The sequence below is a fragment of the Rana temporaria genome, chromosome 10, assembly GCF_905171775.1.
Source record: "Rana temporaria chromosome 10, aRanTem1.1, whole genome shotgun sequence".
Lineage (NCBI taxonomy): Eukaryota > Metazoa > Chordata > Amphibia > Anura > Ranidae > Rana > Rana temporaria.
Window position 1 is genome coordinate 15,279,114 of NC_053498.1, and position 116,730 is coordinate 15,395,843.

The window sequence follows — 116,730 nt, forward strand, 5'->3', positions numbered from 1 at the left end:
CAATCACACTGAAAACTCTTCACTCAATTTTGTCTGTTTGGAAAATAGCAAAAATATTTTAGATGGCCTCTGTAAATTATCCGCTTTGTACTGTTTATGAAAAAAAAAATGAATGCTTTTTTTATTAATTTCTGATATAAACTAGATAAAATAAATAAAACTAACAAATAAAAGAAAACCATAAATATACATAATGCATAAAAAAAAATCAGACAAGACACGAAAAGGGAGGACACTAACAAACATATAAAACATACAAAAACAAACAAAACAAACATACAAAAATTGTATTTCCAAAAAACCCTAGTCTTGTATTTTAACAACACTGTTCATTCCCCTTAAAAAATAACAAAATAGAAGATAACCCTGCTTTTTAAACACTTGATGCTCCACCTTGGCTTATCCAAGAGAGTTCACTTAAAAAAAGACAGATGTATTATTTAGACTTGCTAGACCTTCATACCTACACTACCTACCCTTTAGACTTGCTAGACCTTCCTATCTACACTACCTACACTACCTACCTCTCCCTGGCCCCCTCCGTTCTCCCCTCCAACCATCTTCCATCCTCCACCTACATTTTTGTGTTGTGACAAAATGTTCCCAGTCGTGAGTTATATTGTATCCCCCCCAAAAAAAATCGTTCCTCTTGAAATAAATATACCCCATTCAGAGAAAAAATGGGAAAGGAAAAAAATCTGTATATTTCTCAACAGGAGATTCCGTATGTGAACCAGGAGATCTCCTCTGACTTCCCGACCCCCCCCCTTTACCCCACCTTAGGCTTTTACAGTCAGTACAACATTTATTTGACTGCATATTACTTTAGGTGGGTATAAATAAAAGCATAAGAGATAAGAGGAAATTGAAAGTTTATTTTACTGTGTTTTTTCTTCTCCACATGCCTCTTGATGAAGCAGAAGACTCCCAGTCCAAGCAAAAACAAAATAAAGATGTTACCAATTACAATCCCAATAATTATTTGATTGTCCATGCACCTAGAAGCTAAAAAAAAAAAGACAGAATTCAACAACAATCCCAAAAGAGTTTTAACTGTTTACATTTTTACTGCAGTTTTTGGTTGAAAGGTCATTTTTTTGCATTGAAATAATAAATATATTATACTTACTTGCTCTGTGCAATGGTGTTGCATAGAACAGCCCCAAACCTTCTCTTTTGGGGTCAACACTCTAGGCTCCGCCTCTTCTCCATTTTCCACTTTAAAATGGAATACTATTCTAGTTTGAAAAAGGGTATTTTTTTTCTTCCAATCTGATCAGTGTGGTCTCTTTACTATCAACTCTCCATAGGTGTTTCTAATTGAAATACTCACCCTTTCTCTGGTGCTGTCTCCATAGACTAAATAGTCTGCAATTTAACACCCTCTGGTGGGTTTAGCATCATTCAGCTCACTTTTTGGATACCCAAGGCATCACATACCCATGATGGGAACACCACCATGGTCTCCTGCACTGACAGTACAATCATGCAGCAAGTGTTTGATGGTGATTGGGTTCCAGTCAGGGGTCAAGTCCTGGGGAAAAAAGTGTGGGAACTCCCACCCAAAATCCACTCCCCCACCAAAAAAAAAAAAAAATTATACGCTCATATGCATAATTACTAAACCGCATGTTTTTATTTTTTCAATCCACTGTACCTTAGTAATCCTTTATGTTACTGGCCGCTTCCTGTATATGGATTCATCGGGTAGTGTGCTAGTATTCCGTCACTTCCTCGATGCCGCAATGTCTCCTGGGAGCTTTTGTCATTGTTCCCAGGAGACATTGCGGAGGTCTGCCGCGAGTTATCGCGGGATTTAGAAAGAAGCAAGTTCTTTCTAAATCCCGCGATAACTCGAGATGGGCATCGCCGCTTAGTGAAGAATTGGCTCGGCCGGCTCGGCTGCTCTCGGCTGCTCTAGTCCTGCAAAGGGAACTGAGTTCCTGCTGTGAAAAAAGTGCAGGAACTCCGTTCCCACGCGTTCCCGCAGGACTTGAGCCCTGGTTCCAGTGCTGGAAAAGAGGCTAAAATAAAGGGGACCCTGTGTGTCTTACTAAATGCTTTTATTTTATTTTGATGTTTTGTACTTTTGTTTTTTATGCTTTTCAAGATTGATGATAATGACTTTATTACTGAGGCCTCGTACACACGACCGAGGAACTCGACGGGCGAAACACATCGTTTTGCTCGTCGAGTTCCTTGTTAGGCTGTCGAGAAACTCGACAAGCCAATTTTATCCATTCCCATCAAGGAAATAGAGAACATGCTCTCTTTTTGGCTCGTCGAGTTTCTCGACAGTTTCCTCGACGAAAATGTACACACGACCGGTTTCCTTGGCGGCAAAAAATATCTCCCAGCAAGTTTCTTGCTGGTTTCTGCCGAGAAACTCGGTCGTGTGTACGAGGCCTGGACAGCATAATATATATTTTTTTAGTAATAAGATCCTTTTTCTTTTTTCTTTTATGTCAATATTTATATTTTGGATGTGGTGGTGTCGTACCAAGTCACATCTTGTAAAACTAAAAGAAAAAACTTTGGATTTTAACTTACAAAATGTAAAAATGTATTAAGATCTAGATTAGTATGTTGTTAATACAAACCTACCGGTAACATTCACTTCTACAGTTGATGATGAATAGGAATATTTATTCCGGCTTTTCTCACTTTCTTCAAACCGGAAATGATATGACCCAGCGTCTTCTTTCCTGGCATCAGTGATGGTCAGTGTACAATCTCCATTGTCTGGATTTCCCACTGCATGGAAGTTTGGTTTTGTCCCCTTTGTGGATTTATTACTATACGCAACATATTTCTGAGAGGAATCGCTCCACATGCCAATAGAGTTTGTAAATGTTGTCCTGCAATCAGCAGTAAAGGTACATGGAATGGTGACACACAGACCCTCCTGCACAGTGACACTGTTGTTCATTTGGATAGAATATCCAGATAAGTCACCAGAAGTGACACCTGTGGAAAAAAGAAAGTTCTCTGAATACAGAATACAAGTAGTCTATTTTAAAGAGAACAGATTATCCATTGTTAAAAAGATAATATCATTTAAAAACGGTTCCCTTATTCTTTCCCTTATTTATTTCCTGTAGCATACCCCCTCTTTGTCCATCTTCATTTTTTATATAACACCGCATCTCCTTTTTCGAGGGACTGTCCCTGTTTTGGAGCAATGTCCCTCTGTCCCTCATTCCGCCTCATTTGTCCCTCATTTTGGTCTGATCTATATAGTTGTATATAAAAGTTTTATCTATCAAAAATTGTTTTCCAGTGCTAAACTTTTCATTTGATTTCTAAATTGTCCCTCAAGCAGGTTTAGGTGATATTCAAGGTAGCTACAGGTAAGCCTTAATATAGGCTTACCTGTAGCATAAACAAGCACTTTAACCACTTAAAGCAGAGTTCCGGCCACAATTTCACTTTTTAAATATAAATACCCCTGTAATACACAAGCTTAATGTATTCTAGTAAAGTTAGTCTGTAAACTAAGGTCCATTTTGTTAGGTTGTTACAGCATTTAGACACTTTATAAAATAGAAATTAACTGGGGCCATCTTAAGTGTGGGCATCATGAAGCCAGACTGTATGACTTCCTGGATTTCAGCCTTGCAGATCTCGCACATGCTCAGTGCTGCACAAGCAGTGTAATAGGTTTCAGATCAGGTTTCAGCACCTGTACTGTCCAAGTCACATGATTCTTCGAGACTGGGGAGTGCACAGACTCCTGGAAAGTTACACCTACTACATTCCCAGGAGTCTGTGCGGTGTAGGTTAGGAAACGTAAGCACCTAGGTTCAGGAAGAGGGAAGATTAACTATTCTGCCTAGCAACAACACTTTGAAGGCATCTAAAAAAAAATGTTTTCTTAAAGGACTAATGACATTTTTTTAAAACTACTGATGTAATGTTATATTTATGGGTGGAACTCCACTTTAAGGACTGAGCCTCTTTCTGAGATTTGGTGTTTACAAGTTAAAAACAGTTATTTTTTTGCTCGAAAATTACTTAGAACCCCGAAGCATTATATTTTTTTAACACCCTAGAGAATAAAATGGCAGTCGTTGCAATACTTTTTGTCACACCGTATTTGCGTAGCAGTCTTACAAGCGCACTTTTTTGGGAAAAAATACACTTTTTTTAATTAACAAATAAGACAACAGTAAAGTTAGCCCAATTTTATATTCTGAAAGATAATGTTACGTTGAGTAAATTGATACCCAACATTGTGCCCGCTCGTGGAATACCTACAAACTTTTACCATTAAAAATCTCCATAGGTGACATTTAAAACATTCTACAGGTTTCATGTTTTGAGTTACAGGCGAGGTCTAGGGCTAGAATTATTTACTCTACTGATCGCGGCAATATCTTATGTGTGTGGTTTAAACACTGTTTTCATATGCGGGCGCTGCTCACGTATGTGTTAGCTTCTGCACGCAAGCTCGGCGGGACGGGGCGCGTTTAAAAGTTAGACCCCTGATATCTACCCTTTGAGACAAGGTAAGGGACAGAGGACACAGATTCAGTTGCACTGAAGATAATTGGACAGGAGACAATGGTTCCTCTTCATTCATAAACACAGTTTTCGATGTTTCAGCTATGAATGGACAGTCAATGATCACTGACTCTGTGCATTCGGAAAAGGAAGGAGACAGTAAATTACATATTTACCAGCTCCTTCCTCCGCTCTCTATCCTGAAACATCCAGGACATGGGGGGAGGAGCACATGGAGAGCCAGGGAGGATGCAGGGGGCCCAATGGATGACACAGAGGGGGACCCGGAGGACAAAGTGGATCAGGAGCAGAACACAGCGAGCACAGAGAGGGACAGCGGAGGGTTATTGGTGCGGCTGTGGGGGCAGTTACAAGCACCAATCTCCCTGACAACCGTGGAAGGGAGAGGAGGAGAAGCGTCAGAAAAGCCATATGGGAGATCGGTGCTTATAACGGCCCCCACCGTTGCACCGATCATGCATGAGGCTGCCCAAGTTTCAGGTCAAGCATCAGAGCATTTGCACAAGTACAAGTACTCATGCAAATGCTCGGTATCGGCACCGATACTGATACTAGTATCGGTATCAGTGTAACCCTACTGATTGGTTTCTCTACAGAGCTGCACCAGTGCTTTGCACTCTCCAGGTTTAGTAAATCAACCCCTACGTGTCACACAACACTCGCAAATCGAGTCAGGATTTTTTTAAATACAGTGCTCGTATTGCGAAACGCTCGTTAACCGCGTTTCTCGCAATCTGAGGTTCCACTGTAATAAAGTCTAAAGAGAAAAATAAACTTTTTTATAATTATTTTGCAAAATTTTGATTTCTGACTTAGAAATATGGGAATTGATCAACATCTGCTGTATAAAGTTCACACAAATGTTCGGGTCACATATTCACATATACAATCTTTCAATTATAGGAAAGTTTAATCAGGCCAATCAAACTTTAATCCAGAAATGGTATGGCCCACAGTCCTGTCTGCACCGGGAAAACTGAGGGGAAAACTGAGAACCTGCTCGGTAACTTTTTCTCCCTACACACGGCCGGGTTTCCCAGCAGGAAAACTGCCATGAGAGCTTTGGTCGGGAAACCCGGCCGTGTGTATGCTTCACCACAGTGTTTCCCATAGGAAAACTGACATTTTCGAATTTTTCCCGCCGGAAGTCCCGGCGGTTTTCCTGATGGTAAAACTGCAATGGAGCATACACACGGCCGGGATTACCACCTTTGTCCACCTTTAGGAAATCCCTGAAAACTAATTTATTCAGGGAAGCCTATCTCACTCCCACCTGCCAAATGCCCTCTATCTCGGACTCCCTAAATACCAAATCACTCGTCTGCAAGTCGTTCAGAATACGGCCGCTCGACTTGTGACTGGGAAAAAACCATGGGAATCAATCTCACCTTCACTGAGATCCCTTCATTGGTTGCCAGTAAAAGACAGAATTACTTTCAAGGCACTCTGCCTAACGCATAAGTGTATTCAAGGAAGTGCCCCCCAATATCTATGCGATAAAATAAAAGTTTTACAACCCCAATCGCGTTCTGCGATCCACCAACCAAAATCTACTCCAGATACCCAAAACCAGATACAAGTCCAAAGGAGAACGAAGATTTGCAGTCCAAGGACCTAGACTATAAAACGCTCTACCAACCAGCTTCCGATTGGAGGTGAACTACCTGGCCTTCAGAGGAAAAATCAAAACCCATCTCTTCTGAGGGCAAAAGTTTACTTAGGATACTAATGGATACTAAGCGCCCAGAGGCGATTCAGCTCGCATGTGTTGCGCTATATAAGTTTCTCACTCACTCACCTAACAACTGTCCCCGAGCCACCCATATAAAATCATTCTTAGCAGCTATTACCTTTTGTACCACCACCCCCTCCCTTTAGAATGTAAGCTCTACGATCCGGGCCCTCCTGTACCTTCTGTATTGTACTGTACTGTAATTGTGTTGTCCCCCTATATAAATCGTGTGTAATAATAATAATAAAAATAATAATAATACAGCTTACTAGAATCTTTGCAATATACAGAGCTGACGGGAAAAGGACTGTAATTTCTCTAAACTGAACTGTGGTATTAGCAAGACTATAAGAAAACATTTACAGCTGCTTTTTTAATGATTTTCAGAGCTTACAAAACTTTGGATTCTGAATTACAACATGTAAAAATGAATAAAAGACTATAGTATGTCATTCATACAAACATACCGGTAACAGTCACAGTTACGATTGTGTTTCTATAGTTATAATTATTCGGGCTTGTCTCATTTTCATCAAACCGGAAATAATATGACCCAGAGTCTTCTTTCCTGGCATCAGTGATGGTCAGTGTACAATCTCCATTGTCTGGATTTCCCACTGCATGGAAGTTTGGTTTTGTCCCCGTCCTGGATTTATCACTATAAGTAACGTTGTTTCCATCACAAGTTCTCCATATGCCAGTAGAGTTGGTAAATGTTCTCCTGTTATCAGCAGTAAAGTTACATGGAATGGTGACACACAGACCCTCCTGCACAGTGACATTGTTGGCCATTCGGATAGAATATCCAGGTGGGTCACCAGAAGTGACACCTACGGAAAAAAGAAAGTTCTCTGAATAGAGAATACAAGTAGTCTTGTTTACCAAACATATAATATTTATTAACTAAAAGATCATCAAAATAAATGATAAACTTTTCTTTTATATCTTCCTGTAGTATGCCCCGTTCTTGTCCCCTTTACTTTTTTATGCTATGGAACTGCCAAACAGGTGACCCTAAGTCCTGAGAAGGGGGTCCTATCCGTGCCGTTTTCCCTGACAGGTATTATCACATATAGATGGTCTCTATCCTGTAGACATGTGCAGTTCGTTTCGTTCTGAATTTAAATTCTGACAAATTTTTGTTTTTTGTTCTGATGCATCCGAATTTCAGTATTACAATGGTACTGAATATAAACGAATCCGAAATAACGAAAATCAATTTAGACGAAATTCGAATTCAAATAGTTTTCAAATCATTTTCAAATCCGAATCGTTTTCAAATTCAAATAGTTTTTAAATTCGAAAAGTTTTTTCAATTTTCAAAGAGAATAAAATAGAATAAAAAAATAAAAGAACAGAATAGAAAAAAATAGAATACAAAATAATATAATATAACAGAAAAGAAAAGAATATAATAGATTAAAACAAAACTAAATTTTATAGAGAAAAAAAAAAGAACAGAATAGACTAGAACAGGGGTCTCCAAACTTTTCAAACAAAGGGCCAGTTTATTGTTCTTCAGCCTTTAGGAGGGCCGGATTGTGGCCAACGGGGCAGAAAATCCCCCGGGCCTAGCATTGGTGAGAATAAATGTGGCCTCATAGTTTGCGATCAGTAGGATAAGGAGTAGTGCCCCTATCAATAGGAGTAATTGTATCTCATCCTTGTTATCAGTGGAAGAAAAAGTGCCCCCTTGTTGGAGTCAGTGGGAAGAATAGTGCCTCATATCAGTGAGAGGAATAAAGCCCTGAGGGCCGGATAAAGGCTAGCAAAGGGCCAAATCTGGCCCTCAGGCCGCAGTTTGGAGACTACTGGACTAGAATATAAGAGAAACAAATACAACAGAATAGAATATAACCCTCTCCGGGAATTCGAATTTCAAATAGAATACATTTGAATACATAAGGAAAGAATAGAATAAAAAAAAATAGATTACAAAAAAATATAATAGACTAGACTATAATAGAATAGAAAAGAACAGAATAAAAAAAACAATAGAATATAACTGGAAATGGTACTACCCACTTTCTTCTCTGCAATACAGCTTACTAGAATCTTTGCAATATACAGAGATGACCGGAAAGTGACTGTCACTTCTCTCAACTGAACTTTTGTATTACAGGGTGGGCCATTTATATGGATACACCTTAATAAAATGGGAATGGTTGGTGATATTAACTTCCTGTTTGTGGCACATTAGTATATGTAAGGGGGGGGGGGGAACTTTTCAAGATGGGTGGTGACCATGGCGGCCATTTTGAAGTCGGCCATTTTGAATCCAACTTTTGTTTTTGGTGTATCCATATAAATGGCCCACCCTGTACTTTAGCAAGACTATAAGAAAACATTTACAGTGTTTTTTTTAATGATTTTCAGAGCTTATAAAACTTGGGATTCTGACTTACAACATGTAAATATGTATTAAAGCCTATAGTATGTCATTCATACAAACATACCGGTAACAGTCACAGAAACTATTGTGTTTATATAGTTATAATTATTCGGGCTTGTCTCATTTTCTTCAAACCGGAAATAATATAACCCGGCGTCTTCTTTCCTGGCATCAGTGATGGTCAGTGTACAATCTCCATTGTCTGGATTTCCCACTGCATGGAAGTTTGGTTTTGTCCCCTTTGTGGATTTATCACTATAAGAAACTTTGTTGTTTCCATTTCTCCATATGCCAGTAGAGTGTGTAAATGTTGTCCTGTTATCAGCAGTAAAGTTACATGGAATGGTGACACACAGACCCTCCTGCACAGTGACATTGTTGGCCATTCGGATAGAATATCTAGATAAGTCACCAGAAGTGACACCTACGGAAAAAAGAAAGTTCTCTAAATAGAGAATACAAGTAGTCTTGTTTAACAAACATATAATATTTTCTAAACTAAATAGCTATTGGGAAAGAGTATTTAAGATAATGTCGGAATTGACACACTCACGAATCTCTCCGAACCCGGCGTTGGCACTCCTGTCCTTGGGGGTTGATTTGGTGCCGAGTGACAAGCGCCACTCGGTGCTAAATCTCTTTCTGGCTGCTAGGCTGTTGATCACCAGAAAGTGGAAGAAGGTTGATCCCCCTACCATTACGGATGTGGTCGACCTGACTAATCTACACTGCACTTACGCTAGAATGTTAGCGTCCTCACTAGGACGTCTCCAGGCTTCTCTTGAACTTTGGTCGCCATTGTTAACCTGGTTCTCAAACACTGAATGGTCTTTAGTAACATGAGTATCAGCTTTCATCAATGTGTTCCATGGTGGAGTACCGGAGCCCACTGGAGGCAGTGTGATCCCTCTATGGGGCGTCCACGGGGCTCGGGGCTTAGAATGGCTTTAACTACTATAGCTGGAGTTTGACCGCACTCCTAAATAGGTGGTGATACTACTACCGTATTTTCCAGCGTATAAGACGACTTTTGGCATGTAAAAAAATGCCTTAAAACTCGGGGGTCGTCTTATACGCCGGGTACCTGTGTGTTCAGGCTGCGGGCATTCATTATATAAAAGCTCCTCCTCCATGCTGTTCCGTGATAGGCGGAACACTCATTTTTCATTTTCATTTTCAGTGTTCCGCCTATCACGGATGCCTTCTCATCCTCGGACGAGACGACATCCGAGATAGGCGGAACACTGAACAGAGGCTCTGCTGGGAAAATTAGTGTTCCGCCTATCACGGAACAGCATGGAGGAGGAGGCGCGGCTTTTGAATAATGGATGCCCGCAGCCTGACAAACGGTACCAACAGGAGAAGGTAGGGAGATTGTGACAGTGAGTTTGGCAATGGCACAGTGGGGCAGCATGTGTAATGGCACAGTGGGGCAGCATGTGTAATGACACAGTGGGGCAGCATGTGTAATGGCACAGCGGCTCATATGTAATGGCACAGCGAGGCATGTGTAATGGCACAGCGAGGTATGTGTAATGGCACAGCGAGGCATGTGTAATGGCACAGTGAGGCATGTGTAATGGCACAGTGAGATTTGAGAAAAGCTGAAAAAAGCCTGTTTCTGTCAGTGGTTGTTCCTGTCAGACTAGTAGGAAGGGGGTCGTCCTATACGGTGAGTATATCCCAAAACCAAAATTTTAGCTGGAAAATTAGGGGGTCGTCTTATACGTCGGCAACTATGGTACTTGTATGAATTGTACTGATTGCTCCCTTATTGATATTCTCCTTTAGTGAATATCCTGGTATGTTTGCAACTGACATTAACTTGTTCTGTACCGCACCATAGGCACATGTGCCACACATGTTTTCTGCCTTTAATGTTCATTCACTGAGCCTATGTACCTTTATTGTACACTGTACTGTACCCTTTTGTTCAATTTGAAAATTCAATAAAAAAGATTGAAATTAAAAAAAAACATATAATATTTATTACCGTATTTGCCGGCTTATAAGACGACTGGGTGTATAAGACGACCCCCCCAATTTTCCAGCTAAAATTTTGGTTTTGGGATATACTCGCCATATAAGACTACCCCCGTCCTACTAGTCATGCCTCGCCTCACGGTGCCACCATTACATGCCAGACTGTGCCACTACATACCTCACTGTGCCCCATTACATGCCAGACTCACTGTGCCACCATTACATGCCAGACTGTGCCACTACATGCCTCACTGTGCCCCATTACATGCCAGACTCACTGTGCCCCATTACATGCCAGACTCACTGTGCCCCATTACTTGCCAGACTGACTGTGCCCCATTACATGCCAGACTCACTGTGCCCCATTACATGCCAGACTCACTGTGCCCCATTACATGCCAGACTCACTGTGCCCCATTACATGCCAGATTCGCTGTTCCCTTATGACATGCCTGACTGTGTCTTGACGATCCCTTACCTTATCCTAAGACATGCAGAATTGCGGCCATCCATTTTTCAAAAGCCGCGCCTCCTTCTTCTGTTCTGTGATAAGTGGAACACTCAGCTTCCCAGGAGGCACTGTGTTCAGTGTTCGCCTATCACGGAGGCCCTCTCGTCCGAGGACGAGAGGGCCTCCGTGATAGGCAGACACTAAACACAGTGGGCCAGATTCAGCAATAGATACGACGGCGGATCTCCTGATCCGCCGTCGTATCTGTGAGACCCGACGGTCGGATCTGTGAGATCCGACGGTCGGAGCTATGCGACTGATTCATAAGAATCAGTTCCGCATAGATCTCCCTTAGTTCCAAATGGTGTAAGTGACTTACACCAGTCGAATCTTAGGCTGTAAACTCCCGCCGGCCGCTAGGTGTCGTCGCTATTTTTTACCCGTCGCATATGCAAATGAGGAAAGCCGCCGATTCACGTTCGTACGCCCGCCCGTCGCTCGTTTTCTACGTCGTTTGCGTTCGGGTTTTTCCGGCGGATAGCTACTCCTGCTATATGAGGGGTAGCTAATGTTAAGTATGGCCGACGTTCCCGCGCCGAGTTTTAAATTTTTTACGTCGTTTGCGTAACGCGAACAGGAATCCCGATGGCCGCAATCGACGTACCCGCCGCAAACAATGACATCCTAGCGACGTCATTTGGAGCATGCGCACTGGACTTTTTCGCGGCGGCGCATGCGCAGTTAAATCGGCGCGGGAACGCGCCTGATTTAAATTGTACACTCCCCCTAGCCGCGGAATTTGCATTCCGCCGGGGGGAGTTACGATCCAACGGTGCAGTTTGCGAGGTAAGTGCTTGCTGAATCATGCACTAGCCTCGCTAAATTGCACCGGCGGATCGTAAACCAGGTAGATCTAGCGGATCTAAAGATCCGCTGATCTACCTGAATCTGGCCCACTGTCTCTTGGGAAGCTGAGTGTTCCGCCTATCACGAAACAGAAGAAGTAGGAGGCGCAGCTTTGAAAAATGGACAGCCGCGATTCTGCATGTCTTAGGATAAGGAAAGGGATGTTGGGTTAACGTTGTATAAGACGACCCCTGACTTTTAAGAAGATTTTGAGGGGTTAAAAAGTCGTCTTATACGCCGGAAAATACGGTAACTAAAAGATAATCAAAATAAATTATAAACTTTTCTTTTATATCTTCCTATAGGATGCCCCGTTCTTGTCCCCTTTATATTTTTATGCAGCACTGTATCTCCTTTTGCTATGGCACTGCCAAATAGGTGACCCTAAGTCCTGAGAGTGGGGTCCTATCCATGCCGTTTCCCTGACAGGTATTATCACACATGGATGGTCTCTATCCTGTAGACATGTGCAGTTTGTTTCGTTCTGAATTGAAATTCGGACTAAGTTTCTTTTTTTGGAAGTTTGGATGTATCCGAATTTCTGAATTACAATAGTACCGAATATAAACGACTCCGAAATAACGAAAAAGAAATTCGGACGGAATTTGAATTCCAACCGTCTTCGAATCGTTTTCGAAACGTTTTCGAAACGTTTTCGAATACAAATCGTTTTCAAATTCCAAAAGTTTTCAAATTCAAATAGGTTTCCAATTTCCAAAGAGAATAAAATAGAATAGAAAATAAAGGAATAGATACATATTTGATGGAAATTTATGTGACAATGGACTCTCTGCCTCCTTTTGAATAAATAAAGAATTTGAAAGAAAATAAAGGAATAGAATAGAAAAAAAAATGAATAGAAAAGAATACAACAGAAAATAAAAAAAGAATAGAATATAATAGGGTAAAACTGGTTTGGCTGTATCCAAATTTTGCAGGGGGTCTAAACCAGCCCACAGACATGAACTGTGGGGAAAGCAGACTGGCTTGCTGGGTGGCGGATAGCAGAACAGATCAGCCGAAGAGTTATTGAGAGCTTCAGGTGGCTCAGTAGGAAGAGCGGACACAGAAGGGGTCCTGGGTTCAAACCACATAACACATAATGAAAGACCAACACTTCTGCTTTGTTCTGTCACAAAACACCTTTGCTCTGTGAATCCAATGTAACACAGGAACTACTGAAAGGCCTCAAGCTATTTTAGAATGAGTGCATGTGACGGAAGTCACTCTGGGGGGGCATGGAACCCAGCTTAGCTTACAGAGAGGTTGGGAAACCCCTGTCTCAGCTCCCCATGCCACGTATATGTGTAGGTCACCCAGAGGCGGATCTGTAATTAGGCAAATTAGGCGGTCGCCTTAGACCTCGCCCCCACAGGGGCCTCGCGGCCGCCTAATTTGACTAAAGGAAATTTCTATAAACAGTGGCCCGGATTCAGAAAGGAGATACGACGGCGTATCTCCGGATACACCGTCGTATCTCTGAGTGTGCGTGGTCGTAACAATGCGACTGATTCAGAGAATCAGTTACACATAGATTTCTCTAAGATCCGACCGGCGTAAGTGTCTTACACTGGCGTATCTTAGGCTGCATATTTACGCTGGCCGCTAGGTGGCGCTTCCGTATATTTACGCGAGGAATATGCAAATGAGCTAGATACACCAATTCGAAACGTACGTCCGGCCAGCGCATTTTTTTACGTCGATTACGTTAAGCTTTTTCCGGCGTAAAGTTACCCCTGCTATATGAGGCATAGCTAATGTTAAGTATGGACGTCGTTCCCGCGTCAAGTTTTTAAAATTTTACGTCGTTTGCGTAAGTCGTTCGCGAATAGGGCTGTACGTAAGTTACGTTAAGCATTGACGATTTGCGGCGTAATTTCGAGCATGCGCACAGGGATTTTTTCACGAACGGCGAATGCGCCGTTCGTAAAAAACGTCAGATACGCGGGGTCGCAGTTAATATACATAAAACACGCCCACATCATCCACATTTGAATTAGGCGGGCTTACGCCGACACACATACGTTACGCCGCCGTAACTAAGGGGCGCAAGTTGTTTCTGAATACGGAACTTGCGCACAAATTTACGGCGGCGTACCGTATCTGCGATACGTTACGCCCGCCCATAGGTAGACAATTCTATCTGAATCCGGGCCTGTGAATTTATAGTTCATAGATTTGCCTAAGGCCTCACAAAGCAAAGAGCCACCTCTGAAGTCACCCTGTGTCTATTAGGGGCACAGGGTGACCGAGCAAATAATGGACAACTGCTTACCGACTGACTCACTCACATTTACTTTGGCAGAATGGCACGGGCAGGCAAAGCAACGTATATTTACGTTGCTTTGAACCTGCCCAGCCTAGTGGGCGCGCACGCGCCCACCGCGGTCTCCGTGATGATGCCCGCGGGACCCGCAAAATCGATGTCCGCCAGTGTCCCGTGATCAGGTCACGGAACGGCAGAACGGGGGGATGCCTTTGCAAACAAGGCATCTCCCTGTTCTACCTAGTGACACAACAATAATTGTCTTCTCCCTCTCGTCGGGAGTAGCGATCAGTGACATGTCACAGTAAGCCACGCCCCCTAAAGCTGATGAAAACAGACTGATGGACTGTTTTCATTGGACAAACCGATCGTGTGTGGGCCCCATCGGTATGTTTTTCATCAGTGAAAAAAAAATAGAACATGTTTTAATTTTTTTTTAAGGATAAAAAACTGATAGAAAAAAACGATCGTCTGTGAGAAAAATCCACGCATGCTCATAATCAAGTCGACACATGCTCGGAAGCATTGAACTTGATTTTTCTCAGCACGTCGTAGTGTTTTACGTCACCGCGTTGGACACGGTCGGATTTTTGACTGATGGTGTGTAGGCAAGACTGATGAAAGTCACCTTCATCGGATATCCAACGAAAAAATCCATCGGATTAGATTTTATCAGATATCCGATCGTGTGTACAGGGCATTACAGTTAGAATCACTCCCTAGGTCACACTTAACCCCTTCCCAGACAGTCAAATTTATACAGTAATCAGTGCATTTTTATAGCACTTATCGCTATATAAATGTGAAGTGTGCCAAAATAGCATCAAAAGTGTCCGATGTGTCCGCCATAATGTTGCAGTCATGATAAAAATAGCAGATCATAACACGTAAAAAAATAATAATCAAAATGCCATAAATCTATCCCCTATTTTGTAGACACTATGGGCCAGATCCACATAGATCGGCACTGGCGCAGCGTATCAGAGATTCGCTACGCCGCCGTAACTTACTTGGCTTTGTTTCAAATCCTCAAAGATTTTGCACCGTAAGTTACGGCGGCGTAGTGTATTTCTCGCGGCGTATTTCAAATTGAAGCGCGTCCCCGCGCCGAATGAACTGCGCATGCTCCGTTTCTAAATTTCCCGCCGTGCTTTGCGCGAAATGACGTCCCAACGACGTCATTTTTTTAACTTAGACGGGACTCACGTACATTCCGATTCACGGACGACTTACGCAAAAAATAAAAAAAAATTCAAATTTCGACGCGGGAACGACGGCCATACTTAACATGGCAAATCTACTGGGGTCTCCTGCTATTGTCTGTTTAATAAGGTTTTCTGTGTTAATACTCAGGATAATGTGTAATATACTTTGTTTTAGCCTTTTTGCCAGGCAGTCTGGTCACCCAGGCTGGTTTAAGTGCTGAGTTAATTAGCATGTTAATATAATTTTAAGCTAGTAGTTGCTAGAGGGGGATTAGCCATGAGTCAGCCCTACCTCGTTATATAAACCATTGTGTGATGTATTGGGAAAATATTTGGGTTGTTGTTCATGTAGGGGACTGATCTACTTTTCAAGTGTAAAAAAAAAACCTGTGTTCTTGTTCAATACACAGTTCCAGTTTTGCAACTGAGCTAGTCCCGTCTAGTTATTGGTTTCAATATATGACTATAATATCTGATATCTATGATCAGACTGGAGGAAGCGGTATATTGATGGAAGCACTCAGGCACAGTGTGGGACGGTTCCATCAAAGTGTATAAATCCCCAATGCTTCACTGATCTAAAATCTCCCACATTTAATGCATCATATGTACCTTTCCAGAGCAGGAACCAATGCACTGCCACCATCTGCAGCAAGATCACACCTCTCTGATGATGCATCCCGACCACGAGAACAACTCCAGCTCTGTACAGGATCTGTAAACTAACAAAACAGATTCAAAGATGGGAAAACAGGAAACATATCTTTTCTTAGTTCTATGACTTTGCTTAACCACTTAAGCCCCGGACCAATATGCTGCCTAAATACCCAAGGTGTTTTTACAGTTCGGGACTGCGTCGCTTTAACAGACAATTGCGCGGTCGTGCGACGTGGCTCCCAAACAAAATTGGCGTCCTTTTTTCCCCCACAAATAGAGCTTTCTTTTGGTGGTATTTAATCACCTCAGCGTTTTTTTGTTTTTTTTGCGCTATAAACAAAATTAGAGCGACAATTTTTGAAAAAAATGCAATATTTTTTACTTTTTGCTATAATAAATATCCCCCAAAAACATATATAAATTTTTTTTTTCCTCAGTTTAGGCCGATACGTATTCTTGTACCTATTTTTGGTAAAAAAAATCGCAATAAGTGTTTATCGATTGGTTTGCGCAACATTTACAGCGTTTACAAAATAGTGGATAGTTTTATTGCATTTTTATAAAAAAAAAAATTTCTTACTACTAATGGCGGCGATCAGCGATTTTTTTCGTGACTGCGACATTATGGCGGACACTTCGGACAATTTTGACACATTTTTGGGACCATTGTCATTTTCACAGCAAAAAATGCATTTAAATTGCATTGTTTACTGTGAAAATGACAGTTGCAGTTTGGGAGTTAACCACAGGTGGCGCTGTAGGATTTAGTGTACACCTAGTGTGTGTTTACAACTGTAGGGGGGTGTGGCTGTAGGAATGACGTCATCGATCGAGTCTCCCCTATAAAGGGGATCACTCGATCGATGCAGCGCCACAGTGAAGCACGGGAAAGCCGTGTTTACATACGGCTCTCCCCGTTCTTCAGCTCCGGGGAGCGATCGCGACGGAGCGGCTATAAACAAATAGCCGCGCCGTCGTCCCGGATCGCTCCCCGAGGGAACCCGACCGCCGCGTGTAGGCAGGGACGTACAGGTACGCCAATGTGCCTGTACGTGCCATTCTGCCGACGTATATGTACATGCGGCGGTCGGGAAGTGGTTAAGACAGTCCCATCAGTATTCAGCAGTTCCAGGAGTGTTGGATGTCTGTGTACCCCTCTGAATGCTGAGGTTCCATCCTTCAGCCTCTACATCACTATTGAGTTCTGTAGTGACATTAGGGTTGCCACCTGTCCGGGATTCACCCGGACAGTTCGGGTTTGGAATCATGTGTTCGGGTTTCAGACCACCTGAAACCCGGACACATTATTCAGATAAGACTATGGCTTCCCAGCAGGGTTTCTGGATGCAGTTGTGTACATCGGGAGTGTCTGTTACACTCTCTTTCCCACTGCTCAAAGCCAGCACCTGTCAATTCCCCCTCCCACCACACAGACGGAAGAGGAGAGAGGGCTTGATCTGCAGCTCTTCCTCCTGCCCCTACCCCTCTGTGTCTGCCCGCACTCCAATCCCCGGTGCTGTGCCTCAGAAAAGGAAAGTGGGGGCCGGAAATTTGAAAAAATCCAGCAGCCTCATCTACATCTAGATGAGAGGTGCTGACTGTCAAGGGGTGAGTGAGCTCACCATCCATCCCTTTCTGTGACTGAAGTCCCCCCCCCTTCTCTCTCCTGCTTCTGAGTAAGTAAACTAAGGTAAATCAGGGTTCTCAGAGCACCCCCTACATCAGAGTTCCCCTTTACACCAGAGGTCACAGTGTTCCCCCTTAAATCAGGGTTCACAGAGCATCCCTTATGTTAGAGTCCCCAGAGTTTTCCCTTAATGCAGAGTCTTCCCCACCCCTCCCTTTACAGTGTAAGGAAACTCTGATGTAAAAGGGGAACTCTGTGGACTCTGATGTAAAGGGGGAACTCTGTGGACTCTGATGTAAAAGGGGAACTCTGTGGATTTTGATGTAAAAGGGGAACTCTGTGGACTCTGGTGTAAAGAAGACTCCTGTGCTTAACTTCAAAATATATGCATAGCTTATATATATATACAAAATTATGTGCGCCGCTAAAGTGTCCGGGTTTGACTTGAAGAAAAGGTGGCAACCCTAAGTGACATAAAAGTTTGAGGGAGGAAGAAGCAGATGCAACAGGCAACCCCGGCATCCAACACTCCTGAAATGTTGAATACTAAATAGTCTTTAGGAGGCTGGAAGAAATGGAAGAAAGATGAAAGACACAGCAGTAATGAGTATAAAACTTCTATCCTTTCAGGGACCTGGATATACCAATAATTTGAGCCTTAATTGGCAGGGTAAGTTTAAAGGCATTGTACATTTCCTATTTTTTTGTGTTGTTTTAACTAGGTATGTTTGTTGTTTGTTTGCCTTCCTTTGTAATGATGGGCTCACATGTTGTGCCCGCAGTTTGTAGTGTGACAGTTGATCAATTCCCATATGTTCATGTATTCATTCAACTAGCTTGTCCTTAAGGATAGACAGTTACTTGTTACCAGGTCACACAGCTTGCAATGCATTCTTCACCATTTTAAATTGTATTACTATTTGGGCCAGATCTATAGATCCGCTCGATCTACGTGAATTAAGATCCGCTCCCGCAAGTTTAGGAGGCAAGTGGCTAATTCACAAACCACTTACCTCCAAACTTGCGGCGGCGGATCCTAAATCCCCCGGCAGAATTCAAATTCCGCGGCTAGGGGAGTGTACTATTTAAATCAGGCGCGTTCCCGCGCCGATTTAAATGCGCATGCGCCGTCCGGGGAATTTCCCGGCGTGCATTGCTCCCACTGACGTCACTAGGACGTCAGTGGTTTCGACGTGAGCGGGACTTGCGACGCGCGTGTTCGTGAATCGGCGTACGCAAACGACGTTGGAAAATTCAAATTCGATGCGGGAACGCCGGCTATGCTTAACATTGGCTGCGCCTGCTAAAAACAGGGGTAAGTATACGACGGAAAACCGCTACGGAAACGACGTAAGAACACTGCGACGGGTCCGCGTACGTTCGTGAATTTGCGTATCTCGCTGATTTACATATTATTTATCATAAATCAGCGGGAACGCCCCCGGCGCCATTTTTAAATTGAAAAAAAAGATCCGACAGTGTAACACAGTGTAACACTGTCAGATCTTAGCCATATCTATGCGTATCTGATTCTATGAATCAGGCGCATAGATAGGACCAGTGTAAGTCAGAGATACGATGGTGTATCTGGAGATACACCGTCGTATCTCTTTGTGAATCTGGCCCTTAAAGTCTAACCTGCAGTGTACTAGACTGAGAGACCCCGAAACTAGACATGTGCGGTTCGTTTCATTCCGATTTAATATTCGAACACATTTTTTGTTATTCTGAGATTCCGATATATCTGAACCCCCGAATTATAATATAATTTTTTTTTACCAAATGCTCTGAATAACGTAAGAAAATTCTTCCGAATTTGGGAAATTCGGACTGAAATTCGAATCAAATTTTACATTGAACTCCAGTCGAATTCTACACATATTTCTGAAATCAAAGACTGTGGGCCGGATTCAGATACATTTGTGTATCTCTCCGGCCGGCGTAACGTATCTCAGATACGTTACGCCGCCGTAATTTAAGGCGCAAGTTCCGTATTCAGAAAGAACTTGCGCCCTATGTTACGGCGGCGTAACGTATCTGGTCCGGCGTAAGCCTGCGTAATTCAAATGGGGATGTTGGGGGTGTGTTTTATTTAAATTGTACTTGACCCCGCGTTTTTGACGTATTTTTGGAACGGCGCATGCGCCGTCCATAAAATATCCCAGTGTGCATTGCGCCAAAGTACGCCGCAAGGACGTATTGGAATCAACGTGAACGTAAATGACGTCCAGCCCTATTTGCGAACGACTTACGCAAACGACGTAAAATTTTCTAAATTGAGAAGATGAAGCACTACAAGTCCCAGCAGTCTAACTACAATAACAGGCTCCGAGGTGGATGGGTGGGCCACCTCGAAAGGCTCATGGAGAAGATGGAGATTGGAGAACTACAAGTCCCAGCAGGTTATACATACAATAAGGCTCTGAGGTGGATGGGTGTGGATTGCATGCACCTGAGCCCAGGAGAAGATGTGGAACTACAAGTCCCAGCAGGTTATAATATAAGGCTCTGAGGTGGATGGATGTACAAGAAGTGGGAGGGGCCCATCGTGGAGGGGCGGGGTCTTGCGCCCCCCCATCCTAAAACTTCACCAGCTGCCACTGTTCATTAGAATTACTTAAGTAACTTAAAAAACACTCACACAAGGAACTTACGATAATCATAGCACTGGTCATCTTTATATACGATACTCTTGCAGATACAGAATTATCTTCACTTTCTTTTATTCATTTCGTAATTTTTTCTATGAGTAATCTAATTGTTGTTCATAAAATCACCAATAAAGATAGCTATGCTTCCCCCTACACTCTGTACTCTATACAATATATACAGTGCCACAATTCATAAACTCCAACATATAAAAAAAAAAAAATGTGGGATATTTATTATAGCAAAAAGTAAAAAATAGTGGGGTAGATTCACAAAGGAGATACGCCTTCTTATCTCTGAGTCTGGGCGGTCGTATCTATGCGCCTGATTCATAGAATCAGTTACGCATAGATTTCTATTAGATCCGACCGGCGTAAGTCTCTTACGCCGTCGGATCTTAACTGCATATTTACACTGGCCGCTAGGGGCGTGTACGCTGATTTACGCCTAGAATATGTAAATCAGCTAGATACGCAAATTCACGAACGTACGCCCGGCCGACGCAGTACAGTTACGCCGTTTATGTTAGGCTTTTCCCGGCGTAAAGTTACCCCTGCTATATGAGGCGTATATGCGGCGTACCAATGTTAAGTATGGACGTCGTTCCCACGTCGAATTTTGAAAAATTTACGTTGTTCGCGTAAGTCGTCCGTGAATGGGGCTGGACGTCATTTACGTTCACGTCGAAACCAATACGTCCTTTGCGGCGTACTTTGGAGCAATGCACACTGGGAAATTCCACAGACGGCGCATGCCGTGGAAAAACGTCAATCACGTCGGGTCATAGTTAATTTACATAACACACGCCCACCTCTTCACAATTTGAATTAGGCGGGCTTAAGCCGGCCTATTTACGCTACGCCGCCGCAACTTTCATTTGAGAATACGGCACTTGCCTGTAAATAGGATACGTTACGCCCGCACAAAGATACGCCATTCTACGTGAATCTACCCCATTGTGTTTTTTTCAAAATTGGTGATCAAATACCACCAAAAGAGGTGATCAAATACCACCAAAAGAAAGCTCTATTTGTGGGGAAAAAAGGATGTAAATTTTGTTTGGGTACAACGTCGCATGGATCAGTTAAAGCGACGCTGTAACTCCACTTTAAGGTCAGCAAAGGCTGCCTATAGTCTCCACCTCAATATTCCCTCAGGTACTGGGTGGCTTTGATGGGTACCTAGATGTAAAGAGGACTCTGAGGGCGACCCAGATGTATGCCCTCAAATATATGTAAAATATACTATGCCCCCTTATACTGAAAAGCTTGGAAAACCCCGACATATTAGATAAAAAGGGCCAGATTCTCAAAGGCGTTACGACGGCGCAACACCATTAGCGCCGTCGTAACTCCTCATCTGGCCCCGGGTATCTATGCGACTGATTCTTAGAATCAGTTGCGCATAGATACCCATTAGATCTGACATGCGTAAGGCTGTTACGCTGTCAGATCTTAAAAGTAATTTTTTTTCCCGCCACTAGGTGTCGCATCGTCCTTTTCCCCGTCGTCTATGCAAATGAGGTAAGTACGCGAGATTCCCGAACCTACGCGTGTCCGACGCTGAGAATTTACGTTGTTTCCGTAGCGTACGCGACGCGTAAGGTTGGGCGGGCTTGCGCCGAGCGAATTAACGATACACCGCCGCAAGTTTACAGGTAAGTGTTCTGAGAATCAGGATGTAAACCTGTAAACCTGCGGCGGTGTAGCGTACAGCACATACATTACGCTGCCCAGGAGCAACGTTAATGTATGAGAATCTGGCCCAAAGAATATAATTCCTTTTACTGAAAAAAAACATACAATAGTCATGACAAAGGAACTGAGACTCCACTAGTGAAAGCAAAAAACAGCCTTTGAGGCCCCGTACACACGACAGAGTTTCTCGGCAGAATTCACCGAGAAACTCGGTCAAAACCCGGATTCTGCCGAGAAACTCTGTCGTCTGTACAGTTTTGGATCGATGGAGCCGCCGAGGAGCTCGACGAGAAAATAGAGAACATGTTCTCTATTTTCTCGTTGTTCTATGGGAGAAGGCGGCCCGCCGAGCTCCTCGGCGGCTTCATCCCAAAACTCGACGAGGAACTCGACGTGCCAAGCACGTCGAGTTCCTCTGTCGTGTGTACGGGGCTTCAGAGTTACAATTTTTAAAAGAAATTAAAGATTCATTAACAAATCATGGAGGTTTATTTGATGAATCTTTAATTTAAAAGAAATTGTAATTCTGAAAAATATATATTTTTTTGCTTTCACCAGTGGAGTCTCATTCTGATTCATCTAAACATCTCCACTACCACCCTACTCCTCCGTAGCCAACCAGCCAATAAAGACAATAAAGGGATTTTCAATTTTGCATCGAACAAACTTATATATACAAATGGTTTAATAAATAGACATACCTGGAGTCTGAGGGCTTAATCTGTACTGTGTGATTACCTCTGTCAATATCGTCGTAGTCTTGGTGCTGGTATAAGAAAATATGTCCTGTGTATACCCCAGACTGGCAAGCTGGTTCTTTGCACCCTTTTATATCAATTATTGTTTTAGACACTTTTTTACCATTTCTCTTTTATGTTTCTAAGTCTGTATCAGTTAATCACACTGCAACTTCCTTCATACTTTCACACCGAAAATACAACACAGATGAATTTTCCTGGAACATATGTTAGAAATGACAGTGACTGATTCACCAATGTTGAAAGTCATATTTACAGCTTTATTGTGTCCCATAATAATATAATTATTTGATTGTATCAATGACCTCTCTGCAATTTCCTGCATACTTTTCTATACACATTGGGCTAGATTCAGTAACACTTACGACGGGCGTATCAGTAGATACGCCGTCGTAAGTCCGAATCTGCGCCGTCGTATCTTTAAGCGTATGCTCAAATTGAGATACGCTTAAATGTTGCTAAGATACGACCGGCGTAAGTCTCCTACGCCGTCGTATCTTAGGGTGCATATTTACGCTGGCCGCTAGGTGGCGCTTCCGTTGATTTCCGCATAGAATATGCAAATGAGCTAGATACGCCGATTCAGAAACGTACGTGCGCCTGGCGGATTTTTTTACGTTGTTTACCTAAGGCTTTTTCCGGCGTAAAGTTCCCCCTGCTATATGAGGCGTACGCAATGTTAAGTATGGACGTCGGGACAGCGTCGAATTTTCCGTCGTTTACGTTGTTTGCGTAAATCGTTCGCGAATAGGGCTTTGCGTGAATTACGTTCACGTCGAAAGCATTGACTATTTGCGACGTGATTAGGAGCATGCGCACTGGGATACGTTCACGGACGGCGCATGCGCCGTTCGTTAAAAAAGGCATTTACGTGGGGTCATGTTTTATTTACATAAAACACACCCACCTATTCACAATTTGAATTAGGCGCGCTTACGCCGACAGATTTACGCTACGCCGCCGTAACTTAGGGAGCAGGTTCTTTCTGAATACAGAACCTGACTCACTAAGTTACAGCGGCGCTACGCCCGCACAAAGTTAAGGTGGGCTTTCTGAATCTAGCCCTGTATATTTAAAGTATGTATGTTTTTTGGGGTTTTTAACCAGTTGCCGACCGCCGCCAGTAGATATACGTCGGCAGAATGGCTGGTGTGTGCAAAGCAACGTATGGGTACGATGCTTTGAAATTCCCGATGTGTGGGCGCGCACCCCGTCGCAAGCTTCATGACCGTGCCCGCGGGACATGTGGACTCGATGTCCTTCAGTGTCCCGCAATTGTGTCACGTGGCTGCAGAACGGGGGGATGCTTGTGTAAACAATGCGTTTCCCTGTTCTGCCTAGTGACAGGACAGTGATCGTCTGCTCCCTGACATCGGGAGCAGTGATCAATGTCGTGTCACTCGTAGCCCAGCCCCCACACAGTTAGAATCACTCCCTAGGACACACTTAACCCCTTCCCCGCCCCAAACTGGTTAACCACTTCCCTGCCAGTGTCATTTACACAGTAATCAGTGCATTTTTATAGCACTGATCGCTGTATAAATGACCATGGTTCCAAAATAGCATCAAAAGTGTCTGATGTGTCCGCCAATACCGTCGCAGTCACAATAAAAATAGTAAAAAAATAATTATTAATAAAAATGCCTATAAATGTATCCCCTATTTTGTAGACGCTATAAGTTTTGCGCAAACCAATCAATATATGCTTATTGCGTTTTTTTTTTTTACAAAAAATATGTAGAAGAATACATATCGGCCTAGACTGAGGAAAACAATTTGCCCACCCGGGCTTCATTTGATTATAGGCTGGGCAGGAACTGGTTAAACAGTTGACACCAGAACAAGTGTCCCCATTGAAAGATTCCCCCTCTATACCTATTCCAGTGACAATCAAAAATATGGATTTCCCAGTCAGTTTCGGTGACAGTGATAAAAGGATGAATCTCCTCAGAGGGACGAGAGTAAGGCCTTGTACACACGACCGAGAAACTCGTCGTAAAAGAAACATCGTTTTCCTCAACGAGTTCCGTGTCAGACTTGTCGAGGATCTTGTCAAGCTTTCTTTGCATACACACTGTCAAGACAAAATCTCGTCGTTCTCAAACGCGGTGACGTACAACACGTACGACGGCACTATAAAGGGGAAGTTTGATTCCACTGGCGCCACCCTTGGGGCTGCTTTTGCTAATCTCATGTTACTGCGTGTTAAGTAAAAGCTTGGTGAGAGACGATTCGCGCTTTTCAGTCTGTTACAGCGCGAGGAATGTGCTATCTCAATTACGAACGCTACTTTTACCAAAAGTGCGCTCCCGTCTCATACTTTATTCTGAGCATGCAAGGGTTTCTAAGCATACACACGAAAGTGTTTCTCGTCGTAAACCAACACGACGAGGAAATTGAGACTCCCGACGAGAAAAAAAGAGAACTTGTTCTCTTTTTTTTTCGTCGAGATCCACGACAGTTTTCTCGGCGAAAAACATACACATGACCGTTTTCCTCGGCAAAAAAGCTCTGCCACCAAGTTTCTTGATGGATTTTGTCAAGGAAAACGGTCGTGTGTACGAGGCCTAAGACAATTTTGCCAAGGGTTCTAATCTTTCTAAACTTCATCCATTTTTTTTAAGTTTGCTTCAGATACATTTTAAATCAAGCTTCTGAAACCTGTTACAATATCAGTTAAACATATACTACAGGTGAAACAAAATGCTTATAAAAAAAATATTTAATGAAAAAATATTTTTAGCAAGACAAGACAAATACAGGTACAGCAATATAATGCAATGTTCATAAAAAATTCAAAAGAGATCATAGCATAACAAATTTGACCTTCAACCCCCCCCCCTCTATTCCAAAATCCTCCCTAAAATCAAATCAGTATTTGCAGGGCCGGATTCCAGACAAGGCCAACAAGGCCAGGCCTTGGGGCGGCAGTGGGTGCAGGGGCGGCACTGCAGCTGAGAGGAGAGGACACTTTCATTTCCGGAGTCCCCCCCGTCATGTCACGGATGGTGAGAGGAGAGAAAACAGAGGGAAGAGGAGGCCATCTCAATGTAATTTTCGGCAGCAGCACCCCCCAATGATCAATGTCATATTCGGCAGCAGCACCCCCCCTGCTTCCCAGTGTCCTGCCGAAAAAGTCCCCCGGCGAATAATGTCCCCCCTGTACTGCGCAGGCGGGGGCGGCATTGAAGGACCCGGTCTTGGGGCAGCAAAGGGAGTAAATCCGGGCCTGAGTATTTGGTGTGAACACCCTTTGCCTTCTGCAAGGTTCACTTGCACACAGTTATTGAAGGAACTTGGCAGGTAGGTTGTTCCAAACATCTTGAAGAACTAATCACTAGACATGTGCACACTGAAATATTTAGTTTCGGAATTTCGTTTCCATCTGAAAAATTTATTTATTTAGTTACTCCCAAAATGTGTTTTTATTTATTTAGTTTCGTTAAAGAATGCATACGTCCGAAAATCCGAATGAATTAAGGTCGAATGTCATTGAAGGCTTATGGTGTCTGTTGGATGTTCTAAGAAGATTCAACGGAGGAGCTAAACTGTACAAAGCCGCAATTGTACATTTCCGGTCGAATGTTCCGCCCACAAGCTAAAGAAGAATTCTAATCTTGTATGACACTAGTAATAATTATATTTATAAATTATTATTACTAGTCAACCAACATTCTAATTCTCCTATAGCCTATGGGCGGAGCATTTGACCGGAAATGTACAATTGCGGCGTCGTACGGTTTAGCTGCTTCGTCGAATCTTCTTAGAACTTTTGACAGACACCACAAGCCTTCAATGACAGATTCAACGTTTGTATGTTTTTCGCTGCTTCGTCAAATCTTCATCGTTTATATCGAATGGTCTACCCCAACACTGTCTCTATAATCATGGTGAATCCTTTCTCTCTATGTCGAATAATCTTGGACTAATAGAGTTAGGTTAGGCACATTCGACCGCAGGTTCGATAGACACAGATTGCTATTGTCAGCGTCATGTTGAATCTCCTATCTATATCCAACTGTTGTAGCAACGAAAACGAAAATAAAGCATTTTTTATTTCAGATCTTTTGGATTTCGGATTCTGCACGTTCGTTTTTGCTTGTTAAAAAGATAACGAAAATGCCAGAAATTCGGATGAAAATACATTCGGACGAAAACGAATGCACATGTCTTGTAACCACAGATCATCTGTGGATGTCGGCAGGCAGACTCCATGATATTGAGATCAGGACTCTGCGGGGGCTAAACCGTTACTTCCAGGGGTCCTTGTTATTATTTATACTGAAGATAGTTCTTAAAGCGGAGGTTCACCCTAAAAGAATTATATACCATCCCGTCCAGCATACTAGCGTCAGCTACAGTATGCCTTTTTTTTTTCCGCGTATTTACCGTTTAATCCTTCAGTTTATTTACAGACTCCCCTCTTCATAGGCGTTCCTATGAAGAGGGGAACATGATTGACGTCCGGCTATGGCGCGTCACGCGTTCCGAAAATAGCCGAAATAGGAGTCGGCTGTATACGGCGCCTGCGCAGTCATCTCCTAGTCCATGCGCAGGCGCCGTATAACGCCGTGAAGAGCCAAGACCTAGTCTAGTCATGTTTTCCTGCATTGTTGAGTCGTTTAGCCTTGTTTCCATGTACTATGCAAATGACTAAGCCCCAGAGGGCAGTGTGAATTGTGTCAGAGAGCATGGTTAGTTGGCAGACACATGTAGGCTGAAGCCGATCCTCACTTGTATGTCATGGTGGCTGGTCAGGAGAGCGGAGTCTACTATCTACTTAACTACACGTTCAAGAACATTGTGAGACAAATTGTGCAATTGGTTTTCTTTGGAATGTAACCATAGCCAAAAAAATATGGAAGCAAAATTGATAACCAATCAAAAACATGTTTGATTGATTATTATTTTGCTTCCATATTTTTGCTAAAATATGCATTTAGGTTATTATTTATTTAAATTTTGATTGAGATGCAACATTTAATTAGGCGATTTTGAGCGTGTGAATTGCATGCTTTTTATGTTTTCTACTCTGTAGTTGCAATTAACAGGGAACATAAGATCTACTGATTGAGAAGCTAAAGCTGTAAGCAGAGGGTGTATCAAACCTTTGCTGAGAGGCCACTTCTTCCTTACATAGAGCAAGAATTATTTTCTGCCGTATTGTCAAGGAAATTGTATGCACATGTGCATATGATAATAATAATTCTCAAGTGACAACCAGAGATTCCCTAAAGCCTCGTACACACGATAGGTTAACCAGAGGACAACGGTCTGAAGGACCGTTGTCCTAGGTTAACCGATGAAGCTGACTGATGGTCCGTCGCGCCTACACATCATAGGTTAAATAACCGATCGAGTCAGAACACGGTGACGTAAAACACAACGACGTGCTGAAAAAAACAAAGTTCAATGCTTCCAAGCATGCGTCGACTTGATTCTGAGCATGCGTGGATTTTTAACCGATGGTTGTGCCTACTAACGATCGGTTTTGACCTATCGGTTACCAATCCATAGGTAAATTTTAAAGCAAGTTTTTTTTAACCTATGGGACCCACACACGATCGGTTTTGACCAATGAAAACGGTCCTTCAGACCGTTGTCCTCTGGTTAACCTATCGTGTGTACGAGGCCTAACTCATCTACATGCGCATAATAATTCTCGAGTGCCAACTAGACGTGCCCTAACTCACATGTGTGCCTGAGCACGTGCGCATACGTGTTAGCATGAGTGTGCGGGAATACTTGGCGCTCATTTAAAGTGTCTCTAATTGCTGAGTGGTTGTCAGCTTTGTGACCTGATCCTGTACTTCCCAGTTTGTCTTAACCCTAATTGTTACTGATACCTCGTTACTGATTCTGGCTTGTGACCTGACCTTGCATTCTGCCTGCTGTTTTGGTACCGTCTCTGGTCACCTGATATAGATCCCGGCCTGGCCCTGACTTGGCTTTGGTTCCTGTTTCTGCACCTCTGCTGTCCCGCTGATACCGACTTTTGCTTGCCTGATCACCTGAGATCCTGCATCCGCCTGCTTGCAAACCTGCTTGCTGCCTGTGGTTCAGTACCTGCTGTTGTGTGTCAGCTTCAGCCAGCTCATCAGTCCACCTGCTGCAAGGTTCTTCTGGCAAGGTTCTCCTAAAAGGCATCTGTGCCACTCTGTGCCCTGTTATATCTTGTCATCACCTCCAGGAGAAACAGGACAGGAAGTGTAAGGGGAAGCATTCTTGTCATCTCGGCCTTAATCAGGTATGAGACAAGTATTCTGGCAGGGGACAGACTTTTCTACTCAGGCTGTAGTTGCTTTCAAAAGAAAACAACTGTACGACTTTGCTCGCCTTTTGCTTTAAAGCATGTGGAATGTATCTAGTTCATTTAATTTGAAAGTAAAATTGGACCTAAAGCTATTATTGTTGGTTCTGAGACTTTTCTGTAAAATGTTACCACAAAAATACTTAATAAAAAAATTTAAATAAACAAATATTTTGAACCAGAAATGTAACTGATTCTTATTAAATTGTTTGGCCTTTTAGGTTTATTGCTGTGATCTTATGACGGTGTGATAGATGGAGCTTGTTGGCTTCTGAAGATCCTGTTGGAAGGAAAGATACATAAATGTTAAGTATTGCAAATATCCAAGAAATAATGTACTACACAGTGCAACTGTTTATTTTCAGAAAACATTTACTATTCAGTATTCGTACTTAAAGGTGTTGTAAACCCTCAAGGTTTTTCACCTTAAAGCATAGTATGCATTAAGGTGAAAAACCTCTGATGCCCCTACCAACACTCTAAGCTACAATGCCTAGGTAGAGATGTCAAGGTGCATTCATTCCTCCCCAAGTATATTCCTGACATTTGGGTGGCAAAAATATGAATGCAATCTATACATTGGGGGGAGAACCTCTGTGGGAATCTAGGATGGAAAAGGACCTGGGGGTCCTAGTAGATGATAGGCTCAGCAATGGCATGCAAAGCCAAGCTGCTGCAAGCTAAGCAAACAGTATATTGGCATTCATTAAAAAGGGAATTAACTCCAGAGATAAAACAATAATTCTCCCGCTCTACAAGACTCTGGTCCGGCCGCACCTGGAGTATGCTGTCCAGTTCTGGGCACCAGTCCTCAGGAAGGATGTACTGGAAATGGAGCGAGTACAAAGAAGGGCAACAAAGCTAATAAAGGGCCTGGAGGATCTAAGTTATTCGGAAAGTCTACAAGCACGGAACTTATTCTCTCTGGAAAGGAGAGGCTTGAGAGGGAATATGATTTCAATGTACAAATACAGTTCTTTATGGTAAGAGCGGTAAGAATGTGGAATTCTCTTCCACAGGCGGTGGTTTCAAGTGGGGAGCATAGATAATTTAAAAGAACAATTAGATAGGCACCGAAACAACCACAATATACAGTACAAGGGTTATACAATGTAATACTGACATAAAAGCACACACACACAGGTTGGACTTGTGTCGTTTTTCAACCTCACCTACTATATGTAACTACCGTATATGTAATTTAACCTGACTCTTTTTATTAGTAAAAATGAATGTACATTTTTTTTGTGAAATTACTTAGAATTAGAAATGAAAATATTCTGTTAGGTATTGGCTATAATATAATATACATTTATCCTGACTCTTTTAATTGATAAATTAAAGCTTTAATTAAATTAATATTTAATGAATACAAAAATGGATATAATTTGGGAAAACAAATATGTTCTCATGTGCTAAAATTACTATAAACATAAAGAGCAGTATAAAAGTCCTAGGGGAAAAATTCTAAAAGGTTCAGAGACATTAAAGAAAAGCAAAATGTTTACTTCCTCTTGACTAGGGCCGGGACAAGGGGTGGGCAACTGCCCTGAGCACAATGGTTTACTGTAGGGATGGGGGCTTCTTCCTCTGTTACAAGGCTGACGGAGTAGTGATAGTGGCGAGTGACTGTTGGGCGCAGGTTCCCCCAAACTTGCACATCATGAATGGGGTGGGGGAGGGGCGCAGATTGGCATCTTTGCCCAGGGCACTGGATGACCTTGTCCCGGCACTGCTCATGACTATTGTATACTTTTCAGAATAAGAGACTTAGTACACTCCACATTATACACAGATAAAAATAACCTCATTTACACATATATAGTAGTAAAAACAAAAACAAAACAAAGAATTCAATAGAGCGTGTGTTAAACTGCAATTAGCATACCTGATAAGCAGATTCACTTCCTTGCGGTTTGCCTTCATGATGTCTGCTTCCTGAAAAGTATACCACACATCACACCAACTTATTAGTCATTGTTATAAAAATCATCTAACAATTAATTTTTTTTTAAATCTAAAAAAAGGTTTGAATGAACATTGAGCATTTGAAAGAGCGACATTGCCGCCCACAGGAATAGTTATTATATATTTCAAGAATAATCATAGTTAAGGTTGTCCCGATACCGACACCGAGCATTTGCCCGAGTACAGTCAGGGTGATCAGTGCGGTGGGGGAGTTACAAGCACCGATCACCGCTGTATAGATTGCAAAGTCTGACAGTCGTTTCTCTGCTTCTCTCCCCCCCATACCCCCCCACCTGTGGCTTTCAGCTGCTTTAGTGAAATCAGCGGTGAACGGTGCTTGTAACTCTCCCACACACGATCACCGCTGACTGTCCCTGTATCCCCATCCACCCCCCCTCTGTTCTGCTGCTGTCCCCCTCCATGCTGCCAAGTCTCCCTCTGTGCTGCCGGGTCCCCCTCCGTGCTGCTGTGTCCCACTCCGTGCTGCCGTGTCCCCCTCCGTGCTGCCGTGTCTCCCTCCATGCTGGCGTGTCTCCCTTCGTGCTGCCGTGTCCCCCTCTGTGCTGCCGTGTCTCCCTCCATGCTACCATGTCTCCCTTCGGGCTGTCGTTTCTCCCTTCATGCTGCTGTGCCTCCCTCCGTGCTGCTGTGCCCCCCTCCATGCTGCCGTGTCCCTCTTCATGCTGCTGTGTCCCTCTCCGTGCTGCCGTGTCCCCCTCCGTGCTGCCGTGTCCCCTTCCGTGCTGCCGTTTCCCCCTCCGTGCTGTCGTGTCCCCCTCCGTGCAGCTGTGTCTCCCTCTGTGCTGCTGTGTCTCCCTCCGTGCTGCCGTGTCCCCCTCCATGCTGCCATGTCCCCCTCCGTGCTGCTGTGTCCCCCTCTGTGCTGCTGTGTCCCCCTCCGTGCTGCCGTGTCTCCCTCCGTGCTGGCATGTCTCCCTTCGTGCTGCCGTGTCCCCCTCCGTGCTGCCGTGTCCCCTTCTGTGCTGCCGTTTCCCCCTTCGTGCTGCCGTGTCCCCCTCCGTGCTGCCGTGTCTCCCTCCGTGCTGCCGTGTCCCCCTCCGTGCTGCCATGTCCCTCTCCATGCTGCCGTGTCCCCCTCCGTGCTGCCGTGTCCCCCTCCATGCTGCCGTGTCCCCCTCCACCCCCTTGATCTGTCAAATGGAGAGCAGAGGTAGGAGTCGGTAAATCTGGCTCCTACCTTTTCCAAATGTACAGAGTCAGTGATCACTGACTCTGTCCATTCACATAACTGAAACATCGTAACCTGTGTTTACAATGTTTCGGTTTATAAATGGAGAGGAGCCGCTGTTTTCTCTCCATTCATTTTTAGCGCAGCTGAGGCTGCTAAGAAAGGGACTGGGGAATCTGTGTCCCTAGTCCCTTTCCCTGTCTTAAAGGGGAGATATCAGAGGTCTGTTAAGACCCCTGATATCTCACCAACCCCCCCCCCCCCCCCAACAGGACTGTTAAAAAAAAAGAATTGCAATAAATAATAAAAAAATGTATTGTAATTTTTTTTTAAATAAAATAAAAAACACACTGACACTGTCCATTCCCCCCCCTTTTAAAAAGAGAAAGCATTGTGAAAAAAAATACATAAATAAAATAAATTGTAAAAAAATAAATAAATAAATAGATAAATTGTAAAAATAAAAATAAATTGTAAAAAATAAAAAAACTAATTGTAAAAAAATAAAAAAAAATAATTGTAAAAACTACTGACACTTGTGCCACTGTCATATGAGATTAAAAAAAAGTATCGGTATTCGGTATCGGCGAGTACTTGAAAAAAGTATCGGTACTTGTACTCGCTCTTGAAAGTGGTATCAGGACAACCCTAATCATAATGTAAAAGGTAAGAAACATGGCTTAGGGCAAAGAACTAATGTGGATGGAAAAGGAACATTCAATTAAATTGCATTTACCTGCATTCTTCATGTGTCGCTTTATAAAAAGAAGAACACCCAAACCAGCTAGGAGCAGAATAATGATGTTCCCGCCTATAATCCCAGCAATAACTTTAGAATCCATAGAAGAGCAAACTAAAAAACAATAAAAAAAACAATAAGAAGAAGTTATATATATATATATACAGGGCTTTTTTTCAGGGGGAACTTGGGGGAACTCAGTTCCACCACCTCTGGCTCAGACCCTTTGGTGCCTGCTGACCACAATCACTTGTAAACATAGGTCTGGTTTCTGTGTTTACAAGTGACAGCTTTGTAACCCCCTGAACTCTGCACTCTGTATGTAATGCAATTCTGGTATTTAATGCCCCTTTAAGACCCTCCTACTGTTTGTATAATCTAAACGGGATAGTGGTTGAGTTCCTGCACCTATTTTCTGAGAAAAAAAGCTCTGTATATATATATATATATATATATATATATATATATATATATATATATATATATATATATATATACACAATGCTGTGAAAAAGTATTTACCCCCTTCTGATTTTTTATTTTGTTTTGCATATTTGTCACAGATCATCAAATTTGTTTATTATTACACAAAGATAACCCAAGTAAATAAAAAAATGCAGTTTTTAAATGATGGTTTCATTTATTAAGGCAACACAGCTGTCCAAACAAGTCTGGCTTTATGTTACAAAATAATTGCCCCTAAACCTAATAACAGATTGTGCCACCCTTGGTGGCAACAACTGCAATCAAGCGTTTGTGATAACTGGCAATAAATCTTTCACATTGCTGTGGAGCAATTTTGGCCCACCCTTCTTTGCAGAATAGTTTTAATTCAGCCACATTGGAGGGTTTTCCAGCATGACCGGCCTGTGTAGGGTCATGATACAGCATCTCAATTGGATTTAAGTGTGGGCTTTGACTAGGCCACTCCAAAACTAAATTTTGCTTTGTTTAAACCATTTGGAGGTGGACTTACTGTTGTGTTTCGGATCATTGTCCTGCTGGATAACCCAAGTGAACTTGAGCTTGAGGTCACGATCTGATGGCCGGACATTCTCCTTTATTATTTTCTGGTGGAGCTCAGAATTCATGGTTCCATCAATTATGGTAAATCGCCCAGGTCCTGACTCTGCAATGCAGCCCCAGACCATCACGCTACCACCACCATGTCTGACTGTTGGTATGATGTTCTTGTTATGAAATTCTGTATTCATTTTATGCCAAATGTAACGGGACGCACACCTTCCAAAAAGTAAAATTTTTGTCTCAAAAAGTCCACAGAATATTTGCCTAAAATTCTTGGGGATAATCAAGATTTTTTTTTTGATAAATGTGAGATGAGCCTTTGTGTTCTTTTTAGTCAGTAGTGGCTTTGGCCTTGGAACTCTCCCATGGATGCCATTTTTGCCCAATCTCTTTCTTATTGTTGAATCATGAACGTTGATCTTACCTGAGGCAAGTGAGGTCTTCAGTTCTTTAGATGTTTTTCTGGGTTCTTTTATGACCTCCTGGATGAGTCGTCGTCATGCTCTTGGAGTAATTATTGGGTTGGTTCACCACTGTTTCAAGTTATCTCCATTTGTGAATAATGGCTTTCACCGTTGTTCACTGGAGTTCCAAAGCCTTAGAAATGGCTTTAAAACCATTCCTAGACCCATACACGTACATTACTTTGTTTCTAATCTGTTCTTGAATGTTTTTAGATTTTGGCATGTGTGGCTTTTTGTGATCTGGTATGGCCCGTACACACGATCCGAATATCGTACGACATATCGTACGACTTTTTTCGCTTAACAGCCGCAAGTAGAAATTCAATAGGTTATTAAAGTCACGAAAATTCTTGTACGACAGAAAAAAAATCGGAAGTGATGTCATGTGTTGTAATGTATTTTGGATTGTATTTTCGGACGGCAACTATACTGCCTAAACGAAAATTGTACGATCTGGCATCATACGAGGAAAAAATTCATGCTTGTCCAATTGAATATTATCAGATGAACTGTCGTGATCGGCTCTCAAAAATAGTGTACACCCGATCCTTAAATCGTGCGATTCTTACTCGATCGTTTTCGTCCAATATTCGGATCGTGTGTACGGGCCATTAGCGTGCTTCACTTTGTCAGACAGCTTCTATTTATGTGATTTCTCGATTCAACAAGTCTGGCAGTAATCAGGTCTGGGAGTGGCAAGTGAAATTTAACCCAGCTTTCCAAAAAATTATGGCTAATCACAGTTTATTCATGATTCAGTGTGGGAGGGAGAAGCTACCTTTTCACATAGGGCCAGGCAGGTTTGAACAGACTTTTTCCTTAAAAAAATGAAATAATTTAAAAACAGCATCTTGGATTTACTCGAGTTATCCTTGTGTAATATTTAAATTTGTTTGATGATCTGAATAATTTAAGTGTGAAAAATATGGGGGGCAAATACTTTTTCACAGCACTGTGTATATATATATATATATATATATATATATATATATATATTTATATATATATATATATATATATATATATATATATATATACATATACTGTATATATAGTATATACAGTGTTTATGTCTATTTTGGTAAGTATGGGCTTTTATATCAAGGGCCCGCTTAACATGGTTTTAGGCCTAGGCCACAATTACGTCAGACAACCCAAGAGTCGTCATGTCAAATACCTGCTTCCCCCACCACACTCATTGGTTCCTTCTGTCAATTTGTACATCCAACAGTGAGAAATGACAACAAGAGAAACCACAAGGTGCAGAGGGGAAGCAGATACCCCCCATACCCTGAAGTGTGGAACACTTCCAACGGACAGCTAACAGAAAAGAGGCAATGTTTCAACAATGGGGCCACCAGAAAGGTAACCATAGAAACTCTTTTAGTACAGGTATGCTTTTACATTTAAAGTGGCCCTATGTTGATAGGGTCTTTTTAAAGGGACCATACAACAAAAACAATTTTTACTTGACCCATTTATCCATTTACTGTACACATTATGATAGTTCCAGTTACCTTTTACCTCCAGTTCGATGATTTCACTTTTAGAAGTCAGATTATCTGCAAAAGTCACTTTACAGTGTAGTTTCTCCAGGTTGTCTTTAATGAATGGACTAAATGTGAGGTTGGAGTGGTAGGTTCTGGTCCCATCTCCATTATTAATGGTATATTCGTGTACCATGGCTTTTCTAACAATTGTTCCATCCCAGGTTATTTTAGGAGCTTCACCAGAACATCTTCCAGGACTTGTACAGGTTAGAGTCACCCACTCACCAGCGACCAAAGTCCCTACAGTGGAGATTTCCGGAGTGTCTGTTAAATCTGCATAATATAAGAGAGAAATAAATGAATGGGTATCTCTTTTTGCAAAATGTACTGCTCCTTGTTTTGTATCATTGTTCATTAATTCAATCATTTATTCATGAAAATACAAGATCTACCTATCCTCTATCACTTGGACACCCAAAGGGTCATTTAGTTTCATTGTCTTTTACTCAGGTTCTGGGGAGTATTGAGCTTTTTTGTTTACTTAATGAATTTTACTAAATGAATTAACGCCCAAACACTTGACGCAGCTAAACACGCCTACACACTTTTACAAGCGGCAGACTTTTTTTGCCAAATTGCCGGGAGGAAAGGTTTCTAGGAGAGCTAAGAAAACGTTCTGTGTGCATGAGTCTTAAACGTGTTAAAGATCATATGAGATTTTATTGATTGGCTTTACATATATTTTAAGCAACTGTTAAACTTTACACACCCGTCACTGTCACTTTGGGGCTGACATCGACAAAAGGAATTTGGACTCCTTTCTCTTCCAGTCTGAATGTGTACAAACTGTCATCCTCTGATTTTGCGTCTGAAATTCTTAGAGAGCAATCTCCTTTCCACACTTCTCCGGTGAGAAAAAATCGTGGATATTTGTCTTGGGGATCATCTAGGCCATCCTTCCGAGCCACAACATTTTGTTGCAAGTAATCGCCTTTCAGCCATGCTCCTTGAGCAGTCCTTGATAAAGTATAAAATGAAGGGATTTGAAAAGTGCATGGAATGTGCACACACAAGTTGCGTTGCACTACGACCGATCTCGGGGCATTTATTGTAAGTCCTGGTATGTTTGGTATATTTGGTATTTTGGGTCCAAACTGTGAGTTGCTGTCTGCAGAGAAAGAAAGAGGAAATACAAGTTCAGTTTTTGTTGTCTACTTCTTTTTATATAACTAGCATGGTGAGACCTATTTGGAGCTCAAGTCCACCTAAAACTATTTTTGTTTGGTTAGGTGGAAAGAAAGATTACTTCTTATGTTTCGGGGACATCAAAGCCCTCACCATAATTCCCCTTGCATCGATGGCGGCTGCTGTCTATTTATAAAAAAAAAAAACATGGAGATCTATAAAAAATATTGTACCAACAAATATTCTAAACGAAAGCCTAAGATGATAAACAAATTCCGAAACCGAATTGGTTCAAGATAATGAATTTGAGGAACCTAAGCTATTTAACTAACAAATGCATCCAAAACAAAATAACATTTTCTGACGTGAACATGTCTAGTTGTAGTAACTACTGCTAAATGATTCACTTCCTGCTGCAGCTGACGTTTCGGCACAGCCAAACACCCATTGAGTGAGTGAGTGAGAGACTTGTAAAGCGCAACACATGCAAACTGAATCGCCCCTGGGCGCTGTATCCATTTCATGGGTAAGGAACCCCTTGACCTCAGAAGAGATGGGTTTTAATCTTTCTCCTGAAGGCCAAGTGGTCCGACTCCAGTCGGATGGTGGTTGGTAGTGCATTCCACAAGCGAGGTCCCTGGACTGCAAATCTTCGATCTCCTTTGGACTTGTATCTGGCCTTGGGTATCTGGAGTAGGATTTGATTGGTGGATCGCAGAATGCGATTGGGGTTATGGGCTTTTATTTTTTCGCATAGATATTGGGGGACGTTTCCTTGAATACACTTATGCATTAGGCAAAGTGCCTTGAAAGTGATTCTGTCTTTTACTGGCAACCAATGAAGGGATCTCAGTGAGGGTGAGATTGATTCCCATGGTTTTTTTCCAGTCACTAGTCGAGCGGCCGTATTTTGAACGACTTTCAGACGAGTGATTTGGTATTTGGGGAGTCCGAGATAGAGGGCATTTGCGTAGTCGAGTCTGGAATTGATGATTGTTCCCACCACGACCACTCATTCCTTTGGAGTCCCAAACAGCAGATGAACATGCAACTCATAAATGAACACTGTGCTGGGATCTTAAAATATTTACCCTTCTGGTCAAATGTTCTTAGCCTATAGTGTTAGGTTATTTTCCTTGTTGGCTGAAAAATCTTTTACCCTTCTTGAAAAAAGTTCTTAAGATTTCTTTCTCTTAGGATCAAATGTTAGGGAACGTTACATTCCTTCTGCGTAAGGCAAAATAAACGGACTTTCGCACATGTTACCAATATTGCATATATTATTTTAGACAATTGCAAAGCAAATTTGCAGGTGTCACCATTCCCTGACTTGAATAAAAACAAACAGCGGGCAACCCAACTTTAAAAGTGCTGCACCTTGTAGGATAAGAAAAAACAACCATGGAGGGATCAAACTTCAGGAGTACCTTAGTTATTCGGAAGATCCAGCAAGCTAACTGCAATGGCATGGGCACATGCATGTAGTTCTAGGCATAACAATTTAGTAGGCCGCACACTTTTGCGAAGATGTGGGTGCATTCGCGCCTTATGGTTTGTGCAGGAACGTGCATGAACGTCCATTTAGCTATACAATTCTCCAACCTCTGATTGACCGTTGTTATCGATTACACTAAAAAAATCCCCTTGCAAGCATTACTAAACCAACCAATTAAATACTTATTTAATATTTATAGCCGCTAAAATTACAATAGTCAGATCTTGGAAATCCCCTAACTATCCCATATATGGTAAGTACTAAGGTGACATGGACAATGATTAATGAAAAAAACCTCTGCTATTCTAAATTATAAAATTGGAATATATGAAAAAAATTGTAATCCTTGGCTCCATCATCTCTGGTAAAAATCATTAGACATTCTATTTCGACTATTTCAATACACGTGTCATTTGCCCCCTTTCCTAACAGAGAAGTGCAGCCAAAGCTTGTTTGGATGTACGCCTCCTGTGTATCACAGAAGTGCAGTTCACCCTGTGATCTGTTTTCAGCAGACAGCCGTCCGAAGCCCGCTGTCGGCTGAAGTCGCAGAGCCAGTCCAGGCTGGAGCTAGATTGTGAGAATAAAGTCAGGATCCGCTCACAACTCTGGCTCAGCCTCTCAGTGAGCCACTGAGAGCCTAAGCCGACTGCTCTCGCCCCTCCACAGCCCAGCACTGCAGTGAGCGAGGAGGGGGCAGAGCAGAGAGCCAATGACTGACAGTTACCAGTTATCTGAGAACCAAGCGATCATCGGTCTTTGATCACTTGGTTCTCAGCCTGCTAGCCAGTGGGAGACAGATGCAGCATCGGGATGATGCTGCAACCACCTAGGTAATTATGATTTTGAAAAAAAATAAAAATAAATAAAAGACTTCTCTTTTAAATACTATTGTTCTATTTGGTTATACTTTAAAAAAAAAACAAAAAAAAAACCCCTACCTAATTATATCTAATTTATTTTAGATATTGCTCTTGATAATTTTTTGACGTCTTGAATATAAAATCAATATATTAATTGTAGTTTTATGAATATCCATACAAACATATATTTGTTTTATATTTGCACAAATGTTGTTTTGTTCTTTGACGTTCTATCTTATTGTTCTTGAAAAATATAAAAAAAAAAATCTTGAAAAGGAAAAAGTTTTTTTTTACAAAACGTAAATAAAGCAGATTGGGAAGTTGCTGCCGTACATAAGCCCAAATAATTGTAAATGAAAAAAAAATAAAAATCTACAACCAACCGTGCACTGTTGGAGAGTATTGGGAGAGCTGTTCATGAAATTCATTGGCCCAGATTCACAAAGCACTTACGCCGACGTATAACAAGTTACGCCAACGTAAGTGCAAATGTGCGCCGTTGTATCTGTGCGCCAGACCCACAAACAGATATGCGCCTAAAACCAGGCTACACCCTGCCGACGTAGCTTGCTTACGCCGGCGTAGGGTGGGCGCACATTTAGGCTGGGTGCATGGTGCCGCTCCCATTGATTAGCCATTCAAACATGCAAATGAGGAAAATACGGCTATTCACTAACCTGCGTGCGCCCGATGCAGGCTACGTGAGGTGCGCGTAAGTTGTACCTCCGACGTAAAGTTATTCCCCATAAAGGAGGTGCAACCCAGCAGCAGACATGCAAAGGTATGCACCAGGGAACACAAGCGGCGCATGTGCAGTTCGTGATACGTATCTGTCTGGGGCTCGGACCATCATTAGCATGGGGTCACGCCTCATTTGCATGGGTCACGCCCACTTCCACCTACGCCGGCGTACGCCTTCGAATTCCACGCCACGCTGGCGCAGCGTTGGGAGCACTGGCTTGCTGAATGCATTGCTTGCCTCTCTGCGCTGCGTTGGCGTAGCGTACATTGGTTACTCTACGGCGGCGTAATGTGCGCCCACACTCTGTGAATCTGGGCCATTCTGTTCTGTAATACCACACACAGCGTTTAAGCTAAGATTGTAATTTCAGGAGATTTGTGCTTTTTCCATGTTGAACTCAAACCCTCATGAAAAGGTCCGCTGTACGGCATTTTGTCCCCCATGGAATTGCCCAGAATTCAGGATAGATAGAGTTTTTCTTCTACTCACCTTTGCAGAACGTGCTTAAGAGCACAATTGTAATAAAATTTGAATGGAGAAAGCCACATCTCACCAGGAGCATTTTGACATGAAGTTCAGTAGTTGGATGTACCTTTGTTACAACGTGGACTGGATAAAAAAATAAAATAAAAAAAAGTACAATAATGGTTTATTTGTTCTTATTTATTTATAATTAGAAGTGATATACGTGTTAAATTGAGCTCATACCCCTATTTCCATACCCTGTACAACCACATCACAATTTCCCATCATCCAGCAGTTTGCAGAAATTAGATATATATGACATGAACGTACTCATCACTTCTGCCCCTATTAAATCCGCAATGCCCAGTGCTTTCAGATATGGGGAGGAATGTGAACTTCTCCCCTGTGACAGTGCTTGGTTATAGCTACCAATTGCTAGGGCAATAGAAATGCAGAGGAGCGCTCAAGACCAAAACAATATACAAGAGTAATTTTGTTTTGCTTGATCGTTCTTATAGGCAGCGGGAGGGGACGTCCCCCCCTCCCGCCGCCATCCGGTGCTTCTCCGGGCTCTCCAATGCCATCGGGGGCCTGGAGAGTGAATTGGTCGGCGGTGCTGGAAAGCATAGAGATGACTGGTGACCAGATGGTCACCAGTCATCTCTATGGCCATCGGAGGCCCGGGCGCGATGTTATGACGTCACGCCCGGTACCCGGAAGTAAACAAAGCCGCAATCGCGGCTGTCGGCATGTGATCGTGATTTTTCACAGATTTCATGCTTGTAAGCCTGGAGGAGAGATGTGGGGTCTTATTGACCCCACATCTCTCCATAAAGAGGACCTGTCACATTGATTCATATTACAAGGGATTTACATTCCTTGTAATAGGAATAAAAGTGATAAAAAAAAAATGTTAAAAAAAGTGTAAAAATAAAAAGAATGAAGTAAAATAAAAAGATTTTTTTTTTTTCAAAACGCCTCTGTCCCGGTTATCTCGTGCGCAGAAGCGAACACGCATGCAGGTCCCGCCCACATATGTAAACACCGTTCAAACCCCACATGTGAGGTATTGTTGCGTGCGTTAGAGCAAGAGCAACAATTCTAGCACTAGACCTCCTCTGTAACTCGAAAATAGTAACCTGTAAAAAATGTTAAAGTGTCACCTATGGAGATTTTTAAGTACCGAAGTTTGGCGCCATTCCATGAGTGTGCGCAATTTTAAAGCGTGACATGTTAGGTATCTATTTACTCGACGTAACATTATCTTTCACATTATACAAAAAAATTAGGCTAACTTTACTGTTTTGTTATTTTTTAATTCATGAAACCGTTTTTTTTTCCCAAAAAAAGGCGTTTAAAAAAATGATTGCGCAAATACCGTGCGAGAAAAAAAGTTGCAATGACCGCCATTTTATTCCCTAGGGTGTCTGCTAAAAAAAAACTATATAATGTTCGGGGGTTCTGATTAATTTTCTAGCAAAAAAAATTAGATTTTTACATGAAGGAGAGAAGTGCCAAAATTGGCCCGGTGGTAAAGTGGTTAAGTTTAGCAAGTTTAGGAGACATTTCCAGTACCTACAGATAAGCTTTATTATAGGCTTACTTGTAGGTAAAATGAAAAAGGAGACTTTTTTGGGGGATTTGCCAACACTATAAATCGCTGTTTTTGTTCTCGTGTTTTGATTTTAGCAATATTTCATCATATCTGTGCAACTGTCTGTTGTCCGGCAACGCGACAGTACACAGCAATGAGTAAATCTTCCGACAATGACTTCCAGGAGTTCTCCAACTTTCATAACTTCCTCCTTTTTTTCTAAGAAACTAAAAAACATCTTTTGTTTGTCCTTTTCTAAAAACAAAATCATAGAAATTGTTATACGTCAGTAGTTATTGCAAGACAAGATCATCCGTACTTCCTTTATGTCAGTTCTGCAAGGTTCTCTTGTATTTCTCGATCCTGATCATTCTGGGCCAGATTCCCGTAGAACTGCGGCGGCGTAACGTATCTCCTTTACGTTACACCATAACCATAATGTGTGCTGCAACCTGAGGCAGCCAGTCAGTGAGCGGTAATGATACACTGTAATCTCTGGCAACCAATCGCAATCGATGCCTGATTGGGGGGGGGGGCAAGAAAATGTTGTTTGCCCAGGGTCCAATCAATATTAACCACTTAAGGACCACCGCCTGTACATATACGTCGGCAGAATGGCACAGCTGGGCAGATGGACGTACCGGCACGTCCTGTACATCTACCCAGCCGTGGGTCGCGGGCGCGAGCCCCCAGCGCGCGCCCGCGACCCGGTCCGAAGCTCCCGGACCGCGGGACCCGCAGACCCGATCGCCGATGGGGTCCCGCGATCGGTCCCCGGAGCTGAAGAACGGGGAGAGCCGCGTGTAAACACGGCTTCCCCGTGCTTCACTGTGGCGGCTGCATCGATCGTGTCATCCCCTTTATAGGGAGACACAATCGATGATGTCACTCCTACAGCCACACCCCCCTACAGTTGTAAACACACACTAGGTGAAACATAACCCCTTCAGCGCCCCTTGTGGTTAACTCCCAAACTGCAATTGTAATTTCCACAATAAACAATGCATTTTAAATGCATTTTTTGCTGTGAAAATGACAATGGTCCCGAAAATGTGTCAAAATTGTCCGAAGTGTCCGCCATAATGTCGCAGTCACGAAAAAAATCGCTGATCGCCGCCATTAGTAGTAAAAAAAAAAAAATTAATAAAAATGCAATAAAACTATCCCCTATTTTGTAAACGCTATACATTTTGCGCAAACCAACCGATAAACGCGTATTACGATTTTTTTACCAAAAATATGTAGAAGAATACGTATCGGCCTAAACTGAGGAAAAAACATTTTTTTTATATATATTTTTGGGGGATATTTATTATAGCAAAAAGTAAAAAATATTTATTTTTTTTCAAAATTGTCGCTTTATTTTTGTTTATAGTGCAAAAAATAAAAAACGCAGAGGTGATCAAATACCACCAAAAGAAAGCTCTATTTGTGGGAAAAAAAGGACGCTAATTTTGTTTGGGAGCCAAGTCGCACGACCGCGCAATTGTCAGTTAAAGCGACGCAGTGCCGAATCGCAAAAAGGGGCCTGGTCTTTTACCTGCATTTTGGTCCGGGGCTTAAGTGGTTAAAGATGGCCCTGATTCTATTCTTCTTTATCAGAAAATCTCCCAACAGTAAGAACTTTTCCAATGACCAGCGACTTTCTCTCAGTTCCTTGTGTGACTCCAGAACAAGAAGTGAGGGAGGAAATCTCCCCAATTGTGACAATAATAGCCAAAAAACCCTGCAGTTTCCAAAAACTGTAAAGTACGTTTTGGTTCCAGATTCTATTGGTACTTGATAAATGTCCTTTTTTTTTCTACCTCTGTGAATTTTTCATTGCATATAAAAACTGTAAAAGACAAAAGCATATAAATATATTTTTCTTACCTGATTTTTTTGTCTCCTCTAGCGGCCAATCGTCCCTATTGTTGATTCTTCAGAAGTATATAAGGTTCTATTTCAAAGCTGAAGTATGTTTTCACCGGCTGTGTCTTTCTATCTGTCCCTGAGATAAATGTTTTCCCAGTACTATATGCTAACGGTTTTATTATTAAGTGGCATCAATCCGTATGTCGGAGAAAGAAGAAGTTGCCCATTGTGATGTGAGATTGCAAAAGAGAATTACGGCTCACTTATTGTGTAATGTGCAAAGATTTTTCTTGCATACTCTCAGGCCCCGTACACACGACCAGTTTCCTCGGCAGAATTCAGCTTCCGACCGAGTTTCTGGCTGAATTCTGCCGAGAAACCCGGCCGTGTGTACACTTTCGGCCGAGGAAGCCGACGAGGAGCTCGGCGAGGAAATAGAGAACATGTTCTCTATTTCCTCGTTGTTCTATGGGAGCTCTCGTCCCGCCGAGCTCCTCGGCGGCTTCAGGGCTGAACTGGCCGAGGAACTCGATGTGTTTGGCACGTCGAGTTCCTCGGCCGTGTGTACGAGGCTTCAGAGTTCCTGGGGTTGTCAAACGTCCAAAGTGTATGCAAACACCAATCTTTTTATTTTTATCTTTATTTTTTGGATAGTCGCTGTCCCTCCTGGTGAGATTTACCATAAGACCTCTGTCAGAAGATAGAAAGTAAGGGGAAATCCTGTACTTTAGAGTCATCATGAGGACAAGGAGAACAAATGTTGTGGCGACAGCTATCTGCGATGATAATTCCCCTCACTTTGGGAAGATTTCTTCTCACTTCCGGTTGCATCTCCAAGTCAGAACGTGAAATAAAATCTCCCAAGTAAAAAACATAAACTGATAGGGATTTTGGGCCAGATTCAGGTACATTTACGTTGCTCCGCGGCAGTGTCACGTATCTGATTTACGTTACACCGCCGCAGGTTTACCTGATTCACAAAGCTCTTACCTGTAAACTTGCGGCGGTGTAACGTAAATCCGCTCGGCGCAAGCCCGCCTAATTGAAATGGGGCGGGCACCATTTAAATTAGGCGCGTTCCCGCGCCGAACGTACTGCGCATGCTCCGTCGGAAAAATTACCCGACGTGCATTGCGCTAAATGACGTCGCACGGACGTCATTGGTTTGACGTTAACGTAAATGGCGTCCAGCGCCATTCACGGACGACTTACACAAACGACGTGATTTTTAAAATTTCGACGCGGGAACGACGACCATACTTAACATTGCGTAGACCACCTAGGAGGCAGCCCTAACTTTACGACGCGTATGGCTACAGAAGCGACGTAAATTTAGATCGACGGGCATCACGAACGTTTGTGATTTGCCGTAACTAGCCATTTGCATATTCTACGCCGACCGCAATGGCCTCGCCACCTAGCGGCCGGCCTAGAATTGCTTCCTAATATCCGACGGTGTAAGTCAATTACACCTGTCGGATCTTAGGGCTATCTATGCGGAACTGATTCTATGAATCAGCCGCATAGTTAGGACGGGCGGATCACAGAGATACGACAGCGTATCAGGAGATTTTGTGAATCTGGCCCTTAGTCCTCACCTACTTTGTCCAAAACTAAAAAAAAAGTTGAACTATATATACCAGTGGTCATCAACTCCTGTCCTCAGGGCCCACTAACAGGCCAGGCGTGCAAGATACCGTATATACACTTGAGTATAAGCCAACCCGAATATAAGCCGAGGCACCTAATTTTACCACAAAAAAAGGGAAAACTTATTGACTCGAGTATAAGCCTAGGGTGTCCATCTGCATGCCTGACTTTGCCTCACTGTGTCCATGTGTCCATGTGCATGGCTTACTGTGTCCATGTGCATGCCTCACTGTGTCCATGCCTCACTGTGTCCATGCCTCACTGTGTCCATGCCTCACTGTGTCCATGCCTCACTGTGTCCATGTGCATGCCTTACTGTGTCCATGTGCATGCCTCACTGTGTCCATGCCTCACTGTGCCCATGCCTCACTGTGTCCATGCCTCACTGTGCCCATGCCTCACTGTGTCCATGCCTCACTGTGTCCATGCCTCACTGTGTCCATGACTAGACTTACGTTTAACATGGGAGTATATAGAAGGGGTGCCCGGTTTGAAAAAAAAAAATCCTCTAGACAGCAAACTTTGCACACTTATAGAGAATAACTGGGGCTACATTTGTGCTTCGGGTCCAGAGGACCTACGGCGGGCTGGTACCGGGTCCCCAAATTTACTGGAAAAATGACTGTTTAACATGGAAGTCTAGATTACCAGCTGAATATAAAGCAAAAGTGACTTGGCAAAAAGAAAACGAATGCATCCACCACATCAGGTGCTAGTAAGTTACAATATATTACATTTTTGGTTTTGATTTTAGATGCAATTACAGATGTACCTTTCCATATGTATTTTCAGACAAGGCTGCCCAGTGTTCTGTATCATTAGGCATTTGTACTGTAGCACTACCCCCATAGGAGCCGCGGGTAAGGATGGATTCTCTGTTCTTTTCCGCAACCACTTTAACAACTTTCAACCCTCGCACACACTAGGTTGAGTTTACAAAGCATGCAATATCACAGAATATCACTGAAAGTAATACTTAGTATTAAATAGTAGTCTATTTATAAGAAAACATGCACTGAGGCGTTTAGGACAAACTTAATATATTGTCCCCTAATATGATTGGTAACAAAGTAAGCATAGAAATATATTAACAATGATAATAACACAATTCAGCATACAGGGTGATTAGTGATACAGAGTAGGTGGCACTAAGATGAAACTTGGTGTCCAGATCAGCATAAACAGTAGCAATGTCACCTAAAGTGCAGCAGTGGGCAGTAATAAAGCTTGATTTACAGAACACAGGCACTATAATGCCAAAGTCCATTGATGCCGACTATGGTAGGCCTAGACCGGCTGTATATGCAATGTGAAGGAAATAGGAGAAGGAAACAAAGGGGACTTGCAGGATGATTTTACAGGAGGGGCAGTTCTTTATGTTGTTCCTCTGCCGGCTATCGTTGGGGCCCTTTAAGAACACTTAACAACAGTTTTAGTAAACCAGCAAGGTTTATAGGTGCAATAAAGATGCAGTAAAGGTGCGATATAAGTGCAGTATTGGTGCAGTATACTGTTCTGCCTCCAGTTACTCAGCACCTGCTAGCAGTGAGAACAAAGGGCAGTGCCCTCTCACCAGTAATTGTGGTGCAGCTGTGAACTCTCAGTGTAGAAAGTGGGGTCCCCTCAGTTTCTCCACAGAATGCCTCCAGATATTCAGCAGTGGGAAGTAGAGGGTGAGAGGATACTCTGGTCTCCCTGCAGCAACGGTGCTGATGTGGTCACTGATATCTGTGTTCCTCTTCCTCAGGTGTCTTCACTGATCTGGCCTCTGAGCAGTCTGGATCACTATGCAGCAGATGTGCTCTCATTGGTTCCTTTGGCTCCAAGAGAAATAAGTTCCTAGAGCAGTCTGTTAAAGGGTATTTCACCACTCCCCTTTCTCCACAATGTCCTATGGGAACTGTATTGTAAAGGTCCATAAATCCCATTCTGTGATTGATGTTTCAGACTATACTCCCCATGATCCTCAGCATTATGCATAGACGTCTGTGGGCTTGCTTGGCTATAGCTCTCCCCCAGCTAGCCAGAGCAGAAAGTAAGCTGGTTATAAAGGGGGAAATGTCTCTTTCTCCATATTTATGTAGTCCACCATGTGGCTACTGCACTCTTTCTGTTTAGTTTTAATGATTACAAAAATAAATCCTCAGTATGTACGTTTAATCACAGAATACTCTACTTCCTCTTCTTCTATAGCAACTTTTGGGTTCAACTTTGAAAAGTCAACACTCATGTACTGCAAATCTTCGTAATTCAGATTTACTGATTCAGTTTCTGGAGTTGGCTGATGATCTTTTTGAGGATTTTGCTCTATTTCATGGGACCCCTAGAAGAAAAATGTTTTATGTTATATTGTGTAGATCATCGACTTTAATATTCAATGACTTTTCTTAAAGTGAAGTTTTAAAGGAAAATACATAGGGCCAGATTCACAGAAAAAGTACGCCGGAGTATCTACTGATACTCCGGCGTACTTTCAAATTTGCCGCGTCGTATCTTTAGTTTGAATCCTCAAACCAAGATACGGCTTTGTACGCCTTCGGATCGTAGGTGTAATACTTCGGCGCCCGCTGGGTGGAGTTTGCGTCGTTTTCCGCGTCGGGTATGCTAATTAGCTGTTTACGGCGATCCACAAAGTTACGTGCGGTCGTCGCATTCTCTTACATCGTCGCTAGTCGGCTTTTTCCGCCGTAAAGTTACGAGTGCTACTTCGTGGCTTATATTTAGACCAGCCATGTTAAAGTATGGCTGTCGTTCCCGCGTCGAATTAAATTATTATTTTTTTTTGTTGCGTAAGTCGTCCGTGAATAGGAAAGGACGTAACGTACGTCGCCGCTCAAAAAATTACGTCGGTGCATCGTCATTTCGCGCAAAGCACGGCGGGAAATTTGAAAACGGAGCATGCGCAGTACGTTCGGCGCGGGAACGCGCCTAATTTAAATGATACACGCCCCATTTGAATTAGGCGGGCTTGCGCCGGACGGATTTACGATACGCCGCTGCAAGTTTACAGGCAAGTGCTTTGTGAATCAAGCACTTGCCCGTAAAACTTGCGGCAGTGTAACGTAAATGCTATACGTTACGCCGCCGCAATTGTACATGAATCTGGCCCATACTTTTCTGATGTGAGCATCAGAAGTCAATGCACTGAATTTTATTCAAATTCATTATAACCATTTTCTACAATGGAGCTACATTACAATAACTACGTGGATTGTCAAGGCATAGCCCAAATTCCTTCCTCTCCCCCTGTAGATCATATTGCACATTATTTCCGAAGCAGAAAACACCTTTTTTTACCTCCTGGATTATTACCAGGTTAGTAAAATTCTTGCAGGAGTGGCTACAGCAAACTCAGTGACTTAGGAACACCTCCAGAACTACGTCTCCCATGAACCATTTTTCCTACACATGTATGTGGCCGGGCTCTTGGGAGACATGGCAGCAGCATTAATTTACTTGGAAAGAAATCAATGTATGTCCATGGATAGAGACATAAAGGAGGGCATACGAGTAGTTCAGTAGTCAGGGGGGAAGAATTCAAGTAGGGAAGCAGAATCACCATTGTCAGCTATCAATAGGAAGTTAGGGGGCTTACTAGATCTCTGACAGATCAACAAGTAGTTATGTGTACTTGCATCATTTTTAAAAGGATACAATATCAGAAATGTAATGCAAAAATGTACTGAGAGTTTGTTTTTTGGACCCAGACAAAAACAATACTTTAATAATGGTGGCATATAAACATGTATGTACTTGTAAACGCAGGAAAATGCGCAAATCCCCATACACTCACTGGCATAGCTCCCAACTGTCCCTGATTTTGAGGGACTGTCCCTGATTTGGAGCAATGTCCCTCATTCCTCCTCATTTGTCCCTCATTTTGGTCTGATCTATAGAGTTGTATATAAAAGGCTCTTTTTATGCTTCAAAAAAGTGTTTCCCAGCGCTAAACCTTTCCTCTAAATTCTAAATGGCTGCATTTGTAAATTTTAAAAGCCAATATAAAGGAATAAAAAAAAGCCCTTGTGGATTTAATTAACTTTTTTTTGGTTAATTCTCCTTTAAGGGGGTGTGGCAGGAGGCGTGTCCTATTCCTACATACGTTTGGTAGTAGGTGTCCCTCATTCCCATCTCAAAATGTTGGGAGGTATGCTCACTGGGGGATATTTACTAAAACTGGTGCACTCAGAATCTAGTGCAGCTGTGCATGGTAGCCAATCAGCTTCTAATTTCAGTTTCCTCAATTAAGCTTTGGCAGTAAAACCTGGAAGCTGATTGGTTTCTATGCCAAGTTGCACCAGATTTTGCACTCTCCAGTTTCAGTAAATAAACCCCACTGTGAGTGACCCAAAAAGCAGCATGTAATGCAATTCCAACATGTTTCGGGCACACCAGCCCCTTTCTCGAGCCTCTTAAGCTTGAGAAAAGGGCAGGAAGGCCCCTGAAACACGTTGCCACATCCTCTCTGATGACATCTCGTCATGCTGGTTTCCTGCTTCCAAAATGACGATCCCCATGCTGTCCACAGAAGCCCTTCTGGTTTTCTGCATGAAGAAGTGCCTGGGCTGTGGAAAGGCTGTCATCTAGTGGAGCTACATTACCTTCACCATGAGTGCATATTATTTTTGTTTTTTTAGAGCTAATAAATAACTACACTTAGGCAGTGGCACTGTTTCTCTTTCCTTGTCTTTTACATACACGTGAGTCTACTTTTCGCTTAGATGAAGGCCTGCAAAGGCTAGCTGTTAAATCGAGATATTACTGTATTAATAATCGATATTCAATAATTCATATTGATTTGAAAAGTTCCAAGAAAATCAGTTCTCGTGTAAAAACTCCAAAATTGATTTAATAATAAAATAGCAAAATGTTACAAGAACACTATCGAAATGCAGAATATAAAAATAGCATCAATAAGTTTCTTATTCTTGAAGTGAAGATTGTATAAATGTATCGTTGTGTGTGTGGCTTGTATGAGAAGCATTGTCAGCTTCCTTCATCTTTTCCAAGTGTGTTCATGTGTGTGTGAAGTATTCTAGCGCCAACGCGTCTCCTCACGTCTGCTCTTATACCAGCCCCCACCTTCTCTCTAGCTTTTTGCTTACAACACAAACCTATGAAAAACATCCCCTACCTTTCTAAAGAGGCTAATTTAACATTCCCTGTACTTCCACAGAAAGCCCGCACATTTTAAATATCTCCTTATTTACACAGGGGTGGATTATTCAGTCTCTATGCATTACTTTCCTGAGGGTTGGGCTATGAACTATGTGAGTAGCTGCAGGGCTTTTTTTCAGCGGGAACACGGGGGAACGCAGTTCCGGCACCTCCAGCACAGAATGTATGTAATGGTAAGGGCTACTAGAGTGTACTGGAGGGTCTACTGATGCTGGCTAATCTATGGTCGCTGTGGTGCATCTAGTGTTGCCGGAGAGGTTTATTGTTGCTGGTGGAGGATCTATTGTTGCTGGAGTGGGGGTAGTTGTTGCTGGGAGGGGGTCTACTGTTGGGGGAGGGGTCTACTTTTGGGGGAGGGGTCTATTGTTGCTAGTGGGAGTCTATTGTTGCTGGGGTGGGGGGTATTTTTTAGTGTGTTGCTGGGCGGGTCTATTGTTGTTGGCTGCAGGGGATCTATTTTATTGCTTTTCTTGTTATCAATATCAAATTACATACAAAATACTCGGTTCTGTATTCTCTTAAAAGGGATGGTACTGCAAGGTGGGTAGGGGGTGGATTCCAGGGATGGTGCTTGGAGGTGGGTAGGGGCAGAAGACAAGGGGTGATTCGGAAGAAGGGAGCACCTGCACCTATTCCCTGAGAAAAAAAGCCCTGAGTAGCTGAAATAAGAATTACTTAACTTGTATAATATAAGATTACTAAATATCTGAATCAATTACTAAATATTACACTATGGGGTAGATTCAGAAAGAAGTTACGCTGGTGTATCTATTGATACGCGGCTTAACTTCTAGGATGCTGCGGCGTATCTTTTTTCTGTATATAGAAAACAAGATACGCCGGAATTTGGCTAAGATCCGACTGGCGTAAGTCCCTTACGCCGTCGTATCTTAGTTGCATATTTACGCTGGCCGCTAGGTGGCGCTTCCGTCGATTTACGCTAGGAATATGCAAATTAGGTAGATACGCCGATTCAGAAATGTACGTCCGCCTGGCGCATTTTTTTAAGCCGTTTACGTTAGGCTTTTTCCGGCGTAAAGTTACCCCTGTTATATGAGGTGTATCCTATGTTAAGTATGGACGTCGGGCCAGCGTCTAATTTTCCGTTGATTACGTAGTTTGGGTAAGTCGTTCGCAAATAGGGCTGTGCGTAATTTACGTGGGTTAATTTGGAGCATGCGCACTGGATTACGTTCACGGACGGCGCATGCGCCGTTAGTCAAAAATGTCAATTACGTGGGGTCAGCCTTCTTTACCATACAACACAACCACTGTATGGAGAATTTGAATTCCGCTGGCTTACGCCAGACCACATACGCTACGCCGCCTTAACTTAGGGCGCAGGTTCTTTCTGAATACAGAACCTGCCTCACTAAGTTACGGCGGCGTAGCGTATCTGAGATACGCTACGCCCGCAGAAATTTACGCCGGGCTATTTGAATCTACCGCTATGTATTCATTGAAAACCAAATGTTGTTATTAATATCCTAATTAAGAAGTATTATAATATTTAAGAACTTATAACCTTTACTAAAAATGTTGTATCTTCGAAAAGGATGTAACCTTATCTATTTCATTTGCCATTGGGGAAGGAAACTCAAGTTTCCTAATCACTTACACATGTTTGAGCTCTTTATAAAAGCATTTGAAACTTGTATAAAATATAGCAGAAAAAATTAGCTTGGATCACTCACATTATAAAACATTTCTGAATTGCCATAGATCGGATCAGTAACACTGACATGGGTCTTCCTGGAATTTTCTTTCTTCTTTGTCATCTTTCTTCTGAAAAATGTAAAAAAAAAAATTGTCAACATTGTCTGACTAATACACAAAGACAACAGGGGGAACTTATATTTTCAAAGTTCACTAGCCCAAGGGATCCAGTAATTTATTAGCAATTTAATTAAAGTGGATGTAAAGCCACTCTCGTCCTTTCTAAACTACTGCCATAGTGCTGATCTATAAGGATATAGACGCCTCCTGCATGTATCCTTACCTGTCAAATATCTCCCCTCTGTCTGTTATAAGAACTGAAAAACTGCAGATTCTGCGGGTGGATCTGTTGTCTGGAGCTCTGTGGGTGGAGTCGTGATGTCAGTAGGCTCCCCGCCCACCTCTACACTCCCCTTGTCAACATGCATTTTGTCCTATGTATTACTTACACTGAATTCTGCTTTGATCACTAACATCCAGTCAAAATCCAGAAATGTAACCACATGACTTCAGAAAAGGAGTGGGGGTGGGAATTAAAAAATAATGCCTGTCTCCAGGCTAGTGCATGAGATATGTAAATAACCTGTCACTCACAGCAAGGGGGTGGAACGGACTAAGGTTTTTCTCTGTAAGTCCGTTTTATTTCACTGAACAATACAAGAGGATTGCTCAGAGCTGCATTAACTCTTTGTGGCAAGACTGGGCACAGATGATAGGAAATCTTATACTCTACATTGTGACATCAAAAAAAAAAAAAAATCGGGTTTATATCCACTTTAACTGAATATGGTTATGTGAAACGTTTAACATTGTTCCGCACATTATCATTGTTCAATGCACATATTTAGGTAGATTCAGTAAGAGTTAGGCCGGCTTATCAGTAGATAAGCCGACCTAACTCAGAATCTACGCCAACTTATGTTTAAGTGTATGCTCAAACAGAGATACACTTAAACATATCTAAGATACGACGGCTTGCGCCGTCCTATCTTAGGTTGCAATATTTTGGATGGCCGCTAGGTGGCGCTTCCATTGCGGTCGGCGTAGAATATGTAAATTAGTAGATACGCCGATTCACGAACGTACGCCCGGCCGCCGCAGTACATTTATGCCGTTTATGTAAGCCATTACCAGGCCTAAAGTTATTCCATCTATTAGATGGAATAGCAATGTTAAAGTATGGCCGCCGTTCCCGCTTCGAGATTCGAAATTTTTACATGGTTTGCGTAAGTCGTCCGCGAATAGCGATTTACATCGTTTACGTCCACGTCGAAATCAATAGGCCCGTGCGGCATACTTAGCCGCAATGCACACTGGGAAATGTAGGCGCACGGCGCATGCGCAGTTCGAAAAAAACGTAAAAAACTTAAGGTCAAGCACTATTAACATAAAACACGCCCCCCTCAAACACATTTGAATTTGGCGCCCTTACGCCCGCCGCTTTAGGCTACGCCGCCGTAACTTAGCAGGCAAGTACATTGTGAATCATGTACTTGCCTCGCTAACTTACGGCGGCGTAGCTTAAATTCCTTAAGCTACGCCGCCGCAAAGCTGCGGCAATCTTACTGAATCTACCTAACTGAATACAAAAATTGGGCTTATGCAATAAAAGAGAACAAAGTAGGTCTTCAATGTTGAACCCAGAGCAACCAATAGGAATCTAACTTGCACCATTTAGAACCTAAAACAGAACTAAACTCTTTCAATCATTATTAACTATGTTTAAGGTGTATGCTGCTAGCATTGGTAAATATATGGGAAGATATGCTACATTTAAATATTATTATTTTTTTTTTCAGTTGCTTCCTGGTTTCTGGCCTAGACCAAAATGATGTCATACATCTCAGGAGTCTTCATGGAAGAAGGGAAGGAGGGGAAGCTTTCTTAGTTGAGTACACCCCCCTGCCTGCATGCTTTAGCTATGGCCCGATGAATTCAAGGCCAATCAACTCATGATGGCTTTGGTTAGAAATGCTAGAGAGGGGGGGTGTTTTTCAAATACTGGTAGATATGGCTAGCGGTACAGATATGCAATTGAAACTCTAACTTTGTTTAGCTGAAATACATCAATGGATGCTTTCTAGTAGACTTGGTATTAACACTGCTAAGACCGAAGTTCTTTTAATTGGTAAAATTACACCTATATCACCAATTTCTAACTGGCCCATATCATTTGGCACTACTCCAACGCCTGCCAAAAAGATTAAGAACTTAGGGGTCTGGTTCGACTCGGAACTCACATTTATACCACATGTCTTAAATATCGTGAAAAATGCAAGCTACTATCTATATTTCCTTCGGAAGCTAAAAAATATGTTTACCGAAGTGAATCGGAAAAAACTTGTACAAGCATTCATACTTTCTAGGTTGGATTACTCAAATGTTTTCTTATTAAATCTCCCAAAGAAATGGATTGCTAAATTGCAGTTAGTTCAAAACCATGCCGCTCGCCTGATCAAAAGGCCTAAATTACAGAGAACACGTTACAAGCTCCCTTCGAGAGCTTCACTGGCTACCCATTGCCAAAAGGGCTGAATTCAAGACCCTCTACCTTGTTTTTAAGGCATATTGGAGTCAAGGTCCAATCTATTTATTGAGTATAGTTTCCCACTATACCCCAAAAAGATCTTTACGTTTGGCGAATTAAAACCGCCTTATGCCGAAACCATATAATTTTGCGGCAGCTGGTGGAAAAACTCTCCAAGTCTTTGGTGTATTCCTATGGAATAATCTTCCTGAGAGTATGAGGAAAATTAACTCGCTAACTCATTTTCGCAAGGTACTGAAGACCCACTTACTTTCCAATGTATATGAATAAGGGACATGTGCTATTTACCACTAACCAGCTCACCAGCCCGTCCTGCCTTGCTGCTGCCTACTTAAATGTGGACTGGTATTCTGCTTCTTCAACTTTTCTTTTTTCCCCTCTGTTTTAGATGATCCTCCTTATGCTATTTCAGTTGTTATTTATTACTAATATATTCTGTATGTGATATCTGCTATGCTTATTTTTTTTTGATTAACAGTATATGTATTTGGTCTGTCTAGCGCTTAGGCGCAGTTCATGAACTGTATTTGGCGCTCAACAAATAATAAAAATCAAATCAAATCAAAGGGATTTCTCAAAAAAATAAAGCATGGAGACATAGGGGTTGATTTACTAAAGACAACTAAACTGTTTTGTAAATTAGGTAAAGCTTCACTTTACAAAGAGTAGCCAAACTCCCCCTAGCATTTCTAATCAAAGCCATCTTGAGTTAATTGGCCTTGAATATATCGGCCCTTAGCTAAGGCACTTTCTGTACTGGAGACAATGGGCACAAGGACCAATAAAAAGATTGGATTTCCTGGAAGGGCACATGCAATAAAAAAAAAAGTCGTATGCCACAAGTCGGATCAGTTAAGACGATGATCAAACTTTTATTCAATTTCCTTCTGAATCAATGGGCTGAAATCGTGCTGTAAGACCGGGAAGACATAATTATGAGTACCGAGCTGTTTTCTTTTTTTTTTGTAACTCCTGCAGGGAAATACATTATTTTTATTTAAACTCGAGTGGGGTTTTAAATAGACAAATAAAGGTGAAACATTGGGGGAAATGTATTTCATTGTATCAACATACATGTGCAATTATGAAAAGACTTACTTTCTGCAGAAAATGATTAATAAAATTCCAATCACTATTAATACAACAGCAACACATCCACCATATATCACAGCAGCTGGAAATGCTTTAGATGCCGACTGAGCTGAGAAAGAAAAAAAGGTAATTACAATTAAGAAAATAATTTGAAGTATAACTAAAAGCAAAACTTTTATTTAGTTTTGGATAGAGGGGAGAGGGATTAGAGAGATATCAGGTGAAGAAATGAATACTAATGAACCTAAAATAAGCAGCAGCCGCCTAAGGGTGTTCACACACATAAAACAGTATTGGATAAAAGGGAAAAAAGGGGGCGCTTACTCAAAAACGAAATAACTATAACAAACATCCAACATGTGAGAATCGGTTTTAAAGAGATACCGCAGAAAGGCTTAATTTTAAGCCTATTAAGGTGAGAGTCTGGGGGAAATTGTTCTGGCACTTGCACCGGAGTGAGCAGCATTTGCACTTTTTCCTGTGAAACTAATTTTGCCTGCACCTTTGGAGTTCATTGTACATTATTGTGGACTTTGACCGTTTTGAAGAATCTATTTAGACTTTTTTTGCACTTGCATTGCACCTTTGGCTGTGTTTGCACGGAATTATTTTATATTAATTTTCTATCTATCTATCTATCTATCTATCTATCTATCTATCTATCTATCTATCTATCTATCTATCTATTTATTTATTTATTATATATGTTTTTTATTGATGGACTAGTATTCACTTGTCACATATGGGCATTTACATTACAATTTTACACCTGTTCACTTGGAATTGTTTTGCATTTATTTATTCATGTTTTTGGCACTGGAATGTTGCATATTTTGAGTTCTTTATTTAATTATTTATTAATTGATTTTGATATATTTATTTATTTAATTTTCATTTGTTGGATGTCTTTTTATAGTGATTTAGTTTTTGAGTAAGCGCCCCCTTTTTTCCCTTTTATCAGGTTTTATTGCTGTCTGTGCCCCCATTGAGGGAGATTCACCCTCTCTATTTGTCCTGTGTACCATTATCACCTAAAGAAGAAGTGAAAAAAAAAATACCAGGTTTTGGGTTGTCCCATGAATAGTAATTAAGGGGGTACTGGTTCAGGTGACAACTTGGGATTCTTGCACTTTGGAGAGATTTCCTCTCCCTTCTTGTTTAGGTTATGGGACAGGAAGTAAAGTAACAATGGAACACAGATGGTAAAAAACGAAAGTTCCACTTTAACTCTTAGGCCTTGTACACACGACCGAACATGTCCGCTGAAACTGGTCCGTCGGACCAGTTTCCGCGGACATGTTCGGTCGTGTGTACGGCCGACCGGACAATTTTCCGGCGGATCGGACAGGTTTCCAGCGGACAAATGTTTCTTAGCATGCTAAGAAACATGTCCGCTGGAAGCCTGTCCGTCAGACATGTTCGGTCGTCTGTACGACTCACCGGACATGTCCGCTCAGCTGAAAGCCCTCGCATGCGTCGAAGTGATTCGACGCATGCGTGGAAGCATTGACCTTCCAGGGTCGCACACGTCACCGCGTATCCTGTCCGCGCGGATTTCTGTTTGATGGTGTGTACAACCATCAGACAGAAATCTCAGAGCAGACATGTCCGATGAAAACGGTCCGCGGACCGTTTTCATCGGACATGTCCCCTCGTGTGTACGGGGCCTAATGGTCAATAATAGTAGACAAGAAATAGACAGAGTAAAATAAGGCCGTCTACCTCATTTTAATTAAATTAGGTATTGACCTGCTCTAAGCCCAAAGACAAAGTCGTTTTGAGAAATGGAAATGGGACTTTTGGTTGGCATGATTTTTCAGTTGTTATCAATAACATTTTGAGATTTTTTAGTTGTTATTAAAAAAAAAAAAAAACAGTACGTATTTTATTAAAGTAACTATAAAAGCTCAAACTCAGGGTTTAGTGTACAAGCACCTACTGTCAAATCGGTGGTCAATTGAACAGAGTCCACTTCTTGTTGTACCACAGCTTTTCTTTTTTTTTTTTTTTAATCAAGAGGAATAATAATTGAGAAACGTCAGAACAAAACATTCCAGAGTACATACAGTATAATGTATGTTAGTAGTCAGTCAGCAATTAGATATACAATGCTTCCAAAGACGAGCACATAAAATACTCAATGTATTTAAAGTATTTCACCAGCTTGAAACGTTACATCCATTTGACCTACTGAGAGCTCAACAAGCAATTTGCCCACTGATTGGGGGGGTCAGGTCACTTATGTTTCAATATCATATTAAAATTCTATGCAATATCAGATCTACGAGCAGGGCTGGATTCCAGACAAGGCCACAGAGGCCAGGCCTTGGGGCGGCAGTGAGTGCAGGGGCGGCGCCACGGCACCTCTTTGCCTGGCTGCTTTCTGCCTCCCCAGCACCCAATTTTATGTCCCCCGAACGGAACAGTAAAGCCCCTTTCCATCCCTTTCCGCCCCGCTCACAGCTCCGCCCCAGCGATTTCCTCAGTTTCTACCAGGAAGTTGGAGAGCGTGAAGTCACCAGTGGACGGAACGTGGGTGTCCCACTGACGTCATGACGTACGGGTGGGAATTGTGAAGCTGAGGCAAGCGGCGACCCGAGTGGGGGGGGGGTGAGGCACGGACAAGCCTCAGATTCAAGTGGCTGGCATCCCCATGGACTTCCCGTTCACTCCGTAAAAGTGTCAGGAGAGGATTATATGAACAAAGTCATTGAATGTCTGGAGCAGGTGTGTGCTGCCATTGGTGTCCTGGAGAGCAAGAGGAGGCGGGGCTTGGAGGAGTAGGAGTGGTCATTCTGTATTTATGAGAGGGAACTAGTGTGGGAGAGATAGCCTGAAATATGGGTGTTAATATAGGGGAGGGTTCTAGAGTCAGAGGAGGAGCTTGTAATTCACTAAAATGAGTGAAAGGGGCCTGTATTGTGTATAGAGAAGGGGAGGAGGGGGGGCGGCATTAAAGGACCTGGCCTTGGGGCGGCAAAGGGAGTGAATCCGGGCCTGTCTATGAGTGCCAGCCCAAGTGTACTCAGCCATTCTACCGACACATTTTCAAATTTGGGTGGAGATACCCTATGCTAGGGGAGGGGAGACCAATAACATAAGAGTGAAAGGGGCCTGTATTGTGTATAGAGAAGGGGAGGAGCGGGGGCGGCATTAAAGGACCCGGTCTTGGGGCGACAAAGGGAGTAAATCTGGGCCTGTCTATGAGTGCCAGCCCAGGTGTACTCAGCCATTCTACCCACACATTTCCAAATTTGGGTGGAGATACCCTATGCTGATATATAAGGCGCTCATACTGTAAAGTTAATCTTTGTAAACAGTTAATGTTCCTCTGAAAAAGTGAAATTGGCTCCATAAAATGTCTGAGAACCTGCCATATATTCATATACTGGATGAAGAAATAGTCCTGCTTACTAGGGATGAACTTTGAGGTCAGATCAAAATCTGCCGGTTTGGAAGTTCAGATTTATTCCAAACTTTCTGGATATTCAACAAGAATTTCCCTAAAGAATGTCCCATGATGCATTACAAAAAAGCACACCATTGGCTAAGTCTTGCACCTAACCAGAGTTTTTTGGGCCAAAGTCCCAGCCCACACGCTATAAAAGGTTTACTCTTCCAGTAGCCCTTTGGCAGTGTGTTGGAATTTAGCGAGGGGTAGATGACACTGCTGTTAGGGAACGATTGTTGAGTCCAATTTATAAGGTGAGTTGTGTTCTCCTCAAACATGTCTTGTCGTTTTAATTTCCCTTACACATAATTGGGTATTCAAAGTGAACAGCCTATTTTCTTTTAGTTAATTAACCCCTTTGTGTAAGTTCGTCAGGTCCTTACCTGTCTCATTGAATAGCTCCAGAACAAGCTCTCCATGTTTGTTGGAAGCCACACACTGTATATTCTGACTCTCTTCTGTGTTGACTGGAAGGTACAGTGTACTGTTGGTAACTGAATTAGATCTCTCAGTGAAAATACTAACTTTGCCATTCATGTGGTTTGATACGTTAATGAACCTCCCATTGATTTTCCACTTTACAGTTGGCTTAGGAAGTGACTCAATTAAACATGTACATGCTAGGTGATTTTCATCAACTTTCCAACAACTGGAATTTCTTCCATTGACAATTCTGGGTCTATCTATAAAAAGATGACATTTGTAAAAAAAAAAAAGTAATATCCCGCAATGTGTAGTATGATAAACATGATTCATTGTTTAGTACTAAACCAATAAAAAAATATACTCAAAGTTGACTTGCTAAAGGGGTTGTAAACCTTCATGTTTTTTCACCTTAATGCATCCTACGCATTAAGGTGAAAAAACATCCGCTACTTACAGCCCCCCCGAGCCCCCATTTACTTACCTGAGCCCTCGAAAATTCCTGCGTTGAGAACGCGCCTGCTTCTTGGTTCTTCTCAGCCCATTCTTCATTGGATAGATTGATAGCAGTGCAGCCATTGGCTCGTGCTGCTATCAATCAACCCCAATGACGCAGGGGCCAAGGTGCGAGGCCGAGTCCTGTAGTCGACGGCTATGGACGCCAGCTATAGGACTCGGGAGCGCGCCTTATATTCTATGAACGAATAGAAAGCTTGCTCTGATTGGCTGAGGCAGAGAGGCATGTGGATGACATCACAATCTCAACCTCGGCCACTCGAAGGAAGTTTTGCATTCATTCAAAGATTACAAAGCTTACTGTGAATAGTTGAGCAGCACTAAGCCTGACTGTATTTTGTTGAAGAGTGGGATGGGAAGATATAGGTACCTAATGTAAACTTTTTGTTAAAATGGATTTAAAGTGATCTGCAAAGAATCTCACCTGTTTTGACACTCATTCTTCCGATGATTGATCCATTGCAGAACATGGGCCTCTTCACATCCAACACACTTCTAGATGTGTTGGATGCCAGGTCCTCTGCTACATGCTGTGGATCATTATGTTACTCCCTTTGCTACTACAGTTCATAGTAATAGTAATGATGTGGTCTTCAAAAGGAACTGCAGCACATGGGGGGTAAGCAGGCACACCACACTCTCGAAAGTGTGTTGATGTTGTAGGAGAGTGAAGATCACAGGACAAGAGGATATGAAGCCCCTTTTTTTGCGGATCCTGGTTTGTGAAAAAAAATTAAGCCAGCGATAGGGTTACTTTAATGGATTTTTGGTGGCTTTTGTTCAGATTTAGATGAAATAGATGCTGCTTCTTCTAGATCATTCACAGAATGATATAGTATTACATGACATTAGGGCTGCAAAAAAAAAAAAAAAACAAGGACCTTTACTTACACATAATCTGGACATTTACTGAAGTCCTTAATGTTCCATAAGCATTTGTGGCTTGGCAGCTATATGGTCCTTCATCAGCGAATGACAAATTGGTGAGAACGAGTGTATCCATAGGGGAAGCCATCTCGGATTCATTGGAGGACATCCACGTTAAGTTAGATACTGGTTCACTATCAGCAGAGCAGGTCAGGGAGAGCGGTGACCCCTCTAAAGCGTATATAGTGTTGTTGTCTTTCATGGTGCAATCACTGTCATTTAGGTCTTTGCTGGTTACGAAACAGGTGATCTCTGGTGTTCTTGGGTGATCTACAACAATATTTATAAAGAGCATATGTAAAAGTATTCCCTGAAAAGATTCTCAACTCAAGCACAAAAAAATATAATCATCATTAGGTCACGTCATGCAAGGTTAATGCCCGGGTATTTGAAAGGCACCACTAGGTTTACATATGTAGCACCCTGATGTTTATGCTGGTTTGCTATTAAATTTGTCTGCCAAGTGATAGTTGCCTTGGCCAATTGCTAGGAGGTCAATTGACTTCATCCTAATTCTGGAATTGCTGCACTTCTGTCGCTAGGTGCCAGGTATCTGGTGACATTAAATAAGGAAAGGGCATTGCATGGACAGATTAGGAATGAATGGGGTATCTCAGCCAATGGGTACCTTCTTGGGTACCTTGGCCTGCTGGGAGAGCCTATTTATTTGGGTCAGGTGATCGGGGGTTCTGTGCCACTGGACATTGTCTGGGTGGACGTGTGTTGTGCTGCCCGAGGCTGCTAGGCTGGAAGCCTGAGGCCTATCCTGTGGACATCTGGCTGCTAGGCTGTCTGAGGGGCCTATCCAGAAGCAGGAGAGCAGCGTAATGTTGGGATTGCGGCTTCCAGTCCAACCAGAAGTAACGGTTCTGCCGGCCAGAGAACCTGTCGTGGTCAGAGGTAGAGGGGAAGATGTTGCCACTAAGGGACCATACTCCTTTTTTTAAATATACTTACAGCACACAGAGATGGAAATGTTTTTTTCTGCCGTCCCATGATGATTACTTGCTTTGCAATTGTACCTTCCTGCATAGTTAAGACTGATATTCTTTAATTTGTAGGTTTGGTTAATCACTGGTAGCTGTCGATCTTCATGAAACCAGGTAATTTCAGCCACAGGGTTACTGTCCACATTACATTCCAAGCTCTTAGTTTGTCCTTCTATCATAATAATGGGTGAGTTTGCATCTGGGGAAGAACCTTACAGACCAAAGTAAAAGTTATAGTTATAAAAATATTGAACTTGACCTTAACATATATATATGTATATATATATATATATATATATATATATATATATATATATATATAAATATATATATATATATATATTGACAATGAGCTGCTGGTACTAGATATATGACCGCCCCTGATACCCTATACCACCACTGCGCCAATGAAACAAAATATAAATACAGCTGCCACTTTAGTGAAAAAAATGTAATTAACAGAAATTAAACTTGTAACTATGCATAATAAGAACTAGGAAAAATGAGTGGCGCTAGTGAAATCTAATAACAATACCTATAAACCACTATATATAATATAAATATGACATATATCCGTGTGTTGTTCATTCTGCGGACGTATATCTTTGTTAGGCAGTCGGCAAGTGGTTATTAACACTGTCAATCTTTAAGTGGGCAGCTCTTGTTGAGGAAAGTGGAAATTAAATACAGGATCCATAAATCTCTCTTAGGCCGCATACACACGGTCGAACATGTCCGCTAAAATTGGTCCGCGGACCAGTTTCCGCGGACATGTCCGAGCGGACAGGTTTCCAGCGGAAAAAAGTTTCTTAGCAAGCTAAGAAACGTGGCTGCTGGAAACATGTCCGTCGGACATGTCGGATGGTGAGTACACCTAATCGGACATGTCCGCTGGTTATGACGTGTAACCAGCGTCCCAAAATCCCGCGCATGCGTCGAATTGATTCGATGCATGCGTGGAAGCATTGCACTTCCGTGTTTGAGAACGTCGGTGTCTTCTATGTCACGCATTCTCTGTCCGCGGGGATTTTGGTCTGATGGTGTGTACACACATCAGACCAAAAGCTCCCAGGAGACATGTCCGATGAAAACGATCCGCAGACCGTTTTCATCGGACATGTCTCCTCGTGTGTACGGGGCCTTATTGGTATTGCTATCTTATTCCGCATACACACGATCGGAAATTCCGACAAGAAAACCGTGGATTTTTTCTGACGGAATGCTGGCTAAAACTTGTGTTGCAAACAAATCTTGTCGGAAATTCCGACCGTCAAGAACGCGGTGACTTGCAACAAGTACGACAAGCCGAGATCATGGAAGTTCAATAGGCAGTTCGGCTCTTCTGCTTGATTCTGAGCATGCATGTTTTTTTTGCGCGTTCGAATTGCATGCAGACGATCAGAATTTCCGATAGGAACTTTTTCCGTCGGAAAAATAGAGAACCTGCTCTCAATCTTTTGTGGTGGAAACTCCGACAGCAAGAGTCCGATGGAGCATACACACAGACGGAATTTCCGACCAAAAGCTCACATCGGACTTTTCTTGTCGGAATTTCCGGTCGTGTGTACGCGGCATTAAAGTATTGATGTTAATGTAAATAATCTGGTTAGCTGGGCAGGCATATTCTGAACCCCAGAGGATCTCCATGGCCTCGGCTTGTAGTGTTATATAACAAAAATGGAATTTGAAGTGCCACACCACTGCTAAGAGGTCCAGATTCGTTTTTTTTTTCTTCCAATAATAGTAATGAGGACAATCCAAACAGTATCCAATGTGTTTTGGGGGTCAAAGAACATCCTGTTCACAAGGTCTTGATTAAACACAATCTCCAACAAAAAATAGTCTAGTAGGGATCTAGTATGTGGTGATCAACTTATGACTGAGGGGTTAGTTCCTGAAGGGCTGACCAGTGACCTCTGGTACAGTTTGAGGTTGTCACTAGAAAAGAAAAGAAGTAGGTGGGAGAGTCCTTAAAGAGTAGTTAATTGGCTCCAAAAGGACAATCTGCTTAAATGTAGTTCGGCAAATGGAAAAAAAGTGTATTTCATGTGTAGCGCCCTGCTACTGTTCATAGCTGGTGCTGCTGTAAATTTGGAGGGTGGTCAGAGAGTTAGTTGCCTCTGACCGTGTTTATTTGGCTAAATTCAGGGGCTCTGTTCCAGCTTTGGCTGTACTGTGTGTGTCCACTGTTGTTGTCTGGGGAGCTGGTCCCACCCTGGACCGACAGGTGGCAGCAGTAGGGTCAAGGTCAAGTGAGGCTCTTGTAATATATTTTTCATTAAAGGGACAATTTTTTTTTAGGAGTACGGGGGGCCCGGAGATCCACAGGGCCCCGGATGACAACCCCCCTTTTTTTTTATAAAAAAATATATATTTTTTTTATTTTATATATATATATATATACACACATACGTATATATATTTATTATTATTATTATTAAAGGGCCCAGAGGTCCCCAGGGCCCCCGGATGGCAACCCCTCTTTTTTAATAAAAAAAATATTTTTTTTATATTATTTTATTTCTTTTTTTTCTTTTTATATATATATATATATATATATATATATATATATATATATATATATATATATATATATATATAATTTTTTTTTTTTATTAAAGGGCTCAGAGGTTCCCAGGGTCCCATGTGGAAAACCCCCTTTTTTTATTTGTTATAAATGTTTATTTTTTATTTTTGTTTATATATATTTATTTTTTATGTTTTTATTAAAGGGCCCAGAGGTCCCCAGGGCCCTGGATGGCAACCCCACCTGCCTGAAGCTGTGTAAGGGGCCCCATAATTCCTGATGGCTGCCCTGGGGCCGGTACATGGGTATCGGCTGTACCCCCTGATGGTGGCCCTGCCCCCCTGTTCCTGCGACGCCGCCCCTGCACCCACTGCTGCCCCGACGCCTGGCCTCAGTGGCCTTGTCAGGAATCCGGCCCTGATTGCGATCTGTCAGTCAGGACTGTTGAGTGGGATCAATTGATTGAAGTCTGCTGGATCAGGTTCTGCATACTTATGCCATAAACTAAACAAAACATGTTAACTGAGAACATACCATCTATAGTAATATCCACCGAAGGAGGATCTGCAAAACAAAACAGTTAAAGCTCATCACCAAGCTGATATAAAATACACAGATTAATACAGCTATGTACAGGATGTATTAGTTGATTAGATTATTAATAAATAGATGGGTTTATTAATCTTAAAAAAATATCATGTCATGATGTGGACACTTTCTAATGGATGTCCAGTGGTAGGGGAGTTCACGGGAAGGGTTGTGGGCATAAGGCAACAGGGAATCTTGGGGGGGGGGGCATTTCAGCACTGAATCAGTGGTCCCCACAAGCTGAACCATTGGCAGCGATGGAACCAGGATGGGGGACTTAGGTAAGCATATCCAGCTTTAAAAGGTAAGAAGAAAAAAAATCATAGTAGGGTTAGAGGAGGGTGAGAAGGAGTGATGGTATTAAAAAAAAAAAGTTTTTGCCTGGAACAGGGCTTTGACGTTTATAAGTTTCCAAGCTGATGTTTTATATCTTGTTGTAACTATTTATACGACATCTTTATTTTACGTATAAATAATCATTGCAGGGTGCTATAGGGTGCCTTCCTACCCTTGTTGCTAATGCCAGGGTGCTCCTCCATCCTCTTGGGTGATCCTGTACCTGCTTGACCCGGATGGAAAACCAGGTGAAGATGGAAGCACCTGCAGTGCTGAAGGGCTTTGTTTTCAGGTAAGTCTGTCATTATGTGCTAGTATGCATTTCATACTAGCACATTATGACTTAACCCCTTCACGCCCACGCTTTAGTGAAAAGATGGCTACAGCGTGGGCCGTAATTGTTGTGAGGGTATCCAATGTACATCCTCCGATGCATGAGCTGCCTGCCCACCCCCCGTGGGGCACTCTGAGATCGACGAGTCTATGAGACTAGGCCGATCCTGACCTCTTACCACGTGATCAGCTGTCAGTCAATGATAGCTGATCATAGGCGTGCGCACAGGGTGTGCCAGGTGTCCCCTCCCACAGCATGGCTGGCTTCCCCCCTCTCCCATTGGCTACTGCAGTGAGCACACATAGATGATATTTCAGGATGAGTGGGGGGAGGAGTAATGTAATTTACCGCCCCTTCGCTTTCCGAAGGAACACAGTGAGAGATCGGTACCGTGTTTTTAAGCTTTCAGGTGCACACCCTAATTCAACAAGCTGCGCACACCTATGTAGCTGATCACACGACGTAAACACAAACAAAAAACAGATCACTGGGGCATCTGTCAGAGGGACATCGGTCCCGAACAGAGAGCCACCACCGCCAGTGCCACCTGGCAGTGCCCACAAGTGCCACCTACAAGTGCAAAACAGTGCTGCCTATCAGTGCCCACCAGTACCACCTATCGATGCCACCGGACACTTAAACCCCCTTCATGCCCAGGCCAATTTTCAGCTTTCAGCACTGTTGCACTTTGAATGAAATTTGTGCGGTCATGCTACACTGTACCCATAAGAGATGTTTAGCATTTTTTTTCCACACAAATAGAGTTTTCTTTTGGTGGTACCTCAGTTTTTTTTACTTTTTTGCTAAACAAACAAAAACAGTGCCACCTATCAGTGCCAATCAGTGGCACCTATTAGTGCTACCTATTAGTGCCCTTCACTGCCACCTATCAGTGTCCTTCAGTGCCACCCATTAGTGCCACATATCAGTGCCCACCAGTGCCACCCCATCCGTGCCCATCAGTGCTGCCCATCAGTGCCACCTATCAATACCACCTATCAGTGCCCACCAGTTCCGCCTCATCAGTGTCCATCAGTGCCGCCTTATCAGCGCAGCCTATCTGTGTCCATCAGTGATGCCTTATCAGTGCCCATCAGTATGGACTATCAGTGCCCATCAGCGCCACCTATCAGTGCCCATCAGTGCAGCCTATCAGTGCCCATCAGTACAGACTATCAGTGCCCATCAGCGCCCATCATAGATGGAGAAAAATTACCTGTTTGCAAAATTTTACAACAAACCATGAAAACTTTTTTTGTTTGTTTAGCCAAAAATAAAAACCCTAGTGGTGATTAAATACCACCAAAATAAATCTCTATTTGTGTGGGGGAAAAAATGATAAAAATGTCATTTGGGTACAGTGTTGCCGGTCACCCCCCCAGTCACCCCCCTTCCCCCACAGTTAGAACACTACATAGGTAATACATTTAACCCCTTCCTCACCCCCTAGTGTTAACCCCTTCCCTGCCAGTCACATTTATACAGTATTAGTGCACTGATTGCAGTATAAATGTGAATGGTGCCAAAAATGTGTCAAAAGTGTCCGATGTGTCCACCATAATGTCGCAGTCGCAATAAAAATCGCTGATCGCCGCCATTACTAGTAAAAAAAAAATAATAAAAAATAATAATTCTGTCTCTTGTTTTGTAGGCGCTATAACTTTTGCGCAAACCAGTCACTTATTGCGATTTTTTAAACATTTTTTACTAAAAATATGTAGAATACGTATCGGCCTAGACTGAGGATAAAAAAAATTAAATAAAAAAAATGTAGCTATTTATTATAGCAACAAGTAAAAAAATATATATTTTTTTCAAAATTGTCGCTCTATTTTGGTTTATAGTGCAAAAAAATAAAAACCGCAGAGGTGATCAAATACCACCAAAAGAAAGCTCTATTTGTGGGGAAAAAAGGACGCCAATTTTGTTTGGGAGCCACGTCGCACGACCGCGCAATTGTCAGTTAAAGCGACGCAGTGCCAAATCGCAAAAAGTCCTCTGGGCAGGAAGGGGGTTTAAGTGCCCAGTAAGGAAGTGGTTAAAGATGAATTATTTCACTAAGACGAAATGTGTTACTATTAGAGACACAGTATCTGTGTTCTGCATACAGCCTGATTTCGCTAAAACACTACACGCGATTGTTTTTAATGACCAATTAAAAAAATGGCATTTTTCACGTCATGAAAAACGGTCGTGTGTACGTGGCATAAGTTCTAACTACTCCATGAAAAAAAGAGCTTTGGCTTTAGATACACTTTAAATCTTACACATCTAACATACAGTTGTATTTAATTCCAGGGTGATAAGAACACTTACACTCAACATTTAAAGTAATGTCTCTTACTGCAGTCACCTCCTGTGTTAGCTGTAGTATGCATGACAATGGAGAGCCGTGCTGTTCCTTCCTCGCAATGAAGGTGATAATGGATTGGTGGGTTTTTAGGCCGTTCTCATGATATGTAGTTTGGGTAGGAGTAACGCTTGCTTCCTGGATATTTCTTTCCCATATGATTTCTGGGTCTGTTTTCTTACATGTATCCGTAAATGTGCATTCCATTTTCACCTCCTCCCCATCAAGCCAGCTCTTTATGGGTGAGATCTCGGGCTTATCTGCATGCAAAGATAATGAACAGAAAAAAGGGCTTTAGATGTTAACAACGAAAAACTCTGATGTAAAAGACTCTGGCCCGGATTCACAGACATCGGCGCATATTTATGCCGCCGTAGCGTATCTTTTGTACGACGCAGCGCAGAGAGGCAAGCACCGAATTCACAAAGCACTTGCTCTCAAATCTGCGCTGGGTTTCTAAGGCGTAAGCCGTCGTAGGTGGAAGTGGGCGTGAGGCATGCAAATGAGGCGTGACCCCATGCAAATGATTGGCCGAGTGCCAGACAGATACATCTAACGAATGGCGCATGCCCCGTCCCGTGGACGCATTCCCAGTGCGCATGCTCACAATCACGTCAGAACAACGGCCTAAGATACGCCGGATCATTGCCTACGGCGTGAACGTAACCTACGCCCAGCCATATTCACGTCCTACGTAAACTACGTAAAATACGACGGCTTATGTTGCCTGGTCCATACCTTTGCATGGGTTGCGCCTCATATATGGGGAATAACTTTACGCCGGACGTACCGCGTATATTATGTGCCCGGCGCAAGTAAGTTCGTGAATCGGCGTATCTACCTCATTTGCATATGTGCATAGAAAATCTATGGGAGCGCCAAATACGTCCAGCGTAAATATGCGCCCACTCTATGCCGGCGTAGGCAAGTTACGTTGGTCGGGTGAAGCCTATTTTCTGGTGTATCTTAGTTTGTGGGCACGGCGCACAGATACGACGGCGCATATTTGCACTTACGCGGCGTATCTCGAGATACGTCGGCGCAAGTGCTTTGTGAATCCGGGCCTCTGTATGTTGACAGTTAATACACTAATCAGCATTGCCGGCTACAGCCCACAGGGCTTAAAATCCCACAGGGTGGTTGAACAGAAGTCAATCGGTAGACTAAAGTTGTTCTTTAACCACTTTAGCTCCAGAAGATTTACCCCCCTTCCTGATAAGGGCATTTTTTGTGATACGGCACACTTATACTGTGGGCGCACTGTTTGATAGTGTGAAACGCGTCAGCTCTTCTGTCCATTCTGCTGTGATTCTAACTATGGGGGGGAGGGGACTGATGAGAGGAGGAGACCGATCGTTGTTCCTATATACAAGGAACATACGATCAGTTCTCCTCTCCCCTGACACACACGGATCCATGTCCCTGCTCTGTGATGAGCAATCGCGGGTGCCCCGCGGACATCGTGGCCACCGAGCACGCGCATTGGATCCACAGTTATGTGGTGAGAGCACGCGCCACTGGCGGCGAGAGCGCCTGCGCTCTCCACAACACCAAGAAGCCGAGGACGTTATATGATGGCGGCCCGGAGGGACGAAGGGTTCCTGTCGCCATCATATGACTATACGGCAGTAGGCATATGGTTAAAAACGTCAGTTTTGCCACGTTTGCGTTTAGAAGCGTTTTTTTTTTTTAAATAGTCAAAAATTAAAACGTTTTGTTTTTTTTTGCTTTCCAAAACATGCTTATGAACTAAACTGCCTAGAAAGGACTATAAATGACCCAGTGTACATGTACTGACAAGATAACATAGAGGAGAGTTCAGGGGCAGCTGAAAAAAACGCCCAACTGCTCCTAAGCCCCCGTTCACACCTAGGCGTACATACGCCTGTAGTGCGACGCCGCTGCAGCCCCGAGACGCTGGAGGGATGATTTAACATGCACCTCTATGGAGATGGTTCACATCTCCACGCCGTACGCCTGCCGCCTGAAAAGTCCTGGACCTTTTTTTCAGGCGGCTTTCGGCGTTCGGCATAGGAGATGTAAACCATCTCCATAGAGGTGCATGTTAAATCATCCCTCCAGGATCCAGGCTGCATTCACAATCGCGGCCTTTTGTCGCCGCAAATCGCTGGAACAAAACGCCGCAATTTGTCGCCGCAATTCGCGGGACAAAACGCCGCGATTTTGTACGCCAAGGTGTGAATGCAGCCTAAACGTCCGTTTACCAGCAGCAGTGTACATGAGGCCTTAAGCCTGGTACACAAGATCAGTTTGTCTGATGAAAACAGACCGATGGACTGTTTTCATCGGACAAAACGACCGTGTGTGGGCCCCATCGGTTTGTTTTCTATCGGTGAAAAAAAAAAGAACATGTTTTAAATTTTTCCTATGGATAAAAAAACGATAGAAAAAAAATGATCGTCTGTGTGGAAGCCCATCGGTCAGAAATCCATGCATGCTCAGAATCAAGTCGACGCATGCTCGGAAGCATTGAACTTCATTTTTTTCAGCACGTCGTAGTGTTTTACGTCACCGCCTTTTGGCAAGGTCAGATTTTTGACTGGTGGTGTGTAGGCGAGACTGATGAAAGTCAGCCTCATCGGATATCCGACGAAAAAATCCATCGGATTAGATTCCATCAGATATCCGATCGTGTGTACAGGGCTTTAGAGACCAGGGAGGGACTGTTTCATTTTTGTATTTGATGGTTGTGAAATGTATGCTGCTAACACATACTGGGCCGGATTCAGATAGGTTAGCGGATCTTTAGATCCGCGTAACCTATCTGATTTACGATCCGCCGCCGCAAGTTTTTGAGGCGAGTGCTTAATTCAGAAAGCACTTACCTCAAAACTTGCGGCGGCGTATTGTAAACCCCCCGGCGGAATTCAAATTCCGCGGCTAGGGGGAGTGTACTATTTAAATCAGGCGCGTCCCCGCGCCGATCGAACTGCGCATGCGCCGCCGGCTAAATTTCCCAGTGCGCATGCTCCAAATGACGTCGCTAGGACGTCATTGGTTTCGGCGTGAACGTAAATTACGTCCATCCGTATTCGCGAACGACTTACAAACAACGTAAAAATTCAAAACTCGGCGCGGGAACGACGGCCATACTTAACATAGGATACGCCGCACTTACCCCTGCTATAGCAGGGGTAACTTTCCGCCGGAAAAAGCCGGACGCAAACGACGTAAAAAAAAAGCGCCAGGCGGTCGTTCGTTTCTGAATCGGCGTAAATGCTCATTTGCATATTCGACGCGTAAAAGACACGGAAGCGCCACCTAGCGGCCGGCCTGGAATTGCAGCCTAAGATCCGATGGTGTAAGTCACTTACACCTGTCGGATCTTAGGGATATCTATGCGTAACTGATTCTATGAATCAGTCGCATAGATACGACCGGCCGGCCTTAGCGATACGATGGCGTATCAGGAGATACGCCGTCGTATCTCCTATGTGAATCTGGCCCATTTTTTCTTACCTGTTACTTTAACATAAGGCTGGATATCTTTGTAGCTGTATTTTATCTTTTTATCTTCAACTCTGAAAAAATAATTTCCTTCATCCTCAGATAACGGATCTTCTATGTAGAGAGAGCAATTCCCACTCTGTATATTTCCCGTCAGTAAGAATCGGTAATTTTTTTCAGACTCGGTATTCTTTTTAGAAGCCACAGTTTTCCCATCCTTATTGTACCAAATTCCCTTAGTATTTCTAGATAAGGTTAGCCCCTTAGGCACAGTAAAGCTGCATTGGATGTGCACACATAGTCCTCGCTGCACTGTTATGCGCTCAGTCACATTTATACTGTATCCGGGAACTGATAGACTGGCAATGCCTGCAGATTAAAAAAAAAAATAGGTAATTTATTTATCTTTATTTACAATTGCTCCTAAATGATTGAACCTGACAGATAGTAACCCACGTTTAAAACGTTAATTTTGCAAACGATCAGTTTGCAAACATGCCCCGTTTAGCAAAGTTTTGCCGCGTTTTGCCGCGTTTGCGTTTAGAAGCGTTTCAATTTTTGAAAGCTAAAAACGCCTATAGACGAAATGCTGCTAAATGCAAGTTACCACGTTTAGCCGCGTTTAGTCGTGTTTGGCGTCTGAAAAGCAGAAATCTTTTTCTTCCTCAATAGACAAAAAGGATACGAATCCACTGCAAAATCTAATTGCAACATTAGATTTTACCTTACAAAAGTAGCAGGGACAGTATACCTCCTAACTTTTAGAGATGGGAATGAGGGACACCTATCAGCAAAAGCATGCAGGCATAGGACACACCCCCTGCCACGCCCCGTTAAAGGAGCATTGTTCAAAAAAACAAGCTAAACCCAGTTAAGTTAACCACTACACGACGGCCGTACGACTTTATACGGCCGCGGGGTGGTTCTGAATCTCTAACAGGCCGTAAAAACACGGCCTGCGTGCGCATCCAGCGGCGGCGCGCGCGTGCTCGCCGCATCGCTGAGATGCCGGTGCGTGTGCCTGGCGGCCGTGATGTCCGCCAGGCACTCGGGATCGGCGGCTACAGGGACAAGACGTGGAGCTCTGTGTGTAAACACAGAGCTCCACGTCCTGTCAGGGGAGAGAGGAGACCGATCTGTGTCCCTCGTACATAGGGACATAGATCGGTCACCTCCCCCAGTCACCCCCCTTCCCCTACAGTTAGAACACAATTTAGGGTACACATTTAACCCCTTCCTCACCCCCTAGTGTTAACCCCTTCAATGCCAGTCACATTTATACAGTAATTAGTGCATATTTATAGCACTGATCGCTGTATAAATGTGAATGGCGCCAAAAATGTGTCAAAAGTGTCCGATGTGTCCGCCATAATGTCGCAGTCACGAAAAAAGTGCTGATCGCCGCCATTAGTAGTAAAAAAAATAATGAAAAATAATAATAATTCTGTCCCCTATTTTGTAAGCGCAATAACTTTTGCGCAAACCAGACGCTTCTTGCGATTTTTTTTATTTTTTTCCCCAAAAATATGTAGAAGAATACGTATCGGCCTAGACTGAGAAAAAAATGTTTTTTAAAAAAAATTGGGCTATTTATTACAGCAACAAGTAAAAAATATTGTTTTTTTTTTCAAAATTGTCGCTCTGTTTTTGTTTATAGCGCAAAAAATAAAAACCGCAGAGGCGATCAAATACCACCAAAAGAAATCTCTATTTGTGGGGAAAAAAGGACGTCAATTTTTATATTGGTTTTTGGAATTTACAAATGCAGAAATTTAGAAATCGGGTGAAAGGTTTAGTGCTGGGAAACACTTTTTGATAGATAAAAAGTGCATTTTATATACAACTATATAGATCAGACCAAAATGAGGGATATATGAGGAGGAATGAGGGACAGAGGCACATTGCTCCAAATCAGGGACAGTCCCTTAAAATCAGGGACAGTTGGGAGCTATGGTGACAACATCACTGGGCTGTACATAGCCTGTGCAAAGGGCAGACCTGTGGGAGGAGCCCAGTGGGAGGAGCCCACTACAGGCTGCCTGTAGATAACTACAGGAGGGGGGCGGAGACGAAACCAGTCATCCTGCACAAGGAGAGAGAGCAGCAGCGAGCGGTCTTTATTACAGGAAGGAAAAGTCTCACACTGGATGACTGCGCAGATCAGAAAGAAATACACAAAGCGCACCAAGATTCCAGGAAAAATACACATGATGAATGTATTTGGACAATATTTGCTTAGCCCAGAGTCCAGCTTTAACTAATTGGCGACCATCCGCCATCGTTATACAGCGGCAGGTTGGCTCTCCTGTGCGAATCGCCGTAGCTGTACGGTGGCTGCCTTAAGGCCTATAGGGGGCACGCGCGTGCCCGTGGTGCGACGCTGGAGCTGTCTGGCAGCCGCGATGTCCGCCGGCGACCTTCAGTCGCACCTGAGAGAGACAGAATGGGGATCTGTCAATGTAAACAAACAGATCCCCGTTCTGCCAGGGAAGTAGAGTGAGATCTGCTGTTACTAATAATCAGGAACAGCGATGTCTCTCTATTCCCTGTCAGTCCCCTCCCCCCACAGTTAGAAACACCTCCCTAGGACACACTTGATCGCCCCCTAGTGTTTAACCCCTTTCCTGCCGGTGACATTTATACAGTAATCAGTGGCAATTTTTAGCTCTGATCGCTGTATAAATGTCAATGGTCCCAAAAAAGTGTCAAAAGTGTCCGATCTGTCCGCCGCATTGTCGCAGTCCTGCTAAAAATCGCTGATTGCCGCCATTAGTAGTAAGAAAAATTATAATAATAAAATGCCTTAAATATATCCCCTATTTTATAGACGCTATAACCAATCAATATACGATGATTGCGATTTTTTTTTACCAAAAATATGTAGAATAATACATATGGACCTAATCTGATGAAGAAATTATTATTTTTTGGGGATATTTATTATAGCAAAAAGTAAAACATATTTTTTTTTCTTAATTTTTTTTCGCTCTTTCTTTGTTTATAGCGCGGAAAAAATAAAAAACTGCAGAGTGGATCAAATACCACCTTCTCTCCAATCAGCTCTCAAGCCTCGTACACACGGGCCAGAATCTCATCAGGAAAAAAAAAACGTTTTTCATGACAATTTTCTTGGCAAGAATCTCTTTCCGCCCGAGTGTACAGACACTCCTTTCAAAAGAACCGCCGTTCTCTTGAAAGTGAAGAACGCGGTGACGTCATCGCGTATGAAGAGCATGCGCTCGTCACATTCAATGCCGTCACCGCTGTAACGGCTACCCATGTAGTGAGAGGGTCTCAGCCGTTGGAGAAGTCCTTTTCCCTGGCAAGCTGCGATATGCAAGTACCGCCGGTATATCCCATCGAACGCCCTTTCAAGAAACGAGACGGCTACGTTTGCAGAGTCAAGCAGGACTGATTTTTAATGGTTCACTCTGAGATTTTATACAGTATTCAAGGCACATGAACAATCAAACTGTCCCCACCCACACATCACACCGTGGGGAAGCTTCAATCACCTTCTTTGAGCTAATTATAAACATTTCTTCATTACCAGAACTCAAACACAATGATCTCCTTGAATCAATCAGTCTCTAGACGTTCCGGCACCGAGATCTACTTAACATGACCTGGCCGGGCACATTCCTTTCTCAATAGAATTCAATTAACCTTTAGAACAATATACACTCACAGATCATCACGTTAGCATACACCTGGCAAGAGGCTGTTAACTGGTAATACACAACAGAGCGTCAATTAGCATTTAGCAGTGAAAAAGTCCCTCTACAATTAACCCTTTGAGCTCAGTAACCAGTCATGCAGTCCTCTGTAGGCAGAATAGTTCATAGTTCCGTTACAGCCGCCATCTTGCTTCACGCTACGTATGCGGTGGAAGCTACCGCCCATGCGTCAAAGTCATTTTGAGCATGCGCGGGTTTCCATGGAGGCAGGTAAGTATACACACTCTCGGGCTTCTTGTCGGGAAACAGGCCGAAAAGAATCTCGACAGGATCTCTATTTTTCTTGTCGAGATTCTGGAAAGATTTCCAGACGAGAAACCTGAAAGCCTCGTACACACGCTCTGTTTACTCGGCAAGAAAGCTCTGCCAGCAGTTTTCTTGCTGGTTCTTGCCGAGAAAACTGAGCGTGTGTACGAGGCTTCAGAGTTCTCCTCATTTAGCTCTGCATTGTGTAACTTCTGCAGTTTACCCCTGTTTTCTGAAAGCCCAAACAAGCTGTATACATTTTGGGCCAGATTCACGTAGATGAGCGGCGGCGTAACGTATCGTAGATATGTTACACCGCCGCAATTTTTCATCGCAAGTGCCTGATTCACCAAGCACTTGCGATGAAAACCTACGCCGGCGGCCTCTGGCGCAAGGCGGGCCAATTCAAATGGGCGTGTGCCATTTAAATTAGACGCGCTCCCGCGCCGGACCTACCGCGCATGCTCCGTTTCCGAACTCCCGCCGTGCTTTGCGCGAAGTGACGTAATTTTTTCGAACGGCGACGCGCGTAGCGTAATTCCGTATTCCCGGACGGCTTACGCAAACGACGTTATTTTTTTCATTTTGACGCGGGAACGACGGCCATACTTTATACAGCAATACGATTGCTGTGTAAAGTTAAGGCACCAAAAAAAACTACTAACTTTGCGACAGGAAACTAGACTAGCGGCGACGTAGCGAACGCGAAAAACCCTCGGGAATCGCTGTAACTCCTAATTTGCATACCCGACGCTAGTTTACGACGCGAACTCCCCCCAGCGGCGGCCGCGGTACTGCATCTTAAGATCCGACAGTGTAAAACAATTACACCTGTCGGATCTTAGGGATATCTATGCGTAACTGGTTCTATGAATCAGTCGCATAGATAGAACAACAGATACAACGGCGTTTAGTATCTGAGGCTAATCACTTTACTGGGTATATGGAAGGGTTTGTAACCACTTTAATGATTTTTTTTTATAACACAAAGCCAGACACTAACACACATTGTACTCACCGCTCCACAGATGGGATATAATATAAATGAGGATGTGGCAATAGCTCAGGTGATCACTTCTTCTTTTTAATTTCATATTTGAAAGTGTTGGAAAGTCCAGAGTTCCTAGAATGCAATAAACATGTCAGTGCCGAGTGATCAGCTCAGAGAGTTGCTAATGTGCAAACACAGGGCCAGATTCACAGAGATTTACGTTACTCCGCGGCAGCGTAACGTATCCCATTTACGTTACACCGCCGCAGGTTTACAGCGTGAGTGCCTGATTCACAAAGCTCTTACCTGTAAACTTGCGGCGGTGTAACGTAAATGCGCTTGGCGCAAGCCCGCCTAATTCAAATGGGGCGGGCACCATTTAAATTAGGCGCGTTCCCACGCCGAACGTTCTGCGCATGCTCCGTGTTAAAATTTCCCGACGTGCTTTGCGCGAAATTACGGCGCCCGGACGTTTTTTTGAAATGCGACGTGCCTTACAGCGTTTCGTATTCCCGGACGTCTTTTACGCAAAAAAAAAAAAATCGAAATTCGACGCGGGAACGACGGCCATACTTTAACATGGCTGATCTAAAGATAAGCCATGTTAAAGCAGGTGTAACTTTGCGACGGGTAAAAACGACTAGCGACGACGTACGGGATTGCGACGAACGCGCGGATCTTCGTGGATCGCCGTAACTAGTCATTTGCATATTCTACGCCGACCGCAATGGAATCGCCACCTAGCGGCCGGCCTAGAATTGCATCCTAAGATCCGACGGTGTAAGTCAATTACACCTGTCGGATCTTAGGGCTATCTATGCGTAACTGATTCTATGAATCAGCCGCATAGTTAGGACGGGCGGATCACAGAGATACGACGGCGTATAAGGAGATGCGCCGTCGTATCTCTTTTGTGAATCTGGCCCACAGTACCTAACACCCATACAAGTCATGTGCTCACCCTTCCTTTACATCATGGGTCTTCAAACTACGGCCCTCCAGTTGTTCAGGAACTACAATTCCCATCATGCCTAGTCATGTCTGTGAATGTCAGTGTGTTATAATCAGGGCCGCCATCAGGGGGGTACAGGCAGTACACCCGTAAGGGGTCCAGAGGTCCCCAGGGCCCCGGATGGCAACCCCCCTTTTTAAAAAAAATAAATATATAAAAAAAAAAAAAAAAAAGTTTTTTATTAAAGGGCCCAGAGGTCCACAGGGACCCGGAGGTCTCAATGGCCCCGGAAGGCAACCTCCCCTTTTTTTATACATTTTTTATTTTTTATTATATATATTTTTTTAATTAAAGGGTCCAGAGGTCCCCAATGGTCCCGGATGGCAACTCCCCTTTTTTTATATATATTTTTTTTATTTATTTTTTTCTTTTTATTAAAGGGCCCAGAGGTCCCAAGGCCCCAGATGACTATCCCCCTTTTTTTTATATATATTTTTTTATATATATACTTTTTTTTTTTTGTAAGGGGCCCAGAGGTCCCCAGGGCAACCCCTCCAATTCGTGGCACCCCCCGCTTCTCAATTCACGCCCCCCCGCTTCTCAATTTTCTCAATTAGTGGCGGCACCCCCACACTTCACAATTCACCTCTCAATTTGAGACGGCAGCACCATACCCCCCCCCCCCTGGCTTTTTCTTTTTATTAAAGGGCCCGGAGGTCCCCAGATGGCTACCCCCCCTTTTTTTATTTATTTTTTTGTCAGAGGTCCCCAGGGCAACCCCCCAATTTGTGGCCCCCCCCCGCTTCTCAATTTGAGGCGGCAGCACCCCCCGTTCTCTGCTCTAGGGGGCCCATGCCTGAAGCTGTGTAAGGGGCCCCATAATTCCTGATGGCGGCCCTGGTTACAATGCCTCATGGGATGTGTAGTTCTACAACAGCTGGAGGGCCGTAGTTTGAGGATCCTTGCTTTACATCATGAAGACCATTACATGTGAGTGGCAGGAATTGCCGCTCAGTCAAAGATAAGGGGACATTACCATTGTTCTATTCCAGAGAAAGTTTGGTTTGTTCCCTTTGCATCGCGGTGAATAGCATGAAAACTGTAGATTTTTTTTTTAAATCTCGAAACTTAAATGTAGTACACGCTCTTTTTTTTTTTTTTGTTTATAGCGCAAAAAATAAAAAACGCAGAGGTGATCAAATACCACCAAAAGAAATCTCTATTTGTGGGGAAAAAAAGGACGTAAATTTTGTTTGGGAGCCACGCCGCACGACCGCGCAATTGTCAGTTAAAGCAACGCAGTGTCGAATCGCAAAAAGTGCTCTGGTCAGGAAGGGGGGTAAAATCTTCTGGGGCTGGCTAAAGGGGTTAAAAAAGCATAAAATGTTCTTGGTAACATTACCTGCGTTTGTTAATTGTGGCTTTCTCCTTTAAAATTGTTGCCATAGGTCTCTTCTGTCTTCTCTTATCTTCTTCTATTGATCATTCCATCTCATTACACACTTTCTCGAGCTTTTTGTTCTCTGTCTCTACTTCTTCGGTATATTTGGTATATCTAAGTCCTTTTGGGGAAGTTACACTCTTAGCAGTTCCTAAAAGCAGAAGTTAGAGATTACCGATTTCGCCCTGAATTTCCGGGGGAACAAAAAGGCCTTCACTTAACCACTTGAGACCCGCGCTATTGACAAAAGACGTCAACAGCGCGGCTCTCAGGTGACGTCTTTGGACGTCATTTAAAGTGCATTACCCGCGCGCCTCTGGGGGGGGCGCGCAGCGGGTAAACACTGTCCCGGCGCATCGCTGGGAAGCCGATGCGTGTACCTGGCGGCCGCGATGTCCGCCGGGTACACGCGATCGTCGGGAACACAGCAGGGACGTGGAGCTCTGTGTGTAAACACAGAGTTCCACGTGCTGTCAGAGGAGAGGAGACCGATCTGTGTCCCTTGTACATAGAGACACAGCATCGGTCACCTCCCCCAGTCACCCCCCTCCCCCCACACAGTTAGAACACACCCAGGATACACATTTAACCCCTTCCTCACCCCCTAGTGTTAACCCCTTCCCTGCCAGTCACATTTATACAGTAATTAGTGCATTTTTATAGCACTGATCGCTGTATAAACGTGAATGGTCCCAAATTTGTGTCAAAAGTGTACGATACGTCCGTCGCAATATCGCAGTCCCAATAAAAATCGCAGATCGCCGCCATTACTAGTAAAAAAAAAAAATAATAAAAAAAAATCATAATTCTGTCCCCTATTTTGTAGGCGCTATAACTTTTGCGCAAACCAGTCGCTTATTGCGATTTTTTTTTTTTTTTTTTACAAAAATACGTCGATAAATACGTATCAGCCTTAACTGAGAAACAAAATAGTATTTTTTTAAAAAAAATTGGGATATTTATTATAGCAACAAGTAAAACATTTATAAATTTTTTTTAAATTGTCGCTTTTTTTTGTTTATAGGGCAAAAAATAAAAACCGCAGAGGTGATCAAATACCACCAAAAGAAAGCTCTATTTGTGGGGAAAAAAAGGACGTCAATTTTGTTTGGGAGCCACATCGCACGACCGCGCAAATGTCAGTTAAAGCGACGCAGTGCCGGAAGCTGAAATTTCGCCTGGGAACGAAGGGGGTTTATGTGCCCAGTAAGCAAGTGGTTAAAGGGGTTGAGAAAATCAATGGAAGCGAATGGGAGCCGTCTTAATGTACGCTACTGAAGTCGCTCCGACTTCAGAAAAGGTTCCCGTACTACTTCAATCCGACTTCTAGGCGACTTGTAGGCAACTTGTACCCATTGATTTCAATGGAAGTCGGATCACTGTCTTAACTGAAGCAACAATACAGGTAGATAACATACATTTCTCAGGCAAACCCCTCCCTCCCACAGAGCTGATTGTTGTTTGATTGGCCACTGGAAAGCCTCCTGTCCTGGAGGCGACTTGAAGTTGTCTTGAACTGTCCTGGAGACAGCTTGAAGTTGCCTTGTAAGTTGCCTGATGATTCATACTCAAGTCTCGTCCAAGTTGCCTCCCAAAGTCGTGCTACCGTGTTTCCCCAAAAATAAGACCTACCCAGAAAATAAGACCTAGCAGGATTTTCGGGGAGGGCTGCAATATAAGCCCTACCCCGAAAATAAGCCCTAGTAGAATGTGTTAAAAAAAAATGTAATCCACCTTGGAGGTCTTCTCCTCTCTTCCTGGCTGACACCCAGGGGGCCTCCACAGTGCACGGAGCTGGGCAACGCCAGTGAGACAGCGGCTCCCCCCCTCCACTTTCTTCCCGCCCGATGCCCGCAGCCCCTCCCTCCTCAGCGCACAGATGCCAGCGGGACACCGTCTCCCCCCTTCTCTCTAACATCCACCAGCCCTGTGATTTCATCATGGAAGAGTGGAAGAGGACTTCAGTGGCAACCTGTGAAGCTCTGGTGAACTCCATGCCCAAGAGGGTTAAGGCAGTGCTGGAAAATAATGGTGGCCACACAAAATATTGACACTTTGGGCCCAATTTGGCCCAATTTCGAGGCTGCTATGGAGCCTGCAGCCGCTGCTTGTGTGTCCTCCGCTAGAGGCCTGGGGTACACCGCTGACATATTAAAGGAACACTTAAGGTTCGTTTTTTATTAGCTCAATTGATTGCTGTAAGCTAGAGCATTTAAATATCACTTACCTCGTTTTTCCTTTTGACCTCCAAAATACAGTAATCCAGGATTGAAAATGCCATTTCCTGTCACTCCTCTTCTTGCTTTCCACCAGCACCTGAGCTGTTTTGCATGGTGGAAAGCAGAATGTGCTCACCCCCTCCCTATGACTACAGCCCTGCGTGAAGATGCTCCCTTATCCCTCACAGGCATGGAGGCTAAGACTAATGGGAACTGTAGTTCCCATTAGGCCGTGATGTAGCAAGAATGAATGCGCACCGCAAACCAGGAAGTTAGAATAATGATTCAGGAGTGACGAAGGTGAATAAAACAGCTCGATCTCAACAGGTATCATACTAGTTATAATGCAAAACATTACTTTTTACTTTATCAGCTACTGTGAGGCCCCGTACACACAACCGAGTTTCTCGGCAGAATTCAGCCAGAAACTCAATCAGAGCCATATTCTGCCGAGAAACCGGGTCGTCTGTACACTTTTGGCCGAGGAAACCGACGAGGATCTCGTCAGGCCAAATAGAGAACATGTTCTCTATTTCCTCGTTAGTCAATTAGGAAACATGGCTCGCCGAGATCCTCGGCGGCTTCACAAGGAACTCGACGAGCAAAACGATGTGTGTACGGGGCCTCAGACTTTAATTTAAGAGGAAAATATTTTTGTCTTTACAACCCCTTTAACAAAGCCTGCGGTTTATGACTGAGAAAAAGCCTGCTAGTTCAGCAGGCTGTGGTATATCTCTCCAGCGCCTGGGCATGCCTGTGGGTTCGGGCACACGAGGAGTGGGTGATGCGGTGTCAAGCAGCTCTGTGTCAGCTTCTTTTCAGGATGCATATAAAAAACGTAGCAAAAGTATGGTGTTAAGATCTTTATCAGGGCTTGTCCACCGGAAATTAGGCTTTAGTTAAACTCTTTCTACTGGTCTAACTTCTGCTTTCATTTTTAAATTTGTAGAGCGTAACATCCCAAAAATGACTAACATATAGCAGACATACGGAAGAAGTAGAGACAGAGAAACAAATCTTAAGACAAGGTAAAGGGAAATGGAATGATCATTCAACGAAGACATGGACATCTGTGGCAAAAATTGTGAAAGAGAAGGTTACTATCAACAATAAGGTAATGTGGCATATAAACCATGATGCTTTATAAAGAAGCAGTGTACCAGCTTGTCTATAGTATCTTCTCTCTGTCTCTTACGAAATAGGCACAACCCATCCTCTTCTCCTTTTACTCTTTTAACACTTTTCACTATCAGCTCCTTCTCTGATATATAATCAACTTGTTAAAAGTTCTGACCTACAAAGTTTCCTTTAGTCTGGTTTCTCATAATATATATATATATATATGAAGAAAGTTCAAGAGTTGCTGCACTTAAAATCGTTTCTTTATTTTTCAAACATCGTCATAAAGGTTACATACCAAAAAAGTATTCAAGACATTGAGACGTGGATGATATCCGTTTCGGGCTTACATGCTTATTTTTGCTGTGTGGGGTGGCGACATTGAATCCTTACTACCATTCGATCGTTATCTCAATTATCTTATCCCCGGTTTAAAGTTTAATATGGAATTTAATAAAACTGAAATTTCTTTCCTAGACACCACCCTATGTATTAACAATATGAAAATCATAAGTGATCTATATGTAAAAACCATTGATCGCAATCAATTGTTACACTTTGATAGCTTTCACCCAGGTAGCGTTTTTAATTCAATTCCAAAACGACAGCTGATGCGCGTTCAGAGAATAGTTAATGATCCACAATGTTGTCAACAGAGATTAAATGAAATGGAGAAAAAACGTATCCAGAGAATATATCCTGAAGCACTAATTAAAAAAGAACGATTAAATATAAACACTAACAGGATGCCTAAAAGATTGTTTAAAATAATTCCTTTTGTCTCACAGTATCATCCATTTTCACATAAAGGTTTCAATATTATCAAAAAAACATTGAAATACACTTAAGACTAGTTACCCCACTATTGAGGAATAGGGATGAGCCGAACACCCCCCTGTTCGGTTCGCACCAGAACCTTCGAACGGACCGAACGTTCGCACGAACATTTAGAACCCCATTGACGTCTATGGGACTCGAACGCTCGAATTCAAAAGTGCTCATTTTAAAGCCTAATATTCAAGTTATTGTCGTAAAACGTCTTTGAGAACCCGGGTCTTGCCCCAGGGAACATGTATCAATGAAAAAAACGTTTTAAAACGGTCATTTTTTCAGGAGCAGTGATTTTAATGATGCTTAAATAAAAAAAAAAAAAATTTAAATTCCTTTAAATATTGTACCTGCTGGGTGTCTATAGTATGCCTGTGAAAACGTCTTTGAGAACCCGGGTCTTGCCCCAGGGAACATGTATCAATGGAAAAAAAGTTTTAAAAACTATTGTTTTTTTCAGGACTCAGGACAGAACTTTTATTCCATAGCATCATTAAAATCACTGCTCCTGAATCTTTAGGTGCAAACTACAGAGCACACGGCCAGTACACACCAAGTAGCTTTAGGTGCAAACTACAGAGCACACGGCCAGTACACACCAAGTAGCTTTAGGTGCAAACTACAGAGCACACGGCCAGTACACACCAAGTAGCTTTAGGTGCAAACTACAGAGGACACAGGCAGTACACCACGTAAGAATAATGCAGCTAGCACAATCACCTGCCTGCCAGTAAATTAGAAAGAACTGATCTAGCTAAACTATACAGTGTATAAATATATATACAGTACACCTGGGATGCTTTGGCTAATTATGGCTCTCCGTTTTTTGCAAGCTGTGATTGGCCAAGCATGGGGGTCATAGTGCAAGCTTGGCCAATCATCAGCCAGCGAGGCCGCAGTGAATTATGGTCTGCGAAACGTAACTAGAATTTGGCGCAAACGACCCGTTTTGTTCGTATTTCGACGAACGATTGAACATACGATGTTCGAGTCGAACATGAGTTCGACTCAAATACGAAGCTCATCCCTATTGAGGAATTCTAGAGTTTACCCATGCCCTCATATAGGAAAGCAAGAACACTCAGGCCCCATACACACGAGAGGATTTATCCGCAGATACGGTCCAGCGGACCGTATCCGCGGATAAATCCTCTCGAGGATTTCAGAAGATTTCTATGCGATGGCGTGTACACACCATCGCATTGAAATCCGCGCTGAAATCCTCTGCCGATGACATGTCGCGCCGTCGCCGCTATTATGACGCGGCGACGGGCGCGACGCTGTCATAAAAGGAATTCCACGCATGCGTCAAATCATTACGACGCGTGCGGGGAATCCCTTTGGACGGATGGATCCGGTAAGTCTGTACAGACGAGCGGATCCATCCGTTGGGATGGATTCCAGCAGATGGATTTGTTGAGCATGTCAGCAAATATCCATCTGCTGGAAATCCATCCCAGGGGAGATTTATCCGCGGATAAATATCCGACGGAGTGTACACACCATAGAATCTATCCGCAGAAACCCATTTGATGGGATTTATCTGCGGATAGATTCTATGGTGTGTATGGGGCCTCAGAGATCGATTGGTCAAATCAGATCAATTTTCCCTGACTGTTCCTAAAATGACATTTCTGGGACCGAAAAACATGGGACCTTTTCCATGTTTATCCTGCATCCAATGTAACTCTATGATTAAGGGTAAATATATTTCACATCCCCACAAAGGTTTCAATATTCCCATTAAGGCACAGTACACCTGTCAATCATCGTATGTGGTGTATGCTATCAAATGTCTATGTGGATTATTATATATTGGAGAAACCATCCAGAAGGTAAAGGATCAAATAGCCCATCATAAGTATTCAATCAGAGATAAATTAACACAGCTACCACTTGCCCGACATTTTGTAGAGAAAGGCCTCGTACACACGGGCCAGAATCTCGTCAGAAAAAAAAACTTTGTTTTTCCTGACGAGATTCTTGGCAAGAATCTCTTGCCGCCCGACACACAGTCCTTTCAAAAGAACTGCGGTTCTTTTGAAAGGCAAGAACGCAGTGACGTCATCGTGTACGACAAGCATGCGCTCGTCACATTCAATGCCGTCGCCGCCATCTTGCTTCACCCTACCTATGCCATGGAAGCTACCGCGCATGCGTCAAAGTCATTTCGAGCACGGCGACAGGTAAGTATACACACTCATGGGTTTCTCGTCTGGAACGACAAGAATCCCGACGAGAAAATAGAGAGCAGGATCTCTATTTTTCTCGTTGAGTTTCTGGCCAGATTTCCCGACGAGAAACCTGAAAGCCTCGTACACACGCTCGGTTTACTCGGCAAGAACGCTCTGCCAGCAGTTTTCTTGCTGGTTCTTGCCAAGAAAACCGAGCGTGTGTACAAGGTTAAAGGACATGCAGTCTCACAATTAAAATACATGGTATTAGAAGGCATTGAAAGAAATAGGAGAGGTGGTAATCGTGAACTTACCTTGAGGAGACGTGAGGTACATTGGATACATTTTCTTAATATTATTACTGTTAATGGATTAAACACAGATTTGGATTTATATTTATGATTTACATTTTTTCGATCGATGCATATGTGTCTGCATTTATTTTTATGCTTTTTTCTTTTCACTTTTATTTTTATTTTTACATAAATACTCTTTCAATCCCTTTATATATGCTTTTCAGGTAATGTTTTTTACATATAATATATTTTTTAGATTGACACTAGGATGGCTCCTGGGGGAACTATGGGCCAGATTCAGATACATTTACGTTGCTCCACGGTAGCGTAACGTATCCCATTTACGTTACACCGCCGCAGGTTTACAGCGTAAGTGCCTGATTCACAAAGCTCTTACCTGTAAACTTGCGGCGGTGTAACGTAAATTCGCTCGGCGCAAGCCCGCCTAATTCAAATGGGGCGGGCACCATTTAAATTAGGCGCGTTCCCGCGCCGAACGTACTGTGCATGCTCCGTCGGGAAAATTACCTGACGTGCATTGCGCTAAATGACATTGCACGGACGTCATTTGTTTAGACGTTAAAGTAAATGGCGTCCAGCGCCATTCACGGATGACTTACGCAAACTACGTGATTTTTAAAATTTCGACGCGGGAACGACGGCCATACTTAACATTGCTTAGAACACCTAGGGCTCAGCCCTAATTTTACGACGCGTATCTCGACGGAAACGACGTAAAGTTAGAGCGACGGGTAACGCGGACGTTCGTGGATCGCCGTAACTAGTCATTTGCATATTCTACGCTGAACCACAATGGCCTCGCCACCTAGCGGCCGGCATAGAATTGCATCCTAAGATCCGACAGTGTAAGTCAATTACACCTGTCGGATCTTAGGGCTATCTATGCGTAACTGATTCTATGAATCAGCCGCATAGTTAGGACGGGCGGATCACAGAGATACGACGGCGTATCAGGAGATACGCCGTCGTATCTCTTTTGTGAATCTGGCCCTATGAGACTGTGGCCCGCTTGACTAACCATTTTTTGTATCTTTGGTGTGAAATACTTGAAATAACCATGTAGGAATTGGATTGTATTAGTAAGCAATTAACCATGTAATTGATTCCATATGTGATGTAGCTTGTGATTCTTTAAAATCACATGACTTTCATAAAGTTGTTAGATGAGTTCTGACTTGATCTGAGGATGGGTGTAAGCATGTAAGCCCGAAACGGATATCATCCACATGATATCTTGAATACTTTTTTGGTATGTAACCTTTATGAAGATATTTGAAAAATAAAGAAACAATTTTAAGTTCAGCAACTCTTGAACTTTCTTCATATATATATGATCGGTGGGAAGACCTGTTTGCTGGCACTTGTTGTACACTGGGTGCAGTTCTCCTCTACTTCTTTGCATATATATATATATATATATATATATATATATATATATATATATTAAATTCTAAATATACAATGTTTGACCTCTTTTATACAACCCTCAGGCAGCACAGTGGCTTAGTGGTTAGCACTTATGCCTTGCAGCATGGGGGTCCTTGGTTTGAATCTTCACTAGTACACTATCTCTATGGAGTTTGTACATTCTCCTTGCACTTGCATGGGCTTCCTTCCACACTCCAAAGGCATGCTGGTAGGTTAAATCTTTTCCGGCCCTAAATGAAAAAAATAGTAGTACGTCCAAATTGGCTATGTGCATGTGTTATCATACCTGGTGACCTACCTCATCGAAAAAAAAAATCACAAATAACATTCTATAGAAAAGGCTTTTAAGTGTATGAAACATCTCACCTAGATAGCGAGCCCATAGTCCTAGAGAGTCAGATATTACTGATTGGATACAGTATATCGCATACACCCTTCACATATTCTCCACTGCAGCCTTCCCCAAAAACGCAGGTCTTGTGGAACGTCTCACAGTGGTTCCCTCTTCTCATGAACTCCCTTCTGTGAGAACTAGCATCAAATGGTGAGCTTTTAAGGACACCGCTACTCGCTTCTCTTCCTTTTAAAGGGGTTCTAAAGGTTTGTTTTTTATTTTCTAAATAGGTTCCTTTAAGCTCGTGCATTGTTGGTTCACTTACCTTTTCCTTCCATTTCCCTTCTAAACAGCTAGCAGCCCCTTTGCTGCTCTGGCTCCCACCTCTCCTAGGTGGAGCACTTCTGACACCTGGTCAACGACCTCCTGTCTACCAGGATGAAGCTCAGAACCATGGTCAAGTCCTTACTAATAGCCCAGCATACACCTAACTGATTAGCATGCTGGTCGTAAAAACCTGGACTGAGGATCTGAGATTTCAGCCCATCTGGATCACTTAGGCTTCAGGTCCCAAAATGGACTTTGGAAAACAATCAAGGAAAAGCCAATTTCCCCTCCATGACACAAACTTCCCGGGGGTCCTCAACCCGCCTGGTTGAGAACTCTGGGTCACAACCTCTTTCTAGACCTTGGTAGAGCAACACTTCTGTAAGGTTCTTGTTGCTATTTGTGTCCCCAGTGTGGAGATCTACCCACACATCCCATGGGGGGGCTGTTTTTACTGAGGAAGTAATTAAGGGGAACATTTTCATAGCAGGAACATAAAAACCCAACAATTTTGTTGGTGTAAGCGGTGGAGTGGTATTAATTTAAATTTTTCTTTTTGAAACGTTTTATGGTTATTTGATATACAGCCAACGTGTTTTGAACAAAAGTCTCCCCCTTCTTCAGAAATTGTGCTAACGATGTTAATATATATTGGTCATATATATCGGTTTTCATTCTTGCATGTTTAAAAATCATAACTTAGAAAAAATATATATATATATTATTTCTCTACAACAATAATACTACACAACCTCAATACAATCTCAGCAAATTAACTTCCTTTTTTGGGATAGATTGTCCTTGAATGCCCTACCTTCCAGGTAAGTTTACATTTGGCAGCTCCTGTTCTTCTGCACATCTTGGCTGCCCTGGACTATAATGTAATACACACTGGGCTGGATTCAGGTAGAATTGCGCATTATTTACGGAGGCGCAGGGCAACGTTTTTGCCCTGCGCCCCCACAAATTTCCTTGATTCACGGAGCAGTAGCTCCGTAAATTGCGTGGGCGCGCCGGCAAAATGCCCGGCGCAAGCGTGCGCAATTTAAATGATCCCGTAGGGGGCGGGAATCATTTAAATTAGGCGCATTCCCGCGCCAATCGTAGAGCGCATGCTCCATCGGGAAACTTTCCCGACGTGCATTGCGGCAAATGACGTCGCAAGGACTTCATTTGCTTCAAAGTGAACGTGAATGGCGTCCAGCGGCATTCGCGATTCACTTACGCAAACTACGTAAAATTCAAATTTCGCAACGCGGGAACGACGGGTATACGTAACATTGGCTGCCCCTGCTAATAGCAAAAAAAACGCCGTACGGAAACTACGTAAATTGCGTACGCAGGGCTCGGGCAACGTTGTGAATCGGCATTAGTATGCAATTTGCATACTATACGCTGAGCACAACGGGAACGCCACCTAGCGGCCATCGCAAGAATGCAGCCTAAGATAGGCGGGCATAAGAGCCTTATGCCACGCATTTCTTAGGCTGCAGTCGGCGTAACGAGGTTCCTGAATCAGGAGCATTCGTTACGCCGGGGCAAGTAAGCAATTGCGCTGTGTAACCTATGGTTACACAGGCGCAATTGCTTCTTGAATCCAGGCCACTGTGTTATTGATTATCATTATGAAGTGAAAGGGAGGACACAAAACCTATGAGGGTGTCAGGTTTTGCTCTTGCACCTCTTTGAAGTCATCACCCGACATTGACAATTTTGTTGTATTCTAGGAACTGTGGGGCGTGTAACGCTTTCTAACATGAAGGTAAAAAGAAGTGGTCATCACCTGAGCTATTACCACATCCTCATTTATATTATATCCCATCTTTGGAGTGGTGAGTATAACTTGTGTTAGTGTCTATAAAGTAGTAAAAAAAATATTGTTTTTTTTTTCAAAAATGTCTCTATTTTTGTTTATAGCGCAAAAAAAAAACGCAGAGGTGATCAAATACCACCAAAAGAAAGCTCTATTTGTGGGAAAAAAAGGACGCCAATTTTGTTCGGGAGCCACGCCGCACGACCGCGCGATTGTCAGTTAAAGCGACGCAGTGCCGAATCGCAAAAAGGGGCAAGGTCCTTAACCTGCATATTGGTCCGGGGCTTAACCGGTTAAAGGATCACTAAAGAATTTCTTTTAAATAACAAACATGTTGTACCTACCTCCACTGTGCAACTCGTTTGGCACAGAGTGGCCCCGAACCTGGTCTTCTGGGGTCCCTCGGCGGCTTTCTCGTCTTCCCCGCAAGGACTCAACACCTTCATGCAAGCGAGCTTGCATGGTGGTGAGTTCTTGCGGGCGCACTCCCGTGATACAGCCTGCGGCCATAGCCGCTCACTGTATCGCTCGGTGCCGCCGCCCGGCGCGCAGCATCATTGGATGTGATTGACAGAAGCGCAAGCCAATGGCTGCGCTGCTTTCAATCAACCAATGAATGAGCCGGGAAGACGGCCGAGAAGCTTGCTCGTTCACGGCGCAGGACTTTTGAGGGGTCAGGTAAGTAATCGGGGGGGGGGGGGTCTGGGGGGCCACTAATACTCAGATATTTTTTCACCTTAATTCATAGACTGTCACCAAATGTTTTTAATTATATATGAATGTTAGGCCTCGTACATACGACCGAGTTTCTCGGCAAAAACCAGCAAGGAACTTACTGGGAGATATTTTTTTGCCGAGGAAACTGTCAAGAAACTCGACTAGCCAAAAAGAGAGCATGTTCTCTATTTCCTTGATGGGAATGGAGAAAATTGGCTTGTCGAGTTTCTCGACGGCTTCACAAGGAACTCGACGAGCAAAACGATGTGTTTCGCCCGTCGAGTTTCTCTTTTATTGATTTTTTATTAATAAAATTTAGTTATTTTTCTACATATGTGCATTTATACCTTACTTTATCTGTACCATGATAGTCCAACTGCCCGCAACCCCCTTATATTTTGGAGTTTTGATTTGGGGACCAATCCTCCGATCTTTATATACTAAATTTTCTGGATGATGGTACGATCAATTCTATTATTACTATCTATTTATTTGCCAAGAGGCTATTCTTTCATAGGATGCATTAAGGTGAAAAAACTTTTACTTTTACAACCCCTTTAAAGTGATCTTGGTACTATGTAAAGCAGGGGGGTGTCAAACTCAATTTCACCGTGGGCCGCATCAGCATTACCGTATTTATCGGCGTATATCGCGCACTTTTTTGCCCTGAAAATCAGGGCAAAATCGTGGGTGCGCGATATACGCCGATACCCACTTTCCCGCGCCGAGTTTTGAACACTGCACCGACATATACCGAGCGCAGTACACTCGGGTATAGTCGGCCAGTCTCGGCTTCTTCCGCGGTCACGTCCTGGACGTACAGGACGTGAGCGCGACAGTTGCCGAGCCTGCCCGAGTGTACTGCGCTCGGTATATGCTGGCGCAGTATTCAAAACTCGGCGCTGGAAACGAGCGGGGAGGACGCGAGGACGCCGCAGAAGGACACCGGACCCGCCGAAGAGGACACCGGACCCGCCGCAGAAGGACACCCGAAGCCGCAGAAGGACACCCGAAGCCGCAGAAGGACGCCGGACCTGCCGAAGAGGACACCCAAAGCCGTAGAAGGACTCCGGACCCGACGAGGCCGCCGATGGACGCCGCGCAAGACACCAAAACTGTAAGTACAAAAATAACTTTTTTTCCACAGGATTGGGGGTCACTTTAGGGGTTCACGGTATACGTGGGAGCGCGTTATACCGCGATAAATACGGTATGTATTGTCCTTAAAAGGGCCGATTATATCTGTAAGATTAGATGTCCAGTGCCCCCTTTCCTTGTGCTGCTGCTGGGAAGAAGCTAGATGCAGTGCTTGAAAGCAGAAAGTAGGGGTCTCGAGGAGGACCAGAGGAGGGTTGGAGCTCTCCTGCAGCTGCAGGAGAGGTGCAAGGGCCACATTAAATGGCCTGGAGGGCCGGATTCGGCTCACGGGCCTTGTGTTTGACACCTGTGATTTAAAGAATACATAAATCGGATGCCACTCCCCCAAGCCTTATTGTGTTTCCTCCCGCTAGCTTCTGTATCCTGTAGCAGAGTGGCTGGCAGGAGAAACCACAGTGAGCAGCAGAAGACATGCTATTCAATGCCACCCCCCCCCCCCCACAAAGTAGTGCCTAGAACTTTGCAAAAGTGTTTTTTTATTGGTGCCAATGGAAGTAGAAAAAGATAAAAGACCTGGAATACTCATATCCTCTCTGACGTATCTCTTGCATTAATTCCCTTTGGCCACTAGATGTCCTAGGATTGGTCATCATTCATCCCACAAGACTGAAGGCATACAGTGAGTGTAGGGCATCATGGACCCGCCTCCCACGGGCATATCAGCACAGCACCTTGCACTGATTTACAAAAGGCAAATAGGCTGTTCAATTAGTTGCACTGCCAGGAAATTTGTCTAAGAGCTTAGAGAATGAGGTGAAGCTCTGCTAACGTCCATCATTCAATCATATGCAAACAAAAATGCTATTTTGTTATTTTAACAACATTACTAGTTAAAGCTAATGTGGGGCTGACAAAGCAGTAGTGTGGTTGTTTAGTTAATAACTGAAACAGCCCTATATCGGGGAGTCACCAACCCAAAACATAAGAACAACAGGAAAAAAATGAGAAAAGGGTGTTCTAGGGTGTCCCCTGGTTATTATCATTACACACCAAGAACAATCAAATATATCTAAAAGAAGTAGAATTTTTTATAAAAATTTAAAACAGAAATACATGATATTACACCAAAAAGGGATTCCTGTCACATGTTCCTGTGTATTGAGTTGGTAGTAATGCATTTCACGGTTATTACTGCTACGTCACGACAATATGCTCATAGATGACCGGTATCCAATTTGAAGAATCTTACATCTATAATTGGAAAAGATATACAGTTTAAATTAAATTTAAAGGTATACAATTAAATTATACAAAACAAAAATATATATATCAGCAGTAAGGTGGAGGAATTAAAAAATAGGGGGGAATACCATTAACTTACAAAAACATATACATATATGTGTGGAGACATACTGTATCTTTCCAGGCTAAACATGTGCAATTTGTTTAGTTCCGAATTAAAATTTGGACAAATTTTCGTTATTCGGAAATTCGGATGTATCCAAATTAGAATAGTACCGAATTTAAATGAATCCGAAATAACGAAATTTGAATTCGGACGAAATTTTTCAAATTGAAATAGTTTTCTAATTCAAAAACCTTTCGAATTTGTATCGTTTTCCAATTTCCAAAAAGAATGAAATAGAATAGAAAAAAAGATATATTCTATTCCTTTATTTTCTGTTCTATTTTATTATTTTTTGGAAATTGGAAAACTATTTGAATACGAAAACTTTTCAAATTTGAATTTTTTTCTAATTCGAAAACTATTCGAAATTGATTTGAAAACTTTTCGAATTCGAAAACTAGTCGAAATTGTTTCGAAAACTATTCGCAATTGAGTCGAAAACTTTTCAAATCGATTTGAAAACGAATAAGCGGAACAAATCCCGAAAACAAATTAAACGAATGAAACAAATTTAACTAAACAAATTTTATGTAAGTAACAAATCAAAACTAAACTAAACACATTTTTTCATTCTGCACATGTCTATCCCAGGCGGCAGGGAGGTATAGAGAAGGAAGTTGGCCAAACTATACGGTCCTAAAGATCTAAAAATATTTTATATAGAACAAATCACCTAAAATGGTACAGATAGCAGACCTAAATGGTGGACCAAATAGAATACTTACTAAAAGCGATGGATGGCCTTTGGTATGCCAGATCTATAGAGATAGCACAAGGGAAAGTGCTAATTGAATAGTTCCAACTACAGCTACAAAAAGCCCCATTAATGATTACACGATTAAAGTAGAACTATAGACAAAACTTTTTTTTTTTTTTTAAATAACAAACATGTTATACTTACCTCCACTGTGCAGCTCGTTTTGCACAGAGTGTCCCCGAATCCGGTCTTCTGGGGTCCCTTGGCGGCTGTCTCGGCTCCTCCTCGCAAAAGCTTTCTACCTTCATGCGAGCTCGCATGGTGGAAAGCTTTTGCAAGTGCGCTCCTGTGATACAGCGGCGGGCATAGCCGCCGACTGTATCACTCGGCCCCGCCCCCGGCGCACCGCGTCATCAGCTGTGACTGACAGCAGCGCAGCTATTTAACCACTTCAGCCCTGAGCCTGTTTTTCAGAGTCGGTGTTTACAAGTTAAAAAAAAATTTTTGCCTGAAAATTACTTAGAACCCCCAAACATGATATATATTTTTTTCTAACACCCTAGAGATTAAATGGCGGTCATTGCAATACTTTTTGTCACACCATATTTGCGCAGCGGTCTTAAAAGTGCACTTCTTTGGGAAAAAAGTAACTTTTTTGGAAAAAAAATAAATAAGACAACAGTAAAGTTAGCCCAAATATTTTTTTATACTGTCAAAGATAATGTTGATACCCAACATGTCACGCTTCAAAATTGCACTCGCTCGTAGAATGGCGCCAAACGTTTACCCTTAAAAATCTCCATATGTTTAAAAATGTTTACAGGTTGCATGTTTTGAGCTGCAGAGGAGGTCTAGGGCTAGAATTATTGCTCTTGCTCTAACGATCGCGGCGATACCTCACATGTGTGGTTTGAACACTGTTTTCATATGCTGCTCACGTATATGTTCACTTCTGCGCGAGAGCTCGCTGGGACGGGGATCGCTTTAAAAAAAAGTCTTATTTATTTAACTTTTATTTATTTTTACACTGTTTTAAAAAAATGTAATTTGGGTCACTTTTGTTCCTATTGCAAGGAACGTAAACATCCCTTGTAAGATAAAAAAAAGCATGACAGGTTCTCTTAAATATGAGATCTGGGGTCAAAAAGACGTCACATATTCATCTCATATTCGGACTAAAAAATTGTTATTTGAAAAAATTACAAAAATAAAATGAGCTATGGGCGGAAGTGATGTTTTGACGTCGCTTCCGCCCTGCAATGATATGGAGCCGGGTGGGGGCCGTCTTCCCCTCACTCTTTTCCATACCCAGCCGCAGATAGGACCCGATCGCCTCCGCCGGAGAGCGGCAGGAGCCCTCTCCCGCCGCCGATAACGGTAATCTTGCGGCAGAGACCACCATTATCGTTTACAGGACCGCTGCCTGAAGAGATGGATACCTCGGTTATGGCTATACCGAGATATTCCTCTTCAAAGTGCCAACGTATATAGTCGTGCGGCGGTCGGTAAGTGGTTAAAATAATCTTTGCACTCTTGGTGGTTTACAGCGATGTCATCTTATATACCGTATTTATCGCGGTATAACGCGCTCCCGCGTATACCGCGCACCCCTAAAGTTGCCCCCGAAATTCCTGTAAAAAAAAATGTTATATGATTTCATTACTTACAGTTTTGGTGTCTTCCCAGCGTCCATCGTCCGGTCCGGCGTCCGTCTGCGGCCTCGATGGTGTCCTCCCGGCTTTTCCAGCGCGCGCCTCAAGTAAAGTCCCCGCTTCCCGCGCTCAGTTCGAACGCCTCGGGTACATTCGGCAAGGCTCGGCGTCGCTCGCGCTCTGTGACGTTTATGCGTGAGCACGAGCAAAGCCGAGCCTAGCCGAATGTACCCGAGTGTACTGCACTCGGTATATGTCGGAGCAGGATTTCAAACTGAGCGCGGGAAGCGGCTATCGGGCGTATATCGCGCACCCACAATTTTCCCCTTATTTTAAGGGGAAAATAGTGCGCGATATACGCCGATAAATACGGTACATGGGGGGGGGGGAGGGGGTCACCCTGTGTAAACCTTTATTTCTACTTCAGCAAATAGACATATCAGGCTGGGATGAACAATAATCAAAAAGCAACACCTGCAGGTTTTTATTACTGTGATTTATTACTAACATTTTTTGGATCATGTTGTCACCAGGAAAAGAAGTGACCAAAAACTTCCAAAGGAAAAACAAACGGCAATAAAAGGTTGAAGTTTTCTTTTTTTCTGAAGGTGCATTGGTAGGAACAGACTTTATTGTAAAATGCAGCAAAATGTATGATATTGCACCTATTGTCTGAAAAAGCCCTGAAAATTCAGCAAAAATAAAATAAAAAATCACACTTTACTTTTTTAATTTTAATCTGCAGGTACTGACAGTGAATTGTTTCCAGGATACAGTATAAATGTTCCTCATAATGTAACGGTCCAGAGAGGACTGTGTGTGTACATTCCATGCAGCTTTACTGTGCCTGAGACAGTAACATTAACTAGAAATGCTAAGGGAATTTGGTACAATAAGGATGAGGAATCTGTGGCTTCTAGAAGTAATACCAAGTATGAGACTAATGGACGATTCTTTCTGGTTGGAGATGTATGGAGAGGGGACTGCTCTCTCTACATAGAAAATCCATTATATGAAGATGAAGGTCGTTATCGTTTCAGAGTTGAAGATAACATAAATTTAAGCTACCAAGATATCAAGCCTTATGTAGAAGTAACAGGTAAGAAAAATAATAATGTGTCCTAGGAGCTTACAATCTACAACCATCAAATACAAAAATAAAACAGTCCATGATCTCTATCAATATACATTATTATTATTATTATTATTATTATTATTATTATATTATATCCAGGGCTGTCTTAATGAGTGGGCACACCTGGGCACTGCCCAGGGGCCCCGCCTGCATGGGGGCCCCTACACTTTCCCAAAAGCAGCTGGTCCTTGAGCCCACGTTGCCCAGAAATTTGGGGGCCCAATGGTGCTGGGGGGATATCTGGGGTGTACAGGGGTCAGAGTGCTGGGAAGGCATCAATCTAGCAGATATATTATATGCACAGGACAACTTTGTCAGTTTGTAGCATTTTCACACTGTTTCTTTGCTGTACAGAATGATTGTTCATGTAGTTAAAGCGGGAGTTCACCCATTTATTAAAAAAAAAAATGTTTCCCTTTTTTTCCCCTTAGCTTCCTGCTCGTTTGGTCTAGGGGAATCGGCTATTTGTTTTAAAATATGATCCGTACTTACTGTTTTCGAGATGCATCTTCTCCGTCGGCTTCCGGGTATGGGTCTTCGGGAGCGGGCGTTCCTTCTTGATTGACAGTCTTCTGAGAGGCTTCCGACGGTCGCATCCATCGCGTCACTCGTAGCCGAAAGAAGCCGAACGTCGGTGCGGCTCTATACTGCGCCTGCGCACCGACGTTCGGCTTCTTTCGGAAAATCGTGACGCGATGGATGCGACCGTCGGAAGCCTCTCGGAAGACTGTCAATCAAGAAGGAACGCCCAGTCCCACAGCCCATACCCGGAAGCGACGGAGAAGATGCATCTCGTAAACGGGTAAGTACGGATCATATTTTAAAACAACTAGCCGATTCCCCTAGACAAAACGAGCATCCATCTAAGGGGAAAAAGTGCCCTCTAAGGGTGAACCTCCGCTTTAAGTCAGAGAGGCAAGTACTGTATTCACAAAGTACTTGCCACCTAACTTACGGTGGCGTATCGTAAATGTGGCCGGCGTAAGCGCGCCTAAATCAAATGAGGATGTGGGGGGCGTGTTTTATGTTAATGTTTGGTGACCCGACGTGATTGACGTTTTTTACGAACGGCGCATGCACCGTCCGTGTACATATCCCAGTGTGCATTGCTCCAAAGTACGCCGCAAGGACGTATTGGTTTCGACGTGAGCGTAAATTACGTCCAGCCCCATTCACGGACGACTTACGCAAACGATGTAAAATTTTAAAATTTCGACGCGGGAACGACGGCCATACTTAACATTGGCTAGTCCAGCTATTTGATGGAATAACTTTACGCCGTAAAAAACGCCTTACGTAAACAGCGTATCTTTACTGCGACGGGCGCACGTACTTTCGTGAATCGGCGTATCTAGGCATTTACATATTCTACGCCGAACTCAACGGAAGCTCCACCTAGCGGCCAGCCTAAATATTGCACCCTAAGATACGACGGCGCAGGCTGTCGTATCTTAGCTAGGTTTAAGTGTATCTCAGTTTGAGAATACACTTAAACTTACGACGGCGCAGATTCAGAGTTACATCGGCGTATCTACTGTAGACCAGAAGTCACAAGCTGAGGGGAACAAACAAGAGGCGGAGCCGGCCGGCTGGCTGCCAATAGAAATTGAGCGGCCACCAACCCTCCGACCTGCTGCGGTTCTGTGACCTGTTGTGGGAAAGGCTGTGGGGCGGGGGGTTGGCAGCAGCTCAATTTCTATTGACAGCCACTTGGCCGGCTCCGCCTCTTGTTTGTCCCCCTCGGCGAGTGACCTGGTCTTCTGTAATGGCGGCGGAAACTCCGCTGCTGGGACACCTGATGTAAGGGGGGTTTAACTCGGGGACACCAGATGTAATGGGGACACCTGATGTAAGGGGGGGGCTCCACTGGGGGACACCTGATGTAAGGGGGGCTCCACTGGGGGACACCTGATGTTAGGGGGATACCGCTGCTGGGACACCTGATGTAAGGGGGATACCGCTGCTGGGACACCTGATGTAAGGGGGATACCGCTGCTGGGACACCTGATGTAAGCGGGGCTCCACTGGGGGACAATTGATGTAAGGGGGGCTCCACTTGGGAACACCTGATGTAAGCAGGGCTCCACTGGGGGACACCTGATGTAAGCGGGGCTCCACTGGGGGACACTTGATGTAAGGGGGAGCTCCACTGGGGGACACCCGAAGTAAGGGGGAGCTCCACTGGGGGGACACCTGATGTAAGGGGGATACCGCTGCTGGGACACCTGATGTAAGGGGGACACTTCTGCTGGGACACCTGATGTAAGGGGGGCTCCACTGGGGGACACCTGATGTAAGGGGGGCTCCACTGGGGGGGGGGACACCTGATGTAAGCGGGGCTCCACTGAGGGGGACACATCATCTTTAAAAAAAAAAAAAAAATTATTTAGGCCAATATGTATTCTGCTACATACTGTGATACATGACTGTGATAGTATGGCAAGCAATCTGACACTAACTGACACTTTTGACACTTTGTGGGAACCAGTAACACTAACAAAATAATATGCACTGTCACTGTGCTAATGAATGGCCGGGAAGGGGTCAAATATCCAGTGCTTATGTGTACTATGGGTTGTGCCGCAAAGTCCCACTAAAAATCGCTGATCGCCGCCATTATTAGTACTGTAAAAGCATTAAAATAAATAATATTAATAACGCTATAAATCTATTCCGTATTTTGTAGACACTATGGGGCAGATCCATGTACCTTTGCGACGGGCGCAGCGTATCTAAGATACACTACGCCACCGTAATTTATTTATTTTATTTGGAATCCTCAAAGAATTTGCGCCGTAAGTTACGGCGGCGTAGTGTATCTCTTGCGGCGTAAGGGCGCGGAATTCAAATGGATGTGATGGGGGCGTGTTTTATGTAAATACGTCGTGACCCGACGTAAACAACATGCGCCGTCCGTGGGGGTATCCCAGTGCGCATGCTCAAAATTAAGCCAAGCCAATGCTTCCGACGGTGACGTCATTCTACGCAAATCCCTATTCGCGAACGACTTACGCAAACAACATAAAAATTAAAAATGTCTACGCGGGAACGACGGCCATACTTAACATTGAGCACGCCTCAGAATAGCAGCTTTAACTATACGCCGGAAAAAGCCGAACGAAAACGACGTAAAAAAAGCGCCGGCCGGACGTACGTTCGTGGATCGCTGTAACTAGCTAATTTGCATACTCAACGCGGATTTCGACGGGAACGCCACCTAGCGGCTGCCGAAAAATTGCAGCTTAGATCCGACGGCGTACTAAGACGTACGCCTGTCGGATCTAGCCGAAATGCCGTTGTATCTTGTTTTGTGGATACAAAACAAAGATACGACATGCAAAATTTGAAATTACGCGGCGTATAAAGAGATACGCCGGCGTAATTTCTTTGTGGCTCTGCCCCTATAACTTTTGCGTAAACCAATCAATTTACACTTATTGGGATTTTTTCCAAAAATATGTAGCAGAATATATATTGGCCTGAATTTATGAAGAAATTCGATTTTTTTATTAGGAATGTTTTATAGCAGTAAGTAAAAAATATTGTTTTCTATTCAAATTTGCCGCTCTTTTTTTGTTTATAGCTAAAAAAAACAAAAAAAAGGCAGAGGTGATCAAATACCATCAAAAGAAAGCTCCATTTGTGGGGGGAAAAAAGGTATAATTTTTTTGGGGCACAGCATAGGGTGCCCATGTGTCCCGGATTGCCCGGGACTGTTCTGCAATTGACATGTCTGTCCCAGGTCCCGGGCACCTTCATTCCGGGACAATACAATGTCCTGGAATGAAATAGAGGACACAGCCACCCCCTACTAACTAATAACTACATTTCTGGGACAGGTTGCTAGGGCCAGCGCTGCCTGGCATCTTGCAACCAGTGACAATTTACTCTCAGACAGAGAGACCGGGATCGAGGCCTGCGCCTAGTGCAGCACTGCTGTCCCCACCCACCTTGGCACCTCCTTCTTCTCCGGCAACCAGCGGCAAGCAGCAGGGACTGGTGTGACTTTCACTCTCCAGAGAGTGACAGCAGCACTGCATCTGGTGGCAGGCTATGGGTGGCAAGCAGCACTGTATCTGGTGGCAGGCTATGGGTGGCAAGCAGCACTGTATCTGGTGGCAGGCTATGGGTGGCAAGCAGCACTGCATCTGGTGGCAAGTGGCACATTTATCTGACAAGTAACCCGCCGCCAAAATCCCCATCAACCCCGAGACTACATTTTCCCCCGCCGCCGCATCTTTTTTTGGGGGAAGGTGAGAGAGAGGGAGTGTGTCCCTTAATGGCAGTTTGGAAATGTGGTCACACTAGTACAGCATTTCCCGCGCAATTGTCAGTTAAAGTAACGCAGTGCCATATTGCAAAAAATAGCCTGGTTAATACATTCTGTGTCAGCATTTTATAATTAAAGAGTTTTCTGTGTGTTATCATTGCAGATCTAACAGATAAACCTGAGATCTCACCCATAAAAAGTTGGCTTGATGGAGAGGAGGTGACACTGCGCTGCACATCTCCTGGAACATGTGTGGGGACATCCCCTAGAATCACTTGGAGAGGAAATACCGGTACCCAGAGCAGAAGATCGGCAAATGAGATTAAAGATAATGAAAATGGTACAAAGACCCACTTCTCTACAATCACCTTCACCGCGAGGAAGGAACAGAACAACTCTCCATTCTCATGCACAGTACAGCTGAAAGGGGGATTGACCACTGTACAAGAAATTACTATGAAAGTCGAATGTAAGTCTTCTTCTCATCCTGAAACCACCTTAATGTATGATAGAAATGTATAATTTACCATACCCCATAGGGCTCTCTATTCAACATCCAAACCTTCCCCCGCCATCAAAGCCATACAGAATCATTGTACGTCTTGCAGCAAAAGCTCTTATTGATATTATCGCCTTTCTTTCTTTTTTTTCTTCTTTTTTTCTTTGTTTATAACAAACATGTCATTCTTACCTGCTCTGTGTAATGGTTTTGCACAGAGCAGCCCAGATCCCCCTCTTCTCGGGTCACTCTTCAGTGCTCCTGGCCCCTCCCTCCTGTTGAGTGCCCCCACAGCAAGCAGCTTGCTATGAGCCTTGTGAGCCCCCCACCCCCAACCTTCTCCACAGTGCTGCTAGCTTCCCTCCTCCCCTCTCCTCTCCTGCTGGCTTCTGCGGAGCACAGGAGCATTGGGTTCAGGTTGGAGATGTCACATTTACCGGCCCTTTTATTTCCTGAATTAACACAGTGAGTGATCAGTGTCCATTCATAACTGAAGCACAGTAACTGTGTTTACTATGTTTCAGTTTGTGGATGAATAAGAAGCCGTTCAGCACAGAGCGCTTTCTATTCATTTACTGTCCAGTGCACCTGGGGCTGCAGAGAAAGGAATTGAAAAATTGGTGTTCTCAATTATTTCCTCTGTCTGAAATACGAGACATCAGGGGTTTGTTTAGACCCCTGATTTTTCACCAAACCAGTCGGTCGGGTAGCCGGGTCACAGGCACCCCCCAGTCAGTCACCAGCGCCGCACTCACCCCATCTAGGTCACGGGCAGCGATTCCTCCGGGCGGTGGCTTCACCCTGCGTCTCCTTCTCCTCATTGACCAATAGAATCACATCACCTCTTGGCCAATCGGGGACAGGTCTCAGGAACCACTTCCTGATTGAACGGAAGGAGGATCAGGAAGACAATAGTGAATATTAATTTGCTATTGTCGCACAACTGGGTGGGCTGTGGGCGCAGTGCTCAATCAAATTATTTGATTAGGCAGCTAGTGTTATTGCCATGATGATAATTAGGGTTTTTTTCTTTTCTTGAGTAGAGAACCTTTTTAAAGACCACAGAAAATTCTGGGTTCCTCATGCTCCTTTAAAATTGTTGTTACAGATCCCCCAAGTGTACCGGAGATCAAATGTTCCATAACTAACAGAAAGCCAAACATACCTTCTAGTAGTGGATGCACCATTGATGCCAATAATACCATATACCTTCTAGAGGGGTCACAGCTCTCCCTGATCTGTTCTGCTGACAGTGTACCAGAATCCCGTTTCGTATGGAAATCCTTCTCTGGAACAAAGACTTCCTCCTTTACGGAAAATCAAATTTTCACCAATTTGTCACTCACCGATGAAGGAACTTATACTTGCCAAGCCACAAACCCTCATGGCAGAAAGGAGACTTCAGTCACCATTAGGATAACTTGTAAGTAAATATGTATATATAGAGTGTATATCTATCTATCTATCTATCTATCTATCTATCTATCTATCTATCTATCTATCTATCTATCTATAGTGGAACCTCGGATTGCGAGTAACGCGGTTAACGAGCGTTAAGCAATACGAGCAATGATATTTTTTAACTCGGTTTTGCAAGTGTTGTCTCGCAAAATGAGCAGGATTCAAGCCTCTGCGGCGTGCAGTACCGCATTTGGCCAGAGGTGCGGGGGCGCCAGTGATACTAGGAGCCGTTCAAGCCGCGGGTTCCCTCTGGTCACATGCGGTATTGCATGCAATAGAAGTCAATGTGGAACAAATTATCTTCGTTTCCATTGACTTCTATGGGGAAACTCGCTTTGATGCGAGTGCTTTGGATTACAAGCATTCTCCTGGACGGATTATGCTCATAATCCAAGGTTCCACTGTATATATATATATATATATATATATATATATATATATATATATATATATATATATATATATATATATATATATATATATCGCTATCTATACATAGATATCTCTTGTGACAGGAAGTCAGGTAAATCTGTGGGTGTTGTCACAGACGGGACTTACATTTCTGCCTTGTTTAGACAATACACCAATTGTTGTTAAGCGTTGGCTGCAAAAGTAGCCAGAAAAGGTCTAAGGGCGTTGGAAAACTTCAGCTGTTCAGAATGAGGCAATTAAAGCCTCTATAAGTAATCCAGAGGATTACCACTGATGTGCTGCATCCTGAGGCTTTCTGAGTGAAGGAGAGCAGTAGCTGAAAGTCTTCTGAGGAGGTGAGGAGGTGATTGATTTTTCTGTGTGAATCCATAGATAGGCTCATGTGTGGTGAAGATAGACGCCCCAAGTGGCCAGGGTTTATTTTATGTTTGATTTTGTTTATGCTGTTTGGATGCTTGCACTTGTTTCCAGCAAGATGGAAGAATAAACCAAAATCTTTGTTTTGAACTGTCTTCGACTGCCTGTCTGTATAAATTCAGTGTGTAGTGAACCCATCCAAGGGCTCACACACCCCGCTACCGAGCTAACCCCTTACACATGGTGGAGTGCCGCAGGCAGTTAAAGTAAACCCAAAATGGAGGAGATACTGAAACAGCTGGCTATAGCAAATGCAAATCAACAACAGGCAAATGCAAATCAACAATAGACGAATGCAGGTTTGCAGCGGAGCATTGCAGCTCAACAACAGGCTCAACAGCAGCAAATGGAGGCCATCGTGACACAGCTTCAGAGACAGCAGACCGAGGCTGGGAGTCAGGCCAGTAACATACCGACTTTTCGGGTAAGACACTTATTACCAAAGATGACTGCAGATGAGGACCCTGAGATGTTTCTGACCACGTTTGAGAGAGCAGCGGAAAGGGAGAGTTGGCCTAAAGACCAGTGGGCTGGACTAGTGGCCCCCCTATTATCTGGAGAAGCCCAAAAGGCATATTTTGATTTGGAGCTTGTAGATGCAAAAAACTATGATCGATTAAAAGAGGAAATATTGGCACGTTTTGGTGTAACCCTGGATGTCCATGCTCAGCGGGTCCACAATTGGAGTTATCAGCTGAAGAAGCCACCTCGGTTGCAGATGTATGACCTCATCCATTTGGCTAGGAAATGGCTGCAGCCAGAAACTGCCCGGACCAAAAATTTTGGAGCGAGTAGTCATGGACAAATTTCTTAGGTCTCTTCCTAACACCCTGCAGAAATGGGTGAACCATGGTGGTCCGGAAACCGCAGACAAACTTGTAGACCTGGTCAAAAGGTACCTAACAACAGAGAATTTGTCCTCTTCCACCAGAGACGCACAGGGCTAGATTCAGATAGATCAGGGGATCTTTAGACCCGCGTAATCTATCTGATTTAAGATCCGCCGCCGCAAGTTTTACAGGCAAGTGGGTAATTTACAAAACACTTACCTCCAAACTTGCGGCGGCGGATCGTAAATCCCCCGTCAGAATTCAAATTCCGCGGCTAGGGGGAGTGTGCTATTCAAATCAGGCGCGTCCCCGCGCCGATCGAATAGCGCATGCGCCGTCCGGAAATTTTCCCAGGATGCATTGCTCCAAATGACGTCGCAACGACGTCATTGGTTTCGACGCTTACGTAAATGACGTCCATCCATATTCGCGAACGACTTACGCAAATGACGTAAAAAATTCAAATTTTGTCGCGGGAACGACGGCGCCTCATAGAAGCAGGGGTAACTATGCGCCGGGGAAACCCTTACGTAAATGTCGTAAAAACACTGCGTCAGGCCCGCGTATGTTCGTGAATTTGCGTATCTCGCTGATTTACATATTATTTAGCGTAAATCAGCGAGAACGCCCCCCGCGGCCATTTTTAAAATGCAGTTAAGATCCGACGGTGTAACACAGTCTTAGGCATATCTATGCGTAACTGATTCTGTGAATCAGTCGCATAGATACGACCGGCCTGATACGACGGCGTATCAGCAGATACACCGTCGTATCTCTCTCTGAATCTGGCCCACAGACTTTTCACCCCAAGACCAGACCCTCCCCACCTATAAGTAAGACTGCATCAAGGGATGGGGGTGGAGAGAGGGACCAAGGAGCAACTAGAGGAATTATCAGGACTACTGTTAATGTTTGGCGAGAGCGGCCTGGAAGACCCATCCCACAGGAGAGGACCAGAAGGTTGATTTGTTACCATTGCCGGGAAGAGGGACATGTAGCAGCGGTTTGCCCAGCGGGTGATGAACCCATGCAGTGTGACTTTCTGACAGAAAGACGACAGTCCCTTTTTGCAACCACATGCACTGCAGTAAAGGGAAATGAGAAACCTTTATATAAAATGTGCTTAGATGGTAAAAATGTTGTAGTATTGTTGGATTCAGGTAGCCTGGTCACCTTAGTGCATGGGTGCTCAACCTGTGGCTCTCCAGCTGTTGCAGAACTTCAAGTCCCATCATGCCTCTGCCTTTGGGTGTCATGCTTGTAACAGTCAGTAGCTTGCAATGCCTCATGGGAATTGTAGTTCTGAAACAGCTGGAGAGCCACAGGTTGAGCACCCCTGCCTTATTGAAAAGTGATCTAGTGGTGGGAAAAACCTTACATCAGAGGAAAATGGCTGTAGTTTGTGTACATGGGGACACTCGAGAATATCCGGTGACTACGGTTTCCCTTGAAACCTCCCTCGGTAACTTGTGTCACCAGGTGGGTTTAGTTCCCAAACTGCCACATGACGCCATTGTGGGAAGGGATTTCCCAAAATTCTGGTAACACTGGGACTGCCCAGATTCCCCAGTAGGTGGTTCTTCTGAGTCTGAACCATCTACTCCAGGAACCTATAACTGTGAGGATTCTCCTGTGTTTCCATTCTCAGTATTAGCAGGGGAAACACCAGTCCCTAGGGAGGAGCCTGCTACCTCAGAAGAGGAACAGCGGCCGATAGGGTTTAAAGACCTCGAGGTGCACAGAGAACATTTTGTCACTGAGCAATTTTGTCACTGAGGGACCCCACATTGCTAAGAGCCCGGGAGAATGTAGTGAAGATAGATGGGGAGTTAGTTAACCCTGACGAGAGGGTTGCCCTCCCTTACTTCATAATTGAAAGGGACCTGTTATATCGAGTGTCACAGAGGATAGATGACACCATTGAGCAACTGGTAGTGCCTAAACCATACCGCAAGATGGTTTTGGAACTGGCCCATGGGCACATTCTTGGGGGACATTTGGGAGCAGAAAAAACCCGGGAGAGGATCACCCAGAGGTTTTATTGGCCTGGGATCACTAAAGAAGTGGAATTGTACTGCTCTTTCTGTCCAGTGTGTCAGATTACTGCACCCATGCCACATTTCCGCAGTCCGTTGGTACCCCTGCCCATTATCGAGGTCCCTTTTGAGAGGATCGCCATGGACTTGGTTGGCCCCTTACTGAAGTCCACTAGAGGACACCAGCACATCTTGGTAATATGGGACTATGCCACCCGGTACCCAGAAGCGATTCCTCTCTGAAACACCTCTGCTAAAACAATTGCCAAGAAGTTATTTCATGTTTTCAGGCGTGTGGGTCTTCCTAAGGAAGTCCTAACTGACCAGGGCACCCCGTTTATGTCCAGGGTGACCAAAGAACTTTGTAAACTCCTGAAAGTGATCCAATTACGTACATCAGTATATCACCCTCAAACAGACGGGTTAGTGGAAAGGTTTAATAAAACCTTAAAAACAAATGTTGAGGGAGGTGGTGGATAAAGACAGAAAGAATTGGGATTATCTGCTCCCTTATCTGATGTTTGCAATAAGAAAGGTTCCCCAATCGTCCACAGGGTTCTCTCCGTTTGAGCTACTGTATGGGAGGCACCCCCGGGGCCTACTGGACATTGCCAGGGAAACATGGGAGAGTGAGAGTTCCCCTCATCGAAGTGTGATTGAACATGTGGCCCAAATGCAAGATAGAATTGTCCAAGTGATGCCGATTGTGAAGGAACATTTAGCCCAAGCCCAATTGGCTCAACAAAGGATTTACAATCGTGGGGCCCAGGTCCGTTCCTTTGCACCTGGTGATAGGGTGTTGGTGTTGGTCCCCACGGTCGAAAGTAAATTCCTAGCCAAATGGCAGGGTCCATATGAAGTGTTGGAAAAAATAGGAGTGGTGAATTATAAAATGAGCCAACCGGGAAGACGAAAAACCTGAGCAGCTCTATCACGTGAACTTGCTGAAACCATAGAGAGTCCTTGGTCGCTAAGACTACCCGATTTTCTGCTCCATTTAACCTGGCTGTCCCTGAAGTTGGGATAGCGGAGACTCTATCCAAAACTCAGAAACAGGAGGTTAAAGAATTTGTGCTCCGTAATAAGGAGAAGTTTTCAGACCTGCCAGGTTGGGTCTCCGGAGTTGAACATGACATTATCACCACACCAGGGGTGATTTTTGACCAATGGATTTCCCCACAGACGATCGTTTTTTTTCTATCGGTTTTTTAACCATAAGAAAAATTTAAACCACCAACCACATATTTTTTTATATATACTGTGATTCTCTACTTGCCAAATATTCTGTAGAAATCTCCCTCCACTGAGTCTGGCTGTAGCCATTTTAATTGTGGGCAGCTGAAGCTGCTGCCTGTTCACTTCCTGAATTTACACAGACACACACCTCCAGCTCTGCAGCTCTCATTTGCCCTCTTATCCCTCTCTTCCTGGCAAACTCTCACCAGAGAGAGAGAGCTGTGCATGATGTCATAAGCCTAGGCCTTTTACCAGACAAAAAACAGGAAGTGGGCTGTATAAGGTATTTACTGGCAGAAAATGTTTTACTATCCAAAGTTAAAACAACAATATAAAAGTCAGCAGCTACGAAAAGTGTAGATGCTGACTTTTATTAATCAGACACTCACCTGTCCCAGGTTCCAGCGATGTGGGCGTATAAAGCCCCGCTCCTCTCCCCCTCCTCGCTGCTTCACAGCTTGGCATACACTGTGCGCCGTGATTGTACCCCCCCCCCCCAAGTTGAGGGCATGCAGCCTTGGTTCAGGTCAGGAGGGGGAATCGGCACGCTTATCCCACCTTTCCTGACCAGAGATTGTGTCTGCCCACACAGCTGCATTAAATTGCTATTACCATCAGTCTGATTGACTTTGAAGTGGCCAAGTGAACAACAGTTGTAAATACGCTGAAATGATTATCAAATGCAGCGAACACTTAACTTGTTTTTTTATCCTTCTTTTAGCCGAACACAAACATATTTCAGAGATTAAGTCTTATTGCAAGATAAAAGGAAATCATATAGAATGTACATGTATGATCCAATCATTTCCAGAAGCAAGTATCCGGTGGAAGATCGATGACAAATTCTATGACAGTTCTGATGAAGACATTCATGTTTCCACCTTCAGATCAGATTTGGTGACCAACGGCACGTTGAGCCTTCAGATGTCACAGAAAGATATTCCAAATATTAAATGTATAAGTTCTAACAACTATGGGGAATTAGTTCTAGATCTCCTCTATAAGAAGTGTAAGTACTTATCAAATTGTATGCAAATTGTATGAAACTAGACATGTGCATTCGTTTTCCTCCGGATGCATTTTCGTCCGAATTTCGGGGATTTTCGTGTTTGTTTTAACAAAGGATAACGAATGCGCAGAATCGGAAATCCGAAAGATCCGAAATAAAAAAAATGCTTTATTTTCATATCCATTATATTTTCATATTGTTGCGACAACAGTTCGATATAGATAGAAAGAAGATTCAACATGACGGTGACAATAACGATCTGTGTCTACCGAACCTGTGGTTGAATGTGCCTAACCTAACTCTATTAGTCCAAGATTATTCTACTGTACATAGAGAGGAAAGATTTGATATTATAGAGACGTGAAGATTCGACGAAGCAGCTAAAAACATACGAACACAGCAAACGGACATTTACGGTCAAATGCTCTACCCATAGGCTATAGAAGAATTCTAATGTTGTTTGACTAGTAATAATTATCTATAATTATTACTAGTCATACAACATTAAAATTCTACTATAGCTTGTGGGTGGAGTATTCACCCGGAAATGTACGATTGCGGCGTCGTACAGTTTAGCTGCTTCTCAGAACCTCCGACAGACACCATAAGCCTTCAATTGACAGATTCGACCTTAATTAATTTGGATTTTAAGACAAATGCATTTTTAACAAAACAAAAAAAAAAAACTAATTTTGGAAATAACTAACTACATGTATTTTTCGGACGAAACCCGAAATTCCAAAACAAAATATTTCAGTGTGCACATGTCTATATGAAACAGATTAATTTGATCACCTACAAATTCCCACTTTCGATTCGCTCCCCTGCTGACCCATTTGGCTGCTAGCTTATTCCTTGTCCTTGTGAAGGAAATCTCCTCTATAGGGGTCACAAAGGGCAATAAAAAAAAATATATATTTGCTGAAGTTCTAAGCCTTCTCCACACTATTATAAAATAAAATCTTGGTTAGAATTGTACTTAAGAATCGGTTCACATTTGAGCCGAATGCGGCTCACAGTAGGGGTCCGGTGTGTGCTGGTTCACCGTTTCAGGTCCGATTTAAGCCCGAATTTTGGGCTGAATCTGGACCTAAAACTGACAAAAAGACGCACAGCGTTTTTGTGCAAATCGCACCAGACCCGCTGCGGAGATATGTAAGCCATAGATAGCCGGTCAAAATCTCCTGCTATTGGGCATCCAATTAGCAATGGTGTGAACCCAGCCTTAAAGCTGAACTCCAGTTAAGATCTTTACCACTTGAACACTGGACCACTCACTTGGCACTGCCGCTATTCACAGAACACCTTGTTTTTCTTTTTAATGAATACAAGGTACTCTCTGATTGGAAGAAATGGAATGGAAACGTGGTGACATCATGATCGCCACCTCATCTAATTAGAAAATGCCTTATATTCATTGAAAAGGGCAATATGTGCATGGCAATGGTGCTGAGCGATGTGACCCCCTAATATCGTTGAGTACCAACTACTACAGTTATTGTCAGCTTCCCCATCCACCACTAAGGTATTTTATTTGATAAACATTAAAGTGGTTGTAAACAGGGCTCAATTCCTGCGGGAACGCGTGGGAACGGAGTTCCTGCACTTTTTTCACAGCAGGAACTAAGTTCCCTTTGCAGGACTAGAGCAGCCGAGCCGCCCGAGCCAATCCTTCACTAAGCGGCGATGCCCAGCTCGAGTCACTGTCAGGGGCAGGCAAACCTTAGTAATCCTTTATGTTACAGGCTGCTTCCTGTATATGGATCCATCGGGTAGTGTGCGGATATTCCGTCACTTCCTCGATGCCGCAATGTCTCCTGGGAGCTTTTGTCATTGTTCCCAGGAGACATTGCGGAGGTCTGCTGCGAGTTATCGCAGGATTTAGAAAGAACTTGCTTCTTTTTTCGAAAAAAAACAAAAACATACGGTTTAGTAATTATGCATATGAGTGTATCATTTTATTTTTTTTGGTGGGGGAGTGGATCTTGGGTGGGAGTTCCCACACTTTTTTCTCCAGGACTTGACCCCTGGTTGTAAACCCACTTTGGAAAAAAAATAACACCCGCATAGCATACTAGCTCATTATGTAGTACTCACCTGGGATCTAAGCCCCTGCTGCAGTGCCCAACACAGCACCGGCTGGTGACATGTCGTCCCGGAGTTACTTCCGGGAATCGCGGCTCCGGCGCTGTGATTGGCCGGAGCCGCGATGACATCACTCCTGCGCATGCTGGTAACGGTCACTGAAAGCAACGGCACTGATTACATTGGCACATCGGCACATGCAAATACAGGGGATATCTCCTAAACCATTCAGGTTTAGGAGATATCCAGGGTAGCTACAGGTAAGCCTTATTATAGGCTTAGCTGTAGAAAAAAGTGTGTAATGCCGCGTACACACGATCATTTTTCGGCATGAAAAAAACTAAGTTTTTCGGCATGTAGAAAAAACTTTGTTTTTTCCAACTTCATCATTAAAACGACGTTGCCCACACACTATCATTTTTTAAAAATGCTCTAGCAAAGCGCGGTGACAGACAACACATACATCGGCACTATAAAGGGGAAGTTCCATGCGGATGACGCCACCCTTTGGGCTGCTTTAGCTGATTTTGTGTTAGTAAAAGACGATTCGCGCTTTTCTGTCTGTTACAGCGTGATGAATGTGCTTACTCCATTACGAATGGTAGTTTTACTAGAACAAGCATTCCCGTCTCATAACTTGCTTCTGAGCGTGCGCAGGTTTTTAACGTCGTTTTAGCCCACACACGATCATTTTTTACAACCCGAAAAACGACATTGTTTAAAACGTTGTTAAAAAATGCAGCATGTTCGGAAAAAAAAAATTGTCGTTTTTCAGAACCCGAAAAATGATGTGAAGCCCACACACGATCATTTTAAATGACATTTTTTAAAAACTTCGTTTTTTTCATGCCGAAAAATGATCGTGTGTACGCGGCATAAGGCCCCATACTCACGAGCAAACATGTCTGCTGAAACTGGCCCGCAGGCCAGTTTCAGCAGACATGTTTGGTCGTGTGTGGGCGCGAGCGGGCCGAATTCCAGCAAACATTTGCCCGCCGGGCCTTTTCCCAGCAGACAAATATTCCTGGACTTGTTTTAAAACAGTCCGCTGGAATTCTGCCCGCTCGGACATGTACGGTCGTCAGTACAGACCTACCGTACATGTCCAGGCGCCCGCCGTCCCTCGCATGCGTCGAATGACTTCGACGCATGCGTGGAAGCATTTTAAAGGCGGGCCGCCCACGTCGCCGCGTCATTGTCGCGGCGACACCGCGTCATCGACGCGGCGACACCGCGGACACGCCCCGCGTATTGTTTACGCGCGGACTTCTGTACGATGGTGTGTACAACCATCGTACAGAAGCCCTCTGGCAGACATGTATGGTGAAAACGGTCCGACGGACCGCTTTCACCATACATGTTTGGTCGTGAGTACCCGGCCTAAGGGTTTTGACTACTTTAATGCAAACAGTCACTGAAATAGATGTACTGCCAATGGAAGTATCTTTTTAAATGCAAACTTAAACTGATCCAGATTCCAGAGTTAAAAATTGTCAAAAACAATCATACAGGAGATACATTTGGTAAGTGTTGCTTATTTTTATAGCATCAACGAACTATAAATTTATTGTTGGAATGGTCACTGGTAACCTTATAATTCTGCTCCTGATTGCACTTGGAGTCTTCTGGTACATGAAGAGACATATGAAGAAAAAACTGGGTAAGAACAAATGTTATTGACCTTCTATTTCTCTTTATCTACCTCTTCCTCTTCCTCCTCCTTCCCCTCCTCTTCCTCTTCCTCCTCCTCCTCCTCCTCTTCCTCTTCCTCTTTCTCTCACACTGGAATATTATTTTGATGCAGGACTCCCAATAGTGCAGTGGCGGCCTGTCCATTAGGGGCGCCTCGGCGCCGCCCCCTCTCTTCTACTCCATCCTCCTATATGCAATAGATAGATTCATGCATAGCATGAATTTATCCATGGCCGCCATGGCCAGCCCCTATTTATGCATCCGGACCCTTTCCGGGCACCGGGTGCATGAATTACAACAGTTTTTTATTTTTATTTTCTAAGCACCTGATTAAAGCCAGAGAATCTAATAGGCTTCAAAATTGGGTGGGCTCGGGTCACAGAGGATGCGTCCAGAGCCCACCCAGGTGTGCTACAACAGCGAATGAATATTCAGTGTTGAAACACTGATCCTCAAACGGCTCAATCAGGAGTGGGTGTGAGACCTGTTTTCCAATTGGCCTAAATGGGAAGACTCCCGATTGGCTGCCGAGAAGGAGGAAGTAGGCGGAAACCGCTGCCGCCGTGACAGCAGCAGGAGAACAGGAGGCCCGCAGGAGAACAAGAGGCTGCCGAGCAGGGGAAGCCACCATCGAGCAGGGGAAGCCACCGGCGATGGGGTAAGTACCCTACTGACCGACCGACGGGCAGGGGGGATGGCATACTGTTTGCATACGGCTGCCACTGCAATAGTGTGTTAAAAAATCTTCATCTGCTAATAGTCATTATTTTAAAACATCTCCCTTAAAGCCCTCCTGAAACCCCACCACGTAACCTGCCCCTAGAGTAAGCCCTTAAAATTAAGAAAAAGCCTAACTATAACTATTCCTAAAAATGTTCCCTCCCTCTCCTTCTACCTACCCTGCCTAACCTGTATAAAAAATATTACCTATTTATGGCCGGTCACGTGATCATGTAGCTCTGTTTAAGCAAAAAGCTTGACAACGGCTGTGAATTATGAGAGCCATGGCGTTACCCATTGGCTCTCAATAGCCTAGCTGTTGTTGGCACTCCCTACTCACACTTGCAGCCAAAGCTCACAAAGGAGCCAGAGCTGTGATGTCATGTATTATGAATTTAAAAGAGGTATGTACATAGATGTTTTTTTATACAGGTTACGCAAGGTAGGTAGAAGGGGGAGGGAACATTTCTAGAAATAGATATAGTTATTTATATATAAATATATATATATATATATATATATATATATATATATATATATATATATATACCCAAAAGATATAGGCAACAATAGTAAACTTTTTCAAATAGGAACACGTGCCTAGTAATACCTGTATTCTGGTTGAATATCAACAACTCTCCCATGTACAAGACGTGTCTCAAGCTTTCTCAGTCTCCTTCCACTTCCTCCTTCTGGGGTTTTTTACCCAACAACCCAGAGACAGGAAGTGTTTACAGGCGTTTACAAATACAGGCAGTAGAGGGCAGGTCATCCGTACACATACTTGAATCTTCCCTTCAACTATATCTTATACAAGCTGTTCTTCTAAAACAAAGGTTCTTTTTTTGTGTTTTTAGGAAACAATGACATGTATGAACTTGGTAATACAGGAGGAGCAGAATCGGAATACCAGGTATGATCACAGCTGCATTATTGATCATGTCCACCCATTTTTTGGCGGGGAGAGTTGCCTTTATATTGTCACATTGGCCCATTTGTTCCGACAGAATATAACGCTTGGCCGTTTGCTACACATGTAATTATTGCCCATTTGTTGCCCATCCATTACCAGGATTGTAATTTATTTTGCCCTTTTGAAGTCATTGCTGTATATAGGAAGTGGTTTCCCCTGCTGGCCTGTCATTTTTAGATGATTTCACTATTATGCCGTGTACACACGATCCAACATTCCGACAACAAAACCGTGGATAATTTTTCGACCGATGTTCGCTCAAACTTATCTTGCATACACACGGTCGCACAAATGTTGACGGAAATTGCGAACTTCAAGAACGCGGTCACGTACAGCACAACAAACGGCACAATAAAATGGAAGTTCCATACCAATTGCGCCACCCTTTGGGCTTCTTCTGCTAATCTTGTGTTTGTAGAAGTTTGGTGAGAGAAACGATTCACGTTTTTCAGCTTCATGCTTTTTAGTCCGTTACAGCTTGACGAATGTCCATTACGAACGCTTTTTTTACCAGACCGAGCGCTTCCGCCTCGTACTTGATTTGGAGCATGCGTGGAATTTTGTGCCTCGGAATTGTCTACACATGCTCGGAATTTACGAGAACTAATTTTGTTGTCGGAAAATTTGAAAACCCGCTCTCAAATTTTTGTCGGAAATGTCCGATAGGCCTACACGGTCCGAATTTCCATCAAAAAGCTACCATAGAACATTTGTTGTCGGAAATTTCGACTGTGTATGCAGCATTAAAAAAAAGTTAAAGCAGATTTAATGCAGGTAAGAAGCAGGTCAGCTGCAGGTCACATGCACCTGGCAATAAATTATGCACAATCTCGGAAACGCCCAAAATTGTCAGACGCACACAGCCCAAAGCCCATTGACATGGGCTCTAAGACCTAATGCACACTGCAGCTATCAAACCCCTCTTTTACAGGCTTTTTACTTTTTTTTCGTCCCCTAAATGCCCCTTAGTGTTACTCTGTGTGTACATGCGCACAAAGGCATTTAAAGATGTTTAGGGGCTGAAGTCTCAACCCACCAAAATTGCGTTCAGAAAGTGTTTAGGCAAATAAAAACTTGATGCACCTAAACAGGTTATAAGTGCATCTAAACGCACTGAAACACTAGATGCATTTAGCACTTGAGCATTCATTCATTTCAATGATGAGAATAAATTAAAACTTAGGCATAACATAGGCATGTCAGAAAGAAAGGGATGGATTGTACATGTAGACTAATAATAATAATAATAGTAATAGTCACTGTCTCCTTCACCGCCTCGTTGGGAGAATACGGTCTGTGTTGATGGGGGAATTGACCCGTGGTTGCTGTGAGAGAAACTCACCTGAGACCACACTCTGGATCAAGTTAAGACATTTTCTATTGACTCGTATGAGGAGACAAGTTACAACAAAAGGACAGATTTTTGCCGATTCTGACCGCTTGCCACCCGTGCAATAGGGCTGCATAGACAAACAGTCAGCCTGATAGACGCCTATCTGAACAGATAATTGCCCACTGGTTCTGAACTCCATGACCTGTGCAATAGGGCAGCATACATAGAGTTCAGCCTTATGAGATCCTATCTGACTTGTCTGCCTAACAATTGTAAAACTTGCATTTATATACCCTCACAAGCCTTATCTCAGTCATCTCTCCTAGATATAATTGGTTGCTAAGATCTACGTCAATGTAACACCTGTCCTACAACCAGACAAGCTAATTCATTCCCAGAATTCTTATATGTTCATTAAAAATTATTTATAACAGGTTTTGTCCAATTAAAGATACCTGTGAAGGGACAGTCTGGCACCCAGATGTGTTAGATAAAAGCCTCCTGTCCTGATAAGGTTCCACCAACAGATTTACGACTTTGGAAGAATGAACTTTCAATAACCCCACCTCATCTGTTATATAATTCTATATGTATGTATTTATATAGGTTTCATACTGTATCATTTATATTATTTATATATATATATATACAGTATATATATATATATATATATATATATATATATATATATATATACATATGTATATATACACACATACACGCTAATTACTTTATTTAATATTTTCTAATTATTAATACACACATACATACACATGTACT

At 43.3% G+C, this 116,730-nt stretch overlaps 3 protein-coding genes across 4 annotated transcripts; 1 reads left to right on the forward strand and 2 right to left on the reverse strand.

The window, feature by feature from the left end:
* Window positions 1–29,357: 29,357 nt before the first annotated feature.
* LOC120916354 (myeloid cell surface antigen CD33-like) lies at window positions 29,358–44,478 on the reverse strand. The gene is made up of 7 exons (XM_040327270.1): window positions 44,250–44,478; window positions 40,808–40,927; window positions 36,803–37,201; window positions 36,061–36,366; window positions 33,051–33,167; window positions 31,046–31,095; window positions 29,358–29,437 (listed from the first exon to the last, which is right to left on the reverse strand). The coding sequence occupies exons 2-7, from the start codon at window positions 40,878–40,880 to the stop codon at window positions 29,381–29,383; spliced, it is 1,002 nt and encodes a 333-aa protein (XP_040183204.1). The 5' UTR covers window positions 40,881–40,927; window positions 44,250–44,478; the 3' UTR covers window positions 29,358–29,380.
* A 2,379-nt stretch (window positions 44,479–46,857) lies between these two features.
* LOC120916355 (sialic acid-binding Ig-like lectin 12) lies at window positions 46,858–79,818 on the reverse strand. Of its 2 annotated transcripts, XM_040327271.1 has the most exons (11): window positions 79,653–79,814; window positions 77,326–77,430; window positions 72,337–72,693; window positions 68,823–69,116; window positions 65,783–65,812; window positions 62,690–62,932; window positions 61,697–62,002; window positions 60,250–60,549; window positions 56,422–56,524; window positions 52,754–52,844; window positions 46,858–48,204 (listed from the first exon to the last, which is right to left on the reverse strand). In XM_040327271.1, exons 2-11 carry the CDS (start codon window positions 77,399–77,401, stop codon window positions 48,025–48,027), a joined length of 1,980 nt encoding a protein of 659 aa, XP_040183205.1. In that variant the 5' UTR covers window positions 77,402–77,430; window positions 79,653–79,814; the 3' UTR covers window positions 46,858–48,024. The 2 variants fall into 2 exon arrangements, with proteins under 2 accessions (XP_040183205.1, XP_040183206.1); XM_040327272.1 differs by lacking the exon at window positions 52,754–52,844 and having other exon boundaries at window positions 48,095–48,204; window positions 79,653–79,818.
* Window positions 79,819–94,210: 14,392 nt separating this feature from the next.
* Window positions 94,211–103,157, forward strand: LOC120915795 (sialic acid-binding Ig-like lectin 12). The gene is made up of 4 exons (XM_040326592.1): window positions 94,211–94,220; window positions 96,568–96,921; window positions 101,391–101,696; window positions 102,835–103,157. The coding sequence occupies exons 1-4, from the start codon at window positions 94,211–94,213 to the stop codon at window positions 103,155–103,157; spliced, it is 993 nt and encodes a 330-aa protein (XP_040182526.1).
* Window positions 103,158–116,730: the final 13,573 nt, after the last annotated feature.

Excerpts from the sequence above, each read along its gene's own strand:
- LOC120916354 (XM_040327270.1), bottom strand. The coding sequence starts at position 40,880 with ATGCTCCTGGTGAGATGTGGCTTTCTCCATTCAAATTTTATTACAATT. Across the intron at positions 33,168-36,060 it reads CATCGAACTGGAGGTAAAAG|TTTGCTCTTCTATGGATTCT; the intron begins GTAACTGGAACT and ends ATTGTTTTTTAG. Across the intron at positions 29,438-31,045 it reads GAAGTGAATCTGCTTATCAG|GATCTTCAGAAGCCAACAAG; the intron begins GTATGCTAATTG and ends TCCTTCCAACAG.
- LOC120916355 (XM_040327271.1), bottom strand. The coding sequence starts at position 77,401 with ATGAAATTAAAAAGAAGAAGTGATCACCTGAGCTATTGCCACATCCTC. Across the intron at positions 72,694-77,325 it reads TATATCCCATCTGTGGAGCG|GCATTGCCAGTCTATCAGTT; the intron begins GTGAGTACAATG and ends TTTAATCTGCAG. Across the intron at positions 56,525-60,249 it reads GGAGCTATTCAATGAGACAG|CTCAGTCGGCATCTAAAGCA; the intron begins GTAAGGACCTGA and ends TTTCTTTCTCAG.
- LOC120915795 (XM_040326592.1), top strand. Across the intron at positions 96,922-101,390 it reads GCCTTATGTAGAAGTAACAG|ATCTAACAGATAAACCTGAG; the intron begins GTAAGAAAAATA and ends TTATCATTGCAG. Across the intron at positions 101,697-102,834 it reads AATTACTATGAAAGTCGAAT|ATCCCCCAAGTGTACCGGAG; the intron begins GTAAGTCTTCTT and ends TTGTTGTTACAG.